This window comes from Staurois parvus, unplaced genomic scaffold, assembly GCF_062004578.1.
Source record: "Staurois parvus isolate SC_StPar_1 unplaced genomic scaffold, SC_StPar_1.0 ptg000414l, whole genome shotgun sequence".
NCBI classification, from domain to species: Eukaryota; Metazoa; Chordata; class Amphibia; order Anura; family Ranidae; genus Staurois; species Staurois parvus.
The window spans coordinates 6434235-6567743 of NW_028318210.1; the positions used below are offsets into that span (position 1 = coordinate 6434235).

At 41.2% G+C, this 133509-nt stretch overlaps 1 protein-coding gene and 1 non-coding gene across 2 annotated transcripts; both read left to right on the forward strand.

Annotated features, from left to right (window-relative positions):
• Positions 1-7845: 7845 nt before the first annotated feature.
• Positions 7846-118596, forward strand: LOC149454953 (cytosolic phospholipase A2 delta-like). The gene is made up of 21 exons (XM_089686899.1): positions 7846-7964; positions 38806-38875; positions 40086-40222; positions 50390-50521; positions 58830-58870; positions 59782-59824; positions 60597-60657; positions 62406-62590; positions 66711-66812; positions 70639-70676; positions 80356-80491; positions 81953-82089; positions 82644-82866; positions 85332-85449; positions 89860-89997; positions 97553-97660; positions 98679-98873; positions 111715-111881; positions 116322-116508; positions 117441-117634; positions 117814-118596. The coding sequence occupies exons 1-21, from the start codon at positions 7932-7934 to the stop codon at positions 117940-117942; spliced, it is 2574 nt and encodes an 857-aa protein (XP_089543025.1). The 5' UTR covers positions 7846-7931; the 3' UTR covers positions 117943-118596.
• On the forward strand, positions 104569-104675 carry LOC149454954 (U6 spliceosomal RNA). Its single transcript, XR_016314160.1, has one exon. It is a non-coding gene; the product is annotated as a U6 spliceosomal RNA (small nuclear RNA).
• Positions 118597-133509: the final 14913 nt, after the last annotated feature.

The window sequence follows — 133509 nt, forward strand, 5'->3', positions numbered from 1 at the left end:
TGCTTGAAAGTAATTGGGTACAAATAGTGATTTATATTTATTTTAATAAAATAAACATACCTCAGTAAAATACTTGTTAAAGTTCTTACCCCAGTGCATGCAGTTTACTACTTTCAATGTTGCTGTCTATTGTTCTCTCAGTGCTGCTGTCCTGAACTTCCAGTCTTCACCTGGAAAGAATTAAAGTGGAACTTTAGTCAGAAAATTAGGTCCTGCTCACTTCATGCTGGCCACTATTTCAGGTGCAGCTATGTAAAACAATAAGTGCCTATACTGTTTAAAATCAGTACTACACGGTCTCACTCTGCTCTGCTGTTTTTTATTTTTTGGCACTAGAGGCTGATCTGCTGATAGCCTAAAGATTTACTGCTGCTCAGGGGCTCCAGCAAAAGGATAGCCTCCAGCAAGAAGAAACAGGAGCAATGAAGGAGACAACTTACAGCACACACTATTTTTGGTAGCATAATTATTAATGTGGAATGTATGTTACCTGCTAAGCACACTATTTTTATCACGTTGTTATGGGTAAAGTTCAGATTTAAGAGTAGACAACTCAGTCGCCAGTCAGTCTATTAGCCTGAAGAAGGGAAGTGGGAGGATGGAGGAGCAGAGGAATGATTTGCCATCCTCGGCCAATGGGCTGTGTGTTTCTATTGATGCACAAAGTGTAAGAAGACACAACTTTAGTCCTGCAAGAAAGGGTGGCTCCATAGGATGCAGTAAGAGGATAGAAAAATAGGAAACCTGGAGCAGCAGTCATGACACCAGCCTAACAGGAACAAAGGCAGGGATTAAAAGATAAAGAAGCTGCATACTCAGTAAGTGATTAAATCAGCTGCTGAAAGTGCTTACAAAAACTAAGGGTTTAATCACTGTAAGTATAACTAATTGCCCTGCATTAATGCTAGTCTAAATAATGAACAATAGGTCTACAATGGTGTAAAATAACAATTGTCAAACATGCAAAACGTGAAGTACTACTAAATGCTAACAGGTTCATTAATGCTAGAAGAGCCTTAGTCATACCTACTGTGTAAGTATAGATTTTACAAGATATTTCAAGTTTAAAAGATAATACAGTGCGCTGTGCTAACAGAATATGGAAATAATGTACAGTTGCAAGAAAAAGTATGTGAACCCCTTGGGATTACATGGAGTTTTGCATGAATTTAGCATAAAATGTGCTCTGAACGTCATCTAAGTTACAACAATAGAAGAACACAGTCTGCTGAACATAATACTACACAAACATTAGCTGTTGCCATGGTTTAATTGCACATAACATGTAAACATTCACAGTGCAGGGAGGAAAAAGTATGTGAGGCCCTAGCTTAATGACTTCTCCCAGAGCTAATTGGAGCCAGGAGTGAGCCAACCTTGACTCCAATCAGTGTGATGATATTGGATGTGTTGCTGACAGCTGTCCTGCCCTTAAAAAACACACATCTGTTTTGGGTTTACTGGTTTCAAGAAGCCCTTTCTGATGTGAACCATGCCTCGCAGAAAAGAGCTCTCAGAAGACCTACGATCAAGAATTGTTGACTTGCATGAAGCTGGAAAGGATTACAAAAGTATCTCCAAAAGCCTTGATGTTCATGTGTCCATGGTTTTCTTGTTTTGTTTTAAAATAGCAAACATGTTATAAAAACCTGCTCTTTTCAGTGGTTTTGCACAGAGCAGCTCCAATCCTTCTCGGGGCCCCCGTCAGTGCTGCTGGCTCCTCCCTTCTGCCGAGTGCCCCCAGAGCAAACAGCTTGCTATGGGGGCAACCAAGCAAGCTCACTCCCGAGCTGCTGCTCTGCGTGTCCATTCACACACACAGCTGTGGCGCAACCCCACCTCCATTCTCTCCTCATTGGCTCATTTCCTGTGATTGACAGCAGCAGGAGCCAATGGCTCACATTGCTTTCTCAGCCGATGAGGAGGTAGAGTCCCCAGAGAGCCGAGGCTCTCATGCACGTCGTTGGACCGCAGTGGGGGTCGGGTAAGTATTAGGGAGCTGGGAGGAGAACTGCACACATTTGCCTTAATGTATAGAATGCACTAAAGCAAAATAACCTTCAGTCTTTACAACCACTTTAACGCAAATGAAAAGCTGCTCAGACACAAAACACAAATGAATGTACAAGAACTACTGATTAGTTGAAAACATAGAAAAAGAAACGAAGTTCATCTAAGCTCTAATGAGCAGGGCCCTCTGTTTCCTCTTGTACTTAATTGTATTGTACCTGTAATGTCTACCTTCATTTTGTAAAGCACTGCGCAAACTGTTGGCGCTATATAAATCCTGTATAATAATAATCTGCCACTCATGGGCTTTTACTAACACATGGCATTCATAGTCTGTTTACCAAAAGTATTTTTAAGTTGATTGGTTTTGTATATGTAATGTTTGTAAATAATCTTTTATGGGATCTTCTCCTGGCTAATGAAGTAGCACAAGCACACGTTTGGCATTGCTATTTATACAAACACTCCATCTGGCTTTTATATATAGATTATATAATGCCATATTTTTCCTGGGTGTCAGCTGATAATTAGCATCATTTTAAAAGGCTCAGCAGCACACTAGTCACTCCTTGTCTGGTGTACCTTTAGTCTAGGTTCACACCTAAGCATGTTCCACAGCATTTTACGTAAACGAACAGCAGTCCATTTAACATGATTTCCTATGGGACACGTTCACATCTCCGCATTTTCACCCGGTGCGTTATTTGGAAAGTGTCGGGGACTTTTTTAAATGCAGTACGTTGCATTGTTGGTTCTATAGACTTCAATTTAGATGCTGCAGAAAAGCATGTAGTGCGTTTTTGCTGTGTTTTTAATCTGCCTAGCAACAAGAAGAAAAAAAAAGCAAAACGCGGCAAAAATGCATGTACAAAACGCACCGCAAAAAGCACTGCAGAAACTGCATCAAACACAAACTACGTAGGTGTGAACCTAGCCTTAGTCCAGACACATTGCTTACAACTTATGCCTACCTATTCAGGGTGTCTTTCAGTGTTTCTTCCCTTGAAATGTGGATAACTTCTTTCGCTTGTCTTCCTATTACCTGCTAGCCCACGTTTGTCCACGCAGTCTCTGAGCTCTTTTCTCACCTGCACCTAGTCTGATAAACCTTTGAGGGTATATAATGCTATCTACCCTCTTCGGGGTTGCGTGTGCATTGTGTGGGTTGTCTGCAACCAAACCCCCACTCCTGTGTTCCTCGAACCGATTGACTATTCTGGTTACCACTTTGGTTTAATCTCTGATTACTGCTTTTTGTCTGGCTGCTTTCTGTCTGGACCTTCTGCCTGTTTTGATTCTGATTGAACCCCATTTGCTCTGATCTTTGTATATCATCCATTTTTTTATCAATGATTTTACGTTTGTTTAAGCACCTGCCCTCCAGAGGAGGTACCCCACTTCCTGACCAGGCCTTTTTTTGTGATTTGGCGCTGCGTTACTTTAACTTCCAATTGTGTGGTCATGCAACGCTGTACATAAATGAAAATTATGTCCCTTCCCCCCCCAAATAGAGCTTTCTTTTGGTGGTATTTGATCACCAGTGCACTTTTTATTTTTTATGCTATAAACAAAAAAAAAAGACCAATTGTGAAAAAAAATATATATTTTTGACTTTTTGCTATACAACATATCCAGTAAAAAAATTAGAAAAATCAAATGTCTTCATAAATTAAGGCCAAAATGTATTCTGCTACATATCTTTGTTAAAAAAAAATCCCAATACATGTAAATTAATTGGTTTACGTGAAAGTTATAGCATCTACAAATGGCGGTATATATCCTGTAATTTTTTTTTTTATACTAATAATGGCGGCAATCAGCAACTTATAGCAGGACTGTGGGACTGGGGTGGGCATTCTGACACTGGGTGGGAACTGACTAACTGCCGCTGACATCCCAGTAATAAAAAGCACTGACACTGTACTAATGGCACTGGGCAGGATGGGGTTAACATCTCGGGCGATCAAATGGTCAACTGTGTGCTGTTTTACATAATGTGCTGTGTGTTTTACTAGGGAAACATGCTACTGTGTATTTCCCTGCTGTACAGAGAAATACTCAGCAGCATATTATTGCTGGCAAGAGAGAGACCTGTGTTGTTTACACACAGGTTTCTCCCCTGTCTGGGTTACTCAGTGATTGCTGGGTGCCAGCGGGGAATAAGTGGTGGGAAATCTCCATCCGGGACCCGGAGATTGACACTTGTAGCGGCCTAGGGCAGCGCACACATGCCCCTTATCCGGAAATGCAAATCATGTATATATACGTGATTTTGCACAGCCTTGCCACCCTGTAGCAGTAGTTCTACTACAGGGGGGCTGGGAAGTGACTAATGATTTAGTGATGCATTTCAAATGTCTGTAAGCTTGTCAGCTGTGGGAAATACTCAAGAGCCTTAAACCAGGGAATTGTGACCAAAACTGCATGTAATTGTCTTTGGTGAAGTCTAGACAACCCCTAAGGGTGTATTTATATGTGCGAATGCACACTGGATGTGATTGTATGCGAGGCCCTCAGCGGGGGTTCCCACAATTAGCTGCATGTGGGGAGGTGCAGTGTGCTGTGCAGGGTCAGATCTAGCCTGTCTGATGTTGGGGTGCAATAAAAAATGTCAGGGGGGCAGAGGATGTGAAGTCAGCATGGCAATGTACAGGGGGTCAAACAGGGCAGAGGATAGGGTCAGACGTTTCTAGAGCAGTGTATAGAGCCCCTTAGTTTGTAGGGCAGTGTATAGAGGTAAGCAGGACAGAGGACAGTAGTCAGCAGGGCAGAGTACAGGGGTCAGCAGGGCAGAAGAGGATAGGGTCATTGATGGCAGTCAACAGATCTCCTCCCCAAACAGCACACAGCTGAGATCTATCTATCATATGTGTCATATGTGTCATATGTCCCCACCATCATGGTGGAACACATCTGAGATCAGATTCCCTCCAGTGTGTAGTTGGCATCTGCCAATCTGATCTGAGAACTTCACTGCAACATAGCAGCCAGTTAGACATTATGCAGATCGAGGCTTCTGCAAAGCATTCCACACTGAGCTATGTGCTATGTGGGGAGGAGGAGATCTGTTGAATGCCTTGTGTGCAGTACAGCAGTCCTAGACAAGGTCATCTACCACCCAGGACAAAGGAGAGAAACGGTAGTATCCCCCCCCCCAATGTATAAACATCATGTCTCAGAAGAAATTCCCCCTCCCCTTAAAAAAAAACAGCAATAATCAATACACGCACCCCTATGCATAAGCTCCCTCTGCAAGCCAAAGTTCTTCCAAACAAAAATGCAAAAATTACCCCCCCGTCCAAATCCCTCTACTTTGCTCCCCAATACCACCTTTCAGCTCAAATTCACCATAATTCCCTGCAAATCTATCTCACCCCCCAAAAACATCACCTCTCCTACCACAAATTCTCTTTCCCCCCAAAACCCCCTCCTAATATAAATCCTTCCCCCCAAATTCCTCTTTCTAGCACAACCCCCTCCAAATGACCCTTCCCAGCATAAATCCCAACCCCCACCCATGTCCCCCCTCCCCCCAATTTCCCCTCCTAGCACAAATCTTTCCCTATTCTGCCTCCTAACACATACCCCCTCCCCCCAGCACCAATGCCCCTACCCATTACTCTTCCCAGCACAAACAGCCCCCATCCCTCCTCCTCCACAAGCCCACACCCAATCTTACAGGCAGGAACTACAGGAGTAGGAAGAAGGTGCAGGCATTGCTCTGCTTACCCCGTCATAACAGCGATTCTCCATACAGCAGGTGTCACAGGATCGCTCTTACATTGGACTGTACACAATATGATTTCCCACCCCCTATCCCCTCCAAAAATCTCATCTCGTGGAAAGGGGGGTAGGGGTCAGGTAATCAGTGTGTACAGTCCTATGTAAGAGCCAGGGGTGGACTGACCATTTGCACTGGCCGAGGGCTCGGGGTCAGTAGGGGGCCCCATGAGATGCCCCTGGTACCTTTTTCATAGGATTTTTGGAGTTTGGGCAAGGACACAGGGGCCCCATGATCCCCTATTGCCCGGGGGCCCCATGAGTTGTCAGTCCGCCCCTGGTAAGAGCAATCCTGTGTCACCTGCTGTATGGAGGATCGCTGTTATGACAGAAGGGAGAAAGCACAGAAATGCCCGCACCTTCACCGGGCTCCTTTCTGCCACTGTCACTTATCCCTCTCCTGTGCAGACTTTACATTTTACATTCACTGCACTGGTCTCCCACCTTGTTCTGGTCTTGATTGAGGGGATTGGGGTAGGAGCTGAGCAGACGTAGGCACAATGTCCATGGAGTTGGCTGGCCTGGGGGGACAACTTGAATCTGGGGGGGGGGGTGCAGCCCACCGCAGCACCCTCCTAGATCCGGCCATGGTGTTGCGGCAGTAAAGACACAGAGTCCAGTTGCAGTGAAACTTGAAGCTTGTATTGAAGAGGATGTCAAACTACAACACCCCTATGGGAATGCACTTCTTAGGAGAAACATTCACAGTTCAGTTCAAATGCAGAGATGCAGCGGGAAGAGATGCTTCAACAGTGTCTGTTTCAGAGGACGGAGTGTGGCCTGGCTGGTCAGGGGAGGCTTCCTAGAGAATAGCGATTCCCTGGCCTATTCCTACTTGTCAGGAACCTTGTCCTGCTGCTAGTCACTTTCCTTGGCAGACGGGGTCTCTCTCCTTACTCTACCCATTTTGCACAAAGTGCGCCACAACCCAGGAACAGGGACTTATAAAGACCCTGCTGACCCAAGATGGCCACCAATGGTCACATGGATGCGGCTTAACCATCCGGGAATGCTGCTCCATGACTTGGGAAACCATAGAGAAACCAGGTTTTGCTTGAATTTCTCTCCAGCTGTGGTACCACTCAGTGAGCACCATCTGCAGTGGAGAAGACAGACTGCACATGCCTACATTCATGTGGCAGCCTCATTGAAAGCAATGGAAGGCTTCTGGCTTTTGCAGTTAATTCCACCAACTCACATGTAATTGCTCATGCTGCGATCACATGCAAATGATTGGACCTGGATGCAGGCAGTCGGCACTCGTCATGGGCAATATTCAGAGAATAATTTTGCATAGTTACATTGGACCAAAAATTGCCATACCTAAAGAGATAAGAGGTACACGAAAAGGCCAGAAAATGTGATGATGTTACATATATACTGCCAATCAACGGTTGTTAGGGGAAATATTGACCAGGCATTAAGAAGAAATGTCTAATTCACTGCTATTCTCTCCCATGATAAACACTGCCAGCAGTGGCGCTCCTGCTCCACTATGACAAACAAAAATACTCAGCTATAATTGACTATGACAACCAAAAATTACCTACACTTGCCCCTTCTGACAACCTAAATACCCACAGAATTCAACTAGAATAAGGAACAAAAACAGATACAAAGGTATCTATGTACTATATGTACTATATGTCTGTATGTTTTATTATTACATCATAACACATTTTTTATTCTCATGATGAACATACTGTACCTGAATTATCAGTTTTGGCTATTATCATTACTGACTGATATATTGTGAAACTCTGAAATTGCCATAATGTGCTAAGTGCATGTAAATTAGACACATTCCTAGCAGCTGGACTCTAAAAGATGCCACTTAAACACCCACACAGCGCCTCCACCCCGGAACCACTGGGTTACCTAGATTTAGTGCTGGTTTAGATGGCCTTTCCTTGTATGAACTCACACATTAGGAATGATCTAGGTGTCAACCCAGAAACAATGCAGCTAGGCTAAATACATTTATCGTAAAGATGGGAGGGATCATTAATTGTGACAAAACAGTGATGTTAAGGTGTGACGTGACATTCTATACAGAGACAATCAGACTACAGTAAGCACAGGCAGAGGATTACTGCATTCATAAACACATTGGAAACCTATGGAACGTGAGTCTCAGTAGGATGAATACACCGTCACCATTAACCCACTACAAGGTAGGTAACTTGATTATAAAGAGAATCTGGAAGAATCTGTGTGGGAAGGAGAGGGATTGTTACCCTGAGCACATTAGGTACTTGTTACACCACCAAGAACAAAAATGTAATTTATTTGTTTTAATTTTTTTTATCAAGTACAGAAAATATACTACTTAATCTAATCAGAATTCCAATGTTTTTGTAACAAGCTGTGCATGAAACTGAATTCTCAAACAATGTTTGAGGAAAGTGGAAAAATAGCACTGGACCCATAGGGTTATGTCACAGGTATTTCTGTTTTAAAGTACTGATGTTGATGTAGGTGATCTGGCTCCTGGGAAAGCATCTTTGGGTGCCCACCCAGAGGATCTCCATGGTCTCCTTAGTTTGTAGTGTAACATAACAAAAATGGAAATTGAAGCACCATACCACTGCAACTTTATTCTAAATCCAAAAAGAAGCTAACACATTTGGGGGTGCTGCCAAACCAGCTGCTGACAAGGTCTGTGCTTGCAATAACACTGGAAAAAAATAAAATTCAAGGTCTAGTTCACTTTTAGTCTATTCACATTACTGCCAATCAAACCCTCATGAAGTGGTGGCCTTGGACCCAAATTCTTTGAATACTTTTTGGATTGTGTCCCTGAATTATATTGGAACAGAGTTGTATTTGGTCCTTTCAACAGGGGTGTAGTGCTTCAATTTAAATTTTTTTTTTTTACTCAAACAATGTTATCAGCTTTCCCAGCTCTCTTTTTTAACTACACAGCTCCTTCTTACGCAAAGGAGGTGAGGAGGGGGGTAACTGTTTAGAGTTCATATTAGGAGAGGAACCTAAGGTGACAAAACTGCTCCTCCATACATACAGTACAGTGAGTGAGCATTGTCACCCTAGGACAGGAAGTGTATTACTGCCAGGATCATCAAATAAAAATAAATGGCAAAAAAAGCCTGAAAAAGCAAAGCTAATGGAGCCACCACATCAAAGGACATTGGATGTATACACATCTCCAAATGGACATAATAACAAATGTCACTGAATCTGAAAAAAAGTTCTAATGAAGTTAACAAATGCATTTGTTTAATTCAGATGACATCACATGATGTGATAGTAGATTGGGATATGAATTTAGTTTTTGTAATTCAATGATCCAGATTTGGATAACGAATGGATCCGAATTTCATTTAGTACTAACATCCTGGAGCAGTAGGGAGGGGTGCTTTGAGGAACAAGAATATTGCTACAGTCTTCGTAAATACTTTGCAAACGATTGCTATGTATGATGCACTTCAAGCTAGAGTTTACAGTTAAATGGATATATGAGCAGATTTTAAAGCAGGATCTCAACATGATTAGTAATATCTGAGTAAGTGCAATAGACAGTTGTGCATGCCATATGGAATACCTGAATTTAGGGCATGAGCCATAATAAAAATTTGAAAGATTGTTACTGCCACTCTGGTTATTCTGACGCTTAGATTTATTTCTGTTTACTTGAATTACCACATCCTTCCTCCAACACACAGGGAATCTTGCAATGAGATCTTTGCATTTGTGTTTCAAGGTCAACTCACTACTATGGCCACTGTTAATCTTCTTGTTGCAAGGATGTGCAAAATAGCACTTTCTAAGATCAAGTGTTTGGGCCCACCTACTGCACAATTACAAACACGTATTCAGTGTGTATAGATAGATAGGTAGCCTTTGTACTACACACATCATTCTTGGTGCATGACATCCATATTATGTACATAACATAAAAAAGATGCATTGACTATCTGTAAACAATGATTGGACTCAATTGTAACACTACCAGGTTGTTGAGTATAAATTCCAAGAGCAATTACTGGTGGATGGCAATGTAGGTCAGATATACAGTATATACAGTTGTGTTCAAAATAATAGCAGTCAGACATCACTAACCTGATCAATCACTGTTTTTGGTAGAAATAATATTTCTACATGGCAAATAATTTACTAGCAGGTGTAGTAGAATAATAGAAATCCAACAGACCCAACAGTCATGACATGCATGTTGCTGATTCTGTGCATTTGAATCACTAATTGAAAGGGGCATGTTCAAAATAATAGCAGGTTGGAGTTCTATTAGTGAGGTCATTCATTCTTTGAAAAACAGGTGTCAATTATTGCCCTTATTTAAGGAAGGAAGGCAGCAAATGTTGTACATGCTTATTACAGTGCACGTCTCTCTGAAATTCTGAGGAAAATGAGTCGTTCCAAACATTGTACAGAAGAACAGCGTACCTTGATTAAAAAGTTGATTGGAGAGGGGAAAACATATAAAGAAGTACAGAAAATGATAGGCTGCTCAGCTAAAATGATCGCAAATGCTTTAAAATGGCAACCAAAACCTGAAAGACGTGGAAGAAAGCGAAAAACTACCATTCGAATGGATAGAAGAATAGCCAAAATGGCAAGGACTCAGCCAACAATCAGCTCCAGGAAGATCAAAGAAGGTGTAAAGTTACCTGTGAGTACTGTTACAAATAGAAGACGCCTATGTGAAGCCAAGCTATCTGCAAGAAGCCCCCGCAAAGTCCCACTGTTGAAAAAAAGACATGTGCTGAAGAGGTTACAATTTGCCAAAGAGCACACTGACTGGCCTAAAGAGAAATGGCGCAACATTTTGTGGACTGATGAAAGTAAGATTGTTCTTTTTGGGTCTAGTGGCTGGAGACAGTTTGTCAGACGACCCCCAAACACTGAATTCAAGCCACAGTACACTGTGAAGACAGTGAAGCATGGTTGCGCAAGCATCATGATATGGGGATGTTTCTCATACTACGGTGTTGGGCCTATTTATCGCATACCAGGGATCATGGATCAGTGTGAATACATCAGAATACTTGAAGAGGTCATGCTGCCTTATGCTGAAGAGGAAATGCCCTTGAAATGGGTGTTCCAACAAAACAACGACCCCAAACACACCAGTAAACGTGCAACATCTTGGTTCCAGACCAACAAGATTGAAGTTATGGAGTGGCCAGCCCAATCCCCGGATCTTAATCCAATAGAAAACTTGTGGGGTGACATCAAAAATGCAGTTTCTGAGGCAAAACCAAGAAATAGAGAAGAACTGTGGAATGTAGTCCAATCATCCTGGGCTGGAATACCTGTTCACAGGTGCCAGAAGTTGGTTGACTCCATGCAACACAGATGTACAGCAGTTCTCAGAAACAGTGCTTATACAACTAAATATTAATTCGGTGATTCAAAGGAAAGCAAAATCTTCAAACATTTTTCAGTTTATATAGTGAATGTTTGAGTTTGTAAAGAAGAATACAAACACTGCTATTTTTTTGAACAGTCTAATATTCACTTTTCTTCAATTTTTTTAGAGGAACAACACAAATACGATATATTTTCTTCATGTTTTGATTTGGAATAGAATGTGTAGTGTGCCCAATGCATTTGTGTGTATGGAAATAAAAGCTATTAGAAGGATTTTGAGCTTTATTCACTTTTTTCAACACACTGCTATTATTTTGAACACAACTGTATATATATATATATATATATATATATATATACACTTTATTGCCAAAAGTATTGGGACACCCCTCCAAATCATTGTATTTAGGTGTTCCAATCACCTGCATGTATAAAATCAAGCACTTAGCCATGCAGACTACTTCTACAAACTTTTGTGAAAAAATGGGTCGCTCTCAGGAGCTCAGCAAATTCAAGTGTGGTACTGTGATAGGTTGCCACCTGTGTAATAAGTCCATCCGTGAAATTTCCTTGCTACTAAATATTCCACGATCAACTGCTAGTGGTATTATAACTAAGTGGAAGAAACTGGGAACAGCAACTCAGCCACAAAGTGGTAGGCCGCGTAAAATGACAGAGCGAGGTCAGCGCATGCGCACAATGTCTGAAGAGTCAATAGCTAAAAACCTCTTGTGTGGCCTTCAGATTAGCACAACAACAGTGCTTAGAGAGCTTCATGGAATGGGTTTCCATGGCCGTGCAGCTGTATCCAAGCTTTACATCACCAAGTGCAATGCAAAGCGGCAGGTCCAATGGTGTAAAGCACGCTGCCACTGGACTCTAGAGCAGTGGAGATGTGTTCTCTGGAGTGACAAATCATACTTCTCTGGCAATCCGATGGACGTGTCTCGGTTTGGGGTTGCCAGGAGAACAGTATTTGCCTGATTGCATTTTGCCAAGTGTAAAATTTGGTGGATGGGGGATTATGGTGTGGGGTTGTTTTTCAGGGACTGGGCTTGGTTCCTTAGTTCTAATGAAGGGAACTCTTAAGGCGTCCGCATGCCAAGACATTTTGGACAATTTCATGCTCCCAACTTTGTGGGAAAAGTTTGGGGGTGGCTCCTTCCTGTTCCAACATGACTGCGCACCAGTGCACACAGCAAGGTCCTTAAAGACATGGAGGAGTGAGATTAGGGTGGAGGAACTTGACTGGCCTGCACAGAGTCCTGACCTCAATCCGATAAAACACCTTTGGGAATGAATTAGAGCGGAGACTGTGAGCCAGGCCTTCTCGTCCGACATCAGTGCCTGACCTCACAAATGCACTTCTGGCAGAATGGTCAAACCTTCCCATAGACACCCTCCTAAACCTTGTGGACAGCCTTCCCAGAAGAGTTGAAGCTGTTATAGCTGCAAAGGGTGGGCCAACTCATTATTGAACCCTACAGACTAAGACTGGGATGCCATTAAAGTTCATGTGTGTGTAAAGGCAGGCCGACCAATACTTTTGGTAATATAGTTTATATGGTATATGCTTGTATATGTGTCACATTTATTGTACAATACAAAGCACCTGGGCTGTGATTCCATTGGAAGTACTTCACCCTAAATTTGGGTCTGGGACTCAGGACTAAAAGAGGTGGCCACACTTCCTCTGAGGAAGTCCATACGGGGAGGGATAGCATCAGAGTTCAGTGATCTGGTGTGACGCTGTCAGGCATGTAATAAGCTGGCTTTGTGTGGCAAACAGGAGCCGCCTGCAACAATTAGCAACTGTGTGTTTACTCCCTTAGGAGACTCTTCATTATCACTATGAAACATGTAGCACTTAATCTCTCATAATAAACATATACACTATTAAATGAAAGAAAATCTTAAAAGAAAAAAGTCCCCTTCCATATATCAAACTGGAAAAAGGGTGATGAGGTGTCCCACAGAGGGAGAGAAAAAGTCCTTCACCAACAACATACACAGCCTCTTACCATAGGGTAAGATCACAGGTCAAGCGATCTTACACAGCGTTTATGGTCGATCAAATGGAAGAGTAGGACCAGATAACTTCTCCTCCTGAAGGCACCTCCACAGCTCACACCACACTCTTCATTATCACTGTCTGGTGATGATCAGGGGACACTGAAGTTAAATCATAGGAAAAGAGGGGCTTGGTACAGGTAATATGATGAAACTCTTATACAGCAATTGAGAGAAGCTCTTGTTCGATACTAGTGATTAATTCATATATACATGAGCCAAGGACACAGTGTGTTCAGTAGGAGAGCCTTTGCGCTATTCTACTGGCCCAGGCCCACGTACAGGTATCTGGAATCATAGCCTAGGTGCTTTGTACTCTACAAGCAAAGTCCCTTACCATATATATTTGACCTTCAACACCTTCAGTAATTTCCATTTATATTCAACAACCTGGTAGTGTTACAATAGAGCATCCAACCATTGCCTATTCCAGGGGCAGGCAACCTGTGGCTCTCTAGCTGTTGTGGAACTACATTTCCTATGAGGCATTGCAAAGATTACAAAACTGACAGTTACAGCTATGACTTGCAGAGGCATGATGGAACTTGTAGTCTTGCGGCTCTCAGGTTGCCTACCCCTGGCCTGTACAATAGATCTTCAATAAACCTTTTTCCATAGGGATACCGCTTAATGTTTGTGGTCTGTAGTAGCTCACATAAATGCACTCGTTGTTGGGGCAGAGACAACAGCATACCACTCTGGAATACTTATAGATTGGACACAAGTACTTATATTTTTTAATATAATGTCTGTATATGGTGATGCTGATCTAAGAGCCACACATGCATGCCCTGCAGAAATTGTATTTTAGATGTTTATAAATTATTGTATCTTATAATGTTGATGTGCTATGAATAAGGTCCCATTCATGCTTGAGCAGTCTGCAGTTTGAAACTCCAAAATGCTTAACATCCCATGTATTAACATGGTGCATGTTCACATGAGATCTCAGGCACTTGTAGCTCAAAACCTGAAGCTCAAAAAAGTTTTATGAGCTACTTTTAGTTCAGTCTTATTTTATTAAAATTTTATAAACAAGAGTTAGAATTACACAAAGTAGAAAGAATACAAAGAAGGTAACGTTTACATCTCCCAAAATGATGTAATATACACATCAAAAATTTATATAGAAACACAGACTTCAATACTGTCAAACAAGAGGTGTCTGTAATCAGCAGTGGTAATTTTGACATCAAATTTCGATGTAGTTTTAGTCATAGTTTTTTTACCAAAATGCTATTTTAGTTTTAGTTGTATATTAGTCATCTAAATTTGTTTTAGTTTTAGTCGTATTTAAGTTGACTAAAATCGCCAATACCAGTTTTAATATATTCATCGATTAAATTAGCACTGGATCAGGCACTAATATCTCAGATCATCTAGCAACTAAATTGCTCGGATGTTATCTTGCTCAGGAGCCACAATAAAAAGTAGTATAATTCAATTTGAAAGTTCATCTACTGATATAGTGAGGATATTTGAACCTGTAAGGCATGTATCCAGTGGTGGAAAAAGGTTACTAAATTGTAGCCGGTTGAGTAAAAAGGATAGGTAAGAAAGAAAAGTGTGACTAGGTTTATGAAGGGGGGAGGAGGGTGTGGGAGCACTCTATCATTGCTAATGGGAAATTAAGGACGTTTCTTTCCTTATCCAATCTTGGAATGCAGAGGAGTAGTGAAACAAAGACCAAGAGGTCCAGGTTTTTGTGAACTGTTCTTCCCTGCCAGTTTCCTGTGACAACAGGTCCCTGATGGAGTAGAGTTCAGTTGCCCATTCCACCAGGGGAAGTGTAGAGGTTGTTTTCCAATATGAGGGTATGACCGTCCTGGCCACGGCTAGAAAATGCCTGAGGACATCTTTTTTTCATGGACCTAAGGGGTCCAGGAATCATTACATTTTAAGCCACATAAGACTTCAATAGGAATGTCAGAAAAGCTTGCATTGAGCATTTTTTCAGGCATATTTTAGGCATTTTATGAACCTGTAAGAGCTGATCTCTAGTGCTTTCCATTGCCTAAAACAAAAACGTCTAAAGCTTGAATACACATGTAAAATTACTTTTAATAATACTCGTATACGCACTATGGAGAGTGAGCCTGGGGCAGCTTTAATAATTGTAGAGGGCAGGTATTTCCCCTTCAGGCCTGTTTGTTAAGCAGCTGCTCAGAGAGGCTGGTTGATGGCAGTATTGCTGTCTGTATTGAGGACAGCAGAAAGCTGCCTGGAAGTTTCGATTAACTGACTTTGACATGCGGGGTGAGTTTGCCTTTAACAGAGACTTTGAAATATTGTGTGTGCTGTGGCTGGGACACTGAAAGTTATTCATGTAAGACTGTGTTGTACTGATGGAAAGATTTGCCTGTCGTTTTTAAACTGAATCTGAAGACAAAGCCTGCCACTTGTCTGGTGATAAATAAAGCAGAATATACATTTATTGAACTGTTTGGCAAGAGCCTGTTTACCCCTCTGATCCCAACAGCACTTCAAAGTGCTCAAATAAAAATGCCTGAAAATTGCTTTGCTCAGCTGTGAATGCAGTCTTAGTATTTCAGATATAACGTATAGTAATAAACTGAATCTGAAGACAAAGCCTGCCACTTGTCTGGTGATAAATAACGCCGAATATACGTTTATTGAACTGTCTGTCAAGAACCTGTTTACCCCTCTGATCCCAACAGCACTTTAAAGTGCTCAAATTAAAATGCCTGAAAATTGCTTTGCTCAGCTGTGAATGCAGTCTTAGTATTTCAGATATAACGTATAGTAATAAATACATTTTATGTATTTATACAATTATATGATTGGTAGATTGAAGTTAAATGAGAAATCTCATTTATAGATACCACCAGTCTGAGGCTATTTTTTTTTTAGTTAAAGCCTTTGCACTACTATGAAAGCTCTCATATTCCACAATATGCAGCTGGGGTCATACAGCAGACAACCCTTTACATCTAGTCCAAATATCATAAAAGTAAATGGGAGTATGAGTCTGCATACCTACCCAACACCATTTGGACATTACAATTTGGGAGCACAGCCAGGACATCATAAAGAATGCCTTCAGCTTCTCACATTCCATTGAAAAGTACAGTGCATACATTTCATTGATAGCAGGTAGATGGTCCACATCTGGACAATCCACATTTAGTATGACTGGGGCACTAGGGCAGCTGTACATCCTGTACAAATGGTTTGTTAACTTCTGTCCTATTGCAATTTTCATTCATTTTTTCTCTGAACCTGCAGTTTGGGTAGGGAAAATATAAACAGTTTATTTTTGGGAGCTGGGAGAGCAAGAAGGATACATTAAAAAATAAAGTGTGTTCTTTACAAGATCACCCTTACTGGACATTGTAACCATACAAGTTATGGTTTATTTTCTGGTTTAACTTGGGTGGGGTATAGGTGAGCCTTGGATACTCCAAAACTTGCATAATGCATTAGAGGACACTTGAATTAAGAATTTAAGAGAACAGCAATGCAGGGGACCCCTTGGCAGAGATATAACCTGAGTTAAGAAAACTTTAGTGAGTTCTCACAGTGATGGCAAGGGCAGTCTCTAGGATCCTTGAGGCTAGTACTCACTGGACCCTGGGCACTGCAATGCTTCCTGTAGTACCAGCCAGCCTTTGTACTGGATGCTTCCGGCTTGGATCCTCTGTGACACTTCTTGCACTTTCTTCTGTCCTATAGCTGACAGCCCGAGGGGGTCTCAGCCCGTAGGCTGGGTCTTCTTCCCCCAGGAACAAGAGACTGCTGTACTAGGCCCCAGACCATTTATACACCTCTCAACTCCCTGCTGGTCTCTCTCCTGACCAGGGATTGGCTAAGGCTGTATGAATATTTAGAGAAACACAAGAAAAGAGGGCACCCTGGCCTAGGGCATTATCCCAAAGGAGTTTATTTAAAATGGATAAAAACTGAAATGTACTCACAAAGCAAGATTTGGAAACAGCCAAATGGAAATAGTATATCCACAGACACCATGATGGGTAGGACTCGGATGGATGAACATGCCAGGGCCGCCCTATGCAATACCATTTCACAGAGTAGGTAACTATAACATGTTTGTTATTTTCATTAAAAAAAATTAGACTTTAGTAACCCTTCTACAACACATTCCGCATAATGACCTGGCCGAGTAGGTGGTGCAAGGCTTCAAGACTCATATATATATATATATATATATATTGTGACAGTATGAACGGCAAAGTGATGGATGGAAGATATGTGTCACCTCGCATGAGGTCATACTGTGAGGTGTAAGGTGGAGTCCACTCCGGGTTTTCGGGGCCACAATGGCAGAGGTGGTTCCGAACCAGAGTTTGAACTCCACTAATGACCACCAACAGGTGATACAAAAAGGGCAGGGCTGGAGCAAGGAGTCGCTCGTGGCCTGGGACTCAGAGAGGTATTCTGAGAGAGCTGTGTGTGTGGACTATACCTACAAGAAAAGGTTTGCTGTTATTTTGTTTTGGTGACAGGGAGAAGCCCTTCACCTCTGAGAGAGAAATCATCTTCTGTTTAGTTAGTGCCTGGATGGCAAGGGTTTATTTTGATGTTTTGTTTATTTTGATATTTCTTGCAAACCTTTTTAATAAAATTGACAACCAGTCAGATTTTGACAAAAGCCTGCTGTGCGGTCTACCTTTGTCCCAGGGAAGGAGATCCCCCACCTGAGCTAACCCCACAATATATATATATATATATATATATATATATATATAATCTGCATTGTGGCATTGGTGCAATAAAGGCTTCGTTCTGGCAACTCGACCATGCAGCTCATTGTGCTCCATCAAAGCAACCACACTGTCTTTTTCCAGAGCAGCCTGTATTTCTCCTGAGGTTACCTGTGGGTTTTTCTTTATATCCTGAACAATTCTTCTGGCAGTTGTGGCTCCAAACTTTCTTGCTCTACTGGTACATTGCTTGGTATCAAGAGATCCCCAAATTTTCCATTTCTTAATAAAAGATTTAACAGTACTGTCCGGCATATCCAAGGCTTTGGACATCTTTTTATATCCTTTTCCATCTTTATAAAGTTCCATTACCTTGTTACACAGGTCTTTTGACAGTTCTTTTCTGATCTTCATGGCTCAGTATCTAGCTTGCTCAGTGTATCCACAATAGAGCTAACAGGCTCATTGACTATTTATACACAGACACTAATTGCAATTTAAAATGCTGCAGATGTGGGAAATTAACCATTTAGGCTCCATTCACATTAGGGCGTTTCAAATCGCAGGCACACCTGAAAACACAGGACTTTTTTTGCCCTGATCGTGGTGCGTTTATCCGCACGGCAAATGTGCCACGATCATGAAAAACAAAAATCGCAGGACACTCTAGTGATAATGAAAATTATAAAAATATAACTCAAGCACTTACTATGGTGAATACACAATATAAATGAATAAATAAGTAAATAGGTATAATGTAAATGCTGTAGCCACTAGTGCACACAACCCATGTCTCAGTAGGCTAAATAGTGAAATAATGTAAGTGAAAAAAAGTGCAGCGCTACATATACAATTCCTATAAAATATAACTAAAAACCAAAAACTCAGGACAGTGAACTCAAAAGAACAGAGATAATGTGACTCAAAAAATATACTACTCAAAAAAATATATTTATATTAGCCAAAGTTCAATCAATTAAGTGTTCTTCTGTGAACCCTCCTTGAAATAAAGATCACCTTGTGCAATTGTCACAGGATTCCAGTGCAAACTCTCCTCCACCATAAATCTGCTCACCTCCAGCAGTGTGACCTCACATTATCCAATGTTTTGGTCTAACTGCACTTTTGGTCCCAAACGTATGGACTCTGAAGATCAACTTGCTGAATAATATCTCCAAGGATGCCCCCTCCAGATAAGGGTCAGATAAGGGCCTAAGGGTCAGCCGAATTCCTCCACTGGGCACTCATCGCAGGACGCACAATGCCCAAAAAAGGTTCCGGAAGTTGACAGGGGACATTACTTACTTGCAGTCCCGGACACCCTGGTTCAGAAGCCTCAACACAGAGGCCAGTGGCCCACTCCACTCGATAGGTGACAGGTGTTAGGCTGTTCGCGTCACCTAGAAAAGTGGCTCCCTGCAGTGTAAATACTGGATCCACACTTAGATCCCAACTGTCAGTCGTCAATAGGGAGCACACAATGCACATGGGTGCTTGGCTCCGCTGGTGGTACCCAGGGCTCTGCTGCCCTGAGGTACCAGCCTCACATCTGTGTCAGTCAGGTACTCTTGATCCTCGATCCCCCGACTCTGCATTGCTCCAGCAGAACTTGCCCCAGGCAAACTTGTATACCTCACGGGAACTCTGTCCACCATCTTGGCACTCCACCATCTTGGCACTCCAAACAGCTGCAGGGTGTGCTTCTCTTCCTTCTCACACTCCATTGTTCTGTCCCTACTCTTGGGTCCTCCTGGCACCACTTCTTCCACATTAGCACTTAACCCTTTCTTCACTGAACCAGTACCCAACTCCAACAGACTGTGATCTTCACTATAGTCAGTCTCCATTTCAAAACAGATGTCCTCTGCTAGCTCACCCCATACGAACATGCACTTGTCCCTGGCTGCATTTGGCTGTACAAGTCTCTTCTGAAATCTCCCTTAGCAACAGCTGCCTCCATTATAGCAACCTAACTAGGAGGGTGCTACAAACTTGTCCCTATCTCTTCATCTTCATTACATGGGCGGCAGAGGAATTGGTAGTTCACAGACGATAGCTAGGAAAAGGGGCGGACTGACAACTAATGGGGCCCCCGGGCAATAGGGGATCATGGGGCCCCTGTATCCTTGCCCAAACTCAAAAAAGCCTATGAAAAAGGTACCAGGGGCATCTCATGGGGCCCCCTACTGACCCCAGGCCCTCGGGCAGTGCCCGAGTTTCCAAATGGCCAGTCTGCCCCTGGCTAGGAAGCAAGTATGCAGCTCACAGGAAGTGGCAAGGACATTATTGCATTTCTCGTAAAATGATCAGCTATTTTCTGTAAATTTTCCTAGCATGAAAGACCAAAAAAAGAAAACTAATGCAGCCACCACATTTATGGACTGTAAGCTGGAATGTATTGCTGTTGTTGTTCTTGGGTTTAATTTTCTTTTAAGAAGGTTTTGTTATGCTACCCTTTGAAACACATAAACATTCAAAGTTACAACAGAATGCTTGGCTGCATTTGGTTTTTATGTCTGTTTGTCATTGCTACATTCTGTAACTGCAGATATTTATAGAATTATTTTTTACAGCACTGAAATCTAAATCCTCCAGTACTTTGATGGGTTCTGACAGTACTGTGCATCGTTTTGACATTAGACACGTGACATCATAAATTCCTCTGTGCTCACCTTATGGGCCTATTAAATGTGCAACGTGAGAATTTGCTGCAGTTGTACTTATTTTTTTATATAATTTAATTTAACATTTTTATGAGGCAGTAGCAAATGCAGGATTCATAAATTCCTAACTGTGATACAGCCAAGATTATTTATCCAAATTTGCAGCATACTGGTAGCCCATCATTTCAGCTGGATATAAACGAAGCATGACAGGATTTAAAAGCTAACTTTACATATGTTATAGGGAGTAAATCTGTCCTGAAAAAGTACACGCAACCATTCAGGATATTTTCCTTCATTTACTTTAACATGGATAAAGCAGGAAATGAGAGGAAATCTCTCCGAAGTGAATCTTAGACTGTTGTCACCACAATAGGTTGCCCTTATTGCTTGATTTACCCTCACCTTTTGTTCTGGTGACACCGTAAAATGTGCAATTTCCCATCACTTTCTGTCTCGGTGACAATGGCCACCAGGACAAATAGTTAATGAACCGCAGAGGGCGCATCTAAGTGCAGCAAGTTAAATAATTTATTTATAAAAAAGTAAAAAATGCGCTGACATTTAGTGGAGTAAAAGAAGGCGTATCATAAAAGCAGAAGTACAGGTGTACCTCAGTTTACAAATGCCTCGGTTAACGTAATTTTCGGTTTACGAATGAAAATCTATTGAAAATAATGCCTCGGTTTACTAATTTGTTATGAATTGTTTTTTGCAATACGAAGTGTATGTCGGTGCCGATTTTTAAATGCAATTGCTTTTTTTTTCTTCACTATAGCTCACAGAATTAGCTGTCACTTTCCCTGGAGCTAAATGATACTTTGTTTCTTTTATCTCGGGAAACAAACTAATGCAGGCCATACATGGGTCAAATTCCAAACGATTTTTTGTCCGAAAATCGAAAAACGTTGTTCGCTCGATAATCTGATGGTGCCATCAATGATTTTGAAAATCAGCTGACCAAGTCATAAAGTTCACCCCAAATAACAGGTGAAACTCTTGTTCCTTCCAGGTCACTGCTCATGCTCATATTCTTTTTGGAAAAACAATCGTATGATTTGACCATCATTGAGTCAAAAATTGGTAATTTTTCATAAATTTTCCAATGTGCCCGATCACCGAAAAGGGGAGGAACCACGACAATCGGCCTGTGCCATTGACCCACTAACAGAGCGAAAATCGTCCAATTATTTTTGGGTCCAATTTTCGGACAAAAAATCGGTCGAATTTTAACCTATGTATGGCTGGCATAAAAGGAAACATTGTTTCTTTTAACTCAGGGAAATAAACTAAAAGGAAACTTTCTTTCTTTTAGCTAAGGGGGAAAGTGACAGCTGATTCCCTGAGCTATAGTGAAATAAAAAAAAGCCGGTAATTACATTTAAAAATCTAGAGTGACACTAATCTATAGTGACAGTGGCTTTTTTTTTTAACTTTTCTCTGACCTCTGGAACGGATTAATTGGTTTTCAATGCATTCCTATGGGAAACCTTGTTTCGGTTTACAAATCTTTTGCAATACGAAACGTCCTAGAGAACTCATTAAATTCATAAACTGAGGTACGCCTGTAGTCACGAATCAAGTAGCAGCCATCTGGGGTCATGTAAGAGCTGCCGGAAGCATAGATAGCTACAGTAAAACCAGAGCTGATCTGACAGCATGGAAACGTTCCTGGATGACGTCTTTAGGCTTCAGAAAGAGGTGGAACCCCTTCGAAACATGTAGCCAGACCCTCCTCACCCCCAGCATTAGACGCCATCCAAACATTTTTCCATGCTGTCAGATCGGCTCTTGTGTTACTGTAGCTATCTATGCTGCTGGTGGCTCTGCATGGCATGACCCTGGATCACTGCTGCTTGACTTGGGTCCCTGAGATGACGGCTTCTGATTTTATGATTTGCCTTCTTTTACGCCACTATATGTGAGATAATTTTTTACACTTTTATCAATAAAATACTTAACTTGCTGCACTTAGATGTGCCCTCTGGTATTCATTTACTGTATTACAGATACCCTTCTATCTGCTAAGGAACTACTATGAGGACAAGCAAGCTAGTCTGCTACCCCCATGGACTTATATACTGTGTACCAAGTCTTTGTCCTTATCAAGGTTATTGGCTGTTTTGCACCGCAATTCTCTTTATTTTGTCACCAGGAAAAACAGAATGGGTGCGTCTTTCTCAGGCAACACAAAATGCAATAAAAACCTTACTCGGGTTCTAACCCTTCTTTCACCAAAACAACAAAAAAATCTGTTGACTTAGCTACACTATAAAAAAACCCTCTCTTGGCTATATATTATACAGAACAATAAGGGATCTATTGCCCCAAGCATTCGCATAGCTTTCACAAACAATCCTGTATTTTGCCTAATTTATTTATTTCCTATATTCGTCAGCATCATCTTGTAGCCATAGTGTGGTATTTTACTGATTGAGGGATTTTAGAAAAATACAGATTTATGGCCTCAATACGGAGCTGACCGTCATGGTCAGGGGTCAGGATCAGCGACCAGTAGCTATAAAAAAAAAATAGCAATGAGACAGCGCACACCCACCACACCCTAATATAATACCCAACCAAGTCACTTAACAATACTTCCCCGGAAGGAAAAGCAAATAATTAATATAGCAGACTTGAATAAATAAATAAATACAGTCAAAACAATTCCAAAAATAGAGTCCAAAATATTTGAAACAAATCCAAAAGGCTCGGATCCTCAAAAGAGTCGATGGTGGATTCCAGATATTCTTCATATACCTCAAACAGAATAAAACCTCAACATAGTGTGTTATCTTAAGATCTCATAAATGTGCCACACATGTTTCATACAAAAAACTTGAGTGTCACAACAATCATGAAAAATATAAATCTAAATAAAAGTAAATATAAATCCACTGCACACAAAGTAAGAGTGCATAATTACCCTAAGGTAAATAAAACCAGCATAGAATCCATAGTAGGAATGGAACTTCATCCAAATGACCTTCTCTGAATACTTCCCACAGACCTGTCTACACCACACCGACAGCCCGAGAGCAGCTCAGCGACTGACAGAGACTTCCAGGTCCTCTTAAGATAACACACTATGTTGAGGTTTTATTCTGTTTGAGGTATATGAAGAATATCTGGAATCCATCATCGACTCTTTTGAGGATCCGAGCCTTTTGGATTTGTTTCAAGTATTTTGGACTCTATTTTTGGACTTTGTTTTGACTGTATTTATTTATTTAAGTCTGCTATATTAATTATTGACCAGTAGCTATAGCAGTGGTAAGACCAGCAGGATAAATACACAAGCTGAAAAGTATACCTTATGGTGCCGCTCCGAGCTATAGATGGAAGGAAAAGGATCACTCCACCGGCAAGTGAGAAGATTGGAGCATGAGTCTGAGCGACTTCAGTGTCAGTCAATACAAGTGAAGGGATGGACGCTGCTTAACTGACCAAAGGAGTCCAATGTTGAGGAATGGCCTCAGCTGCTGTTCTGGCCATGCCCCTGTTGTGTTTCACCCTGGTCACATAGGCCATTCCTCAACATTGGACTCCTGGGGCTGGTTGAGCAGTGTCCATCCCTTCAAATGCATGAGCTTGTCACCCTGTTGGATGGTGCTGATTCACATGAGGTGCGGGGTCTAAGCGCTAACTGGCCTTCACCAAAGCCCCTGATGGTGCAGATGGGTTTCACTGTGTGCTACTGCCGGGTCACAATCCTCAGGATCACCCCACCCGGAGGTGAGCAAGCTGGGGTCTGATAGCAGATATAGCAGTTAGGGATGATTAAAAGGGTAGTCAGTAAACAATCAAAGGTTGGTACAGTTGTGTCCAAAATTATTCAACCCCCAATGCTGTAAAGGGGTTTAGGGACTATAGTGTACATTTGGAATTGTATTCAGAATCAAATCCTACAAGGACGTTGTAACTACCCAAATGCAACTAAAATGACATCAATTGTTTATGTAATACAGTAGTAAATGGTTCTTATGTGGTTTCTTCATTGCCACAATTATTCAACCCCTTAAAGACTACCACTCTGAAGAACAGAGGTTCATACAGGTGCTTTCCATCAGGTATTGAAAACACCTGTGGATGTCACCGAGCAGCAATCAAGCATAATAAGCACCAATTAGGCAGCTTTAAAATGACTGTGATACTCAGCTCCTTCTAGACATTTACTGGTGTGGTTACAAACATGGTGAAGGCAAGAGAATGGTCCAGGAAGACAAGAGAAGAGGTGATTTCTCTTCACAGGAAGGGCAATGGCTATAAGAAGATTGCAAAGATGTTAAACATACCAAGAGACACCTTAGGAAGCATCATTCGCAAATTCAAGGCAAAGGGCACTGTTGAAACGCTACCTGGTCGTGGCAGAAAGAAGATGCTGACTTCGACTGCTGTGCGCTACCTGAAGCGTAGAGTGGAGAGAAGTCCCCGTGTGACTGCTGAGGAACTGAGAAAAGATTTGTCAGATGTGGGTACAGAAGTTTCAGCCCAGACAATAAGACGCACACTGCGTAATGAAGGCCTCCGTGCCAGAACTCCCAGGCGTACCCCCTTGCTGTCTCCAAAGAATAAGAAGAGTCGACTGCAGTATGCCAAAAGCCATGTGGACAAACCACAAAAGTTGTGGGATAGTGTTCTGTGGACTGATGAAACAAAATTAGAACTGTTTGGGCCCATGGATCAACGCTATGTTTGGAGGAGGAAGAACAAGGCCTATGATGAAAAGAACACCTTGCCTACTGTGAAGCATGGTGGAGGGTCAATCATGCTTTGGGGCTGTTTTGCTTCTGCAGGTACAGGGAAGCTTCAGCGTGTGCAAGGTACCATGAATTCTCTTCAGTACCAGGAGATATTGGATGGAAACGTGATGCAGTCCGTCACACACCTGAGGCTTGGGAGACGTTGGACCTTTCAACAGGACAATGATCCCAAGCATACCTCCAAGTCCACTAGAGCATGGTTGCAGAGGAAAGGCTGGAACATTTTGGAGTGGCCATCGCAGTCACCAGACTTAAATCCGATTGAGAACCTCTGGTGGGACTTAAAGAAAGCAGTTGCAGTGCGCAAGCCTAAGAATGTGACTGAACTGGAGGCCTTTGCCCATGAAGAATGGGCGAAGATACCCGTAGATCGCTGCAAGACACTTGTGTCAAGCTATGCTTCACGTTTAAAAGCTGTTATAACTGTAAAAGGATGCTGTACTAAGTACTAAGATTGAATGTCACTTGGGGGTTGAATAAAACTGATAATGCTGTGAGCACAGAAAAGACATTTGTGGTTATTTCATTATAACTGTTATGTTATATTTGTCTGACCTACAAGTGCCTCTTTAATGTAAATGTAAGCAAGATGACTGAATGATCAAAAGCAATGTCAAACTGGCCAAAACACTCAATTTCAGTGGGGGTTGAATAATTTTGGACACAACTGTAAGTAGTGGTTGCAGGTTGGAATCAAGCAAAAGCATAGTCAAAAAAACAAGCCAAAATTGGTGAATATACGGACGGCAGCAGGAGTGTAAGGGGCAAGATATTGGCATGAGAAGAGCACAATATACCAAACAGTAAGTGCAAAGACATGGCTGAAATTAAAAGTTCATGGGAGGAGCAAGGAGTGCAAGATTCATCCGAAACAAGATAGAAAGTAAGGTTGTCCAAGTGATCAGACAGGGTGCTCAGCATCTCAGGTGGCATAGTAAGAAGAGCGACTGCCAGATGCAACAGAGGGCCTGAGTTCAGATCCAGAACCTGACACTGACAATCATAGGAAATAAACTTCTTGGGCAAAATACTGGGTTATGTGTGACAACTGGGCGGATTCTTGCGTCACATGCACACCAATTTGTTTTATAAATAGACCCTTTCCTATATATCTAATTTTGCGACTGACTCAAATATTACTATTGATAATGCAGCCATATAGGAGACATGGACTGACTGACTCAAGCCACAACTTTGGTCTACGAATTCAGTAAAAATGTTTCTGTGAACATATCTAAGGGGGTTTTGTGTTTTTGGGGACTGAGATGTTGTTGTAACCTATGAGACATCCATCTGTCTTTATCCTTGCTCAGCTGGATTGCAATTCATCTATAGATCATGTGCTGTTTTCCTTCCTTTCTTTCATGTGTACAGAATTTTGTAACTTTACCGCAGGCATAAAAAATACATTGTGTGACGTTAGCTAATTACACGTGTCACAATTCACATACTGTGATGCCAAGTGTACAAGTGGTATTCTGTATTACGAAATGTAATAATTAATGAATACATTCTTCTTCCCACAACATGGGCTATTTTTAGCTAATATAACCGAAAAAGATTTATGTTTTTTTTAATTGTTCCCTCTGAAAATATTTTTTATGATGCCAAACAGCTGTCCAGTGGTCTGTATATTAAATAGAGCTTTGTCGCTCCCTATGAGCTGTCTGTGCTATCTGAAAATGCTGGCATTTTGCATGTGAAAGTGCCTGTGTTTCAGGCTCTGTATTTTTTTTTCTTTGGTTTTTGCTGAAAACCTTTATGAAAATTAACAATTAATAAGAATTCTCTGTACTTTAGTTTAGTGACTTTTGTTTTACATTTTATTCAATTTAACTTGAGGTGATTGTAGCCGTATTAGTGCATTTGTGACAGAAACAATTGAGTACTGTCCGTGATACTTTTTTTATTTGCACTAACGTACAATTTTGAGGACAAGCTTTCGGGGTATGTCCCCTTCTTCAAAGGCCACACAATGGGAGGCCTCAATGTTTTAGTTCTGAAAGGAAAATTCAAATCCATTCAGGAAAGAAAAACTTTTGAACTAAGAATGATAATTTTATTTGACACAAGAGATAACGGCCTTAACTTGGACATGGGATTCCTCACTCATTATCCAACAGTTTTATGACTATTAGCTAGCTTGACCCCCTCTGTGTGAGTGTAGTATCCCCCCTCCTTTTGCTGTATCTTATCTGTAGCCCTTTTTTTTTTTTTTTCATCCCTTCTAACATTCTGCTTAAACTTTGTGATTTGTAATGGTACTGCTTGGACTTTGAAGAAGGGGACATACCCCGAAAGCTTGTCCTCAAAATTGTATGTTAGTGCAAATAAAAAAAGTATCACGGACAGTACTCAATTGTTTCTATTCAATTTAAGAAATACACACAAAATATGGGTTAGCCAGAGTATATTTTATGTGTACAGGTTTAATGAAGTATGGTAATATATTATGCAGACAGCTAACACAGGAAAACCTTTTTTTTAGTTTTGGATAGATTGGAGAGGGATTAGAACACCTGTCAGGTTTTTTTTGCCGTCTGTGTCCTGTTAACCATTATCATTGAAAGTGAAAGTAAAAGAAACCCCAATTTTTGGGTTGTTCGCAGAAAAGTAGTAGAGGAAACATTTTCCAATGGGGACACTAGTTCAGGTGACCTAGGATTTCCCCAAGGAATTTCCTTAATTTGCACAGAATTTCTCTTTTCCTGCTTTGGCTATGGGACAGAATGTGAAGGTAAATCTCCTCAGCGGGACACAAATTACAAAACATAAACTAACCAGGTATATAACCCTCCCTTACTCTATCCAAACTGAAAAAAAAATGTGTCTAGAGTTCTACTTTAACCACTTCAATACCGGGCACTTTTACCCCCTTCCTGCCTAGGCCAATTTTCAGCTTTCAGAGCTCTCACACTTTGATCGACAAATGCACAGTTATGCAACGCTGTACCCAAATTAAATTTGTATAATTTTGTTCACACAATTAGAGTTTTCTTTCGCTGGTATTTAATCACCACTGGGGTTTTTATTTTCTGCTAAATTAATGAAAAAAGACCAAAAATTTTGAACAAAAAATAAGTTTTTTTTTGGTTCTGTTATAAAATTTTGCAAATAAATAATTGTTTTCATAAATTTAGGCCAAGATGTATTCTGCTACATTTCTTTAGTGAAAATAACCCAAATCAGTATTTACTATTTAGTCTGTAGGAAAGTTATAGAGTTCATATACTATGGTATATATCTGAAAATCGGTCAATCGTGAAGTACTGACATCCAATCTAATTTTTTGAGGCACAAAAATGTCAGGACAGTACAGATTTCCCCAAAATGGCCCCTTTTTGCAATTTGACAGTCTGTGAGGTATTTCATAAGAGGCATGGCGAGTTTTTGAAGTTGTAATTTTTTTGTCATTGTTTGGAAAATGAAGAAATTAAAAAAAAAATGTTCACAAATTTTTTTTTTGCTTACATTTTAACAGTGCAGCACAGCATTACCACATAACTGCAGTGGCGGTGTACAGGGACACTGACTAGTTACAGTACAAAAAAAATAATAATAATTTTTTTAGTTCTTTATTTTTTTTATTATTTTTATTTTTTTATTTTTTTTAGATTTTCTTTCATAATACACTGTGACCAGAGTAGTATAATATTACCATAGTAACATTGTCCTACTTTAGGGAAATGATCAGTATTTTTTTTATTTTTTTTTACACATTATGACTGCTTATAGCAAAGAATTTATTTGCTATAAGCAAACATTTAACTGAATTAAATCGATTCATTCAGGTTTTTTTGTTGTGATTTACTTTGATTGGCCATGGCTAATCACATGACACAGATGGGCTGTGATTGGCCCAGTCTGTTCATGTGATCACTGTGACCAATCACAGCTACTGTAATAACACAATTGTATACAATGGATGGCATGAACGGAAACCATCCATTGTTTACAATTTTCATGTGACCTGCTGTGATTGATCACAGTAGGTCACATGGTACTTACTGGCAATGGGCCAGTACACAGATCTGTCATTGGCTGTGTCTAAGGGACACAGCTGGTGATGGATGTCACCATAGTGTGGCCCCACGGACATGCACGAGGCGCGATCCGGGAAGGACGTCATATGACACCCACCGGATCAACGAGAGTCCCACTCAGCCATCATTCTGCTATTGGCTGGGTGAGAACAGGTTAAAGTGTATGTGAACCCTCACCTTGTAAAACAACCTATTCAGTTTAAAATAGAAATTAAACGCAACACATTTGTGTATAGATATAAAAACATTATCCATACCTTTTTTTCCTTCTTTTTTCATAAGTGATCACATACCCTCTGTTCTCAGTTTCACAAGGAGCTCATAGAGCTGGGGAAGGAAAAACAGCAGTACACTGGTTTGCCCAGTGAATGGCTGTGCAGAGGGGGTGTCAGAATAAGTCTGATCATTTGAAGAGAGCAGGCTCAGTTCTCAGCACAGCTAGAGAACTGGCCACGCTGTGCTTTTCTGCCTGGTGTGGTCAGCTTTTAATAGGAAAGAGACTGGTGGAAACACCAGGGATTTCACACAAATGAAGCAATACAAAGAGAACAGGATACTTTTTCATACAAATACATAGTACAACAGGCACATATCAGGAATATGAAATGTTGCGTTTATACATTCTTTAAATATTTATGTCACACAATTCTGTATAAAGTATTAACAGACATAATGGTTACATAGAGAAGTAACCTCATTGGTTAAAGGCTAAGTTCACCTTTCCAAAAAAAACCTATGCAGGGGCCCCAGTAGGTATAAAACAATGATGTAGCTCTGTAAAATGTTAATTCATTTTATTGTCATATCTGAAGGCTGCTCTGGCTCCTTTGGAAGCCTGGCCGAAAAACTCAGAGTAGGCCCTGGTTCACATTAGTGTGGTACGTTTGCCTAAAAAGTCCCCAACCCTTTTTCTAAAATCATGCCACCCCTAACCACAGGGTGCTGAGAATGCAGAGCAGTGTGTCTCTGTGCAGGTCGGGAACGCATGTATTCCTGACCAACACAAGTGTGAACCTTGGCCTTAGGAATTCCCATATCCTTCCTTGATGCTAGGTCATAAAAAATGTTGGTTTTAGCTCCTATAATGCCGGGTTGAACAGTTTTCACATCCTAGAAAAAAGGCAAGCCATGGGGGTTGCTAACTATGAGCTTTTCGGCCAGGCTCAAATGGCTTACAGGTATGACCAGTGGTGTATGTAGGTTTCGTGCTGCCCTAGGCAACACAAAAATCACCCTCCCCCACAGAGAGACCCTGACACCGACCAACACCCCCCTCCCCCATGAAGAGCGCCTTACATTGACCAACAACACCCCAGGCCCCCACCACCACCCAAGAGAGCCTTCCACTACCACCACCCCCATATACTGGCCACCCCAGCGAGAGAGAGAAGACACTCATCTTCACAGCTCCGGACATCCCCAGGAACAAGAGCCAGGCTCTGAATCCACCATCAGCAGCCCACAACCTCTCTCGGATCCCACGTGGTCCCCATGCTGCATGTTTCCTTTCTTCCATTCTTTCTTCTGGGGAATGACACTGCCATCCTAAAAAATTCAGCTACCCCCCTGAAAAATGCCACTCTAGGCAAATGCCTTGTTTGCCTTTTTGGTAAATTACCCCCCCCCCCTTAGTTATCACAATAAAATGAATGAACATTTTTCAAATTTTGAAAGGAATAATTTGTAATATCTACTGGGGCTCCTTGACTGCATAGGCTATTTTCTGGAAAGGCGACCTTAGCCTTTAACTGTCTATAGAAAAAAAAAAAAAGAAAAGGGCAAATTTGTCTTTGAGTATGATGGAATATATACTTGTTGGGATAGCATTTTGGTTATTTTAGGGTATAGATGTGTGCTATAATTTCAATCAGATCTATAGTAATGTATCAACTGCACAGGGGGATCAGTTTGTACTCCTGATCTCTCCCAACAGGCACAGACGGGGCAGACTGTCATTCATTTAGGGGGATCTAATAACACAGGAGTGATTCATGTAGTAGGGCCACATTCTGAATGTTGGGTATCTTCCAGGTTTATCCAAGATGTCCAAGTTTAGTGATATTTTTGTTAATATTTTTGCTGTATTTTAAAAGGTTATCCTGGGCCATATTCACAGTAGCTTTTGGCTCTCATGAGAAATTTACAATTGTTTTTATTTAATAAAACAATTATTTTACTTTTTCTGTTTTTGGCCACCTATAATCTTTAAGGAATTTATAGTATATTTAATTAATTTTAAATAAATATAAAATATTGCAAACAAGGTGGGGGTGTTGAATGGTTTCAGACAGCTGGTTTACTGCTGAGCTGCGACCACAGACCTAACAGCAGGATCTCAGGTTTCCACACACAGCTGAATGACTCAGAGAAGGGACATGTCCTCCTCCTTCCCTCTATAGATGGCAGGTGTAGAGCTTCAGTCTGCATGTACTAAACCTGGGCTGCCCATAGGAAGAAAACATACAGGAGGTGCAAATACCTAGCGCATTATCCAAGGTTTATTAGAAAGTATAAAAAGACAAAAAATATACTCACAAACATAGCACGTGTAAAGCCTATAAGGCCATAGAGATGGCCGCAAAGATGGCAGAGTGTCCAACTGATGGTACGCTTGGCCCTCTGACACGTTTCAAGGACAGATCCCTTTCCTCAGAGCTATGGCCAACCTGGGTTGGAGTCTAACTTCATATCTGTGTGGCCAATACTGCCAATAGCAAAGCCCCTTCCCTCAAACACGAGAGAGGAGGGGATCATGATCCCCACCTCTCTCGAAAATTGGGATGAATGACTCAGTAGATCAGTAAGAACTTCTCAATATATGAAGAAACAATCAGCCATTTCTCTTTCTGTGCAAACAGTAAAATGGTGGACCGTAGAAGCTCTGCATAGAAAGCCAACAATATGCTGTTTCAGAAAGCACCATCTGCTTTTAAAGCCTAATTCCAGCCAACTTTTTTCTTAAGAGAAAGGCTTAGAGCATCTGTCAGATTTTTATCGTCATCTGTGTTCTTTTTAGGAGGGATTTTTTTTTACTTCTTCTAAAGTTTGGGCTTAAGAGAAAATCTCCCCAATGGGCTCACAGATGTATGTAAGATCCAACAGAATTCTTGTCTTCCTCATTCCATCCAAAAAAAAAATAACTATCTGGAATTGGGCTTTAAAGATAAACTCCATGCAAATACCTAATAAAAACACAGAAAAGGCATAGCTTATATCTTGTATGACAGTGGTTTTATCTGTCAAAATATTCTGCGGTTTCACTTTCACTTGCATGTCTCCTCCCCTGCACAATGAAGAAGAAGCACACAGATGAGCTTTCCTTTCTCTGTTACTGTTCTTTGTCCTATTGGTGTGATGCTTGCACTGCAACACAACCGGTTGGCTCCTTGTGCTGCTTCTCCCTCTCCATCCCAGAGTTCTATTGTACACAGACTGCAAGAGGCTGATACCACGTCATATTAAGATACTTTCACTGCTTACTTTTAAAAATGTATATTTAGGAATTTATAATGATTACTCAGCTGCTTTATTTTGTCTTTACTCTCTTCTCGAGGTTCAGCTTTAGTATCACTCTTATAATTTAATGGTTTGTGAGAAATAGGATTAAAGTGATACTAAAAGCCTAACAAACATTTTATACTTACCTGCTCTGTGCAGTGGTTTTGCACAAATATGTTATACTTACCTACTCTGCGCAGTGGTTTTGCACAAATATGTTATACTTACCTACTCTGCGCAGTGGTTTTGCACAAATATGTTATACTTACCTGCTCTGCGCAGTGGTTTTGCACAGAGCAGCCCCGATCCTCCACTTCTTGGGTTTCCCGCCACCACTCTGGGCTCCTCCTCCTTCTGACTACTCCCATAGGGGCACGCGTTCATGCTTGCTCCTGAGCCCCGCTGTCACGTACCTGATGGGAGACTGAAATGACGAGGTCGTCCTCACTTGTGTCACTAGCCCTGACCCCACTGGAGTTGGAACAGAGGGAGTCTAGGACCAGGGGTAAAATGCAACAGGGTGCAGAAGGGATCTGAGTCCCTGTCGTTGTGAGAAAATGGCTCCTACAGCATTCTCAGAAGTGTCCACTTCAAGGACAAAGGCTAAAGCAGGATCTGGGTGCTTCAGGATAGGTGCAGAGGTGAACAAGGTCTTTAATTGTTCAAAGGCTGCTTGGGCCTCAGAAGTCCACCTGAAGGTAGCATGTTGCCTGGTTAGCTGTGTTACTGGTGCATTGATCCCAGAAAAGTTTTTAATGAATTTCCTGTAAAAGTTTGCAAATCCTACAAAACGTTGCACTGCTTTCCTGTCTCTTGGAACGGGCCATTCTAATACAGAGGACACCTTTTGGGGGTCCATAGCAATGCCCTCGGGGGTGATCACAAGTCCGAGGAACTGAATAGTCTGTCTCTCGAACTCACATTTTTCAGCCTTTGCGTAGAGGTGATGTTGGCGTAATCTATTCAGAGTCTTTGTTACATGATCCCAATGTCTTTCAATTGAACTGGAAAAAACTAGGATGTCATCCAGGTAAACGATAATGAATAGATCCAGATAGTCCTGAAATATATAATTTACAAAATGTTGGAAGGTTTCTGGGGCATTACAGAGACCAAAAGGCATCACCAGGTATTCAAAATGCCCGAAGCGTGTTCGAAAGGCCGTCTTCCATTCGTCTCCTTTGCAAATTCTAACTAGATTGTAAGCGCCTCTCAGATCCAGTTTTAAGAAGATACATGCCCCTCGTAGCCTTTGGAATAACTCAGGAATTAGAGGAAGGGGATAGCGATTTTGACAGTTATCTTATTCAGATCACGGTAGTCCACACAAGGTCTGAGGGTGTGATCCTTCTTCTCAACAAAGAAGATGCCAGCTCCCGCTAGTGATGTAGAGGGCCGAATAAACCCTTTTTCCAAGCTCTCATCAATATAACCCCGGAGGACCTCTAATTCTACGTCGGATAGGGAGTAAATTCACCCGAAAGGAATTTTGGCGCCGGGCAGGGGCTCAATAGGACAATCATAGGAACGATGTGGAGAAAGAGTATTGGCACTCATCTTGTTAAATACATCCAGATAATCATGGTAAGCAACAGGAACTAGTTTCATTGTCTCGGGATCAGGGTGGATACTAAGAAGAGGAGTTGCTGCGCTTGGTTCTTTAGGAATGCAGTGATTCAGACAGTATTCAGAAGGGAAAAAGAGCTCTCCAGACAACCAATTGATGGATGAGTTGTGTGCTTTTAGCCAGGGCATGCCGAGAATAACCGGAAATATTGGAGAAGTAATAATATCCAAAGAAATTCCTGGTGTCCTGAGGAGGAGTGGCATAACATTGGCATGGTCTCTTGTGTCACAGGACCAGAACTGATACCGGAGAGGACTCTTGTTTTGGGTAGCAAAGTTTGCATTCATGAAACAACTACAGGCACCTATAATGGCCAGGACCGTAATCGTCCTTTCAGCCAGTTGTAATTGAAGGTGGAAAGAGAGGTGCGTTCGGCTTGCTCCTTGGGGATGCATCATATAGAACCAGCTAGGAGAGGACATATGAGGTCTTACTGGACACGTCAATACATAGTGACCTGCGTCACCACAGTAGAGACAGAGATTGAACTTCTGTCATCGAAGACGTTCTGCAGAGGACAACGATGGTCTCCAAAAGCTCCTTCTAGAAGAATTAAGATGTTCTCTTTTATTGATAAGTAACTCTGATGGGACAACAGTAGTAGAGGACACAGGGGTCCCCATTTCTGAACATATCAAGATCTCCCCGTTAGTCTTCTCATCCTGTCTCTCGGGGATCCGACAATCAATGTGGATAGCCAAGTCTATCAGGTTCTCTAGCCGGGTAGGTACCCCCACTCAGGCAAACTCATCTTTCAAAGTGTTAGAAAGGCCAAGACGGAACTGGTAGCGGAGAGCAGACTCATTCCATTGAGTGTCAGAACTCCATATGCAGAAATCGGTAACATATTCCTCAATATGCCTTTGGCCATGCTGTAGCTTGCTAAGCGTAGATTCAGGAGTCTGACGCAGGAAAGGATCAGCATAGAGTTGTGCCATTGCTGTGAAAAAAGAGTCTACCAAAGTTAGAGTCAGATCGTGTTGCTCACGAAGGTGGTGTGCCCAGGATTGGGTTCATTCCTAAGGAGTGAAATAATGAACCCCACATTGGTGCTTGGTGATGTAAAGGTTCTTGGAAGCAGGGAAAAATATAGCTCACAGGAGTTGCAAAAAGTTCGGAACTTCCTGCGGTCTCCCGGGAAAAACTCAGGTATTGGAACCCGGGGTTCTGGTGGAGGAGAAGTTCCATGAATCATACTGAACTCTGTTTGAGTAGTTACATCTGAGACTGCAGAGAGGTCCGTGGCTGTGGGGTCATCAGACTCGGGTAGAAGTTGACTCTCCAGATACTCAAGGTTTCTTTGCAAATCTTGCACCAAGTAAAACAAGGCAGATACTGATTGACAAATGTCCCCCAATGCAGAGGCCTCCCTTTCAGACTCCATCATTGGTTGACTGGTACTGTCACGTGCCTGATGGGAGACTGAAATGACGAGGTCGGCCTCCCTTGTGTCACTAGCCCTGACCCCACTGGAGTTGAAACAGAAGGAGTCTAGGACCAGGGGGACAAGAGCGTCAGTAGTTGTTGTTTGCAGCTCTTGCAGATGATGACCCTGGAAGACTGATGATCTTCTGATTCAGGCACAGTAGTAACAAGCAGAGCAGGTCTTGTAGATTGCCAGGCGTGCACCAGAGCAAGGCAGGTTGTGAGGGTAAGAGACAGGAGCAGTGTCATAGGAATAGCCAGGGTCATCAACAGTCAGGCAGCGTGTTACAGAATCAGAAGGAAAGCCAAGGTCAGGAGTAGAGCCGAAGTCAGGAACCAGTATCAATCAGGAGAGCAATCAGAGTCAGGTGAGGAACAAGCTATGTCAGCAACAAAGGAATCACACAGGAACAAGCAGGACACAGGGAAGCTGAAGACCAGTCAGCATGGGCAGAGACACTCTTTAAATAGGCCGTCTGGCGCCAATCCTCGCCGTGCGCGATTGCACATTTCTGCGCACATGCGCACAACCGACAACTCTTCTCCGGGATTTCCATGCTTTATTTCTAATCGCGATTCGTCTTGCCGGAAATCCCTTACACCCGCACTATGTGTCCATAAAACACACAGAACGGGGCTCGCCCCCCCCCCCCTTTCACTGGCTGACTAACAGCAGCAAGAGCCAATGGCTACTGCTGCTGTCTCTGAGCCAATGAGGAGGCAGAGAGCCGGGACAGCAGCTACTCTCACGTACATCACTGCTGGATTAGCATCTAGCTCAAGAAAGTATTGGGGAGGCTGCGGTGGAAGCTGCATACTGAAGGTTTTTTTTTACCTTTAAGCATATAATGAATGAAAGTAAAAAACCTTCAGGCTTTACAACCACTTTTACAACTTTTTAATTTTTATTTTAATAACTACATACAACAGAGGTTTGTACGTTTTTAAAGCTAAACTCCAGCAAAGCAGCTAAATGTCAGATGAAATACACATATAGGAGCTATTTTATTTGCCAAATGATTTGTATTTTTGCCCATCTGGTTCTGAGATTTACCTGTTTGGCAGGACAGGAGACCTGATTTCTCTCTGCTGCAGTAAAGTACCACTTCCAGGTCTTGTCCCTTCCCCAGCCTGGGTCTGGACAGTAAAAAGAGTAGCTGTCCACTGATGAGCTCATCCCTCTGTCATTGCATTCTCTCCTCCTATCAGCATGTTCTTTGCATTGTGGCACAACTGACTGGCTTCTTAAACTGCTTTTCCAACTCCTATTCTAAGCTCTGCTGTATTGGAGATTGCAACAGGTAGGTGTAACGTAGCATTGTGCCCATTTACTCACCATACACAGGTACAGGCTCCTTTCATTATTTTCCCCACAGCTCTCTGGGCTCCTGAAGACACCCAGGGATGATAGGTTTTTGAGCTTCCTTCCTTCAGGAGCTTAGAGAGACCAAAATTGATGAAGCAGAGGTAGCTGGGCAAGTGATCTGTAGCCAGGTGAGAGGACCTCCACCGTCAGAACCAGCGTGCAAGCAGCCAGTTCAGAGCCTAGAAGAAGATCTCTGCAGAAGACCCAGCTACTGTGGGGAGCCCCTTCCTGATTGTTACCCGAGTATTCCAGCTGCAGTGGGCTAGTGCTATGTTCTTGAATCCTGCCTGTTCTGAACTGTTTTAGGATATGTTTGCACAAGCAACTGGCCCTGGTGCATATGATAGCTGCTGATTCTTGTTTTTGCCACCTGTGATCGGCTAGATATGGCCACTGAGTCCTCTGCACCTTAATGGCAGGTTGGTGGTGGCCGCCACTATCCATAGCTATTTGCACAGCCAGCAATTACCTGAAGTAATGTTTGTGAGGCTTTTGTTAAAGCTTTGTATTATTTTACAGTGCATGCATGCTTTTTGCCATCCTAACCCTACCATTTAGCCACCTTTGAATGCTGCAAACTATGCGCCCCTGGCCCCCGTGTTAACATAGTCTTAGTGAATACAGAGGTGCTCCAATTCGCCTTTATAGCCCCCTGGAGCTCTGCTATAGCAATTTTATCCAAATATTAACAGGTGCATGTGTTTAGATCTGCCGTTCAGCTTTAATAGATGACATTCCATTTCAGAAAGTGTTTTCGACTCAATTACAACACATAGAGATTGATTTACTAGATGCAAATAGACTGTGCACTTTGCAAGTGTAGCACCCTCCTAGTTAGCTAGGGGGAGCTAGTTGATTATTTTTTTTAAGTAGGAGGCGAGTAGCAGCCAGGAAAGATAGTCAGAGGCGTCAAATTTTGGTCAAGGCTCTGCAGATCAGTTCCCTGATACTTCCCCCTGATCTAGAGACTTGAAGAAGTCTCAGGAACTCCGTGGGTGTGTGGTGAGGAGGAGCCAGTTTGCACTCTTAGGGGATCCTGGACAATCCCCAAGGCTTGATATGGGGTCAGGACAGCCTGTAAGAGTGACTGAGCTTGCTCAGTAGCAGGAGCGTTTGGGTGGAATATGGAATGAGTAGGCTGGAATTAGCAGCCTGGGAGGGGACTCAGGAGAGGGACCTACCTGCAGGTAGAGGAGTTGGAAGGGAGGATCTCTCAGTATCAACCGTCCCCTGAGAGAGGACCGCCTGGGAAGTGGGGAAGGAGCCATCCCAGCATAAGGCCTGAAGGCAGCCACCAACCCTAAAGCTTTTCAGGAGAGTAATCCCACACCCCCTGGGCCAGATAATAGGAGAGGGCATTCTGGTGGGAAACCTGACTAGCCCCCATCTGGGACTGCTAATATACAGATATATTTACAGGACAACTATTAGGCACCAGAAAAAGGGTTTATTCTATAAAACGTAGAGTAAACGTAACTATATATATATGAAAAATGAAGAATCTGACCAGTTTTATTTTTCCTGTGCAGGAGGAAGCATCAAATTGTGAACTGACTGTGAGAATATTACAGGCTCAGAACATCCATGGGGCAGACATTGGTGAGCACTTGTTTTATTCATACAGGAATAAATATATCAGTACTCCCGTGGTGGGGGAATGCACATTTCTGTATCTACTCAAAGAAAGTTGAAGCCTAATGCCAACAAAGTTTAGTTTGTAAGAGTAAAGGCTGCTATAGACGGCTCCGATTTCAGCAATGGGTGGCCCTGTCAGCACCACCCGGCTCAACAAAACTTGACTTTACAATTGCCTGCTTTTGTAGAAGGAACCAGAAAGAACATTGATAGTCGAATATCAAATCAGATGCAGTCACTATTTGGGTGTTCAGACAGCCATGGATGCTGGCTGTCAAAATTCAGTAGCCGCAGGAGAGATTCCTCCATCCATGCTGCTTAGCATGGATGGAGGAATCTGTTTGACTTCTCTTGTTCAGACTGAGCAAGAAAATTTACCCCAGTGGAGAGAAAGTAATAATCTGACAGAGGGTCAGTTTCCTAAACTTTTTTTTTTGCAGTCTCTGTTCCCTATCCCTTCCTCCCTCAGTATAGTTTTGGTTAGAGCTGGTTTCCATTAATTCAGGGGTAAAGGGGGGGGGGGGGGCATGTTCAGTGATATTTACCTATACATTTTATTAACTGTTTCATATGTGCAAAATCTGATATGCTTCTCTGATATCAGCAATGTAGAAAATACTTTGCATATCTCCTAGCAATTTTTTTTATGTTGGGACTTTAGTTTAGCTTTCAGCCCAGGTTCACACTGATGTGGTCCAGAATTCGCAGCGTTTTCTGTGTGAATTACGCACTGCATCAGAATTGCACCGTGTTCATGTGAACCTCTGCAGGTGTGTATGTTAACAACACCCTGAAATTGCTCCGCAAAACACGGTGCGATGTGCACAATCAGATCGCATAGATGTGAATACCCATGTGATCTGATTCTAGCACAGACCAAAAAAAGAGTCCTGCATGTTTTGGGTGCAGTGCAAATACAGCCATACAAAATGTAAGGCTCCAATTGCATCACACACAAATCGCATGTGATGTGCACAGGAATGTGATGCGCTTCCTGTGTGAATCACATGCGATGTACCGCACTGCATATATGTAAACCCGAGCTCAATGTCAGTAAAATATGCATGGAGTATCAACTAGAAGATGTTTGACATGGTATAATATAATATACTATAATAACATCTGTGTTAGAAAAAATTGTGAACCAAATTTTTGTATTATATTTCCTCTGCAGTGACCAAACCAGATTGCTATGTTTGTTTATGGCTGCCAACAGCTGTGACGGATAAGAAGAGAACCAAGACAGTCTGGAACAATGACAACCCTGTCTGGGAGGAGACATTTCACTTCAGAATACACAGTCAGGTTAAGGTATGACAGCTGATATTAAGAAAACATGCCAAAAACATGAATCATATTCTTTCACCTGTTCTATTGTTGCATTGGGGGGGGGCTGGGGGGTATTTATGTAGCACCCTCCTAGTTAGGTGATAGAAGTGAGGCAAACTTAGTTTATGGGCTCTGCTGTAGTGATGGAGCTGTGATTGTGTTTTGCCTAGTCTGGGTTCTGCAATTGCAGGCTTGTCTGTCTCTCCCGTCTTTCCAAAAAGTTGTGAAACATAGTGGGTGAGGAGAGTAAAGTCTGATCTGGCTCTGTATACTGCCTCAGCCAATCCCTGTCAGGAAAAGTGACCAGCAGGGGGCTGAGAGAGGTATATAATGGTGAGAGCAGGGAGTAGCAGGGTCCTTTGCCTGTTGGAGATTGACCCAATGTGGAAATGTTGTTAAACCTTCCAAGGCTCAGAAAGAGGCTTAAGAAATTCTGTACCATTCTAGCTCACCAAGAAGTAGAAGGATCACCCCCAAAGTTGCAGGAACACCAGGGCAACATCTACAGAGGATCTTCCTGGGATACCTTGTGTCAAGAGTCAGCTGAAGTGAAGAAGGCCTTTAGATGGCCTGAATCTCAGTGAGTAGGCGTCAGAGAATCCTGAAAGAGAAGGAGACTGTTGCTTGTACACCCTTTCTTGACAGAGGGGCTGTTTCAGACCTGCTGCCAAGGCTGCACCTTCGAGGAAGCCCCCGTGTGCTAAAGCTGTTGCTACCTTTTGAGCAGAAAACGCTGCTACCCATATGTAAGAAAAATATAGGTGAAATATATTTTAAAAATATTCTTCCCAAATATATTGCTATGTATTTGAAATACTACAATTTTGGCCATATTCAATAAATACAAAAAAAAAAATATATATATATATATATTGAATGTTGAAATGCGTTTTCATTACAAAATATATGAAAAATATTTTTAAAAATACATTTCAAATATACTGTATGTCTTTAAAAATACAAATCTCCATTTTTGGAACACATTTACAAATATATGTAAAAATCAAATAAAATTATTCCAAAAAGAATCTCCCCTCTTTCAACAAATTCCCACCAATAATAAAAAACAAAACACACCCCTTACAAGTGATAATTATTAAACAAACTGACAATGATCATAAAGTCCAGTGTCTTAGTAGTTCAAAAACTCAATAAATAAAGGTGGAGAACTTGAAAATTTTCTTACAGTGTTGATTGTGTTCAATGGCTTTTGTGAAAACCTCCAAAATAAAGAAACTCAAAATAGTGCATTAACGTAACATACAAAAAATTTTTTTTTTTTTTATATATATATATCAAAAATATGCAATACTAAGTGAAACAAAAACAGTGAAACACTCATGAAAAAAAGTTATTCCCAACAACACTCGTGCTCAATCCTGAAGTGTTACACTCAGTGAGAATCCTAACCCACATGTGACACTTCTAGTGAGTAAGGCAAATATACCCTTACCAACAGTAAGACAACAAACGCCTTTAAGATATAACTTGTAGAAATCCTCCAAAAGATCTTTCTCCTCCTTCTCCTCCTTCATTGTTAGTAGAGTAACACTGTATTATCATCCTCATTCACAAGCCTTGATCACGAATTACCAGGCTCCAATCATATAGTGGAAAATAACCATAGTGTGACTCCGTATATATTCAAGATCATATTACTTTAATAAATCTGCTTACATTTAAAATCAATTAAAAGTGCGATTTGGATCAAAGCCCCACTTTCTGGGGCTTACCAGGCAGTTCCCACACAGAGCGTGCAACGATTCCCACAGCAAAGATGGCCGCCGTGGCACTTCCGGTTCCTGCTCCTTACGTTTGACGTCACTTCCTCTTGACGCGTTTCGTCACATCCAGGACTTAGTCATAATTATGTAAAAATATATGTTAAAATTACTTTTTTATATTTTATAAATATATTCTTCAGATTTTTTTAACATATAACATATATTTAAACATATATTTGTAAATGCATTCCAAAAATGTAGATTTGTATTTTTAAAGACCTACAGTATATTTGAAATGTATTTTTAAAAATATTTTTCATATATTTTGTAATAAAAATGTATTTCAACATGCAGTATATATGTATGTACAGTATATATATATATTGAAATATATTTTGAAATATATTGAATATGGCCAAAATTGTAGTATTTCAAGTATATGTCAATATATTTGGGAAGAATATATTTAAAATATATTTCAAATATATTTTTCTTTCATGTGGGTATACTTTGGTTAACTGCTTCAAGATAGTGTCCTCGTTCCAGTTCTTTAGTTCTGGGCATCCCAATGCTTTTCCTCATCTGTATCCCAGTTCTACAAAACAAAGAAAACAACAAAAAAAGAACACTATTTGCCTGATTACAGCCTGAGGAGTGAGTGGGATCTAACACACCTAGTCAAAAATACCCCATGCCTGGCTGCTTGCTCCATTAAGGGATCAGAACCTGGGACCAATCATTAGATTGGCACTGCATTTACTATAACAGGAGTGTGTAAAATCAGGTGCAACTCTGCATAGAAACCAATCAACTTCCAGGTTTTATTGCCAAAGCTTAATGAAACAGATTAGAAGCTGATTGGCTACCATGAGCAACTGCACCAGATTCTGAGTGCACCAGTTTTAGTAAATCTACCCCAGTATATCTAAAGTTAAAGAGTAACTGAATTCTGAAAGCTGACCCCAAAAAAATGACATGCAGAGGGCATAGGACTGAGCACTACCATTGCTTGTGGTCTTCCTGCAGCTGATCTTTCCCCTTTGCTGACCTACCATTTCTTGTTCTGCACTGTGTCTCAGCATGGAGGAGGCAATCTTGGTGGATGAGCAGGACTTTGCTTCCTCTTGTCAGAGCCTCCAGCAAGAAGAACAGTGAGCAGTGCAACAGTAATATCACTAAATCTCACTCCAGGTGAGAGGAGACTAGCAGACGGAGGCTTCAATACCTGAGATCTCACACTGCAGGTATACTGTACAGCTGGGAATAATGGTATATAGTAAGCGCTCATAAACAATGCAAGCAGCTGAACATATAGGAAAACACATAAAAGTCCCAAAATACATAAACAAAAGAAATGCAGCGCTCTTGAGAAAAATGATAATAATAGACACAGTCCAATGAAAAAACAGTGCTCCTTGTTTCCCAGTGTAAATGGTAGAATTTTGCACTAACCAGAACGCGCATAGGTAATGCGCATATGTATATATCCTGAAGATCCTTTCTCCACTTGAGTCTGGTCAGATATACGGCTTGGAAGAATGGAGATCCTACGCCCTCATGTGGTGGAAAGTGATCCAGCAGGTCAGAGCAATAACGATCTAGGTGAGCCTCCAAAGGAACTGGCACAGGAATCCCCAGGGCTACAAGGATGGAAGAAGCTCCTCACAGGAGACACAGGGGAGCACTCATAGTGTAGTAATTAAAACTTTATTTGAAAACAGCACAGGTGCAGAATACAGTAGAATAGCCAAGTATGGGCAAACACACTGACCCTATTAGATGTCAAAATGGCCGCCGGGCCTCCTCGTGGCACCGGCGGCTTGGTGTCAACGGCGTCCTGGGTCCCAGGACGCCGTTGACACCAAGCCGCCGGTGCCACGAGGAGGCCCGGCGGCCATTTTGACATCTAATAGGGTCAGTGTGTTTGCCCATACTTGGCTATTCTACTGTATTCTGCACCTGTGCTGTTTTCAAATAAAGTTTTAATTACTACACTATGAGTGCTCCCCTGTGTCTCCTGTGAGGAGCTTCTTCCATCCTTGTAGCCCTGGGGATTCCTGTGCCAGTTCCTTTGGAGGCTCACCTAGATCGTTATTGCTCTGACCTGCTGGATCACTTTCCACCACATGAGGGCGTAGGATCTCCATTCTTCCAAGCCGTATATCTGACCAGACTCAAGTGGAGAAAGGATCTTCAGGATATATACACATATGCGCATTACCTATGCGCGTTCTGGTTAGTGCAAAATTCTACCATTTACACTGGGAAACAAGGAGCACTGTTTTTTCATTGGACTGTGTCTATTATTATCATTTTTCTCAAGAGCGCTGCATTTCTTTTGTTTATATACTGTACAGCTATTGTGATACAAAAAAGGAGTGCCTATGAACCCTCCCAATCTGGAAAATGCACTGCAATTTTTCACTAAACTGCCTACTCACAATTAGTATTTCTATGTGTCCCCTAAAACATAGCAAGGTCAAAGAGCTGAAGTGAAAGAACTGGAGTTTGCTGCGTGTGTATGTGGGGGGTGTGTGTGTGTGTGTAACGGAACCGACCCAGCCTGCGCTGAGTACTTCCGTTAGACTACCGCTTCCCCGTCCGAGCACCGACCACAGACACCACAGCAGACCATACAAGACTAGACAACACCAGTCTTGAAGGAAACCAGGAAATAGACTACTTTATTTTAACACAGATACAAGATATTTACACTGTAGAAGAGGATGAAAGAAAGAGCGCACAAACCTTGCGCATTACCTCAATAAATAGTGACTCATTTTATTTAATTTAGGAAATATACTCACAAAGGTGACGGTAAAAGAGGCATAAGTAAACCATATCCACACAGGGTTACAGGTAAATCCAAAGGGGGGATAAAAACTAACGCGTTTCGAAGGGTGCTCCCTTCTTCATCAGAGCTGATCAAAAAAACATAAATACAAATTCCCCTCAAAATATTACATGAATCATGAATATTCAAAATGGTATAACAGGTGGTGATACTGTAGATGAGCAGAACAATACACAATACACATGAGAATACTCATAAAAATGGCAATACGTATAATAATAATAATAATGATGTCAAAAAACACATATAGAAAAGGTATATATAAAAAAATATACACAAAAAAAAAAAAAAAAAAAATATATATATATATATATATATAAAAAATGGGTGGAAATAAAAGATGGAAAAAATTATTATGATGGAAAAAATTGAGAGCTTAATTGTACAACTGGCATGAAAATCGCTGGTTAAAGATCAATTATCAATAAAAAGTATCTATAATAGAAAAAATGTATTAAATAATTAGTAATTAATTGTAAAAATATATATATATACCTAATAATAATAATAATAATAAAACTAAAAATCATATAAAATATTGTATACAAAAAATCCTATAATATAGAATTAAAAAAAAAAACTCCATATAGAGAATCCATAATATAAACATATATAAATGTATAAATGCAAAAGCACAATTGCTATTTAAAAACAGGATACGTTCATTTTTTTATGTGTAGTATAGGATTGTGTGTAATATAAAAACAGATACCTGGGTTGAGCAAATAGAAACTTCAGTATGGCAGAGTTCCCATAGCAAGGAGACATTCAGCCACTGAGTGTCAGTATTACAGCAGTTCAGCCTGTTTAGTGTGGCTGGCGGTTAAAGCAATGGATTAAATACTGTAGGCTGCCTGCAGGTGGCAGTGGAACGCACGCCGGCTAAAATGCATTACTGCGCATGTGCTGTGCGTTCTAGCGGCCATATTAAAGAGGATCATGAAGCAGGAAGTCTCTGACACCACAGCTCCTACAGCAAAAAGTGATCAAAAGGCTGAATATGGCCAAGAACCCACTAGACCTTAAGAGATTAATACTTAGTTATTAAGGGACTGTAAAAAGTACATAAATAAAAAAAATACTTGAAAGGAGGAAGGTGCCCACAGTTCAGCGCCATCTAGTGACAGCTTTATCAATTGAAGGCTAAAATTATTAAAAGGCAGAATGAGTTGCTGGCTTCTGCTTTGTATCAATTGATAAGGATTAAATTCAAATCAGTGAAGATCAGGGAATCATTTCTAATTACGGTGTAGATTAATACTTTTTGAATAGTTTTTTAGGGAATTATTACCCGCACATTCCTAATGATCGGTATATTCTCAAGAGCATTAGTAGGATAATTTATAATAAAAAAAAAAAAAAATATATATATATATATATACTAAACACTAAAGGGATAATAACTATATAACTATATAAAACACACAAGATATACCACCCTTTGTATGATATGAGAAAATATATGTAAGAATATATATATATATATATATATATATATATATAAATATATATATATATATATATATTTGTATGCAAAAGAAATGGGGGAGGACAACTTTTCACACATCAAGAGATAGCACCTACTTAGAGCAGAAATGAAAGTATGTGTATATATTTAAAAAAATATTAATTATTAAAATTAATAAAAGTTATTAAAAATCACTTATGAAAATTATTAATAGTAAAATGAATACAATAAAAGAATCGACCTAATTGATGTGGACATAATCACTCAAGGTCAAGTAAGGGGGAGAGTCAAAACTTATAAGTTCATATGTATATAAATATATATACAAAAAAATATATAAAAAAAATATATATATACAGTGGGGCAAAAAAGTATTTAGTCAGCCACCAATTGTGCAAGTTCTCCCACTTAAAATGATGAGAGAGGCCTGTAATTGGCATCATAGGTAGACCTCAACTATGAGAGACAAAATGAGAAAACAAATCCAGACAATCACATTGGCTGATTTGGAAAGAATTTATTTGCAAATTATGGTGGAAAATAAGTATTTGGTCAATATCAAAAGTTCATCTCAATACTTTGTTATATATCCTTTGTTGGCAATGACAGAGGTCAAACGTTTCCTGTAAGTCTTCACAAGGTTGGCACACACTGTTGCTGGTATGTTGGCCCATTTCTCCATGCAGATCTCCTCTAGAGCAGTGATGTTTTGGGGCTGTCGCTGGCCAACATGGACTTTCAACTCCCTCCAAAGGTTTTCTATGGGGTTGTGATCTGGAGACTGGCTAGGCCACTCCAGGACCTTGAAATGCTTCTTACGAAGCCACTCCTTCGTTGCCCGGGTGGTATGTTTGGGATCATTGTCTTGTTGGAAGACCCAGCCACGTTTCATCTTCAATGCCCTTGCTTATGGAAGGAGGTTTGCACTCAAAATCTCACGATACATGGCCCCATTCATTCTGTCCTGTACATGGATCAGTCGTCCTGGTCCCTTTGCAGAGAAACAGCCCCAAGCATGATGTTGCCACCCCCATGCTTCACAGTAGGTATGGTGTTCTTTGGATGCAACTCATCGTTCTCTCTCCTCCAAACACGACGAGTTGTGTTTCTACCAAACAGTTCTATTTTGGTTTCATCTGACCATATGACATTCTCCCAATCCTCTTCTGGATCATCCAAATGCTCTCTAGCAAACTTCAGACGGGCCCGGACATGTACTGGCTTAAGCAGGGGGACACGTCTGGCACTGCAGGATCTGAGTCCCTGGCGGCGTAGTGTGTTACTGATGGTAGCCTTTGTTACGTTGGTCCCAGCTCTCTGCAGGTCATTCACTAGGTACCCCCATGTGGTCCTGGGATTTTTGCTCACTATTCTTGTGATCATTTTGACCCCACGGGGTGCAATCTTGCATGGAGCCCCAGATCGAGGGAGATTATCAGTGGTCTTGTATGTCTTCCATTTTCTAATTATTGCTCCCACAGTTGATTTGTTCACACCAAGCTGCTTGCCTATTGCAGATTCAGTCTTCCCAGCCTGGTGCAGGTCTACAATTTTGTTTCTGGTGTCCTTCGACAGCTCTTTGGTCTTCACCGTAGTGGAGTTTGGAGTGTGACTGTTTGAGGTTGTGGACAGGTGTCTTTTATACTGATAACAAGTTCAAACAGGTGCCATTGATACAGGTAATGAGTGCAGGACAGAGGAGCCTCTTAAAGAAGAAAGTACAGGTCTGTGAGAGCCAGAAATCTTGCTTGTTTGTAGGTGACCAAATACTTATTTTCCACCATACTTTGCAAATAAATTCTTTCCAAATCAGCCAATGTGATTGTCTGAATTTGTTTTCTCATTTTGTCTCTCATAGTTGAGGTCTACCTATGATGCCAATTACAGGCCTCTCATCTTTTTAAGTGGGAGAACTTGCACAATTGGTGGCTGACTAAATACTTTTTTGCCCCACTGTATAAATATAAACAAGTGCAGCATAAAATGGACAGCAATAAAATTAATCATGTAAAACCAGGCTTCAGTACAAGCAGGTAAAGGTAGCCTAAAACAGAGTGTATGTTTCTAAATCATCATTAAGGCCTTTTGGGGACAATGTATCGAGTGTGAAGATCCAGAAGCTCTCGCGCTTGCAGAGTCTCTGATGTCTTCTTCCATTGTCAATGTCCTTACGGATGGCTTCTATTCCAAAGACATTGATCCCACTAAAACTACCTTGACGGACTTTTTTAAAGTGTCGAGGTATTGAATATTTGTCTTTACCATTCTTAATGCTGCTCTTGTGTTCACTAAATGGATCTTTGGTGACAAGATATATACACTCAAGGGAACAACCCTCCCTCTCTGCATAATGACACAGGGCGGGGAGTGTCTCTTGTTACTACCTTTAGTAACAAGAGACGCACCAACAGACAGTCTCAAGCCAATACACATAAGCACATACATCACATAATAGTTTGCTCCCAAGCAAGACACACAATAGAACAATGGGATGCAACCACATGGCATTAAACAATCAACAACACCTCACCCCAATATTAGGACAGATCACCCTGTACCCCTATCAGGCACAGGGTGACTTGCACATAAGAGGGATATGGGGAGCTGAGACAGGGGTCTCCCCAACTCTCCAAAGTGAGCTGTGTTCCGTGGGCTCCCCACCCAAAGTGACTCCCATCACAGGGGGGTATTATACACTTAAAATCAATTAACTTTGTTGCATGTTTCTGAAAAAATGAAACCAAGACATTCCTTTTTTATATGACTGTAATCACTTGTTGCCACCTAGGAACTGTACATCCAGAGAGCAAATAGACTGTGCACTTCGCAAGTGCACTCATTTTCACCAGAACTTAGTAAGTGTGGTTAAGTTCTGCTGATTTCTATCATCCATTCATGTGCAAGCATGGATGCATTTTTTAAACTTTTTCTTGCACCTGATTGGGTACTTTTACAAAATGAAGCTTCACCACACTCACTAAGCTCTGGGGAAAATGAGTGCAATTGCACCTGCAAAGTGCACAGTTTATTTGTCAAGTAGTAAATCAATGCCAAGATCTCAATCTTAAATATACATACAAATCTATTAGTATGCCCATGTCCTTCTCTGTAATTTTGGATGTTCCTCTAACTTAAGCATTGAAAATAGTCGGAGGTTGAAATTTAAAGTGATTGTAAAGCTTTAGATTTTTTTTCTTAATAAAATAATAAACATGTTACATGTACCTGCTCTCTCCAATGGTTTTGCCATGATCATTTTCTTCTGGGGACCCCTGCCAGCGCTCTTGGTTCCCCCTGAGTGCCCACCATAGGAAGTCACTTCCTATGGGGGCAACTGTGTGGGCTCAATTCTGAGCTGGGACATTTGCGTCTATTCAAACACACAGCCCGGCTCGACCCCATTCCCCACATTCTGCTCACTGGTTTTGGCTGACAGCAGAAGGAACCAATGGCTCCCACGGTTCTCAGCCAAGCCTGAGTGAGCGGGGAGCAGAGCTGCTGCATATGTGCACAGCGCTGGATCGCGATCAGGCTCAGTGAAGTACTGGAGGGAGAGGAATGCAGAGAATGCATTAAGGTAGCAACCTTTTACCTTTACAACCACTTTAAAGCTGGATTCCAGGCAAATATTAAATATTTTAAAGCTCTGTATTCATTAATAAATAAATGTATTTAAATGCAAGCAGTGTAAGTACCTGAATTAGACTTGGTACCAATCTCTTGCAATCCATGTACAGCAAAACTCAGATTGGGAGAGGAAGAAGCAGTACATAGAGCATCCTGATAGGGGGACAAAGCAGATGAACTCATTACTGTGCTGCTTCTCCTTCACTGTCCAGTCACAGGCTGGGGGCAGGTCCATGACTGCCTGGGCTCATAGAAAGTGGGTTGAATGATGTTGTTTGTCATTCAACCAAGATGACTGACATCTAGTGATGGAAAAGAAGTACTGCGGGAGACAGCTCTGGATTGACGGTGAATATTGCAGCCAAAACTGCTTTTTTTTATTTTGTCTTTTAATGTGCTAATATTTTAATTTTTGTCCTGAGTTGTAGAGCTCTGCTGTAAGTGTTCCATTTTCCCTTGTTTCCTCCTGTCCACAGAATATCCTAGAGTTGTCACTACATGATGAGGACGTAGGGACAGGAGATGACCACCTGTATACAGTGAACTTTGATCTGGGAAATGTCCCACTTAATGAAACGATATTGGAAAGTTTCATGTTAAATAAAGAGGTATGTATTGGGATGTACAGTAACCAATTTTAATTTGCATTCTGAAACAAAATTATTTATTGATTTCAGCAACTTCTTTTCTATTGTACAACTTTATTAGTTTTAGAGATCTGTAGAAAAATGTGCCTGCATGCGCATTTACTAGATCTTAGCATGTTTTATGTATAGCTCAGAGACCATGAACGTGGAACATGTGGTATTAACACATGTTTTATCTGTTCAAAACTCATTGTAAAGTGCACTTTAAAGACATAAATACTGTACAGGGACATGGTTAAAAATTAATTTGTAAATGCATTGAAAACCAATTAATCAGTTCCGGAGGTCAGAAGAAAGTCAAAAAAAGTTTTATCTGTTCAAAACTCTTTATAAAGTGAACTTTAAAGGCATAAATACTGTACAGGGACATGATTAAAAAAAATTCATAAATGCAATGAAAACCAATTTATCCATTCTGGAGTTCAGAAAAAAGTGAAAAAAAAGTCTCTTAGATGTTCAAAACTCTTTATAAAGTGCACTTTAAAGGCATAAATACTGTACAGGGACATGCTTAAAAATTAATTCGTAAATGCATTGAATACCAATTAATCAGTTCAGTAAAAAAGTCAAAAAAAGTTTTATCTGTTTAAAACTCTTTATAAAGTGCACTTTAAAGGCATGGGGAGGGCACTATAAACCTCCCAGGTGCAATGCATCCTGAGGAAACTTAATTCGTATTGCGAAAAAAAAACGTAAACTGAGGCATTATTTTCAATGGATTTGACTTCGTAAACCAAAAATTACGTTAACCGAGGAGTTTGTAAACTGAGGTATGCCTGTACATGCATTCAATGTAGTGTCAGATGCATATCATTGCTGAGGACCAATTTACTAATAGTTACAATGGTGGACCATGCCTATGCAATGTACATCAGTCCCCACAAGAGGCGCATGTGACAAATGACAATGCAGCTGCATAATTTGAAGACAGTTGTCACCCCATAAGGCAGGGGTGGGCAACTGTGGCCCTCCAGCTGTTGGTGAACTACAAGTCCCATCATGCCTCTGCCTTTGGGAGTCATGCTTGTAACTGTCAGTTTTGCAATGCCTCATGGGACTTGTAGTTCTACAACAGCTGGAAGGCCACAGTTGTCCACCCCTGCCCTAAGGGAAAGTGCCTCAACATGGACCTTTATGGCAGAATTGTCAGAAATTATTTTAACAAAAACTGCAGATGTAAAAACACTGAAAACTTTGAAATGACATATACATTGAAATCGCAGGAAATTTGGATGATTTGGTTTAGATCTAATTTAAATCCCATCTTCGCCTTTTTTCATGTTTTAAAATCCTGTTCCCTGCACCCTCCTATTATAAAAAAATGCAAAGCACTACTCACCCTCTGCACACTCCAGTACTTCCCTCCTCATCCTCCTCTGTCATCTGGCGTCAATGTTCTTCCAGGTTAAATGATGCAAGTGGACAGTACAGTGCTACTGAGAACAGCACTGATATCGTAATGTCAGCACTGCCGGGAGAAGCCTTTTGGAGGGAGCACCCCAAACCTGTAATTAAGATTTATTTTCCCTCACTTCCTTTACATAACCAGAAAACATAATCCTTATTAGTGCCCAAAAATAACCATATGCATGAACCAAATCATAATATAGAAAAGTAATTGTTCCAAACCTGCATGAGCTCAACCACACCTATTTTTTTTAAATCACTACTACAGTGCACCTGCAACAAATAATGAGCTGGACTGCAATAGTGACACCTAATTTGTGAAGTCAGCACTACAGTGCACCTTCCATCGTATCAGTTCTTTTGTGCGAGTTCAGTATCAGTTCTTTTAAGTGAATTATCTCCTCTTCCAATCTGTGCTCCACCTCTGTGCTCATTCTCCCATATGTTTCCCTCTGTGCCACACACTCACTATGTTTGTGGAGCCCTTTATTTAATAAGTGGGTTTACAAATGCTTTTTCTCATATATCCAAGGTTTCCTTGAACTCTGCTTCTCCTCTTGACCATAAGTCTCCAGGACCAACAAACTGGGTGCTTTTTTTCACTAAAACCCTTCCTCTCCACTCCAAATGTACTACCATGTTTAGAGAGACAGGGAAAGACCCAGAATAGTGCCATTCCGCTTTAATAGAATAAAAGGTTAAAACTAAGCACATGTACTTACACTGACAAATGTAGAAAACAATTCATAACAATCCCTTCTATATACAGTCAGGTCCATAAATATTGGGACATGGACACAATTCTAACATTTTTGGCTCTATACACCACCACAATGGATTTGAAATGAAACGAACAAGATGTGCTTTAACTGCAGACTGTCAGCTTTAATTTGAGGGTATTTACATCCAAATTCGGTGAACGGTGTAGGAATTGCAACCGTTTGCATATGTGCCTCCCACTTGTTAAGGGACCAAAAGTAATGGGACAATTGGCTTCTCAGCTGTTCCATGGCCAGTTGTGTGTTTATTCCCTCATTATCCCAATTACAATGAGCAGATAAAAGGTCCAGAGTTCATTTCAAGTGTGCGATTTGCATTTGGAATCTGTTGCTGTCAACTCTCAAGATGACATCCAAAGAGCTGTCACTATCAGTGAAGTAAGCCATCATTAGGCTGAAAAAACAAAACAAACCCATCAGAGAGATAGCAAAACCATTAGGCGTGGCCAAAACAACTGTTTGGAACATTCTTAAAAAGAAGGAACGCACCGGTGAGCTCAGCAACACCAAAAGACCCGGAAGACCACGGAAAACAACTGTGGTGGATGAGCGAAGAATTCTTTCCCTGGTGAAGAAAACACCCTTCACAACAGTTGGCCAGATCAAGAACACTCTCCAGGAGGTAGGTGTATGTGTGTCAAAGTCAACCATCAAGAGAAGACTTCACCAGAGTGAATACAGAGGGTTCACCACAAGATGGAAACCATTGGTGAGCCTCAAAAACAGGAAGGCCAGATTAGAGTTTGCCAAACGACATGTAAAAAAGCCTTCACAGTTCTGGAACAACATCCTATGGACAGATGAGACCGAGATCAGCTTGTACCAGAGTGATGGGAAGAGAAGAGTATGGAGAAGGAAAGGAACTGCTCATGATCCTAAGCATACCACCTCATCAGTGAAGCATGGTGGTGGTAGTGTCATGGCGTGGGCATGTATGGCTGCCAATGGAACTGGTTCTCTTGTATTTATTGATGATGTGACTGCTGACAAAAGCAGCAGGATGAATTGTGAAGTGTTTCGGGAATATTATCTGCTCATATTCAGCCAAATGCTTCAGAACTCATTGGACGCCGCTTCACAGTGCAGATGGACAATGACCCAAAGCAGACTGCAAAAGCAACCAAAGAGTTTTTTAAGGGAAAGAAGTGGAATGTTATGCAATGGCCAAGTCAATCACCTGACCTGAATCCGATTGAGCATGCATTTCACTTGCTGAAGACAAAACTGAAGGGAAAATGCCCCAAGAACAAGCAGAAACTGAAGACATTTGCAGTAGAGGCCTGGCAGAGCATCACCAGGGATGAAACCCAGCGTCTGGTGATGTCTATGCGTTCCAGACGTCAGGCTGTAATTGACAGGAAAGGATTTGTAACCAAGTATTAAAAAGTGAAAGTTTGATTTATGATTATTATTCTGTCCCATTACTTTTGGTCCCTTAAGAAGTGGGAGGCACATATGCAAACTATTGTAATTCCTACACCGTTCACCTGATTTGGATGTAAATACCCTCAAATTAAAGCTGACAGTCTGCAGTTAAAGCACATCTTGTTTGTTTCATTTCAAATCCATTGTGGTGGTGTATAGAGCCAAAAATGTTAGAATTGTGTCCATGTCCCAATATTTATGGACCTGACTGTATGGTGGGTTTGTGAAGCACAAATGTGCATTCCAGCTGACAGAAGTGACATAGCGGACGTTATATACAGTAATCTTTCCCAACGCATTTCATCATACAGTCGGGTGTCATCAGTGGCAACCTTCTCAAATTAAGTGTCACTTTTGCAGTTGTGGACATGGTTGGAATAATTATATTTAGATTATTTTTCTATGCAATAATTCATATATATATTTTTTTTTTTCTTTACAAGAAAGGGGGAGGTGCACTGTAGTGTGGATTTAACAAATAAGTGTTATCACCGTGGTTGAGCTAAGGCAGGTTTAGAGCAATTATTATATTTACAGTTTCTTCATACAAATGATTATTTTTTGGGCGCAATTAAGGATTAAATGTTTTCGGTTATGTGAACACTAAATGCTATTAGATGTGATATGATATGACGTAAACATAGGTGATATGGATTAACACTCAAGCGTTTCACTTTTAACCACTTCCCACCCAGCCTATTGTCAAATGATGGCCGGACAGGAGTTTCATCTTTCCAGGTGGCCATGCGGGCCACACTGTGGCGCGATCTCTCACCGGGTGTGTCCACTGGACACAGTCAATGACAGATCACTGTACTGGGCTGGTACCATGTGATTGCTGATTGTCAATCACAGTCCATCTGTACCATGTGATTAGCTGGCCAATCACAGCTACTCACAACAATGCACACTGAAAAAAATCAATCTCATTCAGTAAAAATGGTTGCTTATACCAGTGAAATTCACTGGTATAAGCAATCATAATGTGTAAAAAAAAATAAAAATCCTGATCAATTCCCTAGTGGTGTGGTAACACTTTTAACACCGGTGTGTTAAAAAAATATTTAAAAAAATGTAATAAAAAAGAAAAAAATATATATATATTTTTTAATATATACTGCCATCAGTCAGTGTCCCTGATCACCCCTGCTCTGTGCAAAACCATTACAGAGCAGGTAAGTATGACATGTTTGTTATTTATTTATTTATTTTTAATTATACATTATTATTATTATTATTATTATACAGTATTTATAAAGCGCCAACAGTTCGCTCGGCGCTGTACATTACAAAGGGAGACAGAACATGCGACAGTACGAAAACAATACAATGTGATACACAAAGGGGTTCGAGGGCTGTGCTCTTTCGAGCTTACAATCTAGGAGACATGGAGAACGTATCCCCCCTTATGTCATCATTAACACCTGTTAATGATGACACTGTACTGCATTAGTGACAGTATGTGGAAAAAAAAAGTTGTGAAATTTTTTTTATATTTCTTCATTTTCTCAAAAATTATGACAAAAAAATACAACTTCAAAAAACTCGCCATGCTTCTTACATAATGCCTCCGACTATCTGCGTTCCAAAAAGGGGTCACTTGGGGGGTATTTGTACTGTCCTGGCATTTTTGGGCCTCAAGAAATGAGATAGGCCGTCAATACATCAGGATTGATTGATTTTCAGATTCGTAAATCCCATAGTCTGTGGACTCTATAACCTTTCTACAGACTAAATGATAAACACTGATTTGGGTTATTTTCACCAACGACATTTAGCAGAATACATTTTGGCCTAAATTCATGAAGAAAGATTTATTAATTAATTATTTATTTGCAAAGCTTTATAACAAAAACAAAAAAATGAGTGTTTTTTGTTTTTTTTCTACAATAAAAAAAATACTACCAAAAGTAAACTTTGTGTGTGAAAAAAAAACAAAAAAACAATAACAATTTCATATGGGTACAGTGTTGCATGACCGCAAGTGTGAGAGCGCTGAAAGATGAAATTGGCCTGGGCAGGATGGGGATGAAACTGCATGGAACTGAGGTGGTTAAGTCAGGGAGAATGCCAACTTTTTACCTTGCTGAGAAGTTGAGATTTCTACAGAGCATTGTCTCTAGATTTTGGGGGATCCCTGAGACACCTGGAAGTAGGGGCGGATTGACAATTCATGGGGCCCCCGGGCAATAGGGGATCATGGGGCCCCTGTGTCCTTGCCCAAACTCAAAAAAGCCTATGAAAAAGGTACCAGGGGCATCTCATGGGCCCCCTACTGAGCCCGGGCCCTCGGGAAGTGCCCGAGTTTCCAAATGGTCAGTCCGCCCCTGCCTGGAAGGGAACACGTTATGAGCTACTAATAGATGGAGGCCCCAGAAGATAATGCATTGAAACTGACATCTCACTTTGAAGCACTAATTGCTTTGTAGACCTTTAGCAAGCTTGTAATGTCACCCATAGCTGTACAAAAAGTATGATCACCCCGCCGGCAGAGGAATAAAGGGGAGCAGCGCCCCGAGTCATACCAGAGACATAGAAAATGTGGGGAAGGGTGGACACCGCTCAACTGATCCCCAGGAGTCAAACAGAAAGCCATGTGTGCTCTTAGCTGGCCTCAGCCGTCACTGGGGCCTCTGTGACCAAGCCCCCTATGGGTGGGGCGAAACGCATCAGAGGGCGTGGCTGAAGTGACAGCTGAGGCCAACTAAGAGCACACACTGCTTTCTCTTTGACTCCTGGAGATCAGTTGAGCGGCATCCACCCCTCCCCACATTTACTAATTGCTTTGTGTTTAAATACAATATCATAACCTCTGAACTGATGACATGAAAATGTCTTCCTTAAAGTGATACTAAAGGCATTTTTAAAATTTTTTTTAAATAACAAATGTGTCATACATACCTTCTCTGTGCAATGGTTTTGCACAGAGCAGCCCTGATCCTCTTCTCTTGGTGTCCCCCCACTGACACCTCAGGCTCCTCCCCCCTGCAGAGTGCACCCACATCAACTTGCTATGGAGGCACTCGTGCATTGCTCGCTCCAGAGTGCCGCTCTGTGTGTCCATTGAAAGAAAGCCCCTCCCTCCCCCACTCTCTCCTCACTGGTTGTGATTGACAGCAGTGGGAGCCAATGAGGAGGGAGAGAGCCAAGAGAGCTTGATCAAGATCGGGCTCAGGCAAGTGTAGCACCCTCCTGTTTAGGTGTTAGGATGTGTATAGTTAGATTAGGCACAGCTGTGTTTCTCTGCTTACTGGAGAGGCTGTCAGGTAAATTTAGTGTGGTATTCTGCTTTACAGATTGTGATTGATTAGTTAGGTCTGCTCATGCTGCTCTGGTGCTGTTGGAGTTTGTCTGAGTTCTGCCTGCCTTCAGGAAGCTATGAGAGTCTTCTAGAATATGGGAAGGGGCTAGGCAAATGCACAGCATAAATATGGATATAGCCCTGGTTAATTGCAGGGGAGGGTTGCCATATTAAATGCTGGGGGCGGTATTTATATTCTAAGAGCACAAAGGTTCAGTGTCTTTCCCAGGAGTGGATTGCACTTGCTGCCATGTGGCCTAAGGTGTTTCAATCTGAGGACATGAAGCCAGAGATAGTTACCCTGGTTCTTCAGTAAGCTAACTGAGGGGAGCTATCCACTGGAGAGAGTTGCTTGGAAGATTCGAAGGAGGCAACCATTCTGTCCTTTGACTTGTGAGTACAGACACGGAGAGATCTTGGGGACTCTGTGTGCTTTGCTACCCCTCCGGTGCTTGATAGTCAGTGTAGGTCTGAGAAAGGGAACACTGGCTAGTGTTCTGAAGAGCATGTCCGAGTGTTGGTACTGTAAAGGGACTTTGCTCAGCTATGTTACTTTTGGGCTGTCGCAGTCTGTCATAACTGGCTCAGTCCTGTAACTACTACTGCAAAAAGGGACTTTGCTCACTCCTAAACTACTTGTTGCTGCAAAGTAAAGAGAAGTCTGCTATCTACTGTCAGCCAGGACTTCGTAAGAGTTCAAATAAGACGTCCTCAGTGTGAATACTTCTGATTTTGGAGTATCCTACTACAATTCCCCATCCCTATCCGCAGTTCTACAATAAATTACAAAAACAAAACATCCCCTAGACTGGTCATTGAAGAGAATGAGCAAAAGTGTGTGTGAGTGTATTTGGCTGCAGAAATACAGTGTGCCTGGCTGTGAGGCGAATCAAGGGGAGGAGGTGGAAAACAAACAAGCGGCTCCTTCAGGGGGTAGCGCTGCATAAGTATTAGGGGGGCTGGGGTAGGGGAACTGCACACAAAAGGTTTTTTACCTTTATGTATAAAAAAGTCAGCCTTTACAGCCACTCTACAGCCAAAACCTGTTTCTTTTTAGCTTGGAGTTGAGTAAAAGAGCTGGGAAAACCTGTCAGGTTTTTATTAATGTGTCCTGTAATGGAAAGTGGTGGTGAATCCAGAATTTTACAGTTGAAATCTTGCAATAGGGACAATGGTCCCAAATACATCTGTATTTTGTCCTTACTTTGGAGAGATTTCTTCCTGTTGTATTTCCAGGACAGGAACTTAGGAGGAAATCGCAAGAAACTCTATCCAAAAACTAAGATAAACATTTTGACTTTGAATGTAATTTAAAGTTTAATTGTCTTGCGGTTAACTTAATTTATTTCCTTCTCAGTTTCAGGAACAACTTCATGTAGAATTTAATCTGGTGACCATGTAAGTACCAACATTGTTCAGTGCAATGCATGAGTAAACACAGACTTTTGTTCACATCAGAACAGCCTTTTTCTCAGTATAAGTCAATGGGAATGCAAAAGCAGTTGCTGTGAGAAGATTCTCAAACTGATCTGAAATGCAAGCTGAATGCCACAATTGCTAATGAAAGGGATCTGCTGAATTTTAACCTTAAGTGACAGGTGTCATTCATAAATAAACCATCTTTGTATACATGGGTGAGCAATTTAATTCCAGGGTACTATTCCTAATGCTGACACCAACAATGAGGCACCATTCCTTCCACTGACACCAACAGTGAGGCATAATTCCTCTAACTGGCAGAAACAATGGGAGTAAATTCCTTCCACTGACACCAATTACGGGGCACTATTCTTCCCACTGGTACCAACAATGGGGCATTATTCTTCCCTCTGACACCAAAGATTGGACCCAATTCCTTCCACTGTCATCAGTGATTGAGCCCTATTCCTAAAGATGTTATGTTATTTTTTTATTCCCACTGACCACCAAACCTGATGCATTTTCTACTCCCACTGGCCAAATTCAGACCCCCTAAAGTCTGAAGGACCATAAACTGGCCCTACATCTAGAAGGTTTGGAGACCCCAGCATTAAAATATTAAGTGTTGATCCATAAATGATCTCCATGAGAACTACAAAAGTAAAGTGCCTGGCCAGCATAGGGTTGTTGGGATTCACAGCTGCTGCCAGGCCTGAGGTGTTGTCGGGAATATCCTGATGACACAAACATGGCCCTGTTACCTATTATTATTTGATATCCCACATGGCATGCCATGGATATGCATTTTCTTGCCTACTCCAAGGAAAGGGAAGGGTTATAGGGTTAGTATACGCACATGAAAATTGATAAATATTATCTTTATTTCACAGACCAGAAACAAGAAAGAAGGTCATAACTAATGGAGTGTTGGTGGTAAGCATGCTAAATATATGAAATCCAGTTTAACCAAGGTGGTCATGGAAATTACATGACAATTGTCTATTCAGGCCATTTTTGCTGGAACTGGGTAATGCTCTCCTGTCTACGGGGCGAGGCAGATACCAACTAGTTGATCACTGTTTGGCTGATCATCGATCAGATAGATCAGAAAAACAATTTCAGTTACTATTGAACCCCCTGAAATAAGCAGCCTCAATCAGTGTTTGTCTGCACCACTCTCACCTTCCATTCTACATTGGAATAAACAGAGCCAAGTATTTGTATATGTGGAGTTGCTAGAAAACACAATTTCCTGAGTTTGGTCAGATTGTGCCTGCAAGTTCAACCACCCCTCAGTACCTAAACACATATGGTGATGACTTAACTGCCTCTTATTCAGTGCTAAAACACTAACTCTTATGAACATCAATGCACCTGTACCAAACACAGAAAGCACATTAAAATTGAAAAAAAAAAAACTATGATTATATTATTTTTATATATACAGCAGCATGTCTTGACAGTTTGGCGATTCTGAATCCTTATTATCATGTAATGAACTCCGTTGACTCCCTGGCTTATTATTCCCAGGAGTAAACCCAGATTGCTGGCCAATAGCTATAGTTACTCTGAGATAAGGAAGACTCTATAGCTGCCTCTTATGTCCACAGTATAGTGTCTCAGAGAAACATTAATCTGCTCAAAGTTCCATTTGCAGTGGGATTCATAGGACATGTGTGTTTCATGCATGCTGACTCTTTTTCAGTGCCCAGAGATGGCTGCCCTGGAGGTGACGGTAAAAAAACAGAAGAAAGACGTCTTTAAAAGTGAGTATCGCTTTTTGGTAGAACCTAGAGAATTGGATAGAACCATACTAATATATACAATCTGACAAAAAGTGGCCAATCAGACTGACAAATGCTGCAAGAATTGTACTGTTTGACAATCGATAGTGGGCACATATGAATATACACTAATGGACATAGAATGGCAATCATAGCTGAATTCTTGTCAAATTTTAATTTGTCTGCAATCTTACAAGCCAGCTCGCTGTGGTCAAAATCTCATCCATTTTTTAGCATCCAGTAACCTGCCTGGGGCTTTGCCTGATTGGTGGGAAGAGGCTGGGGATGGAAGTCGGTGACCTGGTTTTCATAGTTTATTCTCTATAAACAGCCAGTTTTTACATCAGAATCATCTGTTCATCTTGATCTACTTTAACCACTTCCCGTCCGGCCGCTGTATATAAACGGCCAGACGGTGGCAGAGCAGGACCGTATTGCCGTTCATAAATGGCGCCCGCCATTTTGGATTGTGTGCACTCCCTTGTGTGAGGTCCCGATCATGTGATCATTGATTGGCCAATCAGTGATCACATGAATATGTGTAAGCAAGATGTCACTTCTGACATCATTGCTTACTACGTGTGAAATCTGTGAATGATCACAGAAATCACATGGTACAAGGCTATTCACAACAGCCATGTACCATGTGACAAGCTGTGACCAATCACAGCTCACACAGTATTTCTCAATGGCTGCAAGAATGCAGCCAGAAAGAAGGAGAAATTATTGCTTTTACAGCCTTTATGGGTGTAAAAAAAAAAAAAAAAAATCTTCATCACCCCCACAAGTAGTACAGTGTCATTATGGTGACACTTGACTGCTAGGGTGACAGTATGTTAAAAAAAAGCATAAATAATAACATAAAAAAAAAAATAATATGTAAAAAAAATAATTATAATTTTTGGTTATAAACTAATTTGGGTTATTTTTTTTTACTAAAAAGATAACTGAATACATTTTGGCCAAGATTTATGAAGAAAGATTATTTATTTGCAAAATTATATAAGAAAAACCCTTTTTTTCAAAATTTTTGGACTTTTTCATTTATATAGCAAAAAAAATAAAAATCCCAGTGGTGAATAAATACCACCAAAATACAGTTTGATCTGTCTCAAAAAATGCTAAAAAAATTCATATGAGTACAGTGCTGCATGACCGCACAATTGTCATTCAAAGTGCGACAGCACTAATAGCTGAAAATTGGCCTGGACAGGACAGGAGTAAAAGTGTCAGGACATGAAGTGGTTAACTTAGGCTGAGACTGGCAGCAATCCCTACTACCCCTCTGAAAATCTGCAGTGTTCTGAATGCCTGATTTTCTTCTAACAGCCGAATGGGGATTTTACATTGAACTAAAAAGCCACAACCACCAGCTACTTGATTTCATTGACTTCAGTGGGCAAGTTTGGCAAGCGACACCACTTGCCAAACTTTGTCTGCTAAGTTAAAAATCACCACACTGCAATGCAAGGCCTTGTGTCCACTGTGTACTAATGCAAGTGGCCACCATGTTCATTTGAAGGTGAGTGGTTGAAGGGTGGTATAAACACAGCTGAACCACCAGTTTTTATATCCTGTGTGAATGAGGCCTTGGAGGAATTTGTTTCTAACTGGCTCTTGCATATCATTATTGCTTTTGCACCATTTCAGTCATTTTTTGAAGAGTTGTTAAAACAGAGGTCAGGAAGGTTCCATCGGTTTAAATTGTATCTTCTCTTGTGTGTTCTTAGAGAAAACAGAGCTGGTTCTGACTTTAAAAGGCTCCTATGAGACAGAACAGAGAATCTTACTCCAGTCAAACAGCAGTTCTGAGTCCAGTTCACAGGAAACGGTGGTGTTCCATTATCCCCAGGATTATGGAACAGAATTGACAGCCAGTCTGAAAAGGGTCTACTCTTCTTTTGATGTCACGTTCGTAAGTATTGCAAGATATTTTTTTTTTAGATGTATCAAGAGTCAAATTGCAGTCTTTTTAAATATGTTCCCTAAAAATTCCTAATCAGCTGTTATGGCCATTTGCACTCTGAATAATGCCACCCACCTTAGTACTGCCTTTCATTCCAAGCTGGGTATTAACCTCCCTGGCGGTATTCCCGAGTGTAGCTCGGGGTAAAATTTCAGTACCAAGAGCGGTAACCCCGAGCTACACTCGGGCTTACCATGCGGCGTTGCTCAGGGAGTCCCTGCAGCGCTTACCTTGTCCTTCGCTCCCGCAATGTGTCCCCTGCAGCGTCCCTGGCCATCTCCTCCGGCCGATGCCGGCATCCGGCTTCCATGTTCCGGTCCCTGTGACGTCAGGACGTACGGGCGCCGGAACCGGCGGCAAATTTGAAATTTTCAAAAAATGTCATTTTTTAAAAAATGATTATTATATAGTAAAACATTGCTGTTTCAATGCATTTCACATATATTTTGTCCCTACTGCTTTGTCCTGTCCCCTGTCTGCATTTTGACTGTTCTTTCTGCCTGGAAACTTAGAAAAGTACATGGCGTCCAAAAAGCGTCCCTTTAGGTCAAAAGCGGGTTTAGACCAGCTAGAGAACAGCGATAGTAAATCAGAACCACTTGCAGAATTGAGTGATAATGAGTCGTGGGGAAATTCGTCATCAGACACTGAAAACGATTTCGCGACTTTGCTCAGCGATGTGCGAATTTGCCTCTGTATTTCAAATTTCAGTGTTTTTAGTTTGATTATATTATTGAATTAAATTTATTATTATATTATTATTATTTTTTATGATTATTAATTAAATTATAATTTATGATTTCGTGTTTCAAGTTTTATCATATCCGGAATGTTTAATAGACACTTGTTCGGACAGATTTCAGTGAGTTATTCCTACAAATTACAGCCTACAATAAAAAACTACATATTTCCATGCAAAAAAATGGTACCGCTTTCAGCAACAAAAATCAGAAATAATCATACTGCCAGGGAGGTTAAGACATGTTCTGAGCTTTTCAATCTCAGTTGTCAAGGACCAGTGTTGGTGTGGTCTGCACACCAGCCTTGATGCTGAAGATTCTTTTAGTTTTGTCCCAAAGTCACAGGATTGCTTGAACACAGTAGCTCAACCCTAATATATTCACAACTCTTAGATTGTAAGCTCCAAGGAGCAGGGCCCTTCTAACCCTCTTTTATTGAGCTGTATTGTTGCTGTATTGTCTCCCGTTATATTGTAAAGCGTTGAGCAAACTGTTGGCGCTATATAAATCCTGTATAATAATAATAATAATTCTACACGAAGCTGATACTGTATGGAATGAAGTTTATCTCAATGTAACAGTGGCTCATGTGATGATGCAGTAATTACACTTGTTGTGGAAGCTGAAAACCTGTATTGAGAGAAATACAAGGACTGTTATTGCTGACCTCCTTCTGAGAATGACGGTTGACACTACATAAAGATGACAGCCAAGCAACTAGCATTTCAAAAGTAGAGTGCAGCAATGGTAACCATCATTGTTTCTCAGTATAGGCTTCCTTTAGGGCCAGTTCACACCAGATGCAGCCCATTGTCTTGCATAAAAAATGCATGAAGAGTGTTTTCCATGCATTCCAATGGCCCTAGTTCACACCAGTGCAGTCAGTTCCATTGAAGTTCCAGTGCAGAAAAAAAGTAGAACATGCTACATTTTTTTCTGCACAGAACTGTGCTGGAACACAACAAAACATATCAAAAACTCACCTGAACAGAGTGTGGTGTGATTTGTAAGCAAAAACGCACCTGGAACACGCCCAGAGTGTGCTTTTGTGGTGTGAACTGGCCATTAAATATAATATGTCTTGGGTTAGTGTAGATTTTGTATGAAGTTTCCAATAGAAAAGCACGCATATGCACACACATGAATGAAATGCTCAGTGCTCTGGTATGATATCACCAAAATGCATTTGCAAATTGTTTTGAAACACTAGTGTTTGCTGAATTCCATAAGGACCCATGAACACTATTGTGCTGCAGTAATATGCAGTAAAGTACACAGTGCTGTGTGTTGCAGTACCATTTTTTTAATAGCACCCCAATGCACCAAGACAATGCAGCTCAGTGCATGTACAGGTATGTTATAGGTCATTGGACTGTACAGATATAAACATCTGTATGTTATGGTGTACTGCATTAAAACTAGTGTATTTCTGGTGTGTTAAGCTGCACTGACAACCATTCAAAACTAATGGGCTGCTTCAAGCCGTATTAAACCCAAAACCAACAATGTAATACTGAAATATTGCAATTACACAAGCTACAGTTTTTTTTTCTTTTGAGTTAAAGGTTTTACATTAATAAATAAAAGTTGATCATTGTAAACACCCCTGCCAGTGATAAATGATTTGTCTCAACACCCTTAACTGATACATCTGCAGGATAGTTTGTTCTGTTGAAAAACAAACTTATTGGTGAAAATAAAAGAAAGCGAGCCTAAAAAAGAAAACTAATGCAATCAACACATCTAATCAGTAAGGAGTAATATACAGTAATAAATGTTTTCTTTTGGGTTAATATCGCTTTAATCTGTACATAAAAAGCAATGCATTGTAAATGAGGCTTGAAACTGATCTCCTAGAAACTGATGTTAAAAAAAATCAGTGAATGCAGATAGGCATTCGTTTTATAGTTATGCATTAATTTTTTTGTTTTAAATACAAGTAGTACAAGTACTTGATATGATATTTATATTATTCCCCAGTACAACAGTAGCCAGATGGTCATCACTACGAGCAAAATAAGGGGGGGTGGACTCATGCGCTGCCAAAGATATATAAACGAAGAAGCTGCTGACACCTAACTAGACTAGAATGGATGAAATATAAGTAGATAAGGTGGTGTAGCGCTAATACCATGTGATAATAGACATAAAAAATATAAATAAAGGACTAGATGTTAAATGGGTGAACCAGGGGCGGACTGACCATTTGGAAACTCGGGCACTGCCCGAGGGCCCGGGGTCAGTAGGGGGCCCCATGAGATGCCCCTTGTACCTTTTTCATAGGCTTTTTTGAGTTTGGGCAAGGACACAGGGGCCCCATGATCCCCTATTTCCCGGGGGCCCCATGAGTTGTCAGTCCGACCCTGGGGTGAATACATCCCTGGAGAAGTCACGTGTTATTGTGATGCAACATGTCGGACTAGAGCGTGGTGACACAATTACGCACAGACGGCAGCCATCTTTGGACTCCCTATGCAAGCACCCTGGCTATGGGTTATACAGTTCATGCCTGGTGGGTCTATGACCCGATTTTTTTATGTGAGTAGGTCTTTGGCATTTGTGTATGGTATAATAAACTTTACGCTATTACACTATGGTGGATTTTTCTCGGATTCCCTGTTTATGAGCCATTGGGAGAGTGGAGGAGTTTTGTAAAGGTGCCTTACCATTGTAATGGTTGATTAACCGTGGGCTGTGTGGAAGCTGATCCTGTGTCCATCCAGAGAGTGAGATTCATCCCATCTGGGAATAATTGGTGATCTGTTATGCCTTATGACTCCTTGAGGGTCAAAGATTGGAGGTAAGCGTGCACGCTAGATGGTGACAGATGGTCTGATGCACTAGAGCACGTATTTATTTTCACGGTTGAAGATTGATTCATCACAGTTATACGTTTGGGACTTTGTGCTATATGATTTATGAATATTGTTCATTTATGATCACATGTATTTATATTTGGTTAATATTTGTTTCACTTATATCACCTATCACTTATATTTAGTTACATTCTTGATGGTATGTTTTGGGGCTACACATTAGGTGCACCACTGTACACCTATATATTTATTTATATAATTTATGTATTCACCCATTTAACATCTAGTCCTTTATTTATATTTTTTATGTTTATTATCACATGGTATTAGCGCTACACCTCCTTATCTACTTACATCACTACTAGCAGATCAGGCTTTGCTACTTGCATATTGGCTGTCAAGGAACATGACGGAGCAGAAGGATCACTGCATCTGTGTGGTGTAGCTCCTTCATTGTCCGATCTATGTATTGATTTGAGTTTTAACCCGTGAATTTCTTTTCTTTGTTCTCAGAGTAGTGAAATGGAAAATGGTGGTTTGAACCAAACTACAGTACCACTCAGTTTAATCTCTCCTATGGAGGGTGAAACTAGCATCCAGCTACCTGCAGTGGAGGCAAGTAAAGAATTTGATATCTAATTGACTGTGTTTAGTTCGGATCTGTATATATAGTAATATCACTTAATTTTTAATAAAATAATTATGAAATCCCCCACGTCACCAAATGCTTGTAGCACTTGGTCCCATTCTGATCCTTAACCGTTAAAAGCACAGCACTGTAGTTACCACCCCCCATCTAAGATTCCCGTTGTGAACAGCCCCACAGCACTGACCGATCACTCGCAAAATCAATAGTAAACTATCAGTATGGGGCTGTGTGAGAGATCTGCTGGTGCGGTGTATGTTTACCAGCAACCGCAGATCTATCACACAGCCCTGCTGACCCTGACTATTCATTCAGAAATTCAGTAGTGAACAATCAATCAGTGAGAGGTAGATGGTAGATCTACTGCTGATAGCAAACGTCCACTGCAGCACAGTGATCTTTAGCTTGTTTCGTGAACTTTTATTATAGAACCTGCCCCCCCCCCCCCCCCCCCCCCCGTTGTGTTGAATGCACTTGTCTCCAGTGTTTCTGCTGTCAGAGTCAAGCACTGTTAGTAAGTCCTCATTAAGTACTTGTCTCCTTGCTAGCAGAGTGATTGGACAGCAATGGGTGGGTAGGGAAGGCAGTAAGTTACTCAGCAAGAACAGGATGGATCAGATCAATACAGAGTGCTATATGCACTTGGTGCCCTGAGAGATTTAATACAGATTGAAACAAATGAACTGTTATTTCTTCTTTAAGGTGAATAAAGATTTTGAAAATGCAGTTAATTAGTTTAAAGGCTATTTTCTAGCAGGTCCAATGGAAGAGAGAGACTTGGCTCCTCTTTATAAGAGTTTTATAATGGGGTCAAAATTACATGAAGTTCATTTGTGTGCTTCCAAATAGACATCTCTTCAATAAGTTACAAGTCCTCTGACCATTTCATAGGCTGCATTTGTCAGAACAACCCCTTTCCTATGTTTCATCACCTTTGAGCCAAGACAGCCAATCACAATACAATAAAAAGTATAAAAGATGTTCTGGCTGCAGCACCATGGTAATGTTTTCAAGGTCTCTACAGTTCCTTTTTTGAGAGACACTTGTTTGTGTTGAAGACTGCGCTTAACTGACTGGATAAGTCATTGGTCGTAGGTGGACAGGGCGATGTCCCTCCATTTGGTTGCGCCCAGTGGTGGATACTGGCAGTAAACCCTCTTAGGCTCCATTCACACTGAGCTTAGTGGTTTTCAGGCTTTTTTTAAGCATTTTTTTCAGGCATCTTTGAGCTTTTTTTTTGCAGATTTGCAAATATTTTGGTGTTTTTTAAGGTTTTTTTCATTTAGGCGTTTTTGCTGTGGCATATTCAAATAGAAATAGCTGCTGTTTGAGCTGAAAATGCCTGAAAAAAAAGCTTGAAAAACACTCATTTCCACTGTTCAGACATTTTCATTCAAGTCTATGGGGACAAAATGCTCAGATCTGCCTGAAAAGTAGCGCAAGTACTTTTTTGAGCAACAGGCGTTTTGCTACAGGCGACAGAAAGCTCAAGTGTGAACAGGGGAAATAATGCAATTTTACTTGTTGAGCGATTTGAGCATCGAACTTCAAGCTGAAAAATGCTCAATTGTGAACGGGGTCTAGGGTTTGGGCTGCTGCCTTTCTGGTATGACGTTAAGATCATTTCCCCACTAAAGCAGGCCATAGATGTGTTTAAAATCTGCCGATTTTTCGTTCGATAAACTAAATATCGGTCGGTCTAAAAGCCTACGTGCCCGCCAATTATAAGCTCATTGATGTTTTCAACATTGCATATCTTGAAACGTTTCTCAGAATTTTTTAAAAATTGATTACAGTCATGTCAGCAATTAGGTTTTGGCATAGGATGTCATACATTGAATGTCAAAACCTTTTCTATAAGTATATCACAAACTGATTACAGTCATGTCAGCAATTAACAAACACTTGAGGAAATTGTATAATGTATGTCAAGACTACAATGTGATTGCACACATTGTGGATGTTGTTTATTATGTCTTCTTTTTTGAAGGTCTGTACCATTAAACAATATTTGTCTATCAATATATGTACACAATGTACACTTCACATTTTCTATGTAAAAAAAACAGTAATATTTTTATAAACAAAATAGATAATGAATAAAAAAAAAAAGCTGTTTTGGATAATGACAAAATGTGTCAATAAAGCTGTGCTGCTTTAAAAGTATATGACTGGTATTATTTATATAAAGTTTAATAGATGGTGATAATGGACATAATTTGTTCATTTGTGGGGTACTACAGCACAGTGCAAAAAAAGTAGAGCATGCATGTTCTTCTGTACATCACACACAAAGCTATTAACACAGGAAGACATGAAATAATGTTTTGTTTACATTCTAGAACTTTTGACATTTTGTCCCGGAAAAGAAATTTAGTTTGCAAGAAACTTCTTTTTTTTCCAGGTCACTGCACATGCGCATACATTTTTCGTTGAAAAGATCATACGGTTTGACCATCAATGAGAAGAAAATCGGTCATTTTCCAGCATGACCGATAATCCGAAAGAGCAAAAAACACGAAAAACTGACGACGAAATGACCCACACACGGCACGAATATCGGACGATTTTTCTGTCGGCCGAAAAATCGCCAGATTAACGAGCCATCTATGGCTTGCATTAGACTTGGAATAATAGGAAAAAAGGTGCGCCCAATGTCCAATAGAAGTCAAGTTTGACAGTAGATTAAGAGGCATTTATTGAGAATAGCGACTAGTACATCAAGCCAAAGCATTTTCTGGAGAAAGGACTCTTCTTCGGGGCTGTTGCTGCATGCTATTAAATGGGAAAGATTCACACACCAATTATATATTTGACAGGTTTCGTAGGAAAAACTGACAGAGTGACGGCTGAGGCTCATTGCTGCCCCTGGAACCTCAGCCGTCGCTCTTTCCTCTGAAACCTGTCAAATATATTTATCTCAGGTACTTATACAGCGCTGTCAATTTATGCAGCGCTTTACATACTGTATATATATTGTACATTCACATCAGTCCCTAACCCTCAAGGGGCGTACAATCTAAGGTCCCTAACTCGTATTCATACATACAGTACACATACTAGGGCCAATTTAGACAGGACCCAATTAACCTACCAGCATGTCTTTTGAGTGTGGGAGGAAACCCACGCAGGCACAGGGAGAAAATGCAAACTCCAGGCACGTGGTGCCGTGGCTGGTATTTGAACCAACGACCCTAGTACTGCCAGGCAGAAGAGCTAACCATTTAGCCACTGTGCTACCCAAATAAATAAAAACTTTCATTCCTTTGGACATTCAGTGCTCCTTCTTTCCTATTATTCCAAGTTTTTTGAGAGACAGGAAACCTAGTAAGCAAATAAAAATTACTTCCAGACATGAACTCTAATTTTATTTAGAGAAAACAGTTCTTTCATAATCAGTTTTCCACACTGCAAAGATTGTAACAGTAAAAACTGCAGATCTTGTTTCTGTTCTGTAAATTATGACATAGGCCATACCAGCACACTTGCTGCAAGTAAGAATATCTATGTGTACTATCTGATCAGTCTAATAAAAAAATAAACTTTGGGTCCTTCCCAGGTGGGAGTGGCAAATGTCACCCAAGAAAAACCTCCCAGTGCAGAGCCAAAGGTCCTTGCTGGGGATGCTGCACTATCAAATGCAACAGGCTGACTTTAATTTGAACAAAATTACAAAATGGCTTGTGTAGCGAATACAGTTTGTATATCAATTTATAACAAAATTAAAACTTTCCAATAGAAAGCTACTGAATAGTATTGTAATATTAAACTTATTTAGATATTTTTTTTTTACAGGTCAAGCCATTGGAAATCCAAATTAAAGCAAAAGAATGGTAAATTTTCTGCTAATGTACAATGTATAGAGAAGTGATTCATACTGCATTGCATAGTATAGTGCTGTAGATCCATTGGTCTATTCCTTCTGACTTCATTTTTTGTGGAATTCTGGATTTTGTACATCATCATTGCTATTTGCACTGTCCGCCTATCTCAGCCTGGCTTTACCAATACAATATTGTAAGGTACAAAGTTAAATAATCCATAGCACATACAAGCTTTTAGTTTACTGTAGAGTAATGAGTAAAAATGTGTTTGATTGGTTATCATTTGTACCTGCACTCAGGGCTGCTGTTAGAAACCACAAGGCCCCATGCAGCCAACCTGACAGCCCCCCCCCCCCCAAATACAAAAATCACAGTTTACTAGGCTTCAGTTATGAATGAACACAGAGTGATCGGTATCAATCCCTCGTTGTGTTCATTCACAAAAAGAAAGGGGCTGGTAAATATGACATATTTAGCAGACCCTTCCCCCACTCTCCATCCTGAAGAATCCTATTGTAAGCTTGCAGCTGCTGGGGAGAAGGAGAGAAGGGAAGCTGGCAGCACTGCAGGAGTGGGGGCAGACAGGGGGCCTGGTCAGCAGGGGGAAACATATGGTACACAGGGCGGGCTATGGGTGTGGTGTGGGCAATTACTGGAACTGATCCCCTGTATGGCTCTCTCTGCAGCAGCTGAAATCCAGCGAGAGGGAGAAGAGAAGAAGCCAGGTTTCAGCTGCTGCAGAGAGAGCCATACAGGGGATCGGTTCCAGTAAATGCCCCACCACCATTCCGATCACCCTCCCTGTCCACATCTGATTCACCCTGCTGCCTGGGACCCTTGCTGGCCTGGGCCCCATACTTAGGACTGGTGGTTCCCCTTTATCCATGGCCCTGCCTGCACTGCCCTATTAAATAGGCCAGGTCATGTTCTAATAATCATTTCCACAAACTGATATTTTCTGGGGCTATAGCAAGTCATGCTTATTAGCATTCAAGCAGGCTATTGCTTACAAGGCGTTATACGAAATCATGAAATTAACACTATAGTTGTATTTTGCTTCACTTTATTTTGGAACCAATTGATTCTTGTTGCTAAATACATCTCTCTCACAAGACTCTCTGCAGCTCAGGAAACACTTAGTCATCATCTTTTCAGGCTCCTGAATGTTTACGTGTACATTCCAAATGGAACTCAGCAAATTAAGGCTGTGACTAGTCGAATCCTTGATAAAAATAGTAAACTATGAGTGTACATGTAAGGGATGGAACCTGACTATACGTCGTATAACCAACATTACAGGGTACTTGAGCCCAGCTTAGATACTGGCAATTATGGTCTTACCAACAACATAAATTGATTATCTCAGATTACAACAAGGCATGATCCATTTCAGTTCAAAGGTATTATTAATCAGGGGTCAAAATCTTCATAAAGTTTCAGATTTTTCATAGACCCCCAGATATTTATTATACTAAAACAGTTTAGTACATACTACTTTAATTATTAGTATTATGAATAATGTCAATAATAACAATTAAATATAATAATTTTGGAGAGTGCGCATGCGCGGCCGCCGGGATCGGATGTCCCGGCATTAGCTCCGCACATCTCCGGCACTGACAGCAGCCCATAAAAGGGCATGGTGCCGCTTCACCCCCGGGGCCCCCCCCTGCCTATCTCCGGATCTCGGGCACCTGTCACTATGCCCGGCAAGTCGGCGATTAAGAGCCGTGGAGGCTCCCAGCTGCGGCTCCCTGCGGGGACTGGGAGGACCAAGATGGCGGCCGGATCGGCGCCCGCGGCTCATGGGGTCTCCTCTGCCTCTCCTACAGCAGCACCTCTCCCTCGGAGAGAGAAGATGGGCTCCTCGTCCCACGCTGGGCCAGGGAGGACTACAGCAGCATCGCTAGGTGGGGTGAGTGACTTCCTGCAGCCCCCCCAGTCATCCTCCAGCCCTGTGCCACTAGAGTCCCAGGCTTCGGCCTGTCCATTGAGCCGTGACTCCCCTGCATCCTCGCCCTTGAGCAGCGACATAGCTGCCATTTTTTCAAGCCAGCATAGCGGTCCAGATCCCGCTGATGACAGCCCGGCTTCCTCGCCAACGATTCCTCCTGACCCGCCTCTATACTCTTGTGATGCGACTTTGATAGCTCGATTCGCAGATTTGCTGCAACGCGAATTAGACAGAGCTACCTCAAAATTGGCGGCGGATTTAAAGCAGGATTTTCAGGCCTTGGGCCACCGTTTAGACTGTATTGAGGCTAAAGTTGATGCGACAGTCCAAAGTATCTCCCAAAATTCTAACATGATCACCGACTTGCAAGATCGCCTGGAGGAGGCGTATTCTAAAATTGATGACCTGGAGAATCGGGCTAGGCGATACAATTTTCGCATTCGAGGTCTTCCTGAGTCGGTTAAGGAGCTTACTAGCTGCGCACATACCCTCATGCGGTCCGCTATGCCTGCAATTGATGATCTTCATCTTGAGATTGATCGCATTCACCGGGCATTGATCCCCCCCCGGCAAGGGGGGCCTCCTAGAGATATCATCGTCAAGCCTCATTTTTTTCAGGTTAAGGAAGCGGTTATGCGGTTTGGCAGGGAGAATCCGGATATAGAGCTTGCAGGGCACAAGGTACAAATCTTTGCTGATGTTTCGTCGGCCACTATCCAGAGGCGGCGCTCCCTCAAGCCACTTCTTTCTCACTTGGTTCAAAAGGGCATTAAATATCGCTGGGCCTACCCTTTTCGTCTGCAGTTCACTCTTAATGGGAAATCCTATGGGTTTACTACATTCCAGGATGGCGAGGAGTTGCTGCTTCAGCTGGGTATTATATCTCGCAGTCCGACGTCCCATTCTCCCACGGGATCGGCTTCTCGACCTCCGCCGCTCCAGCCTTTGTGGACTACTCCATCGTCTAAGAAGAAGGGGTCCCGGAATCCGCCCGGGTGGACTTCTTGAACTTTTGTGTTCTTTTGGGGACTTTTCGCTGGAATATGTTCGTTTATGGCGGCCTTTCTGTGGCTCTTCGGAGCATTGGCCGCTGTTGTTATATTGGTTTGGGGGGATGGGCTGGGGGTGGGACTTAGGATGTTAATTACATTTGTTTGCTGAATATCATTTCAGTGGCTCTAATTGCTTTGTTTTTTTGTTTAATGCACTGTGCGTTTGATTTATTGTTATTGGGTTGTAACTGCTGTTAGTGCCGGAGAGTGTCTTTGCGCTCTCCCTGATTGGAAGACTCTTCCCCGGGAATGTTTCTCTGGGCAGACCTATTCCACCGCAGGGCTATTGCTCTGTATTTCCTGGTACATTGTTTCCTTCATTTTCTGATACTGTTTTGTGTACCGCGGTCACTTGGCATTTGGACTTTTGTGATCCGAATGTTCTCTTTTCTTTTTTCTGTTTTTTTCTGTCTTTTTTCTTTTTGTTGTTTTCTGATTTTTTGGGGGGTCAGCTGGCGACATTTAGGGACTTATAGGGATCTTCTTACTTTTAAGGAACGAGGGGTCTTTATTCTGCTTAGTTCCATAATTATTTGTCATGTCTTCCGTACGGTCCACTAGCGGAGAAATTCGCTTCCTTTCTCATAATGTTCAGGGGTTCAATTCCCCATCCAAACGTATACAGGCTTTCAGCTCATACTACTCCCTTGGGGCGGATATAGTTGCCTTACAGGAGACTCATTTTCCACCCTCCTTCTCTCCACGTTATATTCATAAAAATTACCCTCTCTGCTTTTTTGCTAATGCCACAGAGAAAAAGCGGGGGGTGGCCCTTTGCTTTTCTCGTCGAGTGTCCTTTGTTGACTCTAAAATTATCCGGGACAAGGAGGGGAGATATCTTTTGGTGAAAGGCCACTTGGGAGGCGACCTTATCACTTTTATAATTTATTATACCCCCAATACCAATCAGGTTGAATTTTTCCAATCTTTGCTAAGTACTCTGGTAGGAGAATTTGAGGGTGACGTTATTCTAGCTGGTGACTCTAATTTAGCATTGGATCAGACTCTGGATCGTTCCCAAACCGCCACGCTTCAACCTCCTTCTAGACGGAGCCGTAAATTGGCTCAACTTTTATATCGCTATGATCTTATTGATGCATGGAGGGAGGCTAATCCTACTTCCCGAGACTACTCCCACTACTCCAGGGCTCATGATAGTTATTCTCGCATTGACCATATTTTTCTTCATACATATTCACTCCCCAAACTTGTCACTGCTAAAATCTTTTCCACGCCCTGGTCTGACCACGACCCAGTTTCTATCACCTTTTCGTCCGAGACTCTTGGTAAGACGGCTTTTCATTGGCGTCTTAATGACTCTATTTTGGGTAATCCATCTCATTGTCGGGAAATTTCATCGCACCTACAAATGTTTTTTGATTTTAATAAAGCAGAGGACACGAACCCGGCGATTAATTGGGCAGCTCATAAGGCCTCAGTCAGGGGCTATATTATTCAACTCTCTTCTCGTTTAAAAAAAGCCCGAACTGACCTACTTGCTACTAAAACTCAGTTATATATTGACCTGGTTGCTCAACATAAACATCATCCCAGTTCTGATTTGTTACTTAAACTTGACCAGGCCCGACTGGAACTTAATTTATGTCTTACTACCACTGCGGATAAACAACTTCGTTGGTCTAATCATAAATTCTTTACGTGGAGGGACAGACCTGGCACCTTGTTGGCACGCAAGCTGACTCCTAGACACTCCCAGACGGCCCTCCCCAAGCTCAGACTGGACAATGGTTCGTTATCCCAGGACCCGGGTAAGATCCTCCACAAATTTCAGTCTTTTTACTCTCAGCTTTATAGTTCGCCCACGGGGGGCTGTTCTTCTTCCTCTCTGGAGGCTTTTTTGGAGTCTATCTCCTTTTCCCCCCTCCAGGAGGCACATAGGGAGCTAATGGAACAACCTATCTCCTGTGAAGAGGTTGGGAATGCGGTGAAATCCCTGGCCTCTCACAAGGCCCCGGGACCGGATGGTCTTCCTAATACTTACTATAAAGCTTTCCCGGACATTCTGATACCCCATATGGCCCTGTACTTTAATTATTTGCGGGAGGGGGGTGTGGTTCTCCCAGAGGAAAATAAGGCATTCATTAGTGTCATTCCCAAGCCTTTCAAGGATGCCGCTATGGTCTCCAATTACCGGCCTATTTCTTTAATTAATTGTGATTTAAAGATTCTTACTAAAATCCTGGCCTTACGGCTCCATAATTTCTTGGCCTTATACATTCATGATGACCAATCAGGATTCATAAGTGGTCGACAAACATCGGACCAAATTAGGCGGACTATAGCTTTGCTGTCAGCTGTGCAGTCCAATTGGGATGGATCGTCGCAAAGGGATGTTTTTCTACTGTCACTGGATATTCAGAAGGCATTCGACAGTCTGTCCTGGGATTATTTGTTTAAAACGTTGGACAGGTTTGGGTTTGGCCCTTATTTTACGACGTTGTTGCGGGCCCTCTATTCTACCCCGTCAGCTCAGGTATCCATTCGTGGTCATAAATCAGTTCCTTTTTCGATAGAGCGAGGAACTAGACAGGGATGTCCTCTTTCTCCGTTGCTCTTTGCATTGGCGATGGAACCTCTTGCGATTGCTATTCGCGCTGATTCCTCTATATCGGGTGTTATCTGTGGTCAAAGGGTTCATAAATGTGCCCTATTTGCCGATGATGTTCTTATGTATATATCTGATCCTCGAACGTCTCTACCTGGTTTCTTCCATCTGTTTCATCGTTTTTCTGAGGTCTCCGGTCTTACGCTCAACTCCTCTAAAACTGTTGCTTTGAATATCTCTTTACCCGATTCAGAGGTTCGCTACTGCCGGGAAAACTTTGCTTTTCAGTGGGCTCCTGGTTCTCTCCCCTATCTGGGGATTCTTCTTACGAAATCTGTATCGACGCTATACCAGGCCAACTATATCCCGCTTTTCAAGCGACTTAAGAATGACTTATTAGCCTGGCAGGATCTTTCTCTTTCCTGGTTCGGTAGAATTAATTCTATTAAAATGACCTTCCTACCTAGATTATTATACTATTTTAGGACGTTACCAATTTTGATTCCCAAACGAGAACTAGTCTTCCTGCAGGCTGCAGTCTCCAGATTTGTTTGGAGGGGAAAGCGCCCTAGGCTGAACAAATCTACCTTGTTTTCTTTGAAGAGGCATGGTGGTTTGGGACTCCCTAATCTTTTCGCATATTTTCAGGCGGCCCAAATAGCACAATTATCTTGTACTACGGCCAGGGGATATGTCCCCCAATGGGTTGGGATTGAGGCTCTTTCGTGCCGTCCATATGCTATTGGTACTCTCATGTGGCTTCCCAATAGATTGCGCCCTCCTATTTTGTGTCCTATTCTATCTTATTCATTGTCAGTGTGGGATAGATGGCGAGCTCGTAAACCTTTTTTCTCTCCGCATACTCCGTTGGCTCCGGTGTTTGGTAATCCTGAGTTTGTTCCGGGTTTGTCTTTCGCGGGGTTCCAATGGTGGATTAATAAGGGTTTGCTACGTATTGGTGATTATTTAGATGGGGTTCGCCCTCGGTCTCGTCAGTATTTTGTGAATTTTTGTGGGATGCCTCGTGGAGAGATATTTCGTTACCATCAACTTCGCTCTTTTATTGATAGCAAACTTAGACTACTCACAGAACCTTGTGCGCTTACTTCCCTCGAGGTCTCCTGTGGGGCGAGTGGGGTAATGCGGGGTCGCTTGTCCATTGTTTATGCTTTGTTGGTTGATCCTCTAACAAAATTGTCTTACATGACTTTATGGGAACGGGATTTAAATAGTTCATTGGATTTGGATACCTGGCGGACGGCGGCCCATGCCTTATCGAAGATTTCGATTAACACTGATCTTGTTGAATCTAATTACAAGACGCTACTTCGGTGGTATTTGGTCCCTGCTCGCCTAGCCATTATGTATCCTTCCGTTTCTTCTGCCTGTTTCCGACGCTGTGGTCAAGAGGGTACTATGTTCCATGTCTGGTGGAAATGCCCAGTCGTGAGTAGGTTCTGGATCCGCATATTTAATTTTCTTTACTCAGTGACAGGAATTAATATCCGTAGATCGCCGGAAGTAGCCTTGTTTAATATACTACCCTCTGATGTTCCCAAAAGATCGATTAAACTAATTGTATATATCTTATTGGCGGCTCGCATTACTATAGCTAGGAGTTGGAAGCAATCTTTGATCCCGCTGGATAGGGTGAAACAAAAACTGAACTGGATAATGGTTAATGATAAACTGACGAGTATCGTCTCTGATGATGTGTCCAGATTTGAGAGGACTTGGGATCCTTGGATTGCTTATATTACTGTATCGTGAGTGTCTGGCAGCTGACCCCCCCCCCCCCCCCCTCCTTTCTCTATTTTTCCTCTTTTTTTCTCTTTTCCTACTATTTGTTAAACATTTTTATTTTTCTTTGTTATTTTTGGTCTATTTTGCTATAATTGTTGTTTATTGATCTTTGAAACTTGTATATTTTGATGGCTTTGACTTTTTTCATGTGCATTGTAATGCTATTATCTGCTAAATTTCTTTTTTTTTTTTTTTTTTTTTTTTTTTTTTTACCTACCAGTATTATGTTTATGATTCTGAATCTGGTTCCATTTTGTTGGTGGGCCCTTTCTTTTTTTTTTCTTTTCTTTTATTGTTAGCCATCTTGTTTTAATATGTTTATTTCTCAATAAAAATATTGAAATATAAATATAATAATTTTGGATGCGTCTGACACTTCCTCTTGGTATCAGCTGCTGCCATTATGGATAAAAGTTACATTTTTAGTAAGTGTACAACAGTCAGTTCTTTGGCACCTCTCTATCACTAAAGGTATACTAACTGGCTCTAACAGAGTTTGAGGTGAATGTACTCACTGGCTCTCTAGCAGGATTTGAGGTGTGTTTCCTCTGTCTCTAACAGAGTTTGAGGTGGGTAGAAATTTTTTTCGGATTTGATCAATAAGTTAAAAATGTCTCATCATATTCATTAAGTTAGAATGATTTATTTTCGGAATTAGTTTCATATATTCGGATTTGTGTCGTATATTCATTACTTTCAAATTGATTTGAAATTTTAATTTAGGAAGATTGCTATATTCTATCTATTTTATTATATTCTATTTTTCTATTCTACTCTTTTCTGTTCTTTTCTATTATATTCTATTCTTTTATTTTCTATACTATTCCTTTATTTTTTATTCTGATCCATTCTCTTATTTTCTATGCTATTCTTTTATTTTCTATTCTATTCTGTTTTATTCTATTCTTTTCTATAAAGCAGCATGAGTAGGAATCATCATCTTATTTCACGCTTATACCTTACTGCGTTTATTGCAATATTATTATTATACAGGATTTATATTGCGCCAACAGTTTGCTCAGCGCTTTACAATATAACGGGAGACAATACAGCAACAATACAGTTCAATACAAGAGGGATTTGAGGGCCCTGCTCCTTGGAGCTTACAATCTAGGAGGGAGGGGCTAATGGTACAAAAGGTAGTAACTGTGGGGGATGGACTGGTAGGAAGAGTAGAAGATTCCATTATTAGCTGAGGGCAGGATAGGCTTTCCTGAAGAGATAGGTTTTCAGAGATCGCCTAAAGTGAGCAGTGTAGGCGATAGTCTGATAAATTGGGGTAGAGATTTCCAGAGGATGGGGAAGCTCTGGAGAAGTCCTGGAGACGAGCATGGGAGGAGGAGACAAGGGAGCTAGAGAGTAGGAGGTCTTGCGAGGAGCGGAGAGTACGGTTTGGGTGATATTTAGAGACAAGATTGGTGATGTAATTTGGGGCAGAGTTCTAAATGGCTTTATACGTTATTGTCAGTGTTTTGAATTTTATCCGTTGGGCAATGGGAAGCCAGTGGAGGGATTGGCAGAGAGGGGTGGCAGATACAGAATGGTTAGTAAGGTGGATGAGTCTGGCAGCAGCATTCATGATAGACTGAAGAGAGGATAGCCTGCGGTGAGGTAGGCCAATGAGGAGGGAGTTGCAATAGTCAAGGCGAGATATAACAAGGGAGTGAATAAGTTGCTTAGTGGTTTCCGTGGTTAGGAACGGGCGTATCTTGGAGATGTTGTGGAGGTGAAGTCTACAAGATTTGGACAGTGATTGGATTTGGGGGTGAAAGGACAGATGGGAGTCTAGGATTACACCTAGTACCCTGGCATGAGGGGAGGAACTGATGATTGTGTTATTGATCTTGATGGAGAAGTCAGGGGAGGGGGCATGGGCTGGGGGGAATACTAAGAGCTCAGTTTTGGAAAGATTGAGTTTGAGGAAGTGGAGTGACATCCATGCCGATATATCACTTAGTAGGTTAGTAATGCGAGAGGAGACTGAAGAGGTGAGGTGAGGGGTAGAAAGATAGATTTGTGTGTCATCAGCATAGAGATGGTACTTAAAGCCGTGGGAGTTTATCAAGTGACCAAGGGAGGAGGTGTAGATGGAGAAGTGAAGGGGTCCAAGGACAGAAACTTGAGGGACCCCTACAGAAAGAGGGAGATATGTTCAATATGTTTCCATTTTGAATTCAAATTCATTTTGAAATCTAAATTTGGATAATTAATTTCATTATAATTTCTTTCTGATTAGCTGAAATTCATTACTAAGGTTCCTGGGTGGACTGCGTTTTAAATAATGTTTTTAATATGATATTTTCATGTTTTTAGTCCAGAAAAGCTGGATGTGAGACTGGGGTTTGATCTGTGTGACAAAGAGAAGACATTTCTTCACAAACGTCAGCAAGTTGTAGCTGATGCGCTAAAAAAAGTCCTACAGCTGGAGCAGGATTTGGTGGCTGAAGAGGTGAGAATTTTAACATTCTGCTATATCCTCAGGTATACATGTTGTTATTTGTTAGACTCAGAACTACAGGGAAGATGCAATACTCAGATATATCGTCATGTAGTGATCAGCACAAGACAGATGAGCTACAGTGGTTCTAAAGCCTGAAGTTTTTTTTACCTTAATGCATTATATATTTTTTTTGGGGGGGGGGTAAATACCAATTTTTATCAGTACCTGCTCCCACTTCTGCAATCTGCACCTAGGCATGGATGATGTCCTTTATCCCACAGCCTCCTGGGACATGTGTAGTGAGCATTGCACAAGCTCCTGCACGCAGAATGAGAAGATGGCTTTGGTTCCTTAGGAAGACACCGCCAGCTCCCTTATCCAAGATGGCAGCAAAAGGAACCCTCCGTGGTACTAAGTGCCTGATATTTTTAAAGTCAGCAGCTGCAGTATTTGTAGCTACTGACATAAAAAAAAACAATGCTCCTCTTTAAAGAATAATTCCAGGCAGATATAAGAGACATTCATTACATGTGTTTTTGGGGGGTTTAGAAGCAGCATAAGTACCAGAATGTAACCTGGTAACAGCTTGTGCACAGCAGAGCTCACACTAGGAGAGGGAGAAGTAGCACAATGAGCCAATCAGGTATGATGCAATGACAAAGAGTTGAGCTCATTCATGTGCTTCTTTTCAATTCACTGTCCAGTCACAGGCTTTGGGAGGGAGTGTTATTTCAAGAGGAGTTTCACCCGAAAAGAGATGTTCTTCTTTTTCTCCTCTCAGTTTTGGATTTTTTTTTTTTTTTATGGGAGTGTGTATTTCAGGCAGGTACCCACTTCCACTCAGCTAGTCCAGTGTAAATGTGCCCTCCCTTCCTTGTTGGCCTCTTCCTTCTGGGACACAGTACAGGTCCCAAGAGACTGCAGGACCATTCAGAAAGCACATCTCATGGATGCACGCTGGAGAGCAAGCTGTTAAGTCACAGCCACCTTCTCACTTCTAAGATGGTGGTGCCAGGGACCCAACCATCAACAAAGAACTGTCCCAGGTGAAGACAGAGCTGGATCACTGGATTGTAAGTGCATGTTTATCAAAAAATCAACAGCTACAGTATTTTTAGTTGCTGACTTTTATTTTTTTTCTCCAGAATGAAGTTCCTCTTGACCTGTAGCAGATTAAAAACAGGTTCCATTTCTTTCTAGACAGGGCTGTGCTGTGTGACAGAGCTGTGTAAATATCAGGACTAGATGGACACAAATACAAATCATTTGGCGGGTGAAACCGCTCCCATTAATTTATTTCATTGGTATATTTAGCTGTTTGGCTGCAGTTGAACTTTAACATTCAGAAACCATAGTTGCATAGTACATTTGAAAGCTCCTGGCCTGTGCCATGTCCCCGTGGTATACATTGTGCAGTTATATTAACCTCAGTGTTCCAATAGTTAAAGTTTCTTTTTTTAATAAATGTAGATTCCGGTTGTGGCTGTCATGGCAACAGGTGGAGGAGCCCGAGCTATGTCCTCTTTATACAGTCATCTGTGTGGGCTACGAAAGATGGGCCTGCTGGACTGCATCACATACATTGCAGGGGCCTCTGGGTCTACATGGTAAGAGTTTATACACAATAATGTAAACTTGTAAATGTAAGATTTTCTTGCCAAGTTGGGGCACTTTACACAATCCTAGATAGCAGAAATCAACTTAAAGTGAAGCTACACTGTATCTGAGCACCACAAACCAAAAGAGCCATTTGATTTATTTTTAATATTCAGTCAAACACACCCATCCATTCATGTCTCCATGCTTTATTTTGCTGAGAAATCACTTAGAAAAAGACCCCCTAGCATTCTGGCTGTGGCCATCTTGAGTGAGGGCAGGTAATTCATGTAGCATTGACTTCCTTTAATCCATCTGCCCTTAGCTCAGGCATGCAGGCAGGAGGGTGACATAATTTGCCTAGGCATGGAAACTAGGAAGTAACTAAAGAAATGTAAAAAACAGTTTAACACAAGTAAATATGATATACTCTACTATCTATTTACTAATGCTAGTAGCATAAGGATTCAAAATAGTCAATGTTGATTGAGAGAGTGATTTTCCACTTATTTGTATTTGTCGTTCCGTTTTTTGTTTTATTTATTTATGTTTTTCTTTTAATTAGGACCATGAGTCAACTTTATGAAGACCCTGAGTGGTCACAAAAGGAGCTTTCAGATACAATAAGCAATGCAAAGAAGCAAGTGACCAGGAAGAAAATAAACACCTTGTCAATGCAGAGGCTGAAATACTATCGCAAAGAGCTCCGACAAGCTGCCAAGAATGGTCAGAGAACGTCATTTACTGACCTCTGGGGGCTGATGATCGAATCAATGTTCTTTAATGGGGTAAGATATTTCTAAGAATAAATATGTGGCCTATAAATTTTAATCCAGTTTAGCTATAGTGCTGTGAAAAAGTATTTGCACCCTTCCTGGTTTTTTTTTTTGCTTATTTGTCAAACGATGATGATGACCTGAAATGATTCAGGTCATCAAGCAAATTTTAATATTACACAAAGATAACCAGAGTAACTGCAAAATGCAATTTTTAAAACATGATTTAATTTTTTAAGGGAAATAAGCTGTCCAAACCTGCCTGTAAAACCGTAATTGCCCCTTAAACCCCCTGTTGCATATCCCAATTGCGCGTGAGCTTGAGATCACGAACTGATGGTTATACTTTCTCTATCAGGATATTCTGGTAGAGCGCAGAATTCATGGTTCCATCAGTTATGGCAAGTCGTCCAGGACCTGAAGCTGCAAAGCAGCCTCAGACCATCACACTACCACCACAATGTTTGACTGTTGGTATAATGTTCTTTTTATTAGAATGCTATGTTAGTTTTACGCCAGATGTAACGGGACGCTCACCTTCCATAACCTTTGTCTCATCAGTCCACAGAATATTTGCCCTAAAGTCTTTGGGATAATCAAGATGTTTTTTATCAATTTTGAGACAAGCCTTTGTGTTCTTTTTGGTCAGCAGTGGCTTTCGCCTTGGAACTCTCCCCTGGATGCCATTTTTGCCCAGTCTCTTTCTTATTGTTGAATCATGAACACTGACCTTAACTGAAGCAAGTGAGGCCTGCAGTTCCTTAGATGTTCTTTTATGACCTCCTGGATGACTCATCGTCTTGCTCTTGGAGTAATTTTAGTAGGCCAGCCACTCCTGGGAAGGTTCACCACCGTTCCAAGTTTTCTCCATTTGCGGATAATGACTCTCACCTTGGTTCACTGGAGACCCAAAGCCTTAGAAATGGCCTTGTAACCCTTAGTTCATTCATGATTTAGCAAAGGCGGGATTACTTTTTCACATAGGGCCAGGCAGGTGTGGACAAATTTTTTCTTTTAATAAATAACTCAATTTAAAAACTGCATTTTGTATTAACTTGGTTCTCTTTGTGAAATATTAAAATTTGTTTGATGAGCTGAATCATTTTAAGTGTGACAAATATGCAAAAAAAAAATTAGGAGGGGCGAGGGGGCAAATGCTTTTTCACAACACTGTATAATCCTTGCAGATTATAAGCCATACAGTATTTTTTTCCTTAGCTCATTGTTGGTGATGTTCATTTTATTAAGTAAAACACCTTTATTCAGTAAACAATGCAAGAACAAAAGTGTGTCTCAAGTCACGTTGTTTAATTTTGGGTAGAGTAGGGAAAGGTTAGACCCCCTGTCAGTCAGGTTGTTAGTGCTGCCTTCCCAGGTATATTCACCCTCTTTATTTGTCCTGGAGCCCATTGTTACAGGACAGAAAGTGATGGAAAATCTCACATTTTACAGTTAGCACCAGACAAGAGGTGAAAACTGTCTAAAGGAGGAACTTACCTCACATTAAAGAGATTTCCTCTAGCAACCAATCAGAATTTGTTTTTCTCCAAACAGTGGTTCTCTGTTTGAGGTGTTAAATTGATTTGGAATCATGGACCCATTTTTAGGCCATTAGAGATGCCCTGTCGCATGCACTTAGAGCAGGATGGATGTTGGTTTTGTGACATCAGTGAATGTTGAGTCTCAGTCCACATTTTAACTGCAGATCCATGGTGGCTTTTTGGGCTTTCAGATGTAATTGGACTTGTGTCCTTCATTTACATAAGGATTAAGCCTATGAGAAGGGAGTTGCAATAGTCAAGGTGAGAGATAACAAGGGAGCGAATGAGTAGCTTGGTGGTTTTATTAGTTAAAAAGTGACCGAATTTTAGAGATGTTACGGAGGTGAAGTCTACAAGCTTTTTGACAGGGATTGGATTTGGGTCCAAAGAGATAGGTCAGAGTCTAGGATTATACATAGTACCCTGGATTGAGGGGATGGACTGATAGCTGCATTATTGATCTTGATGGAAAAGTCATGGAGGAGGGCATGAGCAGAGAGGAATATTATCAGCTAATTTTTAGAGAAACTTTAAGGAAGTGATGCGACATGTCAGTTAGTAATGTGAAAAGAGACTGAGTGAGATGAGGAGTTGAGAACTAGATCTGGTTTGCATTTTTTTTTCTTCTTGGACCTAGATGGCCTGCCCATAGAGCTGCATGGAAATTCTTACCAGGTCCACCTATAAAACAGTGTGAAAGGAGCCTTAGTAAATCTTTGTCTGGGAACATAGTGATTAAAAACAGCACAAGACACTGTTGTCCAGTGTAAGGCGGCTGACATGGCCATGAAATACTCTGCTTAGTTTGCATCTCTTTAATACCAAAATGTCTAACTTTACTCTTTTACCTTCTTGACTTTTATCAGGTTGAACAGTTGATTATTTTGTTGTGTTTAAAGCATAGCCATGGGTGTAATATAACTTATTACTTTGCAGAGAAATGAAAGCAGGCTTTCTGATCAACAATCAGCCTTGGAGAATGGCCAGAATCCCTTACCTATTTACCTGGCTATGAATGTAAAGCAGGATGCAATCAGCACACTGGACTTTAAAGGTATTGCTTCAAACTTGTATGGGAAAATTAAACTCATTGCTCCCTGCCACAAAAAAAGCCAAGGGCTCCTTTAATTTTTTGAGCTGGACACTCTTTGACAAAAATATTTGGAAACCCTGTTTTGTCAGCTTGAATACATATGAATATGAATATACCTATCAATTAATCCGTAAAGGATAAGTTTACCTTTTAACAAAAAAATAATAAATGCAATTTTTTTTGCAGGTAAAAAAATGTACATTTACTATTTTTCACTTTGGGAGCCTGGAAAGCATTGCACCAGCAATCAGCAGATCACTGGTGCTATGCAGGACTCCTGCACACTGTCGGTGTAATCAGTCTGATCGTATCTCGTGCAAGCAGATACACATTGACAGAAAGAATCAATGAACTACCACGGCACTCAACATCACCCTGGTAGTTTATTGAGAACTACAAGCCACCAGCTCCTCATGTCCACGTTTTTTTTTTCAATTGTGACAGCTAGCAGGGGAGAAGATCCCTCACTAACTATCATAATGGGGGAAGGTGGGGGGGGGGGGGAGGTTGCGAGCATGGCCCAGTCTTTTTGTAACATGTTACACCCTGAATATGGGTGTAACATGTTATGAAAGGTGGACTTGTCCCATGTGCTTTTTTTTTTTTTACTAAAAAACATAGGCTTTAAAGGATATTAATTGCTATCTGTGTGACGTGTCCCTTGTGTTGCTGTCTTCTGGTTTAGTAGAAAAAGCATCTATGAATGGAGGACAGGAGGATGACTGAAAGATCCACCACTTTCTTTCATAGATGGTCTTTCATTCTTAGAAGCTATTGTAAAGCTTCTGTGGATGGGAAAGGGTGGACATAGTCAGGAACGTTTGGTGAATTGGTTAGGGAGGCCTTGAGCTGCCATTGTGCCCATGCTGGGCATCCAGTGTCTCCCTGTGCCTTTAAGGAGGAGTGGGAGCCCACCAGGCAAGCCTGCCCTTAATTTATCCACTGCTAGACATGCTCTAAATTAGAGACTCTGGAAACTATAGAGTTAGGACCGCAGTATACAGAGGAGCTTTGACGTGGGCACTGAGGCTTCCACATATATTTGCAAATGTACACAACAAAATCCTCTGTTTTAACCACTTTGCCTCTCACACCTGTTCACGCTCTATGGACCAGAGCAATTGTTACATTTCGGCCATGGACCTGTTTATTCAGCAATAACTTTGTTTATACTTAAGATAAAACTGTAATACATATATTGTTTTTTTAAATGACAATAAATATTTTTGTGAATATTGTCTTGCAACAATGATTTATTTTCCACAATCCTTAAACAATTAAATTTAACAAAATGTAAGAAAATGCACTTTTTCTTTTTTTTTTTAGCAGTGTTAGTTTAAAATTAAATAGTATTACCACACATACAAAGTGCACATTTTATTCTATAATTTATCCTGTTTATAATTACACTAAATTAATACATTTGGTACAAAGCATTGCAAAGTTATTTACAAATGAAGTAAAGTGTTTTTGTTTTTTTTTTTTTTAATTTTGTTGTTTTTTAAATGTAAAATGTATAAAGATATGTTACACTTGTAAAAATATCAACAAACAAAACAAAAAAAGGTTTAAATATTATTTGTTCATAAAATAGAAATGAGCGGAAAAATATCAGCAGGAAAATAATTAAATGTAGGAGAATAAGAAATTACTTTGGGCTGATTAAAGTAAACAAAAGGTTAAAAAGGGGTTAAACACGGGAACATTTAATTAAAAAAAACAAACTTTTTTTTTTACTTGACAGGTTGTTTTAACTGACTTCATCTGCAGATTGATGTTTATCCCTTTGATCTGTAGATAAAAAAATGAAACATTGTTTCTTTGTATGTTTCTGTATTCAAAGTTGTGCAGTGTTGTTTATAAACATTGCCAAACTGCTTTTTTTAACAGCTCCAGCTGTCAGAATTTTCTCTGTGTACTCAACAATGCCTTTGATTAATCAGAGCTGAAAATGCTGAACTGCTGAGTACTGGGACAGGGGAGGTCCTGGCAGCATGGCAGAAGGACTGGATGTGTTGCAGACACCCTGTGTACAATGATGACATTTTTTGGGGCATGTCTAACACTCCCAGAGTCCGCAACTGGTTAATGTGAATTATTAGGGTCATTTTGGTTTGCTTTCAGGCTAGCTGGTAAGTGTGCTGGGAAATTTTTCTTTGTGATGCGTGTTGCTCATTCATGTGCACCTTACTGCAAAGGCTAGTTATAATTTGTAAAAACAAAAATAAAACAGCGCAAAACAATACCTACACCAAATTAATTATACATAATGTAAAATAATATACCATATAAATTATATTATAATGTCCAAATAAACTTAACTCGTCCAAAACAACTCAAAAAACATATAATCCTTCCTCCCAAACTCCAAAGTGCTTCCATAAAGAAATAAGTTATCCTTCTGTGATTTATGTTTCCACCATCCACCAGTGCAAACCAACATGAACCGCACTCCCCAGATAATGGTGAATAGTAAACCTTTTAGGACTTTCTGGGATCCTACACCCCCTCTATAGCCTCCAGACCTCCCTTCCACCATACAGGGCTAGGATGATCCTTCCACTCCCTCCTTGATAGGGACCTCCAAACCCGCTCCACAGTTGTGCCAAAGGAAAAAATTGAAGATAGTGTGATATTGCTAATGACCATATAGAATATATATAATAATACCAGGCCACTCACATTTTACAAAATCCATAAAAGCATGTTTATTAGCCTCCACCGGCCGGTTAAAGTACACACACCATCCAGGAACAGCTCCAGAAATCTCATAGCAGAGGATGACAGCATGTAAGACAGATCCCAAAATGGCCGCTTGAAATGCACCGCTCAGCGTGCGTTCCACTCACCGGAAGTTGCGCAAGACGTTCAGACGGCAGACTGGAAGTGCGTTGATGCGTTTCACCCCTCCTACTGGGCGTTCTCAAAGAGGGGTGAAACGCGCTGATGCAGTGGGAGGGACGAAATGCGTCGACGCACTTCCGGTCTGCCATCAGCTCCAGGACAGCTCCAGAAGAAATCTCACAGCTCGATTAGCAGAGGATGACAGTATGTAAGACAGACAGATCCCAAAATGGTCGCTTGGAACACACCGCTCAGCGTGCGTTCCACTCACCGGACGTTGCGCAAAACGTTCAGACGGCAGACTGGAAGTGCGTTGACGCGTTTCACCCCTCCCACTGGGCGTTCTCAAAGAGGGGTGAAACGCGTTGATGCAGTGGGAGGGTCAAAATGTATTGACGCACTTCCGGTCTGCCATCTGAACGTCTTGCGCAACTTCCGGTGAGTGGAACGCACGCTGAGTGGTGCGTTTCAAGCGGCCATTTTGGGATCTGTCTTACATACTGTCATCCTCTACTATGAGATTTCTGGAGCTGTTCCTGGATGGTGTGTGTACTTTAACCGGCCGGTGGAGGCTAATAAACATGCTTTTATGGATTTTGTAAAATGTGAGTGGCCTGGTATTATTATATATATTCTATATGGTCATTAGCAATATCACACTATCTTCAATGTTTTCCTTTGGCACAACTGTGGAGTGGGTTTGGAGGTCCCTATCAAGGAGGGAGTGGAAGGATCATCCTAGCCCTGTATGGTGGAATGGAGGTCTGGAGGCTATAGAGGGGGTGTAGGATCCCAGAAAGTCCTAAAAGGCCTACTATTCACCATTATCTGGTGAGTGCGGTTCATGTTGGTTTGCACTGGTGGATGGTGGAAACATAAATCAAAGAAGGATAACTTATTTCTTTATGGAAGCACTTTGGAGTTTGGGAGGAAGGACTATATGTTTTTTGAGTTGTTTTGGACACGTTAAGTTTATTTGGACATTATAATATAATTTATATGGTATATTATTTTACATTATGTATAATTAATTTGGTGTAGGTATTGTTTTGCGCTGTTTTATTTTTGTTTTTATGATTTGGTGTTTTACACTAGTGCACAGCAGCATCTCATACCTGTGGTTGGAGATTATCCTGTGGCGCAGGAGTGTTTAATTTCAGTTATAATTTGTGGTGGTTGCCATATTTTTGTATACTCTTGGTGAGTGCCCCCTTTTTCTACTAAACCAGGAGAAAGCAACACAAGAGACACATCATGCTGCCAGTATGTAATGTCCCTTGTGCTGATTTTTTTTATATTTTACTAATCTTTAAAAAGTGTCATAATCTCCGACTGCATACATTTTCTTTATATTTCTAGCTAATATTTATAACTCCACAAAACACTGACAGCAAATTAGATGTAATAAAAAAAAAAGTCTACCTCCACAGCTTTATAGTCTGTAGGTCTAGCAAAGTGGCCTTTGCTTTTGGCCCTGTGTGTTGATGTGCTGCCTCTATTTTGTATTTATATGTTATTTCTTTCCAGAGTGGTGTGAGTTTACACCATATGAAGTAGGGCTTCTGAAATATGGTGCCTCCATCCGCACAGAAGACTTTGGAAGTGAATTCTATATGGGGCGGTTAACGAAGAAGCACCCTGAACCTCGTATTTGTTACTTACAAGGTATAGCTTTGTGTGTTTCAATATATGTGTATGTATATATGTACAGTATATGTGTGTGTGTGATAAACATATAATACTGCACTCACTGGCCACTTTATTAGGTACACCTGTTCAATTGCTTGGTAACACAAATTGCTAATCAGCCAATCACATGGCAGCAACTCAATGCATTTAGGCATCTAGATGTACAAAAGAAATAAAGCAAGCGCTAGGTTTTGATAGCAGCAAATGCACTGAGCTAAAAATCCCAAATCCTTCAGATAAAATATACACATAGAAAGTGCAGCGCTAAAAAATTTGAATTCATGAACGTGTATCATAAATATAGAGTTTAAAAGAGGTGATACCCAATAAATAATAATTAAGTTAAGAGTCCATGTAAAACTTCTAGGCAAAACGTACCTTAGTTATACCTGCGTTTCATAAAATATCATAAAATATCATAAAATGTCATAAAATAAACTTAGATAAACATATAAATAAACACATAAATTTATGCACAGCAACAAATCACCTTATAATATCCCAGAAAAGTTATCACCTCCACCCTTGAAGGTTAATTAAACAAAGATATAAAACTTTTCCCTTTCACAAATAAGTGACAAAATAATAAAACATACAGATAAAAATGAAAAAATTGGTCCAAAATATCAAAATATCCAAAATAATCCAAAATAATATCCAAAAATTCAAAAATAATCCCCACAGGTGTAAATAATTTTCTTTCTTCTTTCAAAAACTCCTTCTCAATACCCGCAAATCCTGATGACAGTACACCTCAAAAAGAAAAAAACTCAACATAGTGTCATACCTTTTAAATAATAAATCACACGTGCCACTCACTGTGCAGCATGCAAATTCTATATGTGTGTATACTCTATGCACGAGCATACAATACACATATATATATTATAGTGAATATATGTAAAACACTCTCACATAGAAGAGTGTCCTAAGCCCAAAGTGTAAAACAGCTCCAACACATCACTGCAAGTGTGTATCACCACACCCTATATACATCAGTGATCAGTGAAATGACACTCTCCAACACATATACTGATGGGTAATTACCCTATATAAGAAATATCAAGGCACAGCACCACTCAGGGTTAGATATCTCCTCATCACGATTTCCTCCAATATTAGGGTTTTTCTTCCATTATCCTCAAGTAAATCCACAATCCCAGATACTGTATAAAAAATCCTCCTTTATTTGGTAACTCACATACACATTTCAGTGAAAACAGCTCCTCCTCACAGGGAATCCAAGTATAGGCAGAATCAGGGAAACATTGGCCACATGTTCCCACTTCCAAGATGGCCGCGATCGCACTTCCGGTCAGCGTCGATACGTCTGACGTCACGTGTCCCTCACGGACGTCAGACGTATCGACGCTGAGCGGGAGTGCGATCGCGGCCATCTTGGAAGTGGGAACATGTGGCCAATGTTTCCCTGATTCTGCCTATACTTGGATTCCCTGTGAGGAGGAGCTGTTTTCACTGAAATGTGTATGTGAGTTACCAAATAAAGGAGGATTTTTTATACAGTATCTGGGATTGTGGATTTACTTGAGGATAATGGAAGAAAAACCCTAATATTGGAGGAAATCGTGATGAGGAGATATCTAACCCTGAGTGGTGCTGTGCCTTGATATTTCTTATATAGGGTAATTACCCATCAGTATATGTGTTGGAGAGTGTCATTTCACTGATCACTGATGTATATAGGGTGTGGTGATACACACTTGCAGTGATGTGTTGGAGCTGTTTTACACTTTGGGCTTAGGACACTCTTCTATGTGAGAGTGTTTTACATATATTCACTATAATATATATATGTGTATTGTATGCTCGTGCATAGAGTATACACACATATAGAATTTGCATGCTGCACAGTGAGTGGCACGTGTGATTTATTATTTAAAAGGTATGACACTATGTTGAGTTTTTTTCTTTTTGAGGTGTACTGTCATAAGGATTTGCGGGTATTGAGAAGGAGTTTTTGAAAGAAGAAAGAAAATTATTTACACCTGTGGGGATTATTTTTGAATTTTTGGATATTATTTTGGATTATTTTGGATATTTTGATATTTTGGACCATTTTTTTCATTTTTTTCATTTTTATCTGTATGTTTTATTTTTTTGTCACTTATTTGTGAAAGGGAAAAGTTTTATATCTTTGTTTATATAAATAAACACAGTTCGTCAAAAACAGGCCTCCTGATGACGCTAATAATCCCAATGGACTTGATAATACTCAGGTGTTGGAGAAAATGAATAAAATGCACACTCACCAGATGCGCTTAGAATAAGCGCGTTGTATCATATAAAGGTAGCTTTATCTGGTGTCCCTTCACTGGGCAGGTCTGGATACAGCCTGGCGGTAGTCAGAACTCCATTTAATCACAGGAAAGGGCAGTCAACCGAGGTTCTCTTTAAGGAGATGCGTGGGTAACCCCCGCATTACAGATATTGGGATGGTCATCAGGATATCGCTGGGAAATTTAAAGTGCTTGTTGCAGAGCAAAATAAAGGGGGGATACCCATAGTGTAGTATTTAAAATCACAAATATTTTAATGGTATAGATAAAAGGTTAGAAGTAAAACATACACTATGGTTCAAAATAGTGCACAGTAGGTATATCAGTAAAATTGCTTGATAAAACACTGACCAGTTGGTACCAAAAGGTGACCGCTGGACCTCCGTGATCCGGCGGTATAATGTCTGGGCATACAGGGCTCCTTCCTTGACACATGTCGAACTACAGTTCTTTTTCAAAAGGGGTGTGCTCCATAAGCTATCAGACGTTATCTATGGGCTATTTGTAGTGTCAAAAATCAAAAAATTGCGCCATAATCGATAAGCGCCATTTTGCCGAAGACCTGACGCTACTGCGCATGTGTGAGAACACGGGCGCCATTTTGCGTTGGTCTATAGGCTTGTAGAACAGAGAATCCGGATAAGGCATCTAGATGTGGTGAAGACAACTTTCTGAAGTTCGAACCAAGCATCAGAATGCAGAAGAAAGGGGATTTAGTTGACTCTGAACCTGGAAAGGTTGTTGGTGCCAGACGGGCTGGAATGAGTATTTCAAAAAGTACTGATCTACTGGGATTTTCACGCACAACCATCTCTAGGCAACTCGAGATTCAACAGACAAGGCAACATTTTTCAAATCTTCTATTGTCCAATTTGGTGAGCCTGTGCAAACTGTAACCTCCGTTTTCTGTTCTTAGCTGACAGGAGTGGCACCCGGTGTGGTCTTCTGCTGGTGTGGCCCTTCTGCTTCTAGGTTTGACATGTTCTACGTTAAGAGACGGTATTCTGCATACCTTGGTTGTAACAAGTGGTTATTTGAGTTACTGTTACCTTTCTATAATTTCAAACCAGTCTGCCCATTCTCCTCTGACCTCTGACATCAACAAGGCATTATCATCCACACAAATGCTGCTCACTGAATATTTTTTCTCCTTCGGACCATTCTCTGTAAACCCTAGAGATGGTTGTGTGTGAAAATCCCAGTATTTCAGCAGTTTTTGAAATAGCAAGGCCAACCCATCTGGCACCAACAACCATGCCATGTTCAAATTCACTTAAAGTGGAGTTCCATCTAAAAAAAAAAAAAAAGAAAGTCAGCAGCTACAAAAACTGTAGCTCGGTCCAGCGGTGTCTTCACCACCGCTGGTTTTACTGGTCGTCTTCTCTCCCTTCAGTGTGGGCACCCTGCTGTGACAGCTTGCAGCTTCACAGCTAGGTGTCCACTGTGCATGCACGAGAAGTGCTATGCTTTGTGAATGGCCACCTGTAGTCTTCTGGGACCTGTCACGTGTCCCAGAAGACTACAGGGAGGGAGGTGGGAGGATAACTTCCGCTTTCGATCATCTTGGCTATCGCAGCAGAAATGGGAGCAGGTACCTGTCAAATTCAAGTACGCGCTCCCCAAAGGTGCCAATCCTTAATGGGATGCGGGGGACAAAGGCTTAAAGCCGAACTTCCCCTTTTGGATGGAGCTCTGTTTTAAATCCCCTTTCTTCCCCATTCTGATGCTTGGTTTGGACTTCAGTAAGTTGTCTTCACCATGTCTAGATGCCTAAATACATTGATTTAGTGCCATGTGATTGGCTGATTAGCAATTGAACAGGTGTACCCAATAAGGTGGTCAGTGAGTGAGTGTGTGTATATATACAGTGAAGGAAATAAGTATTTGATCCCCTACTGATTTTGAATGTTTGCCCACTCACAAAGAAATGATCAGTTTAAAAACCGAATGGTAGGTGTATTGTAACACTAAGAGACAGAATAGCAACAAAAAATTAATAAGAAATGCACGTCTAACAAATGATGCACTGATTTGCATGTTCATGAGGGAAATAAGTATTTGATCCCTTTCACAAAACATGACTTAGTACTTGGTGGCAAATCCCTTGTTGGCAATCACAGAGGTCAGACGTTTCCTGTAGTTGGCCACCAGGTTTGCACATATCTCAGGAGGAATTTTGGCTCACTCCTCTTGGCAGATCCTTTCCAAGTCATTAAGGTTTGGTGGCTGATGTTTGGCAACTCAAAATTTCAGCTCCCTCCACAGATTTTAAATCAGATTAAGGTCTGGAGACTAGCTAGGCCACTCCAGGACCTTAATGTGCTTCTTCTTGAGCCACTCCTTTGTTGCCTTGGCCGTGTGTTTTGGGTCATTGTCATGCTGGAACACCCATCTACGTCCCATTTTCAGTGCCCTGGCTGAGGGAAGAAAGTTCTCACCCAAGATTTGATGGTACATTGTACCGTCCATCGTCCCTTTGATGCGGTGCAGTTGTCCTGTCCCCTTAGCAGAAAAACACTCCCAATGCAGAATGTTTCCACCACCATGTTTGACAGTTGGGATGGTGTTCTTGGGGTCATAGGCAGCATTCCTCTTCCTCCAAACACGGCAAGTTGAGTTGATGCCAAAGAGCTCGATTTTAGTCTCATCTGGCCACAACACTTTCAACCAGTCGTCCTCTGCATCATTCAGATGTTCAGTGGCAAACTTCAGACGGGCCTGGACATGTGCTTTCTTCAGCAGAGGCACTGCAGGATTACAATCCTTGTCAGAGTAGTGTGTTACCAATTGTTTTCTTGGTGACTGTGGTCCCAGCTGCCTGAAGATCATTGACAAGATCCTCACGTGTAGTTCTGGGATGATTCCTCACTGTTCTCATGATCATTGACACTCCACGAGGTGAGATCTTGCATGGTGCACCAGACCTAGGGAAACTGACAGTTGTTTTGTGTTTCTTCCAATGATTGCACCACCTTCTCAGCAAGCTGCTTGGCAATAGTTTGGTAGCCCAGTCCAGCCTTGTGTAGATCTACAATTTGTCCCTGACATCCTTGGACAGCTCTTTGGTCTTTGCCATGGTGGAGAGTTTGGAATCTGATTGTTTGATTGCTCCTGTGGACAGGTGTCTTTTTATACAGGTAACAAAATGAGATTAGCAGCACTCCCTTTAAGAGACTGCTTCTAATCTCAGCTTGTTACCTGTATGAAAGACACCTGGTAGCCAGAAATCCTGCTGAATGATAGGGGATCAAATACTTAGTTCCCTCATGAACATGCAAATAAGTTCATCATTTGTTAGACATGCATTTCTTTTGAATTTTTTGTTGCTGTTCTGTCTCTCAGTGTTACAATACACCTACCATTTGATTTTTAAACTGACCATTCCTTTGTGAGTGGGCAAACATTCAAAATCAGCAGGGGGATCAAATACTTATTTCCTTCACTGTATATATTATATATATATATATATATATATATATATATATATATATATATTTTTTTTTTTTTTTTTTATTATAGTTCTTGTATATTATTTGGTACTTTTATATTAAGCCAGCAAGAAAAGTTCAGCAGCTCAAGCTGAAATTTTCTCATACTGTTGATGCTATAAAAGTCCTTTATAGCATAATTACGGTATACTTATACCAGTGATATACTGTAATTAGAGCAAGGACTACCCCTGCTGTCTTTCCTCCCTCTGTCTCTTTCTTAAACTGGACGTTTTATATATTATTAAATCTTATTTTTTTACCCTGTTTGTTGCATGAGAAGTAAATTTACAGAATTTTCACTCTGTTAGTGGGGCAATGGCATCGGACGATTTTTGTGGTTCCTCCCCATTTAATTTATCGGGCATGCTGGAAAATTTGTGAAAATCTACCGATTTTCAAAATCATTGGGGGCACCATCAGATTACAGAACGAAATATGTTTTCAATGTTTGATCAAAAAATTGTTCAGAATTCGACCCATGTATGAACTGCTTAAGAAGCAAACAGACTGCAGTTACTGCCTGCAAATACAGGTCTTGTGTGTGACAGACCTCCCCTCCAAAAGCCCCTGTTCTGGTTGGATCTGTCACACCGTACATCTCATAAATGTGTTCATATAGAGGTAGATACAATCATCATCTATTGGCATTCAAAGAATAGTCCGAATCACACCAAACACCCCAAATTTGATGATATTCACGTGGGTAGCCCCTGTTCTCATATATTACTTTTTTCATAAGGGAATATATGCCTGATATGTACATTTCCCCCAATAGTTGAGATGTGATGAACAAGCCTCTTCCTAATCCTCATCGGTCATACCTAGAGAGAATGGAATATCAATACACTTACATATGAATTGTGAATGGCCGTGACAAAATATAAACTTGTCCATGTGCAGACTGTGTAGCATAATTACATTGGTGTCTATAACACTTGATGTGTTTCCTCATAAGAGGATGTCTTAAGGGGCATATTTTTGGACAAACTTTTTATTATCAATGTGCTGCAATTTGTCAATAAAAATGTAATACGTGGTGCACCCATGAAACTGCTTTTGTATGACATTCTGGGCTGGGAATAAACAGAGCACATCAGTAACTTCTCCCTTTGTGACACTTTGTGTGTCTGTCTGTCTCTTTTTCTCTCTCTCACACTGCACCGCATGTATTTTTACATTACAGCACTTAGAAAAAACCCCATAGCATGTGTTAAATGTGTTGCATGGAGCACATAAAGCCATGAATAGCTGTTAGACATGCTATCGGGACCAGCTCCTTAATGACCAGCTATTCATTGGTTGTTAGGGACACTGGAGGGTGGTTGTTAAGGAGCTAGAACCGAGTCCTTATAGCAATATATTTGGGAAGAATATTTTTAAAACATATTTCAAATATATTTTTCTTCCATATGGGATCAGTGTGAAGCATTCCATAGGAATACATGGTTACATGTTTTTCTTCTGATTTTTTTAATGCAAAAGCGGAAGAAAAACGAATTAGTGTGAAAGCAGCTTTAAGGTTAGCCTGGTCAACATGTGAAAAGGAGACACCTAATGCAGTCAAATAGTAAAAATATGAAATCTGCATGGGAAATATTTCACATAAAAAAATAGGTTGTTTTTTATTTGAGTCTGCACATAATTAAAATAATACAAGGATATTCTGCTTTGCCTTTAAGTTGTATGACATTTTCTGGATATTCACTCCATCTCGTTATTGTCTTTTTTTGCTTCTTTGTGTAGGCTTGTGGGGAAATGTCTTCTCCTTGAATTTGGTGGACACGTGGTATCTCACAACACAGCTGGATACTTTCTGGGACAACTGGGTGAAAGACAGAGTTAAGGACATAGGTATATCTTGGGTTATTAGATTGTTGGATGAAAATATTTATTGCTAGCACTGGTGAAGTGAATATATACATCAAACGCTAAACTGAGCATGTGCAGAGTGACTCCTAGATCTCTGTACTATCAGCAGGTGAATTGGGGACAGTAGAAGAAGAGGATCAGAGAAGACAGGATCAAACAGCCTTGTTCTATTCATTGTATGCCCCCCTCTTTCTTGCTGTAAATGATCCCTCCAATTGCTGGCTTTGGAAGTGAAATATGCTTTCTGTGTACATAGGCAGCACACTAACCAGTTGATTTTAAGTATGTATATATTGTGACAGTTAGATCTAAGCTTCTTTCAGACACTTCAAATATTTTCTTTAAACCTTGGAAATAAATTAAAGCGGAACTCCAGGCTTATTTCCAATCTTTTACAGTTTAACTAAATGCATAGTCTGGTTTCATTGCACACTGTGAACCTCTCAGTGTGTAGACGAACCTCCAGAAAGTTGGATGAAGCCCATCTCACTTCCAGGCTGAAGGACATTTAGCATCATCTTCTGGATCATGGGTGCTCAACCTGTGGCCCTTCAGGTATTACAGAACTACAAATCCCATGAGGCATTGCAAGGTTGACAGTTACAAGCATGACTCCCAAAGGCAAAGGCATGATGGGACTTGTAGTTCTGCAACACCTGGAGGCCCACTGGTTGAGCACACATGATCTAGATCTTTCCTTTCCAGCCATGGTGTAGCTGGGCCACCCCTTTCATTCATTGGATTTCTGTTCTTGTAATCATGGAGGCTCAGCATCACATATGCAGTCTGCTATCAATGCTCACTCCTCCAGACCGATGTTTAATGAAAACATCAATTTTGTTTAAAAATGTATGTCATCAATGTATTGATGAGGGGAAAAGGAGGAATCGGGAAAGGTAAAATATAAACAGAGTAAACTTCAGCTTTAACAAATCAATATCCGTATTGCATTGAAAATCGTTGTAGTGGGTAATGATATATTCCTCTTTTATTCCTCCAGATAAGGAGGACATCCTACAGAGGAGAGAATCGGCACACTTGAAAACCCGTTTGTTCACCCCACCCGGCACAGTCAACCAGCTTCTGAAGGGTGTACTGACCAACAGACCGATAGATGGACAGCAGCAAAACTTCCTGCGCGGACTCCATCTACATAAGGATTATCATCAGCAATCACAGTTTACTACATGGAAAGGTAAGCCATGAACACGTGTCCCGTGTAGCAGATACTGTTCTGTAGGCATGTACAATGCAAGGCTTCTGGTTCAGAATCATTTATGGTTCAGTTGTCTATAGACCCCACAGCTCCATGACCTAAAGTCCAGCCTTGATGCTAAACAATGCAGATGTGCCTGACGCTGATGGCTCTGCAACTTTATATTCCTGCAGGAAAATCATGGATGTGACTATCATGATCACAGGATCCATACAGTAAATTCCATATTTTTCACTCCATCAGATGCACCCCCCCCCCCTCCAAATGGGGTAAAATGTCTGTGCATCTTATGGAGTGAATATGAAGCAGCCGGTCTGGTATTCCCGCCGCCATGTTAGAATACTGGGCCGGCCGCTCGGCTCTACTGTGCAGAAAAACCCGCTCCTCGGTCTTACCTGTTCCTCGGTCCATCGGTATCCTGCTTTCACCAGCCGTCTTCTCTCTCCGGCGCCGGCATCTTCAGTGTGGGCAACCGGCTCTGACAGCTTGTGGCTTCACAGCCAGGTGCCCACTGCGCATGCGCTTTGTGAATCCTGTACTGTGTCCGCAGTCTCTGGTCATCTCCTGTACTGTGTCCGCAGTCTCTGGTCATCTCCTGTACTATGTCCGCAGTCTCTGGTCATCTCTTGTACTGTGTCCACAGTCTCTGGTCATCTCCTGTACTGTGTCCGCAGTCTCTGGTCATCTCCTGTACTATGTCCGCAGTCTCTGGTCATCTCTTGTACTGTGTCCACAGTCTCTGGTCATCTCCTGTACTGTGTCCGCAGTCTCTGGTCATCCCCTGTACTATGTCCGCAGTCTCTGGTCATCTCCTGTATTGTGTCCGCAGTCTCTGGTCATCTCCTGTACTGTGTCTGCAGTCTCTGGTCATCTCCTGTACTATATCTGCAGTCTCTGGTCAGCACAGTGGCTAAATGGTTAGCACTTCCGCCTGGTAGTACTTGGGTCGCTGGTTCGAATCCCAAACCCGGCACCACTTGCCTGGAGTTTGCATGTTCTCCCTGTGCCTGTGTGGGTTTCCTCCGGGTACTCCGGTTTCCTCCCACGCTCCAAAGACATGCTGGTAGGTTAATTGGCTCCTATCTAAATTGTCCCTAGTATGTATATGTATGAATGTGAGTTAGGAACTTTAGATTGTACACCCCTTGAGGGTTAGGGACTGATATGAATGTACAATATATGTATGTAAAGCTCTGCGTAAATTGATGGTGCTATATAAGTACCTGAAATAAATAAAATAAATAAATCTCCTGTACTATGTCCGCAGTCTCTGGTCATCCCCTGTACTGTCTGCAGTCTCTGGTCATCTCCTGTACTATGTCTGCAGTCTCTGGTCATCTCCTGTACTATGTCCGCAGTCTCTGGTCATCTCCTGTACTATGTCTGCAGTCTCTGGTCATCTCCTGTACTATGTCTGCAGTCTCTGGTCATCTCCTGTAATATATCTGCAGTCTCTGGTCATCTCCTGTACAATGTCTACAGTCTCTGGTCATCCCCTGTTCTATGTCCGCAGTCTCTGGCCATCTCCTGTACTATGTCTGCAGTCTCTGGTCATGTCCTGTAGTATGTCCGCAGTCTCTGGTCATCATCTCCTGTACTGTATCCGCAGTCTCTGGTCATCTCCTGTACTATGTCTGAAGTCTCTGGTCATCTCCTGTACTGTGTCTGCAGTCTCTGGTCATCTCCTGTACTGTGTCTGCAGTCTCTGGTCATCTCCTGTACTGTGTCTGCAGTCTCTGGTCATCTCCTGTACTATGTCCGCAGTCCATTGGTTCAGAATATTTTTTTTTTCTTGGTTTCCTCCTTTAAAATCTAGGTGCATCTTATGGATGATGGTAATCCTTTTCTATTGGGTCAGTGAAAATAATGAAAGCTTTGTATATGTTCTACACTGCTTTAAGAGCCTATTCTTGAATGTGGGTTCCAGCATACTACAGTCCTTGGAATTCATAAAGGGTGTCATAGATACTCTATAAAAATCAGCTTCTTGATACAACCACAAATGGCAGCACTTTCTATAGGTTCATATACTGGATATATTGCTAATCTTTATATGAATCTGTCGCAACTCTTGCAGAACTGTTGCAAGCATCTCTGCTGTAAAGTGGTGGAGTTGTGCAGACATAGAAGCTATTTGGAGAAGTTTTGGAAATGTAGAAAATATCAGGAACTTAACCACTTGACCACCTGAAGGTTTTACCCCCTACATAACAAGAACATTTTTTGCTATTTAGCACTGTGCTACTTTGACTGGTAACTACACTGTCACGTAACACTGTACCCAAGTGGAATTTCTATAATTTTTAACACAAATAGAGCTTTCTTTTCATGGCATTTAATCACCACTGGGGTTTTTTTTTATTATTTAAAGGAAAAAAGACAAATTTTGAAAAAATATATTTTACGTTCTGCTATAAAACATATCCAATAAAAAAATAAAATCTAATTTCTTCACAAATTTAGGCAAAAATGTTTTCTGCTATGTCTGTGTCTTAATGTCTTGGGTAAAAAATTTCCTAATAAGAGTATATTGATTTGTTTGTGTGAAAGTTATAACGTCTACAAGCTACAGTATATATACTGGAATTTTTATTTATTTATTAATTATACTAGTAATAGCGGTGACCAGCGACTTATAGTGGGACTGAGATAGCGCGGTGGGGAATCTGACACTAACTGACGTTGGCTGGGGGGTACACTAAGGCTCACTCACACCATGGTGCAGAGACGTCAATTTTTCTGCACGCATTCTGCAAGGGACGAAGCCATTAGGCAGTGAATGTATATAGATTATTTTTGGAGAATAAGAATATAATTTAGTGTTCCTTTATTTTCCATTGTAATGTTTTGAGAAAAACTCAAAACCATTTTAAGAAATGGTTGGACGCAGGGTAAATATTGCCCTTTTTTTAAAATGACTACCAGACCCTCAAATTCCATAGGTTGAGTCTGAGATAAAAGGTCATGCAGCATCAGGTGGATTTGTATGACTTTTGCGGGGCATAGCTGGCTATACCCCGAGAACCTGGGACTGTTGGCAGTCTGTGAGTTGGCTCCAGTAACCTGGTGGGCCAAGGTTAATTGCCCCATTTTTAATTTTTTTTTATTTTAATGGTTAAATCAGCCCTGGATAGACTGTATCAGGACAGGTTGCATTCAGATTTTGGGATACGTAGAAAGCAAAGCCAGCATGGGATATTGCAGATATGCCTGCCTTCTAGATATAAAGGTGTCAATTCACTAACTGATAAATACTACATCGAATTTTGTAAATAACTCATTCAGTATTTTTCTCAAAACTAGTCAATGAACATAAAAAAAGTGTAATTTAACAAATACATTCAATATTTTATGTTGTGATAATTTGCACCTTAATCTAGTTTTATTTTGACGTTGTTGTATTCCTTTTTTTTTTACAGACTAAGGCCTCCTTCACACAGCAGATTAGCCTGTACACCAAGTTCCAGCGGCAGGAATCAATGGATTTTTGCAGGCGGTGTTTGCAAATAAGTCCTCATGCACACTTGACGTTTTTAGTCCTCATGCACAGACGTTTTTACAGGGGCTGGTTTTGGCTTTTGATGTTTTTTTCTACAGCCAGTAAACCCCCCAGCATGTTATCCTACAGTATGTGTCCATGCACACATAGACTGTAATCAACGTTTTTTGGCTGGAAAAAAAAAACAGTACTAGTGGGTTTCTAGAGGAGTTTTGTAGCTGTAAAAACTCACTAACGCTCAAAAACACTGAAAAATGCGTTTTTGGATTTTTTTTACCAAAAACATTTTTTTTTGGTAAAAAAAAGCTAAAAAACCCAAACGCGTAACAATGCGGGAAAATGCCAATGCAAAAACGCTATGAAAAACTCGTGTTTTTAACGTGATTTTACACAGCTAGCGTTACCAGCATTATCAAAATGTCCTGTGTGCATGGAGCCTTATAGTGGACTGTCAGCCGTTATAAACAGGCTGACCGCAGCTGCTCCCGTTCCAATGTAGCAGCACACCATCTAGTTACCTGGATGCAACTAATGGAAGGAACAGAAGTTTCGCTTGTTATATGGAGTGAACTTTATGACTTGGTTGGCAGATTTTCGAAATCATTGATGGCACCATCGGATTACAGAGCGAATTACGTTTTCGATTTTCAGATGAAAAATCATTTGGAATTTGAACCGTGTATGGCCAGCATAACTGTATCTAGGCTCTATCTCTTACTGCAGGTAACCCCGTGGTGTGCTGCTCCATGCAAACAGCCACTATTCACATGCACCAGTCCTTCCAGCCCTGAGAATTCACAGAATCTTGCTGCTGGAATCTGGTGTATGCGGCTAAATGACTTTATAAAGGAAGCCGTACAAGTCTGCACCAGAGGAAGAATGTTGTATGAATGAAGGCACTCAGAAATATCGACACTATGAAAACATTCTAGAGCGCCTTCTCCTAGGGAAATGTTCCTATATTATTGACATTACTGAGCTCAGGGCAGAACATTTCCACACTGATATATTGTATACTTTAACTTACTGGGCATTGTAGATTTCCCCTCATTGTTATTTTGTACATTCATAAAATAACAACTGCTTGTACCATGAGATAAAGAACACATTTTTTAGTGAATTGACTTAATTTAATATTTTACTTTAAAGTGTTACTAAACCCACATTAGTAAAATCAGTGTGTAGATGCAGGAAAGCATGCTTGATATACTTACTGTGGAACCTAAGGGGTTAATCCTCTGCATTGTGTACAAAATGCTGTTTGATCCTGACTTCTCTGATCCTCCCCTTCTTCCAGTGCTCCCCTCTTATCTCCTGATAAGACATATTGTGTGGCGACATTCTGCACATGCTCAGTTTGGTGTGTATTGCTAGAGAGGTTTTTTTTTTTTCCCTTGGGAGAGTGCATGTGATCAGCACAGGGCCAGACAGAGGTCAGGGGTTCTACATCCTCCTAGAGAACTCCTCCTACAAGCTTTAACCAGTGCTCTGCTGAACACTGATAGAAGTCACAAGACTGCTCTAACTGCTGAAGAGTAAAGGTATTTAGCAGTTTATATTTACTAAAATAATTGCATTTCCATGTTTTGTGTACTGTGGGAGAGCAGATATAGTGAATGCAGGGTCCGGGGTTTAGTAACATTAATGAATTGACTTTCATTATAACATTCAATATTAAAGCAGAACTACACTGCATCTGAGCACCACAAATCAAAACCACCATTTAATTCATTTTTAATATTCAAAACAAACTCCCCCATCCATCCAAATCTTTAAGCTTTATTTTGCTGAGAAATCACTTTGAACCCCCCCCCCCCCTTGCACCCCCCCTTGCTTTTCTGGCTGTGGCCATCTTGAGTAAGGGCAGATGATTCATGTATCTTTTCCTTCCTGGAACCCATCTGCCCTTAGCTCAGGCATGCAGGCGGGGGGTGTTCTTAGCTGAGAAAGCCCCTTCTCCCCTTCTGAAGACTCCTGGGATGTATGACATCATATGCCTAGGAAGTAACTGAAGAAATGTACAAAAAAAAGTTTAAAACAAGTAAATATGATATACTTTCCAATCTATTTACTAGCAGCAGAAGGATTACAAATAGTCAGTGGTGACTGAAAGGGTGAAGTTTCACTTAATTGAAAAAATAAAAACACATTACATGTTCTAATCAATAATGACTTGTGCTTGCTTCGGCAGCACATATACTAAAATTGGAACAATACAGAGAGGATTAGCATGGCCCCAGCGCAAGGATGACATGCAAATTTGTGAAGCATTCCATATTTAAAAAATAAATAATAATAATTATAATAATCAATAATGACTTGACCGGAAAGTTCTATTTACTATACAGGGCAAACAATTTATGAACTTTACTAAGATTTACATGATTCTTTTTTACAAGGATCTAAAAAAAACATCAAAAGAACTATAGTTTCTTTTTAAAGATTATTAGTCATAATGTTTCACATTTTCTGGATGCTGTACCTTCCAGCAGTGCAGGAAACCCCTGACATCCGCTGCGTGCCGGCTGTCATGTAAACAGGAGTAGCTTAATGGATGATAATTACCCCTTTCCTCCATGAGATGTTCTGAGGTGATAAAATACCACTCCAACAGAATCGGAAGCACCGAAACCCATCAGAAGGATGAAGGACATTTTTAGCATCACAACAGTTCATGGTGTCCTTTATTACCCTTTATTACATGTTAGCCTGTATATTTGGTTTGCATTTTGTATCTGTTTTACCAAGTCAGCTGAAATGTACATAAAGACAAAACCGTTTTTAGTTTTGATTGGGGCTGAGAAGGGTTAACCCCTCTGCCAAGCTTCTACGTATTATTGTCATTCTCCCAGCTGTGGAGATTCCTATTCAGCAAAACAGACAGGGAAGTGAAATCTTACATTTAGAGTTCTCATAAAAAGCAAGAGCAAGAGGTAAGGAGAAATCTGCTCCTGGTCATGTATCACGACTCGACTACTGCAACTCCCTCCTCACTGGCCTGCCTCGCCGCTGGCTATCCCAGCTTCAGTCAATCCTGAATACGGCTGCCAGACTCATTCACCTTTCCAACCGCTCCGTTTCCGCCACCCCCCTCTGCCAATCCCTCCACTGGCTTCCGATTGCGCAACAGATCAAATTCAAAATCCTAACACTGACGTACAAAGCCGTCCACCACACTGCCCCAAACTACATCACTGACCTAATATCCAAATACCACCCAACATGAACACTCCGCTCCTCACAAGACTTCCTTCTCTCTAGTTCCCTGGTCTCCTCTTCCCATGCCCGCCTCCAGGACTTCTCCAGGGTGTCACCCATCCTCTGGAACTCCCTGCCCCAACCCATCAGATTATCACCTACTCTCCTCTCCTTTAGGCGCACCCTGAAAACCCATCTCTTCAAGCCTACCCCACCCCCTGCTAACTTGCCGACCTCCTCCACTCTTCCTACCACCCCATCCCCCACAGCTATCTCCTCCTGTACCACTATCCCCTCCCTCCAGATTGTAAGCTCGAAAGAGCAGGGCCCTCAATCCCCTCATGTTTTGCATTGTATTGTTATTGTTCTGTCACATGTTCTGTCCCCTTTGTAATGTACAGCGCTGAGTGAACTATCGGCGCTTTATAAATACTGTATAATAATAATGTTCTGGTGGCAGCAGTCAAAGATGGAAATTCCCCATTCTGTTCTCAAGCAGGAAACAGACAGCAAAAATATCCAGAGAAATGTTTCCTTCTTACTCTATTCAAAACTAAACAGCATTAACCACTTCCCTACCGGGCACTTATACCCCCCTCCTGCACAGGCCAATTTTCAGCTTTCAGTGTTGTTGCACTTTGAATGACAATTGCGCGGTCATGCAACACTGTACCCATATGAAATATTTATAATTTTTGTCACAAAAACAGAGCTTTCTTTTGGTGGTATTTAATTTTATTGTTTGTGCTATAAACAGAAGAGCAAAAAAATTGTGAAAAGTTTTTCTTTGTTCCTGTTATAAAATTTTAGCAAACTGGTAATTGTTCTCCTTCACTGAAGTGCGTTGATGAGGCTGCACTGATAGGCACTGATGGGCAGCACTGATAGGCAGCACTGATGAGGTGGCACGGATAGGCAGCATTGATGGGCACTGATAGGCGGCACTGATGGGCAGCACTGATGGGCACTGATGGGTGGCACTGACTGACAGCCCTGACTGGCAGCACTGCTGGGCACTAACTGGCGGCACTGCTGTGCATTGATGGGTGGCACTGCTGGGCAGCACTGATGAGGGGCACTGCTGGGCAGCACTGATGGGGGGCACTGCTGGGCGGCACTGATGGGGGGCACTGGTGGGTGGCACTGCTGGGCACAGGTGGGTGGCACTACTAGGCAATGCTGGGCACTTGTGGGTGGCAATGCTGGGCACAGGTGGGTGGCACTGGTGGGTGGCAGTGCTGGACACTGATCATCAGGGCACTGGTCATCAGTGCCCTGATGATCGGTGCCGATCCGTCCTCTGACAATTGCCGGTTATTGGCAGTACTTTCCTCACTCTATGGCAACGTGAGGAAAGTGCAGCTGATAACCGGCAACTGCATTTACTGCTGTGTCATTGGATACAGCTGATCACATGGTAAAAGGCCACTGTGATTAGCTTTTTACCACATCACGTGATCAGGTCGTAGGTCGCGTGGGAGGGCGCGTCTTGGAGGACATTATATGAGCTTGGTTGGGAAGTGGTTAAAGTATATCTAAAACAATTTTTTTAAAACCCCTGTCAGGATTTATTGTGAAAAAACTAAATAAAGATAGGAGCTAGCCTTATAAGTGTTTGTATAAATAAAAATCAAACTCCAAACCAATGAAGTCAAATAATACCCATACTTCAATCAAGTCCACATTTTGAATATAACATATATAGTACCTTTTAAAAAAAGGCCCACATATATGTGTTTGTCTCCAATCACAGTGACCATGGAAATTATTTTTATTTAATGCATGAACTTGTGAGCCTAGTGCCTATGTTTATTTACTTCTTTCTCATTTAGGCTCCATGCACACTAGCGTTTTTAACCATGTGAATACCGGGCAATTTTACACCTTCCTGCCCAGGCCATTTTCCAGGTTTCAGTGCTCTCACAGTTTGAATGACAATTGCGCGGTCATACAACATTGTACCCAAACTAACATTTGATCATTTTCTTCACACACTACACTACAACACAGAGCTTTCTTTTGGTGGTATTTAATCACCGGGATTTTATTTTTTGCTAAATTATCAAAATTTGAAAAAAAAACACATTTTTCTTTGTTTCTGTTATAAAAGTTTGCAAATAAATAATTGTTCTTCATAAATTTAGGCCAATATGTATTCTGCTACATGTCTTTGGTGAAAATAACCCAAATTAGGATGTATTTTTTAGTTTGTAGGAAAGTTATAGAGTTCACAAACTATGGGATAGATCTGAATATTGATCAATCCTGAAGTACTGACAGCCAATCTAATTTCTTGAGGTCCAAGAATGTCAGAACAGTACAGATATCCCCCAAATGACCCCTTTTTGCAGAGTAGACAGTCCGACGTACTTCATAAGAGGCATGGCGAGTTTTTTGAAGTTGTTTTTTTGTCATTTTTCGGAAAATGAAAAAATGCAAAAAATTATTTTCACTATTTTTTTTTTACATACTGTGCAGTACAGCGTCTTCATATAACTGGCATGGCGGTGATCAGGGACACTGACTGGTGACAGTATGAAAAAAAAAAAAATATATATATATATTTTTTTATTATTTTTAATTTTTTATTACGGTTTTTTAAAAAAAAATTTAAGATTTTTTTTCATATTTCACTATGACCAAAGTAGTACAATGTTACCATAGTAACATTGTACTACTTTGGGGAAGTGATCAGTATTTTTTTTTTTTTTTTCTTACACAATTTGCTTATAGCAAAGAATTACTGTGCTATAAGCAAGCATTTACCTGAATGAAATCGATTCATTCAGGGTTTTTTTTTTTTTTTTTTTTTGTGCTTAGCTGTGATTTGGCCACAGCTAATCACATGACATGTGCATGTGATTAGCTGTGACCATTCACAGCTAGGGAGTAGTATACAATGGATGGCATGAATGAAGCCATCTATTGTATACAACTGTCATGTGACCTGCGGTGATTGGTCATAGCAGGTCACATGGTACCGGAAACGGGGCCGATACTCGGATCTGTCATCGGCCGGCCGTGTCCAAGGTACACAGACAGATCTGCGCGGCTCTGCAAGCGCGAAAAGTGCACATGTGCGGGAGGACGCCATTTGGCGTCCACCCGGAAATCCAATACAGCTATTGGCTATTGGCCGGGCGTGTATTGGTTAAAGCTCAACAATGCTGGATAAAAAATGCTGGTAATAGTGTTTTAGTAGTGTTCAGAAGCATTAAGGAGTGTTTAGGAGCATTAGAGTTTTATTAGAGTTTTTATAGTACATGTAGAGGAAAAAAAAGCTAGAAAAAACCTGTTAGGAGTGATTTAGTAGCGTTTAGGAGCATGTAGCGTTTTTTCTGCTGAAAATACACTACAAAAAAACTCTACTAGACTCCATTCACAGCAGATTTTTAAGCTCCTAGAAGCTGTTATTAGCATTTTTTTCTTCTCCTAGAAGCTAATTAGTGTCCTCCTATGTGTCCATGCACACTACTTTACGCTATTCACATTTTTTGAGCTTCAGCATCTAGGAACAGAAAAAAATTGTTTTTGTACAGTTTTCTTTGGGGGTGTTTTTCTACGTGTACTGTAAAAACACAAATAAAGTGCTAATGCTCCTAAAAACTTCTAAATGCCACTAAAAACGCTATTACCAGCATTTTTTTGTACTCCATGCACATTAGCATTTTTTTAAGCTCCAAGAATGCTGGATAAAAAATGCTGATAATAGCGTTTTTAGTAGCGTTTAGGAGTGTTACTTTATTGGTGTTTTTACAGTACATGTAGAAAAAAAAAGCTAGAAAAAAGCTGTTAGGAGCATCTTAGTAGCATTTAAGAGCGTTTAGCGTTTTTTCTGTTGGAAAAACGCTACAAAAACTATTTTTTTCTGCTCCTAGATGCTGAAGCTCAAAAAACACTAATAGCCTAAAATAATGCGCATGGCCACATAGGATAACACTATGTAGCTTCTAGGAGCAGAAAAAATATGCTAATAGCTTCTAGGAGCTTGTAAAACAGCTAATGTGCATGGAGCCTAGTAGAGTTTTTTGTGGTGTATTTCCAGCAGAAAAAATGCTATATGCTCCTAAACGCTATTCAAAAACTCCTAACAGGTTTTTTTCTAGCTTTTTTTTTTTTCTTCTACTTGTACTACAAAAACTGTAATAAACTCTAATGCTCCTAAACACTCCTTAATGCTGCTGAACGCTACTAAAACACTACTAAAAACGCTATTACCAGTGTTTTTTTATCCAGCATTTTTGAGCTTAAAAAAATGCTAGTGTGCATGGAGCCTTAAAATGTTATACTTAAAGGGGCAGCTTCCTTAATATTGTTTATCACAATTACATTATACTTTTTTATCTTTGGTACCCTTCTATATACTGTATTTTTAGGTTTTTTTGTGCCCTGTGTTCCAACCAAGGCCGTGGATAAGGGGGTACCACCATTCCTCCTGTACGGGGCCCAGGCCAGCAGGGGGGTGAATAAGATGTGGGCAGAGAGGGTGATTGGAACGGTGGGGGGGGGGGGGGGGGGTTAGGCAATTACTGAAACCAATCCGGGGAAAGAGCCCTACAGGGGATCGGTTCCAGTAATTACCTCCCCCTGCCCACGATGCCAACCACCCTCCCTGTGCACATCTGATTCACCCAGCTGCCTGTGCCCCCACAGAGCCGGCTTCCCTCCTCTCCTCTTCACTGGCAGCTGCAAGCACACAATAGGATCCTTCAGGATGTAGAGAGGGAAGGGTCCGATAAATATGTCACATTAACCAGCCTGTTCCTTTCATGAATGAACACAATGAGTGATTGGCATTGATCTCTCACGGTGTTCATTCAGAGCTGAAGCATAGTAAACTGTTTTTTTTTTTGTTTTTTTTTGAAGGGGGCTCTGCCAGGTTGGCTATATGGGACACCATGTTTTCTAACAGCAGCCCTGGTTCCAACTATGCTATGCAGATTTGCTCTATATTAGTCCTGGTGACCAGTGTCCCTGGGACTGAAAGAGGGGCAAAATTCAGGAACGAAGGGAAAAAAATAGACATGGATAACAAAAAATACCTGATAGTTGTTTAACCTTTCCCTACTCTATTCAAACATTTTTGTTAGAATAAGGAATTATTTGAGACTCTGTCGTGTTTTTATTGTTTTTGCTGCCCCTGCTATGGAGATTTTGTCCCACTTCATCTCAGAGCAGGAAGTAATGAGAAATCTCCACAATGAGGACACAGACAAAAAAATAATTTTCCCTTCCCAAAAATGTGTTAGAACTTTTTATTGTTAGAATGTTTTTATTGCTATCAGTGCCTTCCTGTCTTATTTCCTATATGGTAGGCACAGGGACAGAAGGTGAAGGAACATTTCCACTTACAGTATAGGGTCAGTACCCATTTAAAATACAAAATAACAAAACCAGCTTTTGCTATAATAATCACTATTATGTGAGAAATGTCCCCATTAGTGCTTTTTTCTGCCACTAGAAATCCTCTGTCTGATGGTCAGCATCTTTGAATCCTTGAACCCACTGCTTCTGAGCCCAGGTTGTTCTGGACCTGCCCCAGCCTGTAAGTGGACAGTGAAAGGAGAAGCAGCTGTGGTTCTCTAATCCATCTCTTTGCTTTTTCCTCCTATCAACATGTTTATAGTAGTATATGGACTGATTGGCTCTTTGTACTGGTTTTTATCCTCTAGCCCTGTTGTATAGGGACTGCAAAATGCCGATACCAGGGAAAATTCAGGTGCTTGCACCACTTTAAAAATACATTTGGCCTGTGTTCACATATGTGCAGGATGGTTTGCAGTGCGATTTTTAAAGCCCAATATGGTGCGATCTTGTTCAGTGGTTCAGGTGCGATTCCAATGAGAATTGTTCAAGTATTTGAGATTGGAAATTGTAGCTGAACCAGACTGAAAATCACACAGGGCTATTTTTCAAATCGCATTGCGGCTGGCCTGGTTACTGTATGGGAACTGGCTCCACAGAAAAGTCTATATGTGAACCAAGGCTTAATGATGTCATAATGGCTACAGAGCTGCATTATTTTATATCTGCCTAGAGTTCGCTTTTTAATTTTTTTCCATGGTTTCCAAAAACAAAAAATAAAGTTTTCTCATTGACAAGGTGTATGTTTTTGTCTTTTAGATTCCAGTTTAGACAACTTCCCTAACAAGCTCACCCCAATGGCTGACAACCTGTGCCTTGTAGATGCTGGTTACTTTATCAATGCCAGCTTTCCTCCATTACTGCGGCCGGAGAGGAAGGTCGATATCATTCTGTCATTTGATTATACTCTAGATACCCCTCTTCAGGTAAGCACATTGCAACCATTTTTCAATTATCATAATCAAATGTAAGAGATTAAAAATAATATGACTACATGGTTTTCCACAAAGATATTTTATCAGTTGGTTAGATTAGGGTAAAAAAAACTATTAATATTCCTCTTTGTGTGCCCTTTGGGCAGTGGTTCTGACAACCTCTACCTATGGGACGGGGTGGGAGTTGTATGTCTCTCACGTAGGCAGGAAATATAGAAAAAAATCCATTAATAAAATGAACCGCTTCCCGCCGCCCTAGAGCAGAAATACTGCTACAGAACGGCACGGGTGTGCAAAATCACGTATATACCCTACCCGCGCCGCTATTCGCGGCCGCAGCTGTTAATCACCGGGTCCAAGCCGGTAATTACTCCCTGACGCCCGGTGACTTCCGAAGATCTCCGACGGGGAGGAGAACAGTTTTGTTTAATAACAGTTCTCCCTGTCAGCTCGGGCACACTTCTCTGGATGGCTGTGCACAGCAAAGCCATCCAAAGCAGTGTGATTACAGTGAAGCACACTGCCCCCTAGTAAAACACTCCCTGCACACAGTTAGCCCTTTGATCGCCCCTCATGTTAACCCCTTCCTGCTTAGTGCCATTAGTATAGTGCCTGTGCTTTTTTTTTTTTTTTAGCACTGATCGCTGTATTGGTGTCACTGGGGATGTCAGTGACACCAAGTCAGTTCCCCCCAGTGTCAGAATGCCCGCCGCAGTCTAGCTATAAGTCGCTGATCGCTGCCATTACTAGTAAAAAGTAAAAAAAAAAAATCCCAGTATATATACCGCCATCTGTAAATGCTATAACTTTCACGTAAACCAATTAATTTACACGTATTAGGATTTTTTTGTCGCAGGATACATTTTGGCCTAAATTTATGACAAAATTTGATTTTTTTACATTTTTTTTACTGGACATGTTTAATAGCAAAAAGTCAAAAATATAGTTTTTTTTTCTCAAAATTGTTGCTTTTTTTTTAATAGCGCAAAAAATAAAAAACACACAGGCGATCAAATACCACCAAAAGAAACCTCAATTAATGGGAAAAAAAGGACATAAAGTTAATTTGTGCGCAGCGTTGCATGACCACGCAATTGTCAGTTAAAGTAACGCAGCGCCGTAATGCAAAAAATGGCCTGTTCAGGAAGGGGGGTAAATCCTTGGGAGGGCTAGTGGTTAATATCCAAACATGAGAGAGTGAAGGAGGAGAAAGCAGGGAAAAATTCAAGATAGTTTCTGGCTACGGTCTGCTTTAAGCTAACATATCAGTTCACGTTAACTCTATAGTACTATTCATTATTTACTAGCAGTGCTAAGTTCATTGCTTGAAAAAAAATTACGAAATTACATTTGCATGGTGTTCTTTATTGTTTTCAAATGGTCAGCTTATTACCTAATTCTTTTTCCTGCATCTCCTTTTACTGTGACACTATATATTTGAAACCTAATAACATTTTTAATTGTATTTTAATTTTTATTTGTTCAAGTGATCATTTTCCTTTTAAATTATTTGTCTAATATTAAATTAATATACAAATTGTATATACATACACTATATTGCCAAAAGTATTGTCCAAATCATTGGATTCAGGTGTTCCAATCACCTCCATAGCCACAGGTGTATACAATCAAGCACCTAGGCATGCAGACTGCTTCTACAAACATTTCGGAAAGAATGGGTTGCTCTCAGGAGCTCAGTGAATTCAAGCATGGTACCGTGATAGATTGCCATCTGTGCAATAAGTCCATCTGTGACATTTCCTTGCCACTAAATATTCCATGGTCAACTGTTAATGCTATTATAACAAAGTGGAAGCATTTGGGAACAACAGCAACTCAGCCACGAAGTGGTAGGCCACGTAAAATGACAGAGCGGGGTCATCGTATGTTGAAGCGCACAGTGCGCAGATGTTGCCAATTGTTTGTAGAGTCAATAGCTAAAGATCTCCAAACTTCATGTGGCCTTCAGATTAGGACAACAACAGTGCATAGAGAGCTTCATGGAATGGGTTTCCATGGCCGAGCAGCTTCAGCCAATCCTTACATGACCAAGTGCAATCCAAAGCGTCAGATGCAGTGGCTTAAATCACGCCACCACTGGACTCTAGAGCAGTGGAGATGTGTTTTCTGGAGTGATGTATCAAAGCTTCTATGTCTGGCAATCCGATGGACATGTCTGGGTTTGGTGGTTGCCAGGAGAACGGTACTTGCCTGACTGCATTGTGCCAAATGTAAAATTTGGTGGAGGGGGGATTATGGTGTGGGGCTCTTTTTCAGGGGTTGGGCTTGGCCCCTTAGTTCTAGTGAAGGGAACTCTTAAGGCATCAGCATGCCAAGACATTTTGGTTAATTTGTGGGAAAAGTTTGGGGATGGCCCCTTCCTGTTCCAAAATGACTGCACACCAGTGCAAAAAGCAAGGTCCATAAAGACTTGGATGAGAGAGTTTGGGGTGGAGGAACTTGACTGGCCTGCACAGAGTCCCTTTTTTTTTTTTTTTTTTTTTTTTTAAATTTTCAAATCCTTAAATGAACCCATTTCCTCCCCCACCATTATGTCCCTCAATTGTGCATCCTCCTTCTTAATCCACTTCCCTTTGATGCCTTCTTTAAACTCTGTAGACTCTAAGGGCATTAACAGTGAATTAAATTCCCATCCCTTCTGTCTGTGCAATATATCCCAAACTCTTAAAACGTTTATTGTGAACCAACTTGTGCTCTCTGCTAATCCTCGATATTGTGTGGGCACCCATATGATCCTATTTAAATTAGTTTTACTTAGTACGTTTTTCAATTTTAACCCAGCTTTTCCCTTTTGCGTTATGCGTCCAGTCAAAAATTCTTGCCAATATTACCGAGTTATAGTATCTTTTAAAATCTGGTACTCCCAGTCCACCTTTCTCTTCATTTCTACTTAAAATTTCATAACCTATTCTTGGTTTTTTATTCCTCCAAATATATCTTATTATCATTTTTTAAATTATTTTAAAATATGCTTCTGGGAGTTTAATTGGTATCATTTGAAATTTATATAAGACCTATCCATGATGGGGTACCCCTCCCTAGTTTCCTTAGTTCTTCCTTAATCTCATTTACCAATGGAATATACTTTGATTTATATAAGTTTTTGGAGGGGGCAGTTAACTTTATTCCTAGATATTTTAATTCTTTTTCTCTCCAAACGAAGGGAAATGCCTCTTGTATCTTATTTTTCTCTCTATTTGGAAGGTTTATATTTAAGATCTCTTTTTTTGTTGGATTCATTTTTAAGTTTGATATCTCCCCATACTGTTTCAGTGATTTCATTAAGTTTGGAAAAGTCATCCTAGGGTTCCCCACATAGAACAACATATCATCCGCATAAGCTGCCACCTTATGCTCTGTGCCTCCTATCCATATTCCCTTTATATCCACATTATTCCTTATTGTAGACAGTAGAGATTCTAATGACAGAACATATAATAGTGGAGACAGAGGGCATCCTTGTCTTGTTCCATTTAGCATCCCAAAATACTCTGATAGATCTCCATTGACGATGATTGCTGCAGAGGGTATATTGTGTAACTTCCCTATCCATTCTCTCATTCTAACTCCCATCCCCAGTACTTCCAGTGTATCCATCATATATCCCCAATCTACCCTATCAAATGCCTTTTCGAGAGCACCACCACAGGGGTTTGTCTTTTCTACTTTTATGGATGAGGAACAAGGATCTCAAACCGTTATCTCTACCCTCTCTCCCCAGAACAAAGCCCACCTGATCCACATGTATCCATTCAGGCATTAGGTCCTTCAACCTATTTGCCAGAACCTTTGCGTATAATTTAGTATCTGTGTTCAGTAAAGAAATCGGTCTATAGCTTGAGCATTGAGTAACATCCTTTCCTTCTTTATGAATGAGAACTACATGTGCCTGTAGGGATTCCCACCTCATTTCCATCTCTCCCCCCAATGCATTCATATATATTTTTAATTTAGGTACTAAAAGTTCTTTATATTTTTTATAATACCTCACCGTATATCCATCTGAGATACATTAGTCTGGAGAAGATATGGAAAAGAGAGGAGGGGAGAGGGGACGGTGCAGGGGCGGACTGACAACTCATGGGGCCCCTGGGCAATAGGGGATCACGGGGCCCCTGTGTCCTTGCCCAAACTCAAAAAAGCCTATGAAAAAGGAACCAGGGGCATCTCATGGGGCCCCCTACTGACCCCGGGCCCTCGGGCAGTGCCCGAGTTTCCAAATGGTCAGTCTGCCCCTGATACGGTATACTTCATTTTTCACCCTACTAATAAAATAATGTGTTTTTTTTTTTTAATAAGTGATTACTATATTTTCTTGAAGACTTTATTTATCACCTATGAAAATGAAAACCTCTTCAGTGATACTGAGAGGCAGAATAAATTATTGATCTCAATTCTTTCTGTTTACAGTCCGTGGAACAGACATGTACTTACTGTACAACGCAGGGTATCTGTTTCCCCAGAGTATCTCTGAGTGAGGAGGACAGAAAGAAACACAAGGAGTGCTACATTTTTAAAGATGAAGATAATCCTAACGCTCCCATAGTGCTTCACTTCCCTCTGGTTAATGACACTTTCCGAACATATAAAGAACCAGGTGCGTCCTCTTCATTCTATGCCAAAGCAGTCCTTGTGTAGCCGGTGTATATAAAAATTATAGCTGATTGGTCATATGTTTGTTGCATGCATATTTCAGTTTGGGGTTTATCATTCATTATTATTCATTTGATATTCATTTGATTTTCATTCCGAATTTATTTTTTTCTAAAATTGCTACGGTTTTATTAGCTTGGTTGAAATCTGCATGACTAGGTATATAATGTATACAATTTATTTTTTATGCCTGGGTAGGGTTTTTTTTTGTCAGAATAGGTGCAGGAACTCCCTTCTTCAGGTCACCCTTGTCTCTGCCCCCTACCCACCTCTGAGCACTGTCCCTTGGTTCCACACTGTACCCAACACTCCGTATTGCCCCTTTTATATAATAGAGAACCAAGTATAATTTTGTGGTGCTAAGTAATTTGTATGGAAATTATTAATGATAAAAAAAAAACCCTAGTAAAATAGATCACCTGCAGGCAGAACAACAACAATAGACTCCCCCCAACAACCATAGATCTGCAACCAGCAATAACACACCACTCCCTCAATAACAGATCCCTTCTAGCACAAATGACCCCCCCAGAAACATAAGACACCCTAGCAACAAAAGTACCCCTCCATCAACAATAGATCTCCCAGCAGCCAGCATCAATAGACCCTCCAGCACACCCCAGCATCCCTATGACATACTTTCAGTGCTGGAAGTGCCGAAACTGCGCTCTCCCATGTTTTCACTTTAAAAAAACCCTGTGCCTGGGTATGTTGTCAGTGCAAACTGAGTCTTTCCTAATCCATTTCTGCAATCCTAAAAAAGCTATGAACTACTCAGGCAATTCTGAGACTGTAGCCTATCCTCACACACCTTATTTAAATGGTATCAATTTTCTTTAACATGGTATTTAATGGATTTCCTTTATATATTTGTAGGGCTTTTGAGGACTTCAGAAGAAATGTCAGATGGGGATGTGGATGTTACAGGAGCTTGGTCTCCATATTTTCTCACAAACTTTACTTACAGTGAACGAGACTTTGACCGGCTGATGGAGCTGACACAATATAATCTCTTAAACCACAAGGATCTGATCATAAAAGCTCTCCGTACCTCTGTGGAGAGGAGGAAAGCCAGAAACCAGGGTCGGACTGACAACTCATGGGGCCCCCCGGGCAATAGGTGATCATGGGGCCCCTGTGTCCTCGCCCACACTCAAACCACACCCAAAAAAGCCTATGAAAGGTACTAGGGGCATCTCATGGGGCCCCCTACTGACCCTGGGCCCTCGGGCAGTGCCCGAGTGGTCAGTCCGCCCCTGCCAGAAACCTTCAGAGTGGATTGAGCCAGACCCAAGCTCAGCAAAGACACAAACCTGGGCCATTAGAAGATCAGCTGCAAGTAAAGGACAACTCCCGACAAAAGCCATCATACAGCTAAACGTATGCTATGTCAATAGCATTTATAGATATGAATAATATATTTTTGTAAATGGTTTTCTACTTTTGTGTGGTGATATACAGTATAGTATGTAACAATATATTATTTGCTGAAAGATTCATATATTTCAAAAACGAAATGCACTAAATAGGCATTTTGATCAATAAACAATATTTTTTATTTTTTAAGAAATAATCCGTACTGATGAAAAATCGAATCCAATTTGATCAACTCAGTCCTTTACTATGTTGTATTGAACAATTTTTTTTTATTAACAAAATATGTTGGTACAGTCAGTCTCCAGTCCATCAATAATTTATTATTAGGGGTATGGCTAGTATTAGAGGGAAAAAGCAAATATAGCCACAGACTCGAGATTATAAGTGACTATTCCGATAACCAATCATAGATATCATGATTCTTCTTTTCTAAGAGTTGTAGATCCAAGATAGCCATAACATACAAGGCCTCATATTGCACTTTTGTTTCTTCCACATCTGCATTATACTCAAGTCCTAATGTGAGCTTACTGGTAACATTTTGTATAAATGCTTCTGCAGTTGACAATAAAAAATAGTCACTAGCTAGTGGTATTCTCTTACTATATGTATATATTTTCCAGAAATATATACATTATCCAGGCTGGAGTTTACCTTTTAGCCATGGTACATGAAAATCCCCACTCTTTTTCATATTGCTAACCAATATAAACTTCCAATGTACAAAGAATAACTGAGTTGTACTACTATTGCTCTGAATTCTAAAAGGGAGCTGATTGGTTGGGAATCTGTAAAGCAGGGGTCTCCAAACCTTCTAAATAAAGGGTTGGTTTATTGTCCTTCAGACCTTGGGAGGCTGGACTTTGGCCAGGGGGAGTAGAAAATGACTCAGACTTGGTGGTCAGTGTGACCTATGATAAATAGTGGCCTCCACTCATGTTAACAAGGTCCAATGGATTGGATGCTGCTGACTAGTGAGGGTGCAGGCTGCGGAAATGTTCGTCTAGACCCAAAGCATGCTGTAGAAATAGAAAAAGATTACCTGACCGCCGCACACCTCGCCCTGGCCCGAGTGGTTAGCAAGTAAAAACAGCCACAGCTCAATTCATCCAAACCATGCTCCCAACATGTTTTGTCCCGCCCTCAGGTCCTCCATGATTAACTCCTGGGGGTTGGGCAAAACATGTTGGGTTCTTGGCTTTAATGAATGGAGCTGACGCTTGCTATTCACTTGGTGGTCAGTGGGAGTAAAAACAAATTAACATCGTGCATGTAGTAAGGAATAGTGCCCCATGATAGAAGTCAGTGGGAGCAGTTATGCCTCGTCTTTGGTGTCAGTAGGCGGAACAGTGCCCGTTTGTTGGTGTCAGTGGGAAGAGCAATGCCCCAGGTGCTGGATAAAGGCAAACGAAGGCTGCAGTTTGGGACCACTGCCATAAAGGACTGTTCTGGTGTGACTCCTTACCTCTGGACTATGAAGAAGTCCCATGGATTACTATGACTGCAGTTTAGCCAGTGCATCATGATTAGAAGATGGCTCCTGAACATTTCAAATTCCACATTTAAAATGACTGGGATATAGTAAAAATACCTCTTTCCCATAGTCCATGTTACATAATTATCTTGTTGATAGGAAATAATGAACTTTCAGGGTAAAATTTGAATTTATTTTTTTTTTTTATTCAAATATTTATTAAATTTTCACATTTATAATTACATATAAAAAGAGAAAGGAAAAAAGAAAAAAAGAAAAAAAAACAGGGGAACATGAAAGAAGAGCATAATGCATTTCATCTACATTCTCATATAATATTTTTACTCTTATTTTCTTTCTGTTACCTCCTTTTTCTTCCTTTCCCTTCCCTCTACCCTTATGCCCTACCCCATCCCTCCTCCCTCCCACTCTGCATTTTTCTCTTACTTCCATCTATATAAAATTAAGAATCTTCTCCTGGCATTTCTTCATATATATTCCTATGGTGTACAAAATCTTCCCATTTTTCCCATCTCCTGTTATATATCTCCATCTTATCTTCCTGGGTATAGTATAGTTTCTCCATCCTACTAATCTGATTTACTCTTTCTACCCAATCCTTCTCTTTCGGAACTTCCAAGCTATGCCAGAATTTGGGTATCAACCCCTTCGCTGCGTTCACAAAGTACCATATACCCGAGTTTTTATATTTATTCACTGGTAAATCTGTTTTATGTAGTAAACACACTTGTGGGTCTAATCCTATCTTTATTCCTGAGATTTTCTCAATTAAGTTGACTGTTATCTTCCAAAAATTTTGTATCCTTGGGCACTCCCACCAGATGTGAAACCATGTACCAGTCTTTCCACAACCACGCCAACACTCTTGTGTTTTCTCTATATCTATTTTGTGCTCTAGAATTGGTGTAATGTGCCATCTTACTAAACTTTTATAGTTTACCTCCACCTCTCTCATACTAGTGTTCTCGTGCGTGAGTCTATATATCTTCCTCTGTTTATCCTCATCTATCTCCACTCCTAAATCCCTTTCCCATTTTTCTATATAGCTTGGTTTTAATTCCGTAGCTAACTCGGTAAGAATTTTATAAATTTTTGCCGTGCCCCGTTTTCCGTCTCCCCGTGATTCCAGTAACCTCTCAAACATGTTCCACTCCTTTCTCCCTCTTATGGGTTTCGGAAGACTCTCAACAAAGTGATTTAATTGGTGATATTTCCACTCATCAATCTTAATAAAAAGTTCCCTTCCACTCTTTTTTAAGTCTTTCAATGTTTTCAACTTCTTTCCGTCCATAATATCTCTTAGTTGAATGTCTTCCTTTTTAATCCATTTTCCCATACTCCCTTCAATACCTGGTGGGAAGTATTCTATATTCCTTAGTGACATTAATTGTGAATTAAAATCCCAGTGCATATACTTGTGTAGATTATCCCAAACCCTTAAAACGTTCAATGTAAACACGCTCGTGGTTTCTTTTAAACCTCTATATTGTGTTGGTGCCCATATGTTTCTACTCAGGTCAACTCCGCTCAAGTCATTCTCTATCTTTACCCATCTTTTCCCCCTTTTATTGTGTGTCCAATCATAAATTCTTGCTAAAACTACAGCATTATAGTATCTCCCAAAGTCTGGCACTCCCAGTCCCCCTCTCTCTTTTCGTCTACTTATCAAATCATACGATATTCTAGGTTTTTTATTTTTCCATATAAATTTTGTTATCATCCTTTTAATTTCTTTAAAAAATGCTTCTGGGAGTTTTATTGGGATCATTTGATATTTATACAAAACTTTGGGTACAATTATCATTTTTATCAGATTTATTCGTCCTAACCAGGAGGGGATTCCTCCTCCCAATTTCTTCAGTTCCTCCTTAATCTCGTTTAAAAGGGAAATATAATTTAATTTATACAATTTTGAATATGAAGCAGAAAGTTTGACTCCTAAATATTTTATCTCTCTATCTCTCCATGTAAAAGGGAATTCTTTTTTTATCTTTTCTTTCTCACCATTCGGGAGATTTATATTCAAGATCTCAGTTTTTGTCAGGTTGATTTTTAGGTTTGATATTTCTCCATATTCCTTTAAGCTTTTCATTAAATTCGGGAGTGTTATCCTAGGATTACCCACATAGAACAAGAGATCGTCCGCAAAAGCTGCCACCTTATGTTCCGTTTCCCCTATTTGTATTCCCTTTATATCTGCATTCCTCCTAATTGTTTCTAGTAAGGGTTCCAATGTTAACACATACAACAAAGGGGACAGTGGACATCCCTGTCTAGTGCCATTTGACATCCTTATAGGTGCCGATTTTTCACCATTGACCAAAATAACCGCGGATGGCATTTTATACAATTTTCCTATCCATTCCCTCATTCTACTACCTACCCCCATGATCTCTAGAGTGTCCATCATAAAGCTCCAGTTTACTCTATCAAAAGCTTTTTCAGCGTCGATCGAGAGAATCACTGCCGGGGTTTTCCCTTTCTTAGCTTTCTGGATCAACAACAGAGTTCTAATTCCGTTATCTCTACCCTCCCTCCCTGACACAAAGCCAACCTGATCTCCCTGGATCCATTCTGGCATTAAGTCTTTGATCCTATTTGCTAAGACCTTCGCATATAACTTTGTATCTACATTTAGGAGTGCAATTGGCCTATAACTTGAACATTGAGTAGGATCCTTCCCTTCCTTGTGTATAAGTGTTACATGAGCTTGTAGGGATTCCTGTCTAATCTCCATTTCTCCCCCCAGGGCATTCATATATTCCTTCAACTTTGGTATCAATAGTTCACTATATTTTTTATAGTACCTCACGGTGTATCCGTCCGGGCCAGGACTTTTCCCCACCTTAGTGTCTTTTAGTGCTATTTTTATTTCCTCCTGTGTGATTTCTAATTCCAGGGATTTCAATAGATCTTTATCTATCCTTGGTAGTTCTGCATTTTTTAGATATGCCTTTCTTTTTTCTCTATTCTCATTTTCACTATTATTTACTAAGTTTTGAGACTTAATATTATACAACTTATTGTAATACTCCTCAAACACCTTCCCAATCTCTTTAGTAGAGTGAGCCATTTCTCCCTTGGGGTTTCTTATTTTTTCTATGTAATTTCTAGTTTTCTTTTTTCTCAGGGCCTTCATTATATATTTTCCTGGACGATCTCCCCATCTGTACCTCTCCACTGCAACTTTATTAAGTACTCTCCTCATCTCTTCTTCCATTAATATCTCCAATTCTTTCTTCTTTCCTATTATCTTCTGTCTTATCTCACATGTTATTCTGTTTTTATGGATCTGTTCCAGGTCATTTATATCTTTTAAGAGCCCTGTCATTTTCTTACTCCTTTCTCTTTTCTTTTTTGCTCCTAACGCAATCAATATACCCCTAATATATACCTTATGGGACTCCCAGACAGTGGCCATTGAGACATCTCCTGTTTCATTCTCCTGAAAATATCTTTCTATTTCTCGTCTGATCTGCTGATCGATCTCTTGATCTAATAGAAGGGCCTCGTTTAATCTCCATCCCACCCCCCTTGTCAGTTGTCTCCCCCATCTCACCTTCATTATAACTGGGGCATGGTCTGAGAGAGTCATTGTCTCTATTTCTACTTTGGCCACCCTCTCGATAAGTTGATGTTCTACCATTATATAGTCCAGTCTTGAATAAATCTCGTGTGCATTAGAGAAGAAAGTATAGTCTTTTTCCTTTCCATGCATTATCCTCCATATATCCACTAGTTGCCCTTCATATATCTCCTTCTTCAAAGTCTTCATAGACCTACCTCCCTCTCGTTGCACACGAGATGTTGTATCCATCTGTGGATCTAGACATAAATTCAAGTCTCCCGCCATTATCAGTCTTCCCTTTTTAAAGTCCCTCAATTTTCTTAATATCCCTTTCAGGTATACCTCCGGTCTCTTATTTGGGCAATAAATATTCGCCACTGTACACTCTATTTCCTGTAATCTGCCCCTCAGAAACAAGAATCTCCCCTCAGGATCTGTCTCTCTCTCTTCCACCTCCCACCTTACGTTTTTAGCGAACCCAATTGCCACCCCTTTGGCTCTCTTAATTGGGGAGTCTGCATAAAACCATGTTGGATAGTTTCTAGTATTTAATTTGATATTTGACTTAATCTCAAAATGCGTCTCCTGTAAAAAAACTACCGAGGCTTCTCTGTGTTGTAACTCCTTAAATAGCTTAAATCTCTTCCCAGGACTATTCAACCCTTTTACATTATATGTTATAAATTTTATATCTTCCATAATTCTTGAGTACATCTCGTCCCTATGCAGAGTATTTTTAAAACCTTCCCCCTATACCATCTTTTACCTCCTCCCCCCCCCTTACCCTCCCTCTTCACCTCCCCCCTCCCCTGGCCCTCCCTCCTCCCTCCCCCCTCGAACCCCCCCCTCCCATCAGGCCTATTTTTTACCATCTAATCCTTTGTGAGCTTACTGTCACATTTGGATCTTGGCCCTGAGGTTGAACTCTAACCTTGTACGGTTCACCGTCCCTCCATTTCCCTCAATATTCCCCTTTCTATCCCTTCTTTATTCTTTCTTCTAATTTGCTGCCATTGCTCTTTTCCCTCGACGTTTTCCCCTCCCTCAACCTCCCAGCCTGGAACCTCTACTTTTTGAATGTTAAGTTTGTCAAAAAAGTCTCTCAAATCCTCAGGAAATCTCAGGTATGCAGTAACTCCATTCTTCCATCCGATTAGACACATTGAGCCACTCCATCTATACTGTATGTTTTGTTTTTTCATCTGTTCTATTAAGGGTCTCAGTGATCTCTTTCTCCATAATGTCTCAGGTGTCAAGTCTGCAAAGATTTGTATATTTTTCCCTTCATACTCAATATTATATCTTCCTTTTGTCTTCTTCCATATTTCTTCTCTCTCTCCAATTTTATTAAATTGAACCACTACATCTCTCGGTCTCTCTTCCGCCCGATCTCGTTGGGCCTTTCCTGATCTATATATATTGTCCAATATGCATGTCTCTGTTCTAGGTCTACCCATAATGGAGTTTAAGATTTTTTGTATCGTCTCTCTTAATTCTTTATCTTGTATAAGCTCCGGAATTCCTTTTATCCTGAGATTTTTTTTCCTGTGTATGTTACCTTGTATCTCCAGTTTATATCCCAGTTTTTTTTGTTCTTGCCTAATCTCCAGTATCTGATTATTCAGTTCAGAAAGAGTTTGAGCATGTTTATTGATTTTTTCTTCTGTATCTTCTACTCTAGTCAAGAGATGACCCAGATCTTTCCGAATAATTCCCATTTCCTGTTTAATTGATTTTTCCAAATTTTTAAACATTTCCGCCATTTCCTTTTTATTTGGGATTTGTAGTTCTCCTTCATTTTCCTTTGACTCTATTTCTCCTGATATTTGTTGATTATTATCCATTTCTACTGGAGATCTGGCGCTTTTATCCATACTGTTCTCCATTATACTTTTTTCACCTGCCCCCTGAGTTCTTTCTGGGGTCACATTACCTTGAGATGTAAATTTTCTAATTGTTCCTGATTGGGCGTGTTTAGGGGCATTCCCTTTACTATTTTTGCTCTTCATATTTTTAACTGTATCCGAGTTCTCTTTTTAAACTTTAAGATATATACTGATAATAAGTCCTTTAGGTAAATTCTACTTTCTTCAAGCTATTTGGTGGTTCCCCCTTTTTCTCTATATATATTTCTTCTGCCACACCAAGAAGCTATCCATAAACAGATTTAATATATAGTCCAGATAGTCTCACTCACCCTCCTTCCCGCTGCTTCGTTCCAGTGAGGCTGTCAGCATTCTGGTGTGGCTCTGCTCCTTTTCCCTTCAGCTCAGGAGGGGAGGGGGGGGGAGAGGGGTTAGTAGAGGAGGGGGGGGAGAGGTGAAGGGGGGGTTTTCCGAGGCTCTTTTTCTTCTCTCTCTCTCCGTTTCTCTCGTGGGTACCGACGGTCATGTAAATCTCTCTGCCCGAGCGGCTTCAGTTTCAAAGGAAGCCAGCCGTTTCTCTCTCCCTCCTCTTCTGTTGGGTCGGAAAGCCGGGGTCTCCCTCTGCTTCAGGAAGCCGGCCGGCTTCTCCGTCTCCCAGTACTGCCCTTCGGCGGGTCACGTGACCACCTCCCGTCACCCGCACTCCCAGCAGTCAGAGGTGAGAGATTCCCAGCCGTCTCACCGTCCAGAACTCCCGCAGCTCCGTCTCCTCCACTTCACTCTCAGGACCCCCCCTCTGCCGTAAGATCTCAGGCGGGGAGTTTAGCAGCTTCCATGGGGAACGTTAAGGGAAGGAGGGCGGTTATCCTGCGGAGAGCGCTCACATCGCTCTCTCTCACACCGCCACGATTAGGCTCCTCCCTCGTCTGACAGCATTGTTGTGCTCTGCAGAATCTGCCTGCAGTTTAACAGCTTAGTAGCCAAATTTGAATTTATTTGATGTAACCCATTGCTAAAAGACCCTTTAATGCCCTCCTTCAAGCATCATCCAATTTTCCTTCACTCTCCAGCCAATTTATTCATTCACCCAGGTATTTTTGGGTGTGTGTATGTGTGTGTGTGTGGGGGGGGATCATCTCCTTTTTCATATGTAACAGCGCTGATGTTTTGGGATTGGCCCAGCATTGTCAAATGCCACAGCAGCTGCAAAGAAGGAATGAATTCTCCTGTCTGTTTTTCATTTCATGCCACAATTTACCAGCTGTAAAAAAAAAGTGAAACTACTGAAGTTCAATACAGCAGAATATGCATGTTACAGAACTGCACTGTAATGCACAAAGCATGGCTGTAATGTATTGGGATGACAATAATTTCTTAACACATGTACAGAATGTACCTGTGCTACAGCACATTGTAGCACACAACCATACAAGGTGGTATAAGGGTCCTTTCACATGGGCTGTGTGTACTCCGTTCAGAAGAGGGGATCCATGAGCAGATCCCCTGCTGTACCAGAGCAGAATGGGATGGATGCCATATTTGTGAAATCTTAGCCCATTCAGTTTTTGTCTGCATTTTAACAGCAGACTGTGGCGGACCCTTGTTAGATCTATGATCTCTTCCTTACGTCCATTTACATCAGGCTACCTGCATGGTGATTGGCCCTTTACCTCAATCTGTGATTACCTGTGTCCAAAGGGTGTCTATAGACGCCCTCCCAGAACAAGAAAACCATGCTGTAGCCATTTTTTAGCCATGGCACAGTAATAAAGTAGTTAACATTTTTATCCCAGAGGACCCTTAACATAATTTTTAGGTCTTGGGGAACCTCTGCTAAAATGGGTTTATCAAAGGTTAGTGGGAAGAATGCCTCTTGCATTGGTGGTTAGTGGAAAGAGCACCACCTTTACAAACTGTTAAGCCAAATATCAGCTAAAATCAGGTAGGTGAGCAATTTTTTTTAATGAACTTCATACTTTTTTTTTACTTTTTTTGGCTTGTGTATGTACAGTATACATGTGAGACAGAGGCTGTAGATTGTAAGCTCCTTGAGAGCAGGGACTGTTGTGAAGGTACGATATATGTAAAGCACTTAGTAAATTGTCAGTGCTTTTTAATTACCTGTAATAAATAAATATGTAACATTCATATTTTGCAATGAAGAAACAATGTATTTATTAATAAACTCTTGTGTGTACTTTGTATATTTTCAGATTTATTTATATCATTATGAATGTTTGTGACTGTAGATGATTGCTTAGTTGGGTGGAATGAGATCCAGATAAAAATATTCAGTTTAGTTCTGATTAGAGTGGCGAAGAGTTAAAACCTCTATGATGTTTTTGCTGGAATTTAGCTGTTCTGTGCAAAACCCAGTGTAGTGTCTACAAAGTATCTCACCCTCCCCCAGCAAAGCCCTTGAAACACCATAGAGGCCCCCAAGCCCAGCAGGAACATATAACTCTCCCATACCTGTCCCGAGAAAGATCAATACCCCATCCCCAACTCAGCATCAGCTTTCCTCATGTAAACACCAGTGTCCATCCATTCCCATCAGCACACCACCATTAGTCTCCCTTCCCTGACTTAGCTGTGCGACATCTGTAACACTTACAGTCTGGAGTATGGTATGATATAATACTCCAAGATGCCAAAGGGAAGGAGTAAACAACCCAAATGATAGGGAGACCAAACACCATTTCTTTTAAATCTGGTTGGTTGTTATGGATAAGATAGCCCATTGTCCCTCGTCTTTCCCATAGTCCATAGTTTCTAGTCCCTCCCATGCCATTGTTGCTTCCGGGCCACATCCAGCCCATTGCCTAGCTTGCAATGCCTCCATTGTCAGCATATCTCTCCAAGACTGTTAGCTTCTTTGCTAAGGAAGATGTCTGTGTAGAGAGCGGCAAGAACTGAGGAGAGAGCCTGAGGAGCTGACTGGTACAGCGAAGAGGCTCTGTTCATCTCAACGCTCTTCCGCCACTGTGCTACCTGGCCAAGTGTTTCCTGTGTTTGGCTCCAATGTAAACCTGGGGGTTTTGGGATCTCCACAAAATCTCTGCGATTCTGCCTGTGATCTCAAAACACACTATAGTCACAAAACGCAGCTTCAGGTGCCATTATTTTTAATGGCACCTAAAACGCAGCATGGTGTTGCAGCGATTGTCATGCAATTTATTGCTGGGCAACTGAGGCAAATCGCATCACGATAAAGTGTTACTGAACCCACAACCGTAAAATCAGTCTGTAGAAGCAGTAAAGCATGCTTGTTATACTCACTGTGGAACCTAAGGGGTTAATCCTCTGCATTGTGTAAAAAGCGCTGTTTGATACTGTCTTCCCTGATCCTCCCCTTCTTCTACTGTCCCCAACCCATCTGCTGATAGAACAGAGCCTTGGGACAAGCTGCACATGCTCAGCTTGGTGTGCATTGTATTTTTTCTTTTCTTGGGAGAGTGCATGTGATCAGCACATGGCCAATCAGCACTGTCCAGACAGAGGGTCAGTGGTTATGCATCCTCTCAGGACAATCAGGGGAGAATAAAACTCCTCCTACAAGCTTTAACCAGTGCTCTGCTGGACACTGATAGAAGTCACAAAACTGATATATACTGCTAATGAGAAAAGGTATTTAGCAGTTTATATTTACTAAAATAATTGCATTCCCATGTTCTGTGGGAAACCAGATATAGTGAATGCAGGGTCATGGGTTTAGTACCACATTAAGCTTGACGCTCAAAAAGGAGCAGGAGCTTCTTTTGGGTGACAAAATTCATGCAATGCGATTTGTCGTGTGATAAATCGTACAACAATCGCGGCAAAACTACACTGCGTTTAGGTCGCATTGAAAATAATGGCACCGGAATCTTACAGTAGTTTAGCAATGGTAGTGCATTTTGAGATCGCAGCAGAATTGCAGTGATTCTGCCGCAATCCCAAAATGACCATGTGTGACTGGAGCCTTCGTGCCTGCACACTGCACACCCTGGGAGCCGTGCACTGTTCTTTGCTCAGTGTACACACTATTTCACAATTAGTTGTGCCTATTATTCCTAGCACCAGGTGTATGTTTCCATCCCCTACACTCCACCGAAACTGCCTTACTCAAACTATCCAATGACCTGCTAACCGCCAAAGCTAACGGCCACTACTCAGTGCTCCTACTACTCGACCTCTCCTCAGCCTTCGACACAGTCGACCACCCCCTCCTCCTCAAAAAGCTACACTCCCTTGGCCTCAGAGATTCCGCTCTCTCCTGGCTTTCATCCTACCTATCACAACGCTCCTTCAGCGTTACCTACAACGCTACCACCTCTATGTTGGGGTCCCTCAAGGCTCTGTCCTCAGGCCCCTTCTCTTCTCCATCTACACCTCCTCCCTTGGCCAACTCATACACTCTCATGGCTTCAACTATCACCTCCATGCCGACGATACGCAAATCTATCTCTCCACCCCTCACCTCACCTCCTCAGTCTCCGCCCGAATCACAAGCCTACTGAACGACATATCAGACTGGATGTCTCTTTACTTTCTTAAACTGAACCTCTCCAAAACCGAGCTCCTCGTCTTCCCCCCAGTCCGCACACCACCCCCCACTGACTTCTCCATCACGTCCAACAATGCCACCATCAGGCCCACCCCACAAGCCAGAGTACTTGGGGTCATACTTGATTCCAACCTATCCTTCCAGCCCCAAGTCCAATCACTAACAAACTCATGCAGACTCCACCTCTGCAACATCGCCAAAATCAGCACGTTCCTAACCCCAGAAACCACTAAACAGCTCATCCACTCCCTCATCATATCACGACTCGACTACTGCAACTCCCTCCTTACTGGCCTGCCTTGCCGCTGGCTATCCCCGCTTCAGTCGATCCTGAATACGGCAGCCAGACTCATTCACCTCCGTTTCCGCCACCCCCCTCTGCCAATCCCTCCACTGGCTTCTGATTGCCCAACGGATCAAATTCAAAATCCTAACACTGACGTACAAAGCTGTCCATCACACTGCCCCAAGCTACATCACTGACCTAATATCTAAATACCACCCAACACGCACACTCTGCTCCTCATAAGACCTCCTTCTCTCTAGTTCCCTGGTCTCCTCTTCCCATGCTCGCCTCCAGGACTTCTCCAGGGCGTCACCCATCCTCTGGAACTCCCTACCCCAATCCATCAGACTATCACCTACTCTCCTCTCCTTTAGGCGCACCCTGAAAACCCATCTCTTCAGGGAAGCCTACCCCACCCCCTGCTAATTGCCGACCTCCTCCACTCTTCCTACCACTCCATCCCCCACAGCTATTTCCTCCTGTACCACTATCCCTCCCTCCCTCCTAGATTGTAAGCTCGAAAGAGCAGGACCCTCGAACCCCTCGTGTATCACATTGTATTGTTATCGTACTGTCACATGTTCTGTCTCCCATTGTAATGTACAGCGCTGAGCAAACTGTTGCCGCTTTATAAATACTGTATAATAATAATAATATCCGTTTATGTACTTATGGACCTTCCCAGTCCAGTGCTGTTCACCTAGGCCTGCTGGCCTCATCAAAATATTCCATAGTTCATCCCATAAACCCTAGTCTATCCCGTGGTCCATAGTTCCTAGTTCCTAGTCCATCCCACAGTCTATAGTCTCTAGTCCATCTCAAGAGCGAGCAAGAGAAGGTGGCTACTTTCCTACATACAGTGGGACCATGGAGAACAAACGTAGCCACCGTCTAACAGGAAGTCAGATCACAGCAGCAAGAAAATAAAAGAAATTTGGAGATTTGGAGGAGGCTGAAAGCAATAGAGCAGTTTTGTGAGTTAAGAAAACATATGTGAATATATATATTTTTTACATCAGAGTTTAACCACTTGCCCTCCAGAGGATTTACCCCCCTTCCTGACCAGGCCATTTTTTGAGATACGGCGCTGCATTACTTTAACTGACAATTGCGTGGTCATGCAACGCTGCACCCAAACTAAATTTACGTCCTTATATGGTATATGATCACCATATTTTTTTGCCCTATAAACAAAAAAAAGACTGACAATTTTGAGAAAAAAACTATATATTTGACTTTTTTCTATTAAACATGTCCGGTAAAAAAATCTAAAAAATAAAATTTCATCATAAATTTAGGCCAAAAAATGTATTCTGCTACATGTCTTTGCTAAAAAAAATTTCAATACGTGGAAATTATTTGGTTTACACGAAATGTATAGCATTTACAAATGACGGTATAGATACTGGAATTTTTTATTTTATTTTTTATTTTACTAGTAATAATTTTTCATTGCTTAAAGTAAAAAAAAAAAAAAAACAATGAACAATTCCTTTAAATATAATGCCCTGGGGCAGGGGGGGGGGGGGGGGGACCCCTTTAACCACTATTTTTTGCTAAACAAACCAAAAACAACTGAAAATTAAAAAAAAAGAAGTTTTTTCTTAGTTTCTGTTATAACATTTTGTAAATAAATGATTTTTCTCCTTCACTGATGTGCGCTAATAAGGCTGCAGTGATGGACACTGATAGGCTGCACTGATGGGCACTGATAGGCGGCACTGATACTGATGGGCAATGATGAGGAGGCACTGGTAGGTGGCACCGATGAGCATTGACAGGCATCACCGATGGGCACTGAAAGGCAGCACTAATATATGGCACTGATAGGTGGCACTGACTGGCACTGATAGGCAGCACTGACTTGCACTGATAGGCAGTACTGATTGGCACTGATAGGTGGCACTGATTGACAGAACTGATAGGTGGCACTGACTGGCATTGATAGGTGGCACTGATTGGCACTGATAGGTGGCACTGAAAGGCAGCTCAGATGGGCACTGATATGTGGCATTGATGTGCACTGGTAGGCACTGATATGTGGCATTGATGTGGCACTGATGGGAACTGGCAGCTGGCATTGATGGACACTAACAGGTGGCACTGATGGGGCTCCACTGATCATCAGGGCACACTGATGATCAGTGCCCTGATGATCAGTGTAGATGTCCCCTCTAAGGAATGCCGATTACTGGCTCTGCTCTCCTCTCTAAGTTGTCAGCATGACAGCTCGTGAGGAGAGAAATGCCAATAAACGGCATTTCCTTATTTACATGCGATCAGCTGTGATTGGACACAGCTGATCACATGACAGAGCCGATGTCTTTGGCTCTTTCCACTGATTGGTGATCCGCTGTGTCCAAGAGACACAGCCCACCACCGATCGCTCCGTGCCCCCGGAGCCGTGCACGCGCGGTTAGAGTGGGAGAATGTCATATGACGTCCTCCCAGAACGAGAGAACCGCCTTGCGCCCGTCATTTCCTTATATGGCGGGCGGGAGGCAGTTAAGCTACCTGCAAATTGCACATCTGTACAATGTAAATAACCGACATGACATTTTTATTTTTAAAAAAACGACAGTGTTGGGGCCCCCTCTAGTCCATACAAGACCCTTTAGTTGTGGTAAGAAGGTTAGGAGGGACCCCACAGTAAAAAAACCTTTTTTTTTAAAAAAGTGCGTGGGGCTCCCCTAAAAGTCATATCAGGCCCTTTAGGCCTGGTAGGACTTTTAAGGGGAACCCCACCCCCCAAAAATGGGCAAAAAAGTGTGGGGTCCCCCCTAAATTCCTACCAGACCTTTTGATCCGGGCACAGGCCTAGCTGGGCAGAAAAGAGGGGGAGACGAATGAGCACACCCCCCCTGGCCTGTGGCTTATTAGGCCACGTGCCCTCAGCATGTGGCAAGGGACTCTTCCCCACAACCCTGACCCCATGATAGTGGTCAGGTGCATTGCTTTGGCCAATCACAATGCACTGTGGGATTGCAGTGCATTGGGAGTCGCGGCGGGCAAATAGCCCACCGAATGTCGTTCCTGTTTGTGTGTTCGACTTGAACATCAAGCCCGTCCCTTTCTGTGACCAATGAAGCCAGCGGCGATGCTGATTTTGTCACTTCAGGTTTCAGAGCTGTCATTTCATGACTGTTACAACTAGGGAAGTCACTAATAAATCAAACATCTACTTTGGAGGACAGGAGAGACATTGTGGGTGTAATAGACCCCTGATGTCTCCTTAAAGAGTACCTGTCACCTGCCCAAAGCTATCACATGGAGGTTTGTTAGTCCCCTTAAGACAGCAATGAAAGTAAATGAAAAAAATATGTTATAAAGGAGTAAAAAAAACAATTGGAAAAAATGAATAAAAATGTAAAGCACCTGCCCCTCCTGCCTCCTGCGCATACACACAAATAAACACACGTGTAGATCCTGCATGCATGTACAGACAGCATCTGCAGTGCAGAGAGGGCAGACTCTCCAGATAGAATTCACAATGGACTCTAAACTGATGACCTGTAAAGACTTGTAAAGCATCACCTATGGCAGTTTTAGGTTTTTCGCCATTTCCCAGGTGCACACAGTTTTGACATATTCGGTATCTTTTTACTCGATGTAACATCATCGTTTATATGTCACCACAGAGTGGGTATTAGATTGTAATTGTGCGCACTCATTGATAATTTGTGTTTAATAAATGGCTGTGCAAATAACGTGTGACAGAAAAATGTGTGACTGCCACCATTTTTTTATCCAGGGCCTCTCCTTCCAGAAAACATATATTATTGGGGGGTTCTAGTAATTTTCTCGCAAT

Coding starts and splice junctions, on each gene's coding strand:
- LOC149454953 (XM_089686899.1), top strand. CDS start 7,932: ATGAATACACCGTCACCATTAACCCACTACAAG. Junction 70,677..80,355: donor CAAATTAAAGCAAAAGAATG/GTAAATTTTCTG, acceptor TCATGTTTTTAG/TCCAGAAAAGCTGGATGTGA. Junction 82,090..82,643: donor GGGGCCTCTGGGTCTACATG/GTAAGAGTTTAT, acceptor TCTTTTAATTAG/GACCATGAGTCAACTTTATG.